The following is a 141,243-nucleotide window of genomic DNA, read 5'->3' as shown; positions in this document are numbered from 1 at the left end:
ATATTCAACAAATCCAACCTCAATGTAGACAGGGGCATGCTGTAGGCAGGTTCCAGACTGGAGAAAATGCATGTGTGTTTGTACAGTACTATATACTGTACAGCTGTGTTTCTGTGTGTGTGTGTGTGTGTGTGTGTGTGCGTGCGTGCGTGAGCCGTGTATTCACTCTACTTACATTGCTGTCCTTTTCATTATCGTCATTAGAGTAAATGAGAGAATAAATATGTATGTTCTTTATTTGTGTTACAGCCCAACCAAGAAAGAGAGACCAGAATCACCTGCACCCAGCTGTGTGTCCTTGAAGAGTGACTCGTCAATGGTTCTTCCATACAACTTCAGCAAAGGAGAGTGCACCACAGAGCAAAAGTAAGACCAAAGTCAAAGTTATGTTTATTTGTCACATACTACATCATACAGGACAAATAGTAGTGAAATGTGTTCACTAGCTCATAAGTGTGCCCAACAAACAAATGTAATGAATAAAGTACAAAAATGCACAATAAAACCAGATGCAAAGTACATCAACATATACATGACAAAATATTATACATGGAATGAGCTGAAATGGAATGCATGGCCTGACGGTTTTTGATGACAAAATGATGACATGGCTCCTGGAGGTGTGCCCGGATATATAGCCCGGGTGACCCCTCACCCAGGCTCGGGGTGGTAAAAGGATAGCCGCTCGGCCCCGAGCCTGGGGGGAGAGGGCAATAACAACCAACCCAAATGAAGAAGAAGAAGAAGCTGAAAGAACAGATGGAATTGTGCAGTCAGGTTAAATAGGGAATATATATTAGATATATTCACATTTATTTACAGAATATAGATATGTATATTCTAACGTGTATAAACATAAGGTGCTATTGTGTTGAGTATAGCTACTGAGTTCAGTCCAGAGATCAGAGAGGTGTGTGTGAGAAATAGGATTAGAGTGATTGTTGTTGGAGGGGGGCATCCTGTTGAGAGCAAGAGCAGGCCTAGGCAGTGTCTTTGTTTGTACTATACTGTACAGCTATGTTTCTGTGGGGGTGTGTGTACATGCATGCATGTGTGTCTTTCATATACAACAGGCATTTGCTAGTGATGAGAATACCTTATTCATATGACTTATTAATAGATATTCATAAGAGAAATTGTCTTACTGTAATTTATGGTCCTTAAATAAAGAGGTTGTCAGACGAGAGAACCGTTAATCCAGGTTTATTGCTTCATGCAAGAGTTGTCAGCAAAGGGTTGCAATAATCAACAACTGAAACACAGTCACTTTATCAGCTTTTAAGCAGTGGGATCCACATTCCATTCGTCACAATAAGGCACTGCCCGAAGGCACACTTTCCCATTGGTCACTCTTATCAGACCCACATTTTTTAATTGGACAAACATACACCGTCTGCTGCCATCTAGGGAAGACTAGGCCTCGGTGACATAAATCAACTATGGAGCAACCACTACACGCTATCTTGCCAATTTCTGTTAGTCCATGCGGTCGGACGCACCAAGAATAACCATTGACCTTAAGAGTCAAGGCACAGACATAGGGACAGGGGAAAAACCCACATCACTAGTCTACCGTTTTATGTTTTGTCCACAGAGACCCACTGGAAAGATTAGAGACCGAAGGTGATAAGAGGGATCAGTCTTCCCAGTGTCAACAAATGGATCTGTCCTCCATTTTCAAGGTAGGCCAGCAAGTTCACCCTTTTTGTTTAAGGATTTTTTGACATCACATGTCTATGAAGGTAGCATGTACTACACATTTTGTTTTTGTCCTGACCTGTCCCTTCTCTCATTACTCAATAGTTACTTGAGGACAATATTATCATGTTTGTGAAGAGAGAGTTGAGGAGATTTAAGAAGATCCTAAGCCCAGATCCCCCAGAAACCTCACTGAGTCAGAAAGAAGATGAAGAACAAATGGACTCTGAGGGTGAAGAGCAAGAGAGCAGTGCCAGAGAGGGGGTTCTGAAGATCACACTGTCCTTCTTGAGGAACATGAGCCAGAAGGAGCTTGCTGACTCACTGGAGAGGAGTAAGTGTTCTCCTAAACCTCTGGTTCTCTCATGATATAATCTTACAAAATATTTTGCATGATTAGACCAATTTATTAACCACACTGCATGATTGATTTTTACATGATCAGGTCACTTAGGTGAGCTTGTTGTGTGCCAACATAAACTAAAAAAAAACATGAGGAGGAGATTTGAGCGTGTGTTTGAAGGCATTGCTAAGCAAGGTAACTCAACACTTCTCAACAAGATCTACACTGAGCTCTACATCACAGAGGGAGGAAGTGGAGAGGTAAATAATGAACATGAGATCAGACAGATCGAGACAGCATCCAAAAGAACAGCAACACAAGAAAGACCCATCAAATGCAACGAAATCTTCGAGCCATTACCAGAGCAAGACACCTCCATCAGAACTGTCCTTACAAAAGGAGTTGCTGGCATAGGGAAAACTGTCTCAGTGCAGAAGTGCATGCTGGATTGGGCTGAAGGAAAGGCAAATCACGATGTCCAGCTGATATTTTCACTCCCTTTCCGAGAGTTAAATTTGATGTGTGGTGAAAAGCACAGTTTGATGGGATTTCTCAATCACCTTTTCATTGAGACCAAAGAGTCAAGAATTTCAAGCTTCGATGATTACAAGGTTCTGTTTGTCTTTGATGGTCTGGATGAGTGTCGACTTCCTTTGGACTTCAAGAGAAACCAGAGCTGGTACGATATCACAGAGTCCACCTCTGTCGATGTGTTGTTGACAAACCTAATCAAGGGGAATCTGCTTCCCTCTGCACTTGTCTGGATAACCTCTCGACCTGCAGCAGCCAATCGGATCCCCCCTGAGTGTGTTGACCGGGTGACAGAGATACGAGGGTTCAATGACCCACAGAAGGAGGAGTACTTCAAGAAGAGAGTCAGTGATCAGTCCCTGGCCTGCAGAATCATCTCACACATGAAGTCCTCAAGGAGTCTCTACATCATGTGCCACATGCCCATCTTCAGTTGGATTTCATCCACAGTTCTGGAGAAAATGTTCAGAGAATCAGGGAGTGGAGAAATGCCCAAGACCTTGACGCAAATGTACACACACTTCCTGACTCTCAACATTCAGATCAAACAAGATAAATATTCCAGTGGGGCAGAAGAAACAGCAGCAGGTCCACAGATCAAGACAGATGAAGAAATGGTTTTGAAACTTGGGAAGCTGGCTTTTGAACAGCTACAAAAAGGCAATCTGATCTTCTATGAGGAAGACCTGAAAGAGTGTGGCATTGATGTCAGTGATGCCTCGGTGTACTCAGGCATATGTACACAGATTTTTCGAGAAGAGTGTGGGCTGTATCAGGAAAAGGTCTACTGCTTTGTGCATCTGAGCATCCAGGAGTTCCTTGCAGCCCTCTATGTGTTTCACACATTCATCAACAGCAATGTCAACCTGATGGCAGACCAAGAAGACAGCCACAGACAACTCCAATCGCCTAAGGATGCTTCTGCAACCATCCTACACAGGAGTGCTATTGATAAGACCTTAGAGAGTGAAAACGGACATCTGGACTTGTTCCTACGCTTCCTACTTGGCCTCTCGCTGGAGTCCAATCAGACTCTCATACGCAACCTTCTGACCCAGACAGGGAGCTGTCCTCAGACCAGTGGAGAAACAATTTTCTACATCAAGGAAAAGATCCGGAACAATCCTTCACCAGAGAGGTGCATCAATCTGTTCCATTGCCTGAATGAGCTGAATGATCATTCTCTAGTTGAGGAGATCCAAAGCTACCTGAACTCAGGAAGTCTCACAGAAGCCAAACTCTCACCTGGACAATGGTCCGCTCTAGTCTTTGTGTTGCTGACATCAGAAGAGGAGCTAGTGTGATCGTATTTTAGACTTGTCTAGTCCAAAGATTTACCAAGATACGTTCAAAAGGTTGAGTCTGGTTTATTGAATGAAATCAAATACTTGCACAAGGACTTCCTGAACAACGCAAACAAAGGTGGTTTGTCAGAGAAGTGAAGTCAGTCACTTCTGCCCTGGCTTATATTCAGTCTATGCGTCATCGTGAGGGGACGGATATCACACAGTGAAAGGAAGGAATGTGGGATGAAACTCACTTTGACAAAGGTCTGAGAAGGACAAGGTGTGGCCTTTCTGACTTGGACAAAAGAGCGAGGCAGAGCTATGCAGAGTGTGTTTACAATCACAAAAGGGGGGGGAGAGTTGGTGTTTTACATTAGACTGAAACTGGGGTTTTGCAGGGGACTTGGGGGGAGGTGATAATTACAAAGACAAAGGCTTAAGGCGTTTGGATGTAAATTCCTGGACAATCCCTCATTTGTGCCTGAACAGGCACACAAAAATAAAATATAAAATCCAAACACAGTGTAAACAGTCAGCTATGCTATACATGTGGAAAGGAAATAATCTCTCCACTAGGTGGAAACTTTAATTATTTTCTCTCAACGTGCAAAATCACACACCAAAACCCCTTGCTTCAGAAATTTGACAGGAAACAAGATAAAAAAATTGACATGATTATATACTATTTATAGTCTAAGAGTGGACAACCATTCACCAAAAAACAAACTTGATTAAACAAGGCAAAAAAAGATAAAATGGTTACCAGTGTAAGAGGGGCAAAAAACCTCTTGGTCAATTTAGAGGAAAAACCCAAACTTATTTATCAACTCATGTTTCAACAATTGCAACTCTTGTAAACAAATATGATATTTTCCAGATTATTTCAAAGTTCATTAACTCTTGTGAGGAGGTGACCGGCAAGGTCAGTCTCCGATTGCTCATCAGAGGAGGGGAGAGTGTGGCGGTGACTGTCAAGGTCACTCTTGTTCACAGTGTATCCCAACAGTCATTTAGGTGGCACTTCTCTTTTGGGCAATAGAATGTCATTGGGGAATGCAAGGCGTCTTCTCTTCTAGATCGCAACTTCAATGTCGCGTTGTTCGAAATCAGTTATGTTCAATGTTAGTGTGTGCAGGTGTGTGTGCGTGTGTGGTGCATCTTGTCAGGAGGTGACCAGCAAGGTCATTTTTCCTCCGATTCCTCGTCAGAGGAGAGGACAGTGTGATGGCCCATGGTTTTGGCCTCTGAGCCCTCTGGTTCAGCTGCATTCTGATCTCCTGGTGTTTGCGATCCCTTGGTGGACCGTCCTCTGCTGCTTGGATCCGTCGGCAATGGCTTGCATGGGTCCAACGAAGTCCTCTCAGATCGCTGTCTGCGTGATGAGTAGAAACTGGTACGGCCCGAGCCACCTCGGCGAGTTCCAGCTCCTTCGTCTGTGGTCGTGGATTAGGACCCAATCCCCAGGAGAGATGTGATGCAGGAACCCCTCCTTAGCCTCAGGAAATGGCGGTCCTCACTCTGTTGGAGACATCTGTTAACATCCTCCGCCACCCCTGTTTTTGAAACATGATCTGGCCCGTGGGCTAGTTTGAAAGCATAATGAAAACATGAACGAGGTAGTACAGGTTTGTCATTAGGCCCTAGATACAGGTTAGTTTGGTGGTGGAAATGTGCACTTAGTCCTTCATTTCTTTTTGTCCGCAGGTGGAGCAGATGCTTGTAGGTCAGAAATGTAGGCTCTTGAACTGAACCCGGTCCATCCCTGTACTGCTCCACTTAGGGCCGGCCCGGGTCGTGCTGCTGGAGGGCTCACCTCGGCGCTCCCGCCTCCAGCACAGGCTGATGAAGTGCTCCATCTGTGGATTCACAGATGAGAGACAAAACAGAGACAAAACAGAAGAGCAAAAGGAGAGTTCTCTGGTCTGGTCTCCCTGTTCCCCTCTTTGGTCAGGAACGGTTATTCAAAATCTGTTGGAGATTCTCAGAAATATGGTTAAGCGCAAGCTCCTGCTTTGGGGAAAAATTGTTATTATTCTGTCAGGAAAACTTAAACAGGGTGACTGTTCAAGTGTCATTTAGAGCCAGTCTGTAGTAGCCTACAGTGACATCAGGGGCAGCGTTAGAATGACTTCAACACGCCCAGTCCCCAGTCATGATCAAGGCAATTGGGTTTGGCTCTAGCATTTCTCTCACGATTTTATGAAAATAAAATAACCATATTCTCGCCTCAACAAAACAACACCCCCTAAGGGTGAAAGCAAAAAATTTCCTGAAGTCAGGATAAAAGTAGAGATGAGGCAAAGAAAATGACACTAAAATGAACTGGCTTCATTTACAATTAACTAATCAAAACACTCCATCAAAGCTTCATTTGTATAGCTAAAATTTGTATATCTAAACCCTCCCTCTTCTGCATTTGAGGACAGAGTATTTGGGCACTGCTCCTGTTTCATACTTATCTGTCGTTCACAGTGAGTTGGTGACATGGCGTTGGTCTGCATCTCACGAACCCCAGATCGCCCATCTGTAGGGAAACAGGCCAGTAACCTCCGGTGTCCTGTGCCCGTCTCCTGGTTCGGCATTCACCCATCACTCCCGGAACGACAGTTGTCTGTAAAATACCACTCAGGAAAAACACTCAGGCCCGATGAATGTGCCTCAAACTATAAACATGAGATATTTAACATACTCATTTAAAAATATATAATTGGGTTAGGAGATGGTGCATTCAGATTAAGACACTAGCAACCCTTATCTATTCCCCCCACTATTATGCACAAACCTTATGTTTTAAGCTACATATCAGAAAGAGAGACAAAACAAACACAGTTAAACAGACCAACAGCAGGTTTTAATGTCCCCAGGAAGGCATGATCCAGGCTCCTCAAAGACCTGCCGCCCAGGGTCCATAGCACCTGAAAATTAAGACTCAAAACACAGACTGGGTTCAATAGCAGAGGAGAAGGCCTAATGCCAGCTCCTCAAAAAAACACATTATCATTATATGAATGAAAAATTCATACAGTAGAAATGCATAAAACGAACAGCTTATGGCCATTCATTGACTATTGAAACAAAACTCCTGAATCAAACACCTATTCAACCCTGTCAGACTTTTGAGTTCGCTCTACATCTATTTTATCCTGTTTATTTATCTTAAAAATTAAAACTCTATCTTGGCTAGTTTAAAATCACCCTTATGGGTTGTTCAAGGGAAGTCCAGCAGGTGGCGCTCGACTTCAAAATCGGAGGCTCTTTCTTCCGGACCTGTTCGGACAAATACCTCGTAGAAAGAAGGGGCGTGGCTAATGGCGCAACAAGTCGAGGGGGGGAATCTAATTTTAAATCAGAGTTATTCTGCTGGGGAAAATGGTGGAGAGACTGTTTGCTGAATCTCCTTATCTTTCCTTCCTGACCTAAAAAAACAAACTCTCTTGTCTACTCTCCCAAATCTTAAAAACAGACCAGTCTAGAGAATTAACTCTACTTTTCCCTTAACCCTCTAGCTGAGCCCGAATCTTAGAATTTAACACTAAAATGTCAGATGTGGATGTAAGAAATCGAAAATGCTTTAGCACATAACGAAAATCTCCCACAAACGCTCGCAGAAATATGCTTCAGTGCAATAATCACATCAGGCTAGACGTTTGCAGTAGAATTCTTTACATCCTCTAGCATATCTTAATAACTAGTGTTACAGGGACACCTAGTGGTGATCCCAAAATGTTGCATGTATGACCCGGATGTGGTCTTTGGCAGCGCGGGGAAATTTAAAGAAACAACGTCCCTAATAACAGCCTAGAAACCCCAAAACAGCAATGAAAGGAAACCTTATGGTTAACTCACGGCGGTAAAGAATACAATTTCGAAGAAACAAACATTAAGACACATTAAAATTCGCTTAGTACTCACCCAGTCAGCGAAGTGCTTTGTTCTCTTCTGGCTCAATGGCGGAACACCGCGATAGCGGAGTTTTCCTTATCTCCTAGGCAACCAGCTAGCTAGCCTACTGGGAATCTAGCAGAATTTTAACAGTCTAAAAAGGGTACAAAACAATACTTTACCTGGATCCATGGCGCGCATAACAAACATACAATCAAGAGCCGAGGCTCAAAACAGTGAACACATAAGACGACCAACCCCTCGTGCACATGCAAGAGAGAACGTAGCAGACACACGGGAACGCAAACAAAGGACGACCAAACGACGACCAAAACCCGACTTAACACACAAACATGAAACAAAGGCCCACGTTTACAACAAAACATTCTCGGCTGCACTAGCAATTTGGTCCAGGCTAAACCATGATGTCTAGATCCTACCAAATATGTACAGCCCCTCTGGTCAAAATCTCTACCAGAAAACGCGGATTGCAAAACTCTCAATTCCGCCCTGTAGCTACATCTCCATTGAGCAAAAACTCTCTCAACGTTCTCTCGGTTAAAACTCTCCCGCGACCGGCCAAAAGGAAACCTGTTCTGTGCCAAACTCTCACTTGAAAAACTCTCCCGCGACCGGCCAAAAGGAAACCTGTTCTGTGCCAAACTCTCACTTGAAAAACTCTCCCGCGACCGGCCAAAAGGAAACCTGTTCTGTGCCAAACTCTCACTTGAAAAACTGATACCCTCGTAACGAAACCAGGACGAAGTCAAAAGACAATACGATATAAAATCTATTGCTGTTCACATCTCCTTAGATAGTTACTTACTAAATACCCACGCTGGGGTTTTCCGTTTTCAAACAATCCAGACCAACAAGCTGAACCAAATCAAGGCAAATACAACTCAACCCATAAGAGGGTTCGTTTAAACGTACCTGTGCGCTTCAAGAATCCAGTGGAAGAACTGAGGAAATAATCTCACCTTGCGCTCTGGCGCAAGAGAGAAAATTGATTTTCCAACGCCCACTATGGACCCGACACGTCTGCCGATCAGTCCTCTATCCACTGGAATCCCGAAGCAAACGCAGGCAGTGATCCCATCCCCGTCGCCAAAACTGTGATCGTATTTTAGACTTGTCTAGTCCAAAGATTTACCAAGATACGTTCAAAAGGTTGAGTCTGGTTTATTGAATGAAATCAAATACTTGCACAAGGACTTCCTGAACAACGCAAACAAAGGTGGTTTGTCAGAGAAGTGAAGTCAGTCACTTCTGCCCTGGCTTATATTCAGTCTATGCGTCATCGTGAGGGGACGGATATCACACAGTGAAAGGAAGGAATGTGGGATGAAACTCACTTTGACAAAGGTCTGAGAAGGACAAGGTGTGGCCTTTCTGACTTGGACAAAAGAGCGAGGCAGAGCTATGCAGAGTGTGTTTACAATCACAAAAGGGGGGGGAGAGTTGGTGTTTTACATTAGACTGAAACTGGGGTTTTGCAGGGGACTTGGGGGGAGGTGATAATTACAAAGACAAAGGCTTAAGGCGTTTGGATGTAAATTCCTGGACACTAGATGTGTTTGACCTGAAGAAGTACTCCAGATCAGATGAGGGCCTTCTAAGGCTGATGCCAGTTGTCAAAGCCTCCCGAACAGCTCTGTGAGTACTTGTTGATTTTGTTAATCAAGCTTGAAACCAATACCAGAAATGCATCAGTTAGGCTTTCACTCAGAAAAATAATGAATTTGCCATTTGTTAACCTTTTAGGTTGAATGGATGTAACCTCACAAAGAAGTCTTGTGAAGCGTTGGCTTCCATTCTAAGCTCAAACTCCACACAGCTCAGGGAACTGGACCTGAGTGACAATGACCTGCAGAATTCAGGAGTGAAGCTGCTCTCTGCTGGACTTGGGAGCCCAAGCTGTAAACTGGAGACCCTCAGGTTAGTATTTTATGTAATGATATATATGTGTGTGATAAATGAGTGTGATAAAGACATTCAATTTGCAAAAATGATATGAAGTATGGGGCATGAAATCTTTTTTTTCCTTTGTGGCCTCAATTTATGTACACAATTATGCACATTATGCTCTATCTTGTGGCTTATGTTGTTTATCTCATGAGATCCTCCTTTCTTATGGCCAATAAACCGTGGCCATGTGTAATATATTGTGGGCACAAGATAGTCAGCTTGTGGGCACTACAGTATAATAATACAAAAGATCCCATCTTTTGCCAAGTGTGCATACTTTTTACAGAATATGGCCACAAGACAAATAGTCCAGGGCTCTGTAGTCAAGACCCTAGTGACAACTTTGTGATCTTCAAGAATGAAATGCCTCTCATTGCAGGTTGTCCTTCTGTGGAGTCACAGAGGATGGCTGTGCTTCTCTGGTATCAGCTCTGAAGTCAAACCCTTCACACCTGAGAGAACTGGATCTGTCTTACAATCACCCTGGACACTCCGGAGTAGATTTGCTCTCTGCCAGACTAGATGATCCACTCATTAGACTGAAGAAACTGAGGTAGAAACATATCTACAGATAGATAATATAAATAATGCTTGGCCGTTCATTATTTTCCTAGACTTGTTTAGGAAAAGCTATTGGTTTATCAGCATGATGCTCAATCGAACAATTTAAAAATACTTCATGTCTGTCTCTATGAATTTACATTTACTTACAGTGTGGACAATGATGGAGAGTGCTGGTTGAAATCTGGCTTGAGACAATGTAAGTCTTGAAGCATTATCTACTCTTGAAAGAGGTTTCTTTGCTCAGATTTGATTAATGGGCATTAATATTATTTAAAACATTTTATTTGTCTTCTCATAAAATATCATTATAGCTGGTAGCAATTTTAACTTAAAGGACCATACTGGTCTAAATATGCTGTGATCTCCTAAAACGACTCACCCACATTACCGCAATCCATTTTCCGAAGTAAAGCTCATGCTAAAAGATATTTGTATTTTCATTTACTTACATTTCAAAAGTTGAACGTGATGGTTTCAAAACATATTTTTTAATTGTTCCCTTGTTGTGCTGACAAACTCGTCCCGGTTAGTTTCAAATAATTTTCAGTATTTATTTTCGTTTTAACCCTCTTTGCACAGCCTACGCCAACGGTCTGTCTTCTTCCTGTTTACATGGCAGCCATTGCTAGGAGCGCTGGGTAGAGAATCTAGTGTAGGTGGATTAGAGGATATAGCGCAGGAATTCAACGAATTCGAACAAAAATAATATAACATGAAAACTACTGAAAATTATTTGAAACTAACTGGGACGAGTTTGTCAGCGCAACGAGGAAACAATTTAAAATTTTGTTTTAAAGCCATCATGTTCAACTTTTGAAATGTAAGTAAAACACGAAAATGCAAACATCTTTTAACATGAGCTTTACTTTGGAAAATGGATTGCGGTAATGTGATATACGTTGGGTGACTAGTTTAAGGAGATCAAATCCTATTTAGACCGGTATGGTCCTTTAACTCAAAATGTACAGCTTATTTTACAGAACCGTAATTTGTAATGTATTTTCATGGTGTTTTCCATCAGATGCCTGTGAGCTCACTTTGGACCCAAACACAGCATGCAGATACCTCATTCTATCTGATGGAAACAGAAAGATGACTCGAGGAAAAGAAGTACAGCCGTATCCCGATCATCCAGAGAGGTTTAAGAACTGGGGACAGGTGCTGTGTAGAGAGGGTTTGACTGGACGATGCTACTGGGAGGCAGAGTGGACAGGGAAGTGGGCTGGGCTAGGAGTGGCTTACAAGGGAATCTGTAGAAAGGGAGAGGGTAATGACTGTGCACTTGGATACAATGACAAGTCCTGGAGTTTGCGTGTTTACGATGACTGTTACAATGCTTGGCACAATAAGAAAGGAGATCCCATACCTGCCCCATTCCCAATGTCCAACAGAGTGGGAGTGTATTTGGACATGCCGGCCGGTACTCTGTCCTTCTACAGTGTCTCATCTGATACACTGACCCACCTGCACACATTCCACACTACATTTACTGAGCCCCTGTATCCAGGCTTCAGGTTGTGGCATGATGATGTGTCAGTCTCCTTGTGTAAGGTATTGCCAGTACACATGCAATAACTGTATACTGCATGCAACAGTCAAAAATTGGATGATTTTCCATCCAATTCATGTATCATAACTTAACAATTACGGAGAATCTAGTGGTGTTTTGTAATGAATCTGTGATTACACAATGTAAAATTTCAAGGAAGTAGCTACTACCTGGGTTTTTTGACCCATTACTTTTTCACTCTTACTCAAGTAGGTTTTTTGGAGTTTTTTTTTTAAATTTCTTCTTGAGCTAATTTTCATTATTACGGATTAAAGAAGTATTAAAGATTGTCCTTTTTGAATATATGTTCTTACTTTCTTTGGTGCCCGCAAAGGAAACATAAAGAATCCTGAACAGAGAGATCCTGTGTTGCTCTCTCTCTCTCTCAAGCTAGTCCATTTGTGGTGGCATTCATCAAAACTGATCACAGCCATGCCTATTTCTGTATTTCTCTTTGTTCTCTGTTGTTGAGTTGTTAAATGCTGGTCAGAAGAGTCATGTATTGATTAAATGCCTCAGTTATAACAATGCAACCATCTTTCAAAAGATTTCATTTGCAGACTTTGTCAGTGATGTAAATGGTGGATTAAATGCCTCAGTTACAACAATACAACCATCTTTCCAAAGATTATATTTTCAGTCTGTCAGTGATATTGATAGGTATGTATATATGTATGTATTGGACAGGCCATATACATGTATATATTGACAGACAGCCCCTGATAAATGCATGCAGGATGTCTCAGGTGAGTAAATGTTTAAAATGAAAGGACAAACAGCATTTTTGTTGTCCAGATTGGTTTTGCAAATTGCTCAGAAAGCAACATTTATTACAGATGTAATGCAAGATCCATTGTGTAGGGGACAAGATGTGAGCATACATGCCTTCATGCATGTATGTGTACCACGTGCATGCATGTCTGTGTGTGTGTGTGTGTGTGTGTGTGTGTGTGTGTGTGTGTGTGTGTGTGTGTGTGTGTGTGTGAGAGAGTGCGTGCATGCGTGTGTGTGTGTGTGTGTGTGTGTGCATGCATGCGTGTGCGTGTGTGAGCCCATGGGTCATGTAGTGGAGGCGACATTTTAAGGGTGGTGGAGAGAAGCAGAGCTGCTGCTGGCGACAAGAGACAGCCTCACACCATGGGGGCAGACATGCCTACTCTCTCTGACTCATACATATGTCTGGCACCTTCCCTCACCAACACTGTGCCCACATCCATATCACTGCTGTCTGGCATGGCTACACAATCACAGGGGCAGGTAGATGCAGGAGATGCAAGGTCTTAGTTTAGCTGGAGATAGAGACATACGGATAGAGAGAAGAGAAATAGAGATGGAAACTAAGTTTAGATATGAGTGATGTGCTGGAATAGAGAGTAAATGTTTTAGGGGGTTTTCCATCAAAAATATGATTGGTTGTGCTGTCGCACAGTAGGCATACAAGGTAAAATGGATTTAGCTAGTTTTTAATATACAAGTCATTCTCCTTGGCTAGCACTCAATTACTTTAAGCTAAAAGTTATATATCTCCCCATCCTGTAATTGAATCTCTCTCTCCCTCTCTCTCTACACTCTGTAACACTGTGGCCAGGTTTTCCACCCTTTCTTCCTTCTTTTTTTTTCGCCTCAAGAGTGAGAAGCCATTAACCCACCCCTTGTGATGTCAAGGCCACCGTGGTCTCCTAGGCAACATGTTCTGAACAATTTGTTTCACAATTAGGACATTTGACATAATCCTAACAGGCCTTAACGATAATCCTAACAGGCCTTAAAACAGCAACCAAAGGAGAACCATTTAATTGAAGATTTGCATAATTTACATATGACGGTTCATATCTAAGTATTTTCTAGTTTCAGATGTTGAAATGTACCGTAAGCTTATAAGACTGGACTTGATTGCCTAGTAAGTACACTAAACTACTCCCACTAGCCTTTTGTACTGTATCTTCTCTGAGTCCACAGGAGTTAAAGTCTCACCTCACTACCCTTCCCAAAATGGGAAAGCACTTCCCACAAGATTCCATTAACCTGTGAAAAGCAGGTAGGTGACACAAATCGATTCTACTCAAAGGTCATTGGCTGCCCTGGGACTTCCTGATGGCCCTCTCTGTCCTGCACTGATGGACCCTACTGATCATGTCCAGAGCATGAGACACTCCTTCTATGATGGCACCTCTGTCCTCTCTATTTCTCGTGCCAGATGCCATGGCTCAGAGCCCGAAATCTGTGGATGGATGAGGCTGTCAAAATTGATAGGCCTAAACAAAAGCACAAGGGGGATGCGGAGAAGTTGCGGGCATTTATGTATGTATGTATGTATGTGTGTGTGTGTGTGTGTGTGTGTGTGTGTGTGTGTGTGTGTGTGTGTGTGTGTGTGTATGTATGTATGTATGTATGTATGTATGTATGTATGTATTATCCAGAGGCGGATGCCATCAAATGTGAAAAAATAACAGGCATGTTTGCTGCCTGGGCAGCGGTAGCTTCAACATCAGTAGCCCACCTGACATGATGCAGCATAGGTGGAACCTGAGGGAGGAGAGGTGGCTGATTAGATTAGATGTCTTTATTGTCCACAAGGGAAATTAATTTTGCTTCAGTCAGACAAATAAAACCCATCACAGTACAAGATCACATCACAATAAAAAGGCAAGAGGAAGGGTCTCTGAAAATAATTTTGTGCAGAAGTGTTTGTGCATTGTGTGCATGAGTGCCTGGCCTGCCAGGCAGAAAGCAAGTAGAGGATCGTACAGAGGAGCAGGTAGAGGAGCAGGTAGAGCAACAGGTAGAGGGGCAGGTAGAGGGGTGTACAGAGGGACAGGTAGAGGAGCAGGTAGAGGAACAGGTAGAGGCTATATATATATATATATATATATATATATATATATATATATATATATATATATATATATATATATATATATATATATATATAATTGTATTAATCTCTCTCTCTCTCTTCCAGTCCTTATGTCTAGCCGAGCCAGGTTGTTGAGTTAGCAGTGGAGGAGAGAGACAGAGAGGAAGAGGTTGTAGACTAGTTTGCCTGTCCTGAGCCTGCTATGACGCAGGTGTTTTGAAACTGGATTTCACTCAGGATTTTGTCTCAGTGATGCATCTTGAGGTGAGTTGCAGTTGACACTAATGTATTCCTAGCTACAGAGAAGCATTCACCATGTCTGTGTGTGTGTGTGTCCTTCTAAAAAGCAATTTAGGATACTTATCCCTCATTTACACGCTACTCATCCATTATTCATGATGGGTGCTCATATAAACAAAATGTCTCATATTCATAAACAAGTGTGTCAAACAGTGTGTCAAACAGAGAGATATGAAGAATTAACCACAGTCATATTGCTTACAGTTACGTGCATCGACTCAGTGAAGTGTACTCTTCTTGTACTCTTATATTGGCTGTTTATACGGCCTGCAAATAAAGTGAAAGGAAAGCAAAATCTAAATTGAGTTTTTCATCTTTTTGAATTACCCTTGACAGCTGAGTAGTACATCTAATTTTTTATACATTTTTATTGTGAAGATGAGAAATGGTCTCTCTCAAATATATTCTCTCAACGAGAGGAATGTTTTGATTTGGTGGTCCCTGCGTCTATTGTGAGAGCAGATTGTCCCTGCATGTCCCCATCATATCACTATGGGAACACAGCATGGAAAACTCCACTCATTTACTTTTAAAAAGGCAAGAAAGACCTCTACTGAACTGAGCTACACTTGAACAAGATGATCTAGCTTCATATAAAGTGCATCTTATGAAGGCTTCACTACATGTTCATGAAACCTCTACAACCATATACTGTATAATGTTTTATAAAGAGTTCATAAATGTGGCATTACTGTGTGACATAATCACCAGTGTCAAATGTGACAAAGCCTACTTACTCAATGACAAGGTTATAGATGCTTTGTGAAGCCATCATTTAATATGATTTATAATGGCTTCATTAAGTTGTGCTTATGTCACCCTTTAAGGAATAGATGTATTCTATTAAACATAGTGGGTTATAGCACATTTGCAGTTGTGATTATGTCACATAGTTACATTGTGAAAGAAGATTACAGCTATAACAATGCCATTGAAAAGATGAAAAGATCAGTTTGATTTTATTTAATTTATGGTATTAGTGTGTATAAAATATAGAGTTGTAGACACACTGCATTGTTCTGACTGCTGTAACACTATTTTTGTTCAAGGTAGATTATTTTAGAAGAAAACAGTACTTTTTTTCAATAATGGTTAGCATATCACAACAACATCGACATCAGAAGCAACTGAGGGCTTCAAAACTCACAAAACTGATTTTTTTGCAAATCCCATTCATTTTTCCCATGGGGATTTTGGACTACAACCCACAATGGTGGAAATGTTAACTTTTCAGCCTACAAAAAGTCAGACCTCACTACTCCATTGGTGAAATGTACCACAACAAAAAGAACACAGTCCACAAAACAACAATAGTTTGGTATTTTGACACCTTGAACACTGTTCTCCTTTGATAAGAGCAGTAATAACACAGATAAATGCAGAGAGTAATTATTCTACAACACCCCCATGTCAAAGAGGTAAACATTGAGAGAAAATACAGCTGTATTATGGCAGCAAGCTTACTCTCATTCCATGGAGATAGCAGTAAGAGCAGGAGATAAGGGAAGATGGCAGAGGAGCATCAATACACTCTAATAGAGAATGGAGTGTTAAAATGGGGTTTGGCTCCAGCGTTATCAACAACCCGTTTTCATTTCTATCCAAACAATGTTTCTGTAATGAGATCCTGTTCCAGATGAACATAAATACAAAAGGATGTACAACAGTATAATTTGGTTTTCAGTGAGGTCACATGCTGTATGTCAAAAACTGAGAAACAGGAAGGGCATCGGACAACAATATAGGCGCACAAATCACTGAGCGCTGGGGATATTCCAAATCAGCTATCATCAAATTGGGTTGTCCAGGAGCACCATGAGTCATGCGCTGGACAACCTATTCAGGCATCAGACAAGGACACACAGTTGTTCCCAGAATCCTTTGTAACTGTCCTAGCATGCATCACGCATCACCAGAGGAAATGTCAGGCACACACACTAGGGGCAAGGGCACCACATCCACAAGACCAACTTGGAGAGGCTCAGGAGGACCTCCCGGCGTCCGGATCCAGAACGAGGACATTGCCCAGGCCAGCTCACTGCTCCCACAGGTCAGTTTATACACTTAATCACCATTCAGTCATTGCATTCAAGAGGTCACTGAAATGTCATCTTTGATGGAAACCTTGTTTGATGGAAACACTGAGATTGCCTATGTGTGTGTGTGTGTGTGTGTGTGTGTGTGTGTGTGTGTGTGTGTGTGTGTGTGTGTGTGTGTGTGTGTGCGTGCGCGTGTGAGCGTGTGTGTGCGTGTGTGTGTGTGTGTATGTGTGTGTATGACCGAGTGTGTCTGTGACCGTGAGCGTGTACGACTTCTGATGTAATGCAATCAGACTGTTATTCACTATCCCCTGTGACTAGTGCATCTCTAACAGCAGTTGAGTTAGTTCTTTGAGGACAGACCACACACCTCTAGGAGTCACCCCTCTCACCTGTCTGATTCAGTTAGCACACACACTGAACAGACTGGAAGATACCATTCACCTTAGAGGGGGACACTCAGGGCCAGATAGTACCGTATCTCCAAAACCCTTCACACAGTGGTCCCTATACACATGTTTTCTCCCAATAATGCAACAAAAACACCTAAAGCGACCTTAATATACATACAATATTCCTATGTACTTTTCCCGTTTAAAAGGATAGCTGCTTGAGGCATATCACCTCATCCCTCTAGCCAACCCCTGTGGTGCCTGCCTCTGTACAGCCCACTTACTCTCCAGGCTAAAATGGGAACTGAAGTATGATCTGTGATGTAATAGATGTAGACTGAAGAGCTACAGGACACCAGCTAAATTTAGACTTTCTAAAATTTCTAAATGGATGATTTCTATGCCCAAAATTAACTCCTGGTTTACCGGCATGATGTCTGAGACACCACTGGGAAGGTATTCATATAGCACTTCTGTAAGGGACAAATGGGGAGACAAAGTTGGTGTCATACTTATCAAGGCCAGTCTTGCTTTGCTACTTCAACGTACTAGGAATTTGCTTTCGGTCGTCGTGCGTCACATGGAGACAGCATTGGACAGGGTGCAGGGATGAGACAGGACAGTGCAAAAACAGGACATGTACAAAATGCTACAGTAGTGCAAAAAAAGGATAAGCTATGAAGCTAAGAAGCTTTGCTAAGACCAATGCATTGATCAAAATGCCAGTGAAGTTTGAAAGCATTGTTGGTGATATTGCATCTTCAATCTTCTGACGGCAGAGATTAAGTTGGGATTGAGTTGCGGTTGCATTATAAGCAGATCCTTCTGAATTCCTGATATATATTCTCTCCCCCTCAATCCTTTCAACTGTCAAAAGCTTCTGATTCTGAATCCTAGAGACCGTCAGCTTTTACCGTCTTTTTTGAATCTTTAAATCTGCACTTACACAGCTTGCGTACGTGCTGTGTGTGTTTGTCTGTGTGTGTGTGTGTGTGTGTGGGGGGGGGGGGGTCATTTCTATGAGATAATGTCAGCAAAGCACTCAGGCTGAAATGTTCCATCCACACACCTCCATTATGACAGCACTCAGGCTGTTCATGTGTTTGTGCTAATTGGAAAATGTATGCAGTGATAGGAAGGAAGTGGGGTATTACAGTGGCAATACCTGAAAGGTAAAAATTGTGGCTCAATGCAATAGTGGCGACTGTAGCTCAGGAGGTACAGTAGAGCGTGTCGTCCAATGATCGTAGGGTCGGCGGTTCGAATCCCGTCTCCTCCTGACGATATGTCGAAGTGTCCTTGAGCAAGACACTGAACCCAATATTGCTCCCAATGAGCAGGCTAGCACCTTGCATGGCAGCTGCCGCCATTGGTGTGTGTATGTGTGTGTGGATGGGTGAATGAGAGGCCTACATTGTAAAGCGCTTTGGATCAGATATATAAGTGCAGCCCATTTAGCGCTTAATGGCTTGGACAAGGCGCTGTGTTGGGAAAAAGGGTGTACCTGTTATGTGCTTAATGAGCCATCAGTACAGTACATTGTGGATTTTTTTTATGAATCATGAGTGGATGTCTAAGTGCCTGTTTGTGTGTGTGTGTGTGTGTGTGTGTGTGTGTGTGTGTGTGTGTGTGTGTGTGTGTGTGTGTGTGTGTGTGCGTGCGTGCGTGCGTGCATGCGTGTGTGTGCGTGTGCACCAGGATCCTTCCCACCTGCCTGACGACTGTCTGCCCATCTGTGTCCCCAGCTGTGCCCAGCTGTTGGCTTGACACTGGCCTGGACACCTGGAGGTTCCAGCTGTCTGTGGATGGCTCAGGCGGGTCCAGTTGTGATCAAACCTGTCTGTGTCCGACTTTATGTCAGAATGACTGTGTGGAACCCAGAATAGCCCCCCACACTCATGAATGCCAGCTTAATGTGAACATTGTATAATCGATTTCATACTTTCAATTATTCTGTTGTCAATAACTATAAATGATGAGCTATGTTTATGGACCAGAGGCTGGTACTTTGCCCAAAATGAGAGTTTACCCATGGCTGCAGGAGCTGAAGAACTGGGTCACATTTATACGGGTGGGCAGTAGGTTTTTGAACCCTTTGTGTGTGTGTGTGTGTGTGTGTGTGTGTGTGTGTGTGTTTGTGTGTGTGTGTGTGTGTGTGTGTGTGTGTGTGTTTGTTTGTGTGTGTGTGTGTGTTGTGTGTGTGCTGTGTGTGTGTGTGTGTGTGTTTTGAAGGTATTTCAGACACTGTTTCTGCAGCACCTGAGGCCCATGGTGAGCGACTTCCCGGACCCCCTGCAGTTTGCGTACCAGGCCCTAATCAACGTGGACAATGCCCTCATCTACCTACTCCACAGAGCCTACTCACACCTGGAGGGGCCAGGAGGTTCAGTGAGAGTCATGTTCTTTGACATTTCTAGTGCTTCAACAGTATCCTTCCCCTCCAGCTCGCGGAGAAGCTCTCAGCTATGCAGGTAGACCACAACATGGTGGCCTGGATCACGGACTACCTCACCAGCAGACCACAGTACATCCGTCTGCAGGGTTGCCTGTCCGATGTGGTCTTAAGCAACGCTGTTGTCCTCCAAGGAACAGTCTTGTCTCCTTTCCTGTTCACCTTCTACACCTCGAAATTCAGCCACAACTCTGGAGAGTGCCACCTCCAGAGGTTCTTGGATGACTCCTGTAGTGTGGGCTGCATCAGGGCAGATGATGAGGAGGAGTACAGGGATGTGATTGGGAGAGTGTGTTTGTGTGTGTGTGTGTGTGTGTGTGTGTGTGTGTGTGTGTGTGTGTGTGTGTGTGTGTGTGTGTGTGTGTGTGTGTGTGTGTGTGTGTGTGTGTGTGTGTGTGTGTGTGTGTGTGTGAAAATAGCTGTGCAGCAACATCGTCTAACCTGACAGAGCTTGAGACAAGCTGGTAGCGTCATACCCAAGAAGACTTCAGGCTGTAATCGCTGCCAGAGGTGCCTCAACAAAGTACAGAGTAAAGGGTGTGAATACCTATGTACATTTGATATTTCAGTTTTTTATATTTTATGACATTAGCAAAACGTTCTTAAAAGGTTTTTCACTTTGTCATTATGGGGTATTGTGTGTAGATTGATGAGAAAATGAATTTAATCAATTTTGGAATAAGGCTGTAACATAACGAAATGTGCAGGGGTGTGAGTACTTTCTGGACGCACTGCATGTGTGTGTCTGCGCATCTGTGTTTGAGCGTATGTCTGTGTGTACGAGTGTGTGTGTGTCGCCTGTCGTCTGCCAGACACATTTATCTCTATATATAAATCCCTGTTAGACACGGGGCGCAACACTCCACTTCCTCCTGTTTCATCATTGACCAGAGAAAAACAACTGGGACAAGTGAGTCATCAATCTCCACATTTCCTGCTAAAGACCTGCTCCCTCAGTCCAAGAAGTTGAAAAGAAGAGAATGAGAAACGGCTGGCTTTCAAACAAGAGAATAACAAAGACAGGAGAGGGAGTCAGCTCAATTGGTTTAATTAAGTAAGTAATGTAATGTACTGTAATAATACAACAGGGATGATGAAAATTGAGGATATGTGTGGGATTTTAGTTAGATTTAAGTGAGTATGTTAACAATGGTTATGTCATTGTGCTGCTACGAACAATGGAGGGCAGGAAATTAAACTACTTCAGACTTTTAAAACCTCAGACATGAATAAGTACAAAACGGTGCAGGCTGGTGACAGGCTATTTTCTTCCTCTCTCTTCTCACCCTCCTCCCTCCCCTCACAATGGAGTGGCCATCAGGACGAGTTCACAGATTTGTTCTGACCCATCAACCCCCTCCCCTCGCGGAGGATCAATACCTTGCCGTGGTCGGGAGGCTTGTGTGCCTCAATGACCCCTAGAGATATGCCAGTGGGAGCAGAGTCTCCTGGCACGGTCACCCAAGCTGGACAGGGGAGAGGCCTGACAAAGAGCGATCCACTGGTCCTCCAGGCTGGGGGTTGGGCACAGGGCTAGCAACCCAGTACCGTAAAAAAAGGTTTGTTACGGAAACAGCAACAGAGGAAACAAACGCTACTTTGTGGGACGGGCTTCCAGGGTCTTCGAATGATACCCATATGATTGGCAGCAGTGAAAGCCGAAAGGAAGCTACTGACAGGAAGATGGAAGTCTTGAACGCCAAAAGTAAGACCAAGATCGGCTTCTGAAATGTACGAACCATGCACGAGACAGGAAAACCAAGTAACATCTGAAATGAGGCGCTACAATCTGCACGTATTTCATCAGTGAGTGGAAACCTATCAACAGCAGACTTATGAAAGTAAGGATGAGAGGGAAACACATCAACACCACCATAATCCAGTGCTACGCCCCAACAAATGACAGCGAAGAAGAAACAAAAGATGCTTTTTATGAACAACTGCAAGCTGAACTGTTAGGCTCAGGCACGATCTAAAAATCATTATCGGCGACCTGAATGCAAAGGTTGGGAGCGATAAAACAAACTACGACCGAGCAATGGGGAGTGAAGGTTGTGGATCCATGAATGAAAACGGAAAACGACTGTTGGAGCTTTGTACCTCCTATGAGCTCATCATCGGAGGAACTCTCTTCCCACACCATGACATTCACAAACGAACCTGGTGTTCCCCCAATGGAAGAGACAAGAACCAAATAGACCACCTGATGATCAATGGTACCTGGAGACGATCACGATCACTTTTGGATGTCTGAGTAAGGAGGGGAGCCGATGTCAACAGCGACCACCACCTGGTTACAGCAGTACTGAAGCTCAAACTAAGGAGAACAGGACAAAGAGAAATGGGTTGACAACATTTTGATGTAGGGAGGCTACGTGATTATTAATTAAAACTGCCTTCATCCTGAAGCTGAAATGAAATCAAACAAACATATTCAGAAATGAGCAAAACCTATCTAGGAACAACAAAACGTAAAAGGAAGGAGTGGATAACAACTGACACCTGGCAATCCATTAAAAACAGGAGAGACCTTAAGAAAAAGGTACTCGAAGCAAAGTCTGGAAGGCTGCAGGAAGCACAAGTCGGAGTGCAGGGAAGTAGACCGAATTGTCTAGAAGAAGATAAGAGCAGACAAGAGGGCCTTCATTGAAGACCTTGTGAAATAGGCAGAAGATGCAGCCAGAAGAGGAGAGCAAGGGATTGTGTACAGGATCACCAATAAGATCTGCAGAGAGTATCCTCGAAACATCGACGTACCGATCACAAATAAACAGGGACGGCTTCTTTCATCCAAAACAGAAATAGGAAACCGATGGGCAGAACACTTCACTGAAATCCTCAACAGACCACTACCTTCAGTAGAAGCTGACATACAAGAAGCTGAGGCTGATCTTGATATTAACATCGAACCACCAAAGAAAGAAGAAATAATTTCCACCATCAAATCCCTTAAAAACGGGAAAGCCCCTGGACAAGACAGTCTCAATGCTGAGCTGTTCAAGGCAGACCCAGAGCTGGCAGCTAAAGTGCTGGAGCCACTGTTCACAGCCATATGGGTGAAAACGAAGATACCTGATGACTGGACAAAATGCATTATTGTGAAGATACCTAAGAAAGGTGCCCTTAACAACTGCAACAACTGGCGCAGCATCACCCTTCTCTCTATCCCTAGCCAAATCCTTCCCAAAATCATTGTACAGAGAATATCTGATGCAATAGACAACCAACTTAGGAAAGAATTTGTGGATTTCAAAAAAGGCCTTCGACAGCATCCACATAGACAGCCTTTGGCGAATACTGTGTGCTTATGGGATCCCAAAAGAAATGGTTCTTCTGATCAAGAGCTTCTACAACAAATTCACATGCCAGGTTGGAAACAGCTACATACATTTTGCAGTCAAGACGGGAGCGAGGCAAGGTTGTGTGATGTCTGCAGTACTTTTTAACGTAGTCATGGATTGGGTGATGAGGAGAACCACTGAAGACCAATCAAGGGGCGTCAGATGGATTGTTTTCACAACTGGAAGATCTGGACTTCACTGATGACATGGCTTTGGTCTTGCACACACACCAGCATATGCAAGAGAAAACCAGTCATCTCAACAACTTTGCACAGCAAGTAGGTCTTAAGATCAACCAGAAGAAGACAGAGCTGATAATGTTAATCATCCCAAACCCCTCACAAATACAAATAGATGACACAAACCTACCCATAACTAACCATTTCGCTTACCTAGGCAGCATTGTCCGTCACGATGGAGGAGCAGACAACAACATCACAAGCCGACACAGCAAAGCCCGGAACACCTTACAGAGACTAAATATCGTCTGGATGTCTGCCCAGTACAGCACCAACACCAAGCTGAGACTGTACCAGAGCTGTCCTGTCTATCCTGCTTATGGCTCTGAATGTTGGAGAACACCTGAAAACGATATCCACAAACTGTCGACCTTCCACACCAAAAGCCTACAGAGAATATTCTGGCCCAATACCATCTCCAATCATCTTCTACTCAGCCAGTGCAAACAAGACAGCATGGCTACCATCATTATGACAGAGCGATGGAAATGGATTGGACATGTAATCTGTAGAGAGCAAGACAACATCACTCAAACTGCCCTTCACTGGACACCAGATGGCAAACGTAAGAGGCCGACCCAAGAGCGCCTGGCGCAGGAGTGTGGAGGGAGATCTGAAGACCCTGCATCACACCTGGGGCTCTATAAAGACACTGGCTCAGAACAGACAGGAGTGGAAATCCTTTGTTGCTGCACTACATGCCAGCAGGCATAAAGGCCCATAAGAAAGTAAGCATCCAGTCGCCTGCCAAGTCGTTTTGAAAGTGCTGCCCTTTTCCAAACAGCTTCCAGCAGAGAGTTCGAGGATGGTTATGCAAAGCAAACCATCTGGTGTCTCAGGCTAGGCTGTTATATCCTACAAATAAGATTAAGTTCACTGTATTTTTTTTGTTTAAATATTGTATTATGTCTATATGTAATGTCTGTTTAACTATCAGTATCTCCTTGTAATACAGAGCTATAGCCATGAATTGTGAAATTCGCCCCGTTCAATATGATGATCCTGATGAGTTCATACAGGTATGAAACTTTGGCAAAAGCCAAATGTTTAGATTATTATTCATATGAAGGTGCGCAAACTAGAAAGGTATTTGACATCATCCTTCTCTAGAGATACCAGAGACATCCTGGATGAGGGGTCCCCATCACACAAGAGGAACCTGTGCTCCTACCTTTCTCCACAAAGCTGAGGAGCTCATCCCTGAGGTGGTCAAAACCACACACCGCGCACCGCCATCTCTTAGACAGTCAGAGGGACCGCGCAGACTGCGCAGCAGGAATAACTTGGTCGTCCATTGAGGGGATGAGAGCCAAGGACACCATCGAGGAGCTTTGCCACAGTCCTGACACATTAATTACATTTACATTACAGTCTGCTGTCCTGACATCAGTGCGGAGTTCCAACTACAAGAAAATGAGCCACTTCAGATGATAAATGGCTTATATCCACAAGAGGACCCAATACTTCCCAAGGTAAGGTAAGATAAGACAAAGTGTATATAGAAAAGTGGTTCCTTTTCTTGGAGCATGGAGTTGACGCTCCAAGAAAAGGAGCCACTTCAGATGATAAATGGCTTATATCCACAGGAGGAACCAAGACTCCCCAAGGTGAGATAAGACAGTGTATATAAGAGAGTGTATATAGGCCAATGCCTGTGTGGAGTTGTTAACCCAAACATGCTAATGTATGAACTTCAAACTTCCCATTGGAAGTCTGGTACTGTAGATTGTGTGAAACAAACACAGTAAATATGGTTTGTGTTGCTAACGTTATTCTTACTATGCTCTGTTCCATCTCTTCACTGACCACTGAGGGGACAGTTGACTTGTGCAGTGGAGTGACAAAGGAGTGCCGCAGTGGTGAATATTTTCTTGGTGGCCTTTTATTTGGTTGGAGGGAGATGTCACGATTCAAAACAGAGCAACACAGCTGTCAAGAACAATACAGGAAAAATATGAATGAATCTTTTATTGCACTCAGATGGCGGACAGAACCAGGATAGAGTGATGAAACCTCTCCCATGATGCTCTTAGCCTTTCTTGCTCTGAAAATGTAGTTTGACGTAATGTATTGCTCTATATATGGCTCCGTGTGCTACTAACCCTGCCTCCCCTCTCCCTAGTGCCTCTCTCTCTCCCTCCCATCTTCTAACCAGGTCCAGTGGATGCCCCACTGTCACCAGTAGACCACCCTGAGTCCGATAGATACCCCTGTGTCTGCTGCAGATGTCGTAGCAAATTTGTTAACACACACACACGCACACACAGACATACAACAGTCCACTTCCGGCCTTAGGCCTGGGCCCAGTACCCCCTTCCCCTCACCCTAACCCGGGTCCGTATCCTCTTCCTACCCCCACCCTACCCCTGACCCCTGCCTCTACCTGGACCCAGGCACACTCACACACACACTGACATACACCAGTCCTGGGCTCAGATCCCCTTCCCCTCACCCTAACCCGGGTCCGTATCCTTTTCCTACCCCGATCCTACCCCTGACCCTGCCTCTATCTGGGCCCAGGCACATTTATGCACACACAGACATACACCAATGTTTGCCATGTCTCTCCTATGATGTTATTAGCCTCTCTTACTCTGAAAATGTAATTTAATGTTATTTATTGCTCTATAAATGTTCTTAGCCGGTAGACAAACATACTCCAGGAGCTTGCTCGATCGCCTCGTTGAGAGGGGTCAGGGAAGAATTTTTACAGCTCACTTATCTGGCCCCCGGGTGATTACTGTTTTTTTGCTTCCCTCTGGAATATGTAGGGGTGGGATGTCTGCCCACCTCCCTTGTTCTCTGTAAAGCGCATTGTGTTGCCTCTGGGTATGAAATGCGCTATATAAATAAAGCTTTGATTGATTGATTGATTGATTGATTGATTGATTGATTGATTGATTGAAAAAGGGGTTAAAGCTCTTCAGCTGTTCATCTGGCCTCTCCAAAGAGGACTAACAACCCCCCATAAAAAACAAAAACAAAACCAAAGAATAAGGTTATTTGAATCAATTCAAATTGTGAATTTGTTTATTTCCATATCCCATATAACCATTAAAATGACTACATTTACCATCAGACTACTGTAGTTCTGTGATGAGATTGAGATAATATTTATAATATCATAAATGGGTTGCATTGCTAGCTAACGCTGCCGTAGCGCATCGAGCTAGTGGGCAAAGCTCCAGTGGCTGACTGGACAGTTGAGGTCAAGCACTATAGCCGGTCTAGAGAGCTGGGGTTCACCTCCGGCTGGAAGGGCGGCATGTCCGAAAATTGCATCCTACTACTATTAAATCACTATGCTGCTCTCAAAATCCCTTTTTCCAATTTCATTTTTCATTTTTTTTTTCCAACTTTTTTCAAAATCTCTTTTTCATCACTCTAACGCTGATGGAGGGCTCGTCCGAGGACGACCTAGAGAGAGAGAAAATAATAAGAGAGAAAATTGTGCCAGCCTGCCATTTTGGCACTCAGTTGGCCTTTCTCCATCATTCGCCCAGTGTCTGCCCAGTGCGCCTGTTCAAACCAAGGGCTATATTGATGCTCATTATAACCCATGAATAAATGAACAGGTGTGAAAGGTATGCAGTGTGTCCTCCCTGATCTACAGGTGCATCTCAGAAAATTAGAATTTTGTGAAAAAGTCCATTATTTTCTGCAATTTATTTTAAACAGTGAAACATTCATGTATTCTAGATCCATTACACAAAGTGAAATATTCCAAGCCTTTTTTGTTTTAATCCTGTACAGTATGTTCAGTATGTTCATTTAAACAATCAATACTTGGTGGGGGCTCCTTTTGCACAAATTACTGCATCAACGTGGAGCATGGAGACAATCAGCCTTGAAATATTTCACTACATGTGTAATGAATCTATAATATATGAGTTTCACTTTTTGAATTAAATTACGGAAAATAATGAACTAATGAGATCCACAATATTTTTCTGAGATGCACCTGTATACAGCCCTGACAGCACTCAGGAGCTGAGACAATACATGAGAGAGAGGGAAGGCAAGAGAAGGGGGGTCAGAAAGAGAAAGTGAGGTGAGAGTGTGGAGGGAGAGAGAGAGAGAGAGAGAGAGGGGAGAGAGAGAGAGAGAGAGAGAGAGAGAGAGACACAGTACAAGCCACAAAAGCAAAGTTCATTACCAACACCTTGAGGCAGCCTGGCATATACTCATTCCTTTGGGAATGCCAGTCCAAATGCCATTGCATGTTGGTAGCAAGCCTCTTCAATGACCTTCTCACACTCACACTCACACTCACACACACACACACAGTGCCAACTGAATAATGTAACTATGCACTACATGTAGCAGGACTAGCGTTGAGCTAACAGACAGGTCCTATCTTAGCTCCACTGTAAGCTGGAGAGGAAGTGAGAGTTCATCTTAAAAGACAGGTCATACATGCCCACAGCAGCAAGAAGAGACACAATCACATCTTGTACCTTATGAGTATGTTCCAGAATGTCCAGGTGTATTTGACCATAGTTCAATGCACTAAAAGAAAAACAAATCACACTACACAGACTCTATTTATTTATCCATCTATCCTATCTACTTCTCTGGTCTTCTGGGTTGACCTGGTTCCTCACTATTATTTATAGCCCCACTGCAAAGGACAGACCTTATCTACTGAACACTAGTCTGTACTGTTCAGCTGTCACAGGCGATTAAAATGCACATAATGTACAGAAATGTCAAATACTGTCATATGTGCTGTTTAATATGAGGTGTATGTAAAATGTCTACAGACCGTGTGTGTGTGTGTGTGTGCGCACACGCCAAGGCTGTCTTATAACCTTTAGAACATTTACACAATGTCCAAACACAAGTTAGAAAATTCCTACCTGCATTAACCATATACAACATACCCCAGGATGGTTCTCATAACAGTTTTACTGCAAAGTCTCAGGCCATACATGTACAGGTCGTTTCATCTTTAGGTTGCAGGCATCATAACATATAAGGAGGTTCCTCTTGTAAAATAATGATACTGGCTTCAAAGATTATCAAAATGTGTGATGATACTGATGGACCAAACATAGACAGAACCAAGCATTTCTCAGATGTGCACGTGTGTGTATAAACTGGTAACCTATGGATGTGTGTGTTCAAACATCTCTTTATAGGGATGAAAGGCACACGGGCATGGGCTAGCCATGATTAAAGGAAAAAGCATAAAAAGACTATAAAGGAATTTCATTCACTTTGTTCATTTTATGCAACTTCTCCCTGAGCGATTACTTACTTGTTCACTTTCATGTGCTTTGTGTTCGCTCGTTTTGGTGATGCATCTGCTTAGGCAGGAACATCAATGGTACACTGTACTGTTGGGGAAACTGTGGCATAATAGTAAAGATCTCATGCAATATGCATAGCCATAAATACTGTAAACTGCACTTTTTGCTCAAATCTTAATTGACATTATAACTAAGTGGTTATAATAAGTCACATAAAAAACACTGAATCAGTCATATTTATTTAGGCCAGATTTTGTTCCACATTCATGCTCCACATTTGAGCCACGTGTGGGAAGGATGATAGATGTGAATGGACTTGGCTGACGGCTTTAAACAGCTCACTTGTATTTATCCCACAGCTCCAGAACACAGATTGACATGTAATATTGATCCAGTGTGTGGACATTCGACCAGCGGCAGGTCATTGTTTCTCCATTGTTCTGAGCCGAGTACAGGCGTTTGAAAGGTCATGACCCCAGGCTGTTTAAGAAACACACACGGTGTATGTGATCGTGAGAGAAACATCAACGTGTGTGTGATCGTGAGAGAGGCAGAAACATTGTGTGTGTGTGTGCGATCGTGAGAGAGGCAGAAACATTGTGTGTGTGCGATCGTGAGAGGCAGAAACATCAAAGTGTGTGATCGTGAGAGAAACATCAGCGTGCATGTGTGTGTCATCATGAGAGAAACAGAGAAAGGGTGAGAGTGCATCCTAACACTAACAGAAGCATCACAGTCCCATCTTCCTCCGCCGTTGAATCAATAAGATCCTCTTGAGTAATCAAACAGCCATTACCACGGACCCACACAAGGGCTTTTCACTCAGGCTGGAGCTGACGGGCTGAGAGTGATGAGGCATGGCAGACATTTCAAGTTTCACCACAAAAACTTTCTATAGTCATCTGCTGTTTTTTTCCTATTTTGGTTCTTGAAGTGGTGTTTTTACAGTGAACCTTTAACATTGAAGTCAACGGGCACCCCTCATTACGTCAGACTGACCAATATGGCTGCTGAGGTGAATAAGGCGAATTAAGCCAACTTCCCCTTCATGTGACAGACACGGTTTTACCCCTGTTGACGTGTGTGTGTGTGTGTGTGAAAAAAGTAATGATTTCTACCCCTGTTGACGTGTGTGTGTGCGTGTGAAAAAAGTAATGATTTCTTTGAAAGCATTTCTCAAATTGGTCTTGATGGGATATACATTTATTTACATAAAGAAGTGGAGCCTACTGTGATACTTGAAACCAAGTTAAGAGATTCATAGTAGCCATGACAATGTTAATTGTTTGACGGTCAGTTTGGTGATGATTTGAGATTCAAAATGACTCCACCCAACCAGTCATGCTGCAAATGAAAATATTTATAGACGCAAGTACACACAAAGTCAAAATAAAAACAAACAACTTCTATGTTCTCTGAATTTATTCTTCTTTTTTTCTCGCACCCCACCAGAGAGGAGCATAAATATTATACAGAAAGAGAACAAATGTGTAGTTATTTACAAGATATAATAAATGTCATAGTTGAACTCTTGAACTCACAATAAGCTTGTTTTTTTGTGTTCGGAGGGCTGGCGAGCAGTAACAGAGAGAGCGGGAGGGAGGGAGGTAGGGATGGAAGGGGGGAGGGATGGAGGGATGGAGGGAGGGATGAGCGGGAGGTAGAGATGGAGGGATGCAGAGAGAGAGAGTGAGAACAGACAGTACTACAATCCTTTACAGTTCAGCTGTGGGGACACAACCCAGCCCGTTGATTGGTTGCGATGAGGTCACGTGGTACGTGACATGAATACGTGCGGACAGTTATTGCGACACGGTGGCGGTCACAGCAGGTTCTGATTGGAGGAGAATGTGTGGCGTGTGTGTTTGTTTGTGTGTGTGTGTGTGGTGTCGGGTGGAGGGTGCTTCTAGGAGTACAGTGAAAGCACCCCTCCACTTTCTGATGTTCAGGTTGGGACAGCAGAATATCTCCTAGGAGTACCATTAACTTGTAAACAAAGACATCTGCCTTCAGGATGATCGAGAGAGAACTTCCCCTTTCAGAACATAATGGCAGTACTAAAATAACTTTATCCAGCTGCACATTAAATGCTGCATGAGATGCCAACACTCTGTATACAGTAAGAGGTCCTTCCCAGCATTCTAACGGCTCTCTTCAAAAGCTCCGGCAGCAGAGACCAACATGTTGATACATACATCTAGAAACCGAGCTGTCAAGTCTAACAGCCTTGTATTCCCTGTAGAAACCAATGACCTAGCTGGCAATGTTTTGTTGTTTTTGTTTTGTTGTTTTAACAGAGAGGTACGTTCTGCAGAGAGCACACCTCCTCTGGATATCCCCACACCTTCCCTCTCCCCATCTCATCTACAGTCGCATTAGTAAACAGTTCAAGGCACTCCCATAGGGGGTGAGGGGGAAGTTACAGTACTGGATGGGCCTTTACCATATACAGCGTGCTGTGAATGACAATTGACATTTCATCCCAACCTGAACTCTGAACTAGAAAACAGTATGATCAAGGGCTTTGAGAAGCCTGGGGGGGTTTATCTGTACCCAGGTCCAGAGCCAGAGCCGAGGAGGTTCTCCCAAAAGGGTACGGGGCAGAGTGGCAGGCTAGGTCCCTCTCCCACAGAGCAGGGGGCGAGATGGGGAGTGTGGTCACCAGACCGGCTTAACGACGGCTACATTAGCTCTGAGATGGGGAGGCAGTTCGCTCCTATTGCTCTGGAGATGACATAACCGGGGCGAGCAATACTGCTGGGTGTAACGTGTTAGTGTGTATGTGTGTGTGTGTGTGTGTGTGTGTGTGTGTGTGTGTGTGTGAGAGAGAGTGTGTGTATGTGTGTTTATGTATGTGTATGTATGTGTATGTGTGTGTGTGTGTATGTATATGTATGTATATATGGATGTGTGTGTGTGTGTATGTTGCCTTTGAGGGAGAGTCAAACAGAGGAAGAGGAATTCATAGGATAACGGTAAAGAACTCAAAAGCTCACGCTTTGTGTGTGTGCGTGTGTGTGTGTGTGTGTGTGTCCCAATACACACATCCTGAACGGGTTTGGGCTGTGCCACCGTGCCACAGAGAGAGAGAGAGAGAGAAAGAGAGAGAGAGAGAGAGAGAGAGAGAGAGAGAGGGAGAGGGAGAGAGGGAGAGAGAGAGAGGGAGAGAGAGAGAGGACCAGAACAGAGAGGTTGGTTTGGAGGTTTCTCTCAGGAGCGAGAAGCGCTACAAGGGGGCGGGGCTGTGTCTGGGTTGGAGTGGGCGGGGTCAGGAGGTCAGGGGTCGCCTGGCTTAGATGGGCAGCTGGAAAGTGATGTCCACCTGAGCCTCCTTAGCCAGGGAAACAATTTCAGAAAGCTTAACCACCTGGAGACAAAGAGAAAGAGAGAGAGAGAGAGAGGAAACACATTTAAGCCAAACAAGAAGCTCATCAGCAGCGAGGGAATTCACTCCGTTTTCTCATTTAAGCCGATAATAACAGGAACAGAGTTAACGGTATTTGCACTGCAGGGGGCCAAAACACGCGACTGCCCGCGCCAAACCGGCATTGTGCTGGCTACCTAATGCTGGTCTCTCTGGGGACGGGCACCCAGACGGTGAGAAGAGTAACGCGTTAGAGGAACGGCGGGAGGTATGGGAGAAAGACAGGAAGAGAGAGAGAGAGTGGGGGGGGGGGGGGGGGGGGGATACAAGAGACTGTGAGAGAGAGATTGTGGAGAGGGTGAGATGAAAAGGAAGCCCCTGGTCCAACTGTATGGGGATGCTAGTAGCAGGCAGCCGGCTTGTCAGAGCTGTCCCAGTCAGGCGCCGTCACGTCAGCCGGGTGGCGGGGGGCCACGGAGCTGCCATTAGGCTGTCATAGCTCGTGCAGACCACCAGGCGCCTGACATTCAATCCCACAGAGCAATCAGGCAGGCAAACACAGGCAGGCACGGCTGCAGGCCCGCCCGGGCGCCCACACACACACACACACACTCTCACACACACACACACACACACACACACGCACACACACTCACTCTCACACAATCTTCTCTGCTGGTGTCCTTGTCTCACACACATTTTCACACGTTGTTGGCCTTATGCACGCCTCGCGGTTTTGTTGGTCCCTCATGCAAACTTTGCCTGACATTCCATCCCATATTCTCTCACCTCACCCTTTCTCTCTCTCTCACACACGCACAGACAGGCCAGACAATGCCTGGAGGAGTGGTGTGCATGTGTGTGTGTGTGTGTGTGTGTGTGTGTGTGTGTGTGTGTGTGTGTGTGTGTGTGCGGTGCCCAGCCAAGGGCGGCAGCGTACCATTTTGGCAGCCTCGTCCAGATCGTCACAGGCCAGAATTTTCAGTGGGCTGGCGGCAATGAGCGCTTTGGCATCGTCCACTCTCGTCCCTGGAAAAAAAAAACACCAGCGGGCACTCTTTAGTCCGACTGAGTCTCACATCAAGAAATTCCCCTCACTTTTATCAAGCACATTAAATATCACATGTAGAGCTAGAAGCCATCGAGCCTGAACAGCGTTTGGGAGCATCTGAAGGATGCAGTCTACGGTGGCCTTTTTGGTGTTCATACGCTGTTCGGGTGTTCATACTCTATTCAGGTGTTGGGTAGTGTGTATGCTCTTTTATGGACTAGCCAGCCATGAAGCTAATTCTCCTTCAGTCCCAAAAGTAGCCCTTGTCCTCCTGGAAACCAGGAAGAATCAGAGAAGTGAAAGTGCCGTGCAAATGTCTGGACAGTCAGTTCCCCTGATTGTCCCAAAAGAAAGTTCCCAGCTCAGTATAAAATGTGGATACATGTAGCTGTATTTTCTCAAGTTTACAGTTTAAAAGATCTATTTTAAGAAGCAGGTGTTTGTTGAAGAGAAGACTGGGTGTTAATGGGAATTTAGCCAGTAGGCAGCATTTTGATTGATGGAAGGCGGAAAAATGGATTACAAAATAAAAACGAGTGCCAAACTACTTGCGATTAATCATTTATTTGAATAAACATGCTGATGCCTAGTGTGTGTGTGCATTTTGATTGAGGGAAAGGGAAAAAAAAGAGGATAACAAAATAAAAATGAGTGCCAAACTACTTGAAATGAATCATTTATTTGAATAAACATCCTGATGCCTAGTGTGTGTGTGTGTGTGTGTGTGTGTGTGTGTGTGTGTGTGTGTGTGTGTGTGTGTGTGTGTGTGTGTGTGTGTGTGTGTGTGTGTGTGTGTGTGTGTGTGTGTGTGTGTGTGTGTGTGTGTGTGTGTGTGTGTGTGTGTGTGTGTGTGTGTGTGTGCGTCCACTCTCACCTTGTAACCGTACCACAATGGGGATCCTGAGGTTCAGGTCCGTAACCGCCATGATGATGCCCTGTGCGATGACGTCACACCGCATGATGCCACCAAAGATGTTCACCAGGATGGCCATCACCTGTTGGACGCCACCGTCACAGAGGAAGGGACCGATTCAAGAATCCAGACATGAATTAAAAAGTAACACCACCACAAATTGATGAAGCCTGCAACTTTCTTTTCCAAAAATGGCTTCCATAGATTTCACACGAAGCTCAGCCGATAGGCATCAAACACAATCACAGACCACTCAAACATAGATTTCACACATGTATTTATAGCAGGTCATCACCATGACTCAGACCCCCACGCCTGCCACTAGAAGACTTCATTAGCCCACTACTGGGCACCAAATTGCAGTCATTAAGCATTAGATTACTGTACATTACAGTAATTTAGAAGACACTTTTATCCAAAGCGACTTACATATATTGCAAAAGTATAAATAATCGCAATTAAGCCTCTCCTAAAGCAGAACAGTCTTGATGCTATTGTATTGAATAACTAACGATCTATATCAAACTGAGCGTTCTTAGGTAAAGCTATTAAAAAAGCTGTTCACTTAAATATGGATAAGACTAAGATAACTGTCTTTGGAGCACAGAAACAGCGACAGAATGTGGGCTCTCATCTTGACTCCCTGTCTCTCATAACTAAAGGTCAAGCCAGAAATATTGGTGCCATCCTACACTCAGATTTACCCTTTATTTCCAGTAGACTAGATTATGTATTCAGAACGCTGCTGCTAGGGTCCTGACCACATTACACCAGTCCTAAAATCCTCACACTGGTTACCAGTCACTCAGAGAATTGATTTCAAAATATTTCTGCTTTATAAATCACTTTGTGGCTTTGGGCCCATATACATCTCTGACATGCTCATATGAACGTTCCAGCACCCTCAGGTCATCTGGGGCCGGCCTATTGGCTGTCCCAAGAGTTAGGACAGAACACGGTGAGGCAGCGTTCTGTTATCATGCTACACAGACCTGGAATAACCCTCCAGATGCTATAAACAAGCCCCCAACAGAATCTTTCCTATTTGGCACTGCCTACCCTGCCCTGTAACACACCCTTTTAGCTTAATTTTTAATTGCATTCAGCCAAATTAGTTTATTTTTAAGTCTTTTATCTTTTGTAATTTTTTCAGTCTTATCTTTAGTAAATGTAATTTTGTTACTCCATAAGCACTTTGAATGGCCCTAGTGTATAAAATGTACTGTACAAATAAAGTTGCCTTGCCAAATGAGCTAGACACAGTTGATTCACCTACTGGGGGAACAGTTTCTAATACCTGCCAAAACCCTCTTCACACCTCAAACACCATAAAATACTTGTCACCTTTGTCATTAGGCATGACAAATCATGTTGTTCGCGCAGCAAGTGAGATGACTTCTTCCTTCAGCGTGCTTCCCTCTTGGGTGTTACGTAAGTCATTACCCTTTACAAATTGCTACTAAAAATGCCACCCATGATGAGTTAGCACTCTCAAGTGACCCCTCGGTCTAAAAGTGATGTTTTAGGACATAAACCTCTTCATTAAGCACACGAGAGGACAGAACGGTCATGGATCAACAGCTTATCAACACATGGTGTTGCATTCAAATCTGCCCCCCCCAAGAGCTTCTTACCTTCCTGTCGGAGGTGATGAGCTTGAAGGCCTCGGTCACCTGGTGGGCCGTGGCTCCGCCCCCAACATCCAGGAAGTTGGCGGGCGTGCCACCGTGGAGCTTGATGATGTCCATGGTGGCCATGGCCAGTCCAGCTCCGTTCACTACACAGACACACACACACAGCCGATTCAGACATGCATTTTTAAATACATCAAAAGTTTTTGAAGAAAGTAACCAAAGACATCTACGTAAATGTGCGCCTAGATTGTAGGTGGGGGCTGGAGGACAGGTTTTACTGTTGAAGATTCCAGAAGATTCCAGATTGCTTCTTACCCAGACAGCCGATGGTCCCGTCCAGGCCGATGTAGTTGAGGTCGGCCTTGGCCGCCTGCCGGTCGCGGGGGTCCTCCTGGGTCCAGTCCTGCATGTCAAACACCTTCTTCTGGCGGTAAGCCGCGTTGGAGTCAAAGTTGATCTTGGCGTCCATGCACATCACTGTTGTGACACACGCGCACACACACACACAGGGAGACCACAATGCTAAGAGAACAATAACTGTGTCTGTTATGGTGATGTGTAGAATGAGGTGTCCCAAATCTAACACTCTGGCTTCATGGTTAGTTGACTAAAGTGATTTCATTGTGACTCCTGGGCCTGTTTTTATGTTTCACGCGCCAAATTCAGGTCAGGCAGGCAGTCAGGTAAGGCTAAGAGGTGACCCTTACAGAGGTGACCCTTACTGAGGTGACGCTTAATGGGGTGATTACATTTCACTCAACTGGTTAAAATATGCGGGGTGGGTCTGTACAGGATGTGTGCTTGTTAACAATGACCTGTTGCAAAAAACCTGACTTCACCGTCATCGTCAAGTCCCATGAGGAGTAAGGGGGATCAAAGTGTCCTTGACATTTTCCTCAAGCCCAGTCCAGAGTCTAATGGGTTATCTAGTTCTGATTACAGCATTACTGTGTAACCCTGGTGGTCCGCGTACAAACAGATGGCTGAGGCCGAGATAAGATAGATTCGAGGAGAGACGACCAGCACCTTCAGTCGTCTATGGTCGTTGGTCAACATTGGCCAGTGTAGCTGTCAATCAAACTCCACCCGGGTACAGGAGTGGACTTAGCCGATATGTGGGGGAAAAAACTGTGAGCATTGTGAGAAATTGTGAGCACTTTGTACCTTTCACTCAAAAGTAATTCCACAATTTACTGTGACATTTTTTGAGCCGCCATATTTTGCCAATTAAAGAACACCTTGCAACAACATAGTTGCACATGGGCCTAGATACCAATTATCTACCCGTTATTTACAAAGTACAGTGATTAGCGCTCTGGGGGGTTGGGGGTCACCCGCAGTGCATTAATGACAGTAATTGAGTGACTCAGACATCAATGAGTCACAAATCAGCGACATCAGAAGGTGAAGCCAAACACCGCTGAGAGCACAACTGCTAATGACTGAGTCGTATGGCGAGGGGCTCTTAACGCGGTCGACCCGTGATGAAGCTTTTAGCCTGGGTTTTACAGTTTAACAGGGGAGTGTGAGGGCTCTCTCTCCAAGTCTCTGGGGCGGTGGCTCAGGAGGTAGAGCGGCTCGTCCAGTGATCGTAGGGTCGGCGGTTCGAATCCCGGCTCCTCCTGATGACATGTCGAAGTGAACCTGGGCAAAGACTCTGAACCCCAAATTGCTCCCCATGAGCAGGCTAGCACCTTGCATGGCAGCTGCCGCCATTGGTGTGTGTACAGTATGTGTGTGTGAATGGGTGAGTGAGAGGCCATCATTGTAAAGCGCTTTGGATAAAGTCCATTTACCATTCACCAAGTCGTTAATACATCCTCTCTAAGACCGAAATGTGTGTGTGTGTGTGTGTTTTCGTGTGTCGCCCACTACACGTGTCGAGTTAAGTGTATATGTCACAAATAAAGAATTCTTCTTCATCTTCCCATTTGACAGACCTAGTAAAGGTCACCCTCGCCATCTCACAGGCAGACGTGAGAAAAGTGCAGGTGATTTTCCATGAAGCAGCTCTCACATATATCGTGTGTGTGTATATAAATGTTTGGTATGCGTGTGTGTGTGTGTGTGCGCCTACCCATGCCAGAGGAGTCCTCCACCATGGGGTTGATCTCCAACATGGAGGCGTCGTACTTCATGAAGACGTTGTACAGCTTGATCATGTTCTCAGCCGCTTCGTTGATCAGCCCCGTGGGGAAGCCCATCTTCTGTGCTACCTACACACGCACACACACACACGCACGCATACACACACACACGTACACACGTAAACACGCACACACACACACACGCACGCGTACACACACACACGTACACACACACACGTACACACGCACGCGTACACACACACACGTACACACACACACGTACACACACACACACGTACACACACACACATACACACACGTACACACACACACGCACACACACACGCACGCACGCACGCACGTACACACACACACACACAAGCGCACACGCACACAGAAATAAAATGAGTTTTAGAGAGGCAGAATGTCAGTACTTCCCCAGTCTATTAAAAATATACTTCTAAAAATGTATAAAGTCAATGTATTGATGTGTTTCTGCACAGGCTGTGACAGAAACAGGGGGAGGTTTAGCACAGCGGCAGACAGAGCAGACAGTGTGCCTATTCTTCTCGTCTGGCAAGTCATCCGTCTACTATATGACACTATACTTAGCACCGGCAGAATACAGTCTGATGAGTTCAATTCTTCTTGGATCCTATTGATATTCAGATAGTGAGGAGGACGGAGGTAGTCGGGTCAGGGTGACATTGTGCGATCAGAGAGTGACACATCGCTTGTACTGTAGCATAGTGAGAGATGTTTAGCATATCAAAGGCAGACCTATATATATACACAGTGTGTGTGTGTGTGTGTGTGTGTGTGTGTGTGTGTGTGTGTGTGTGTGTGTGTGTGTGTGTGTGTGTGTGTGTGTGTAAGAGGAAAGCATCAGGAAAACTTGACACACAGGCTAAGGGCTTTGAGGTCTGGTCTGATTGGCCAGACCTTAATGACCTTTGCAATCACACAGTAGTGCAGTTAAAACTAACACACAGGCTGAAGTGCTCATTTCTGATGGACTAACTACAGGCCCTGATGTGACTGTGGAGGGTACCCTCGCCCGGCAGGGAGACGATAATGACCCATGGAAGGACACTGCAAGAAGAGTCCTGCTAAACGCGAGGCAGACCGAGACCAAAAGACACTGGCGTGGACTCTGATTACAGGGAAAGCTGGCCTGTGTTGATTTTGCTGACCACTCGGCCTCACATTCACTGTACAAAAATTCAGCTATTGGTGAGGATGTATAATCTATTCATCTGGTACACTGACACTCATGACCCATTCTGTGTAAACCATCATAATTCTGAACATCTAGAATCCATTGCACACATTACAAATGGATGTAATGCATACAAACATCTGTATATTGCTTGCCATGACCGTATTGTTGACCTGGTGTCCGATGCCGTACAAAAGAGATCTCACCATCCAGTGCAGCAATAAACATGCAAGAGTGTCACCAGTCTGGTTTAACTACACCTGTGATGTCTTTGCTAACATCCCTAATATGCCTAACGTTGTTTTTGTTGACCACAGTCACAAAGAGGTCCTGGTTGTAGAAGTAGGTTGTGTTTTTGATCTGTAAATGGACCAGGCTTTCCAAGATACACATCTTAAGTACCAACCGCTACTTGAAACTATTACCAACTTTGGGTTCAGATGTAGATTTTGTGTAATTATATTTGGAAGGCTAGGTCATGTACACAAGTACACCAGGAGTGGTATGAACATCGCTGGCATGGGAAAAAGCAAAGCTAAACAACTTGTTAAATAAATCTGTTCAGCGGTCATGGGCAGCCTTGCTGTGTGGAGAAGCAGGTGCGATGTGTATCCTTGAGTGTTCTGGAACTGACTTGCCCCATTATATTTGATGCCCTGATAGCTGTAATTTAATTTGTGGAATCAAATAAAGAATGTGTGTGTGTGTGTGTGTGTGTGTGTGTGTGTGTGTGTGTGTGTGTGTGTGTGTGTGTGCGTGCGTGCGTGCGTGCGTGTGTCTAAGAGAGACTGAACATGCTGCACTTTTCAGAGCCTCATTCCCGGTTCACCTTGACAGCCTGCTCCATCTTAATGCCCTCCAAGATGTCAATGGGCTCCTTGACGATGGCGTCCGGGTTCTCGGCCGCCACATCCTCAATGTTCACGCCCCCCTGGGAGCTGCCAATCAGAACCGGGCCCTGTGCGGAGAGAGGGGACACATAAGTATGTGGGGACACATAATTCTTGTAGTTTGAGGTATAACGTTTCAATAAAAATGTCTTTAAGTAAGAAAAAGACATGAAATGGTTGGACTGGAGAGACTTTCCACATAAGGGAACTATATCTTACACCACCACGCCATCTAGTGGCGACATCCAAAAACAACACGGCAGCTCACCTGGAAGGACCTCTCCATGGTGATGGCGAAGTAGTATTCTCTGCGGGGATACCTGCGCTCGCAGATGAACACCTGGTTACAGATGCGGCCCTGCTCACCCGTCTGCTTGGTGTACAGCTTCCGGCCAATCATCTGGGAGGAAATGTCCCGCGCCTCCTCTGGCCTGTAGTGGGGGAGAGAGAGGGGAAGGAGGGGGAGAGAGAGAGAAAGAGGGGAGGGATGGGGAGAGAGAAAGAAAGAGAGGGAGAAGCAAAATGCGATGTTGTGATGTGTATGAAAGACGGCGAAGGAATGGAGGTTTGCGAGTGGTGTGTGTGTGTGTGTGTGTGTGTGTGTGTGTGTGTGTGTGTGATGCCTGAGGGTGTGTGTACTGTATGCCGTGCGAACACAGTTTTAACAGTGCACTGTGGTTGCAGTTGAGGTGTCCGGGGACACTTACGAGTAGACGATCTTCACTCCTCCCTTTAGTCCTCCCTCAAACGTGCCCTTTCCACGGCCGCCAGCCAACACCTGGGCCTTCACCACCAGATCCTTGGAGGCTGAGACACACACACACACACACACACACACTTGAAAACATACCCAGCAGCACCCCTATAGAGCCGTCGAGATGTCGTTTCATTGTAAACAACTTGTTTACATTCAAATTTTCTCCCCCAAGTTTCTGTCCTTATGCTCTAATATCTAACAAACATGTTTAATGTATTTCCTAGATCAGACGTTTTCACAGTTTTTTTGTTTTGTTTTGAATGCTACACTCTCTACATCCTACTTTGAAAACCAGACACAGCACAGATTGCATAAACAGCATGAATTGGAGTTTCCAAGATCAGTGCCTCATACTCCAGTCAGGAAAAATGAGTGAAACATCACCAGCTACCACACAATGTCACCAGTCACCACACAATGTCACCAGTCGCCACACAATAATGCGTGTGTGGTAGAAGAACAGTAATACACAATTTGGGGGGAATCCTTTTCTCCTGTATGCTCAATATTGCCACCTAGTGTTCTGAAACTACATTGAATCCCTTTAAATGTCTAGCTTGGTATATAGCATCATAAGACCTGTTAAAAGGTTATTTACAATCATATACAACGGCCTATCTAAAAATTCTGACAGACTTTGCACTCAGGAGATATTAGTCCTACAGGTAAATAGTACACAATGGATCTCTATGGGTATATTAAGGCTCATGCCGAAGGACACAATCATCTCTATGGGCGTGTGTACAGTATGCAAGTTAGTCAGTGATATCTTTGTACTTTCAATTTGTTGTTTTATATCTGTGACTCAATGCACCATTCACCTCATGTCCAGAGAGATATGTGGCCTTGATGAACTGTACCTACCCTTATCTGCCTTTTGATAACTGTTAGACAGCTATGACACTTGTTTGTGGTGCTGTTTAAATGTAATCTGAAGGGAGTACTCTTCAGAGATTTTGCATTGACTCTACTACTCTCTTGCCACAAACAGTGAAGACTGAGTTTTCTTCCACAGTATCCACATTATAACAAGAAAATGCTTAACATTCTCTAGACCATGGGTTCCCAAACTGTGAGGTGGGCCTCACAGTCCATCAATGTGGGCCTCCCCTCTGAAAACAGTGACACACCCGCGCCCCCCCCAACCACCCAAATCTGTCCATTTTGCCAGGCAGCGTTAGCTAGCCCATAACGTTACACAGCCAAGTTAGCTCGGTGGCACCTGCTGCTAGTTAACGTTATGACGTTTTCACACAATACATTCACGCCTGCGGGAGGAGGCTCTCTCTGCACTATCCACACATTTTGGATACATCTCTCCCATTATTTATTTAGATTTTCTGACCTTTAAAGTCACGTTGCATTCATAAAAACCATAGAAAATTCTAAAATAAAAAATGTTTTCCTTTCTTTTCTTTTTTTTCTAACCATCCCTCTGCGCCTCCCCTGAATTTCTTTGGGGCCCCCCAGGGGAGGCGCACCTCACAGTTTGGGAATGCCTGCTCTAGACTGTGACAGCATGAAGAGTTCAGACATTGTTCAACATCATGTCTAATCTTGCTTATTACTGGAGAGGAATTCCTCACAGGGTGACTTTTTATATCAACTCACACAAAGCCTCACACACTCTGTCAATTCAAGAAGCAGCCCAAATCAAATTCAAACATTGCAAATAAAATATAAACAACGCCAACGACATACTGTAGGATATAAATCTATGCATCATTCTGCTACAAAACTAAATGTTAAATCTTTGCGCGTTCGTTCTCAGGTACAAATGCCCAACGCTGACAGGAGTAGGCATCAACAAGGTCTTGTTAGGGCGCCATTTCTATAATGGACGTTTGAGGGTCGTGGTAACTGATACCACTGAACCCTCAGGCTATGTTTAGACTGCTGTGTGTGTGTGTGTGTGTGTGTGTGTGTGTGTGTGTGTGTGTGTGTGTGTGTGTGTGTGTGAGCGTGTGTGTGTGAGCATGTGTGTGTGAGCATGTGTGTGTGTGAGCATGTGTGTGTGTGTGAGCATGTGTGTGTGTGAGCATGTGTGTGTGTGTGTGTGTGTGTGTGTGTGTGTGTGAGCGTGTGTGTGAGCATGTGTGTGTGTGTGAGCATGTGTGCGTGTGTGAGCATGTGTGTGTGTGTGAGCATGTGTGTGTGTGTGTGTGTGTGTGTGTGTGTGAGCGTGTGTGTGAGCATGTGTGTGTGTGTGAGCATGTGTGCGTGTGTGAGCATGTGTGTGTGTGTGAGCATGTGTGTGTGTGTGTGTGTGTGTGTGTGTGAGCGTGTGTGAGCGTGTGTGTGTGTGTGTGTGTGTGTGTGTGTGTGTGTGTGAGCGTGTGTGTGAGCATGTGTGTGTGTGTGAGCATGTGTGTGTGTGTGTGTGTGTGTGTGTGTGTGTGTGTGTGTGTGTGTGTGTGAGCGTGCGTGTGAGCATGTGTGTAGGCTAAACGCTATTAAAAACCCTTCTCAGGGGACATTTTAGTCAGAAGTTAGGCTTTGTACTGCGCTGCAGCTCCCTCATATTTCTCATGAGAACTCTTCTCTGTGAGACAGAAATAAAGGCATCTGAATACAACAGAAGTGTGCAAACTCATGAGAAATTCACAATGCAATTAACAAGTTAACCTCAGAGTGTCCTTAACAATAGAATAAGCGAGAAAAAAAGTAGAGACCTTCAATAGTGGAGCATTGGTAAGTTTGAATCTTCCTGTAAATTGCAAACAATCTTTAGTTTGATATGACCTTCCAAGAGGGGAGCAAGTGACAACTCCAAAACAACGAAGAAGACTAAATGTAGCCCCACGTCCCAGAGTAAGATATACGTTTGATCAATTTGTCAGTTGATGTTGAATAGACAATCAACTGTTCCCGAGTCCCCACTGTGCCATGACAGGAATCGTTCAAGCGCAGCTGGTCAAACTTTACCAAGTACAGGCCCATCGAAAGCCTCTCCAGTCCAGCTCCCCTGCACGCACATCCACCCTTTCCTTTACCACATATTCTCTCAGGTCTTTTATCTTACCAATCTGCTTGGCAACAGAGTAGGCCTCATCTGGGGAGTTGGCCACCATGCCTTCGGGCACATTAATGCCTGCCTCCTTCAGCAGCCCGATGCTCATGTACTCGTGCAGGGAAAGGTTCCTCTGCTGCTGCTGCAGGTGGGAGGGCTGCTTCTGGGCCCCATGGCCCCCGAACAGACCAGAGGAAACCCCGAGAACCTGGAGAAAGAGAGGGAGGGATGGAGAGAGAGAGAGAGAAGTTGAGGAGATGCATTCATGGACAATGGGGCACCACAATGGGCCTGCACAAGAACCATAGGGCACACACAACAGGCAGGATGCTTGAGAGACACAACATTAGTTTGCCAATACAGGGACTTTTAGGATATGAAACTAACTAGGCGGTTTACTGACAGAGACAGCAGGGATGTTACAATCTCATGGGGAGTCTGCTGACAAATCGTTTCTTCTTCGTGTGGGTGGGTTTCAATGTTTCTCTCCTCCCAGGCTTCAAATCTGTTATAGTTGTGTGACATGACTGGATATGTTGACATCACCAGACCAGTACAAATGTAAGCGGCATCGGCTCTGTAGGCAGCACTCATTCTGTCTGTCACGCAAACAAAGCCCATGTCTAGCACACTGGGGCAACTAAACCGATCAGCTGAATCTGATTCTCTGTCCGAACTAAAGTATGACATTTGCGAAAGCGAGTCGATCACTACTCATCCCCTAGCCTGGCGTCGCTAGGACAGCTGCTGGAGGTCAAGGATGTGTAAACGACTAACATTAGCTAGTTCTGCGAACAATACTCATGAAGAATATAGTTGACCTGGATAAGGTGTAGCTTAGCCAAAAAGCAATTCATTATCAAGCGAGCTTGTCACTTCAAATGCGGTCGCTATCAAGCAAGCTAACGTTAGCTTGCATGCTAACACATTAGCCGCAGCTAGGCCAGTTCAATAGAAACTCAGTGGCATGAGCGAAAGTCAAATGACCCTGTACGCTTTTGGGGGATTGCTTGGCTAGAGAGTGTGACTACAGTGGTATATTTACCTCTACAGGTAGCCGGAGTTGTTAACATATTTCTCTACAGGCACTCACCTTGGAAGCGGTGTTTATAGTTGATCTGGCCCCGGAATTTCTCAGGCTAGCCGACAATCGGCCACAAATCAGGGACGTCGCCATGTTTCCCTCACACTGAGCAAATAATTTTGCGCATGCGTAGTGACCCACAAAGCCAGGCTATCCTCTCAAAGCCTTGGCGCATAAACATTCCATATATCAGGCATAATTTTACTGACCCAACACGAGCAAATAGTTATTCAAAACTGGTATTTATTTACAAGGTTGGAAAACCTTCCTTATGTACACACCTATTTACATTCAGAGGCAAACTAAAAAAAAAACAAATTAGCTTACTGTGTTTTCTAACCCTGACCAATCAAACAAACATGAAATAATATGGGGACACAGCATACAATGGAGAAAAGGAAGCTCTCAATGGAAACGAACTAGAACGAGACTGACAAGGGACGTGTTTAAATCAGCAATTACCCACTAGGAGCACATGCGTAACCAAACCCATTGAGAGAAACAATACATTTCTCTTCACAATTCTTCAAAAAGCTTAACTTTCAGTTGACTCACTCTCTCTCTCTCATACATTACATCTCTGGTAAGTTATAAGATGAGGAGTAGACAGCACAGCCAGGATAATATGTGATTGAGCATTGCATTACAGACATTCCCTGAACAGATTCTGCCTTTACAATGGAACTTCTCTATGACGAGAGATTGAAGCATCTGCATTAGGCAACATTAACATGGGGAGTAAAGGCTAGTAGTTTAGTGTGTGACATCAGTATTCTCAGGGTTACTAACATGAGCTGTGAGAATACAATAAGGCAGATGTACGTGCTACTGAGGGGGTCTAGTCAGGTGCAAAACAGTTCTGTATCAACAGTGGTATTTCATAAAGGTGATGGGTCTGATGGCTTCCTGGTTCCTGGCTCTAGGAGGTACTTCGGGTGCAGTATATAATGAGACACGCATACACACACAAGTAAACACGCATACACAGGTGTACACAGGCGCATGCGTGCACCCACATCAATGTGCAGTCCCACACGCGCACACCCAAACACACATGCACTCAAGTTCACAAACATACAAAAGCATGCAGGCGCCCGGGCGCGCACACACACGCGCGCGCGCACAGACACACACACACACACATGTAATCACATATACTCACACTCATTTAAGCCTGCACAGAGCAATGTGCAAGCATGCATGCGCACACGCACGCACACACACACACGCACAGACACACACACACACACACACACACACACACACACAGTCTCAGTCGGAGTCGCTGCTGCTGCTGGACGAGTCTGTGGACATGGCCTCCACGTCGTCCTCGTTCTCCTTATTGTGACCCGGGGGCTCCAGGCCAAAGTCGTTGCCATGGTGAGGGGGGAGCATGCCCACTGAGACGTCGCTGGACTGCCAGGGGTACTGGGGGGTCAGCACGTCTGACGAGGGGGAGGTAGAAAGGGGGAAAGGAGTGAGGGCAAAAGGGATTAGATTAGGGATATCATGTTAATTAACAGTTCTCACTTGAGGAGACCCCGCAAAAAATACTGATGCCACTGATCTACGTAAACATGCCAATTTAAAACCTACGTGACCGCTTCGGGGACATAGAAAGAGCAAGGTGAAAGGAAACGCATACCAGGCAATCTCCCAGCAGCCAATGCGTCACCCGGAAGGTGTCCGTTCACGCCATTGGTCGGCAGGTTGCTCATGTGACCCAACATACCACTTCGCATTTCCAGGTCAGTGGGGTAGGGTCTGCGTGGATCACCTGAAGGACAATTACATGTTTGTCAGCACCATGGGAACATGGTTCTGAATGTAGAACCGGGATAGAACTCTACCTTGAATTATGTCAATAATGACTTTCAAAAATCCCTTAACATCCTTATTGTTATCCCACCTATTCTCACTGAGGAATAGTTGCAGATGCGAGATGTGTGGAATGCCAACAACAAATGTCGATGTGACTGAAATTAAAAAATAACCATCATCACTCCAATGAGGAATTACCAGTCTGGGAGAGGTAGCATGCAAAAGACAATCTTAATAGATATCTGCACACTGGATTATAGCTCCCAATATTTTATTCACTACCATAGACACTATTTCAACCCAGTTGAAAGATTCATGTGTTCTTTTATGCTGAACCTGGCCTAAAAACAGGCTGGATGCACGTCGCTGCTCTACTGAGCATACAAAAAGACAACCAGGTAGAGGAGCCTCGGCCTGGTAGGAATAATCAAAGGGGAGTTAACGTCACCGGCAACATTTTAAAAATATCTAACAAATATTTAATAATATTTAAAAAATATCTAACAAATCACAAAAAAATCCTCACTCCAACACTTGCTGAAAGCTGAGAAACTGCGCTTCCTAGTATTATGGGGAAAATCCAATTAATATTCGAAATGTTGTCACTCTACTTTCAGGGTTAAGGCTTATTCAAAAGTCCTGTGTATCTTCTTCTTCTTTGTATGGGTTGGATGTATATCCTCCCCCCCCCCAGGCTCGGGCCGAGGGGCTATCCTTTTACCGCCCCGAGCCTGGGTGAGGGGTCACCCGGGCTATCTATCCTGTGTATCAGGTCATACTAACAATCAATGTGACACAGACAACAGTAGGAAGGGAACAAGTGAAAGATGGGAAGGAGAGGGCATACCTGGTACCCAATTGAGGGGAGCACACACTGCATTGCTGGCGCTGATCCTGTGAGCATACTTGATGATCTCTTCCGATGAGATGCTGCCTAAAGGACATCCGTTTTAAAATTAATATTCCAACCTGTCAACTACTAGCTTGAGTTATATACATGTATTATCTGCATGTCTCGGACAAATGCACTGTGTATCAAGCTCACCTTTTCTGGCCTTGTCTATGGATTTTAGCTTCTCCTTTGCCTGGTACACAGCAGTAGCCTGGAGGACAAAGAAGGGTTTTAGAATTACAGCTTACTGCCTGGAGGGCTGGATGTCATCGCAAAACCTCTCCAAATCGTATAGATGCTCATGTGCCTAAGATGCTTCCTTATAGGGAATTTTGGCTGATACAGATAAGAGATATTAACATTGCTGTCATGACTGATAACCGATATTTACCGATATTGATTTGATCTGTAGAAAAACATGTTTCTATGATAATCAAATGTTATAGATACTGAAAAACACATGTAAACACTGTATCTATTTCCAAAACATTTGGAAAAGCTGATAAATCATAGATTTATCACATTGTTTCCTTTCAACATCTACACACAACAACAGCTAGACAGCAATAATTATCAGCTGTTCACATCGGCCCTGTTTTGCAAATCGGACCGATACCGATATATTAAAAAATGACAAACATCAGACGATACTGATATGATTGCCGATATATCGTGCATCCCTACTTGCTTAGCATGTTTATTTTATTTTTTTAATCATTCCAGTCCGTAGTTCCTTACACACCCATATGGGTTTCTCAGTTAAACCCACCAGTATGTGCTCAGCCTCTTTCAATTGTTTCTGGAGCTGCTGGATGTCACTGTCTCTCTTCTCCACCTCCTTCTCTAGGACCTGCATCTCCTGGTGCACCTTGCCCTGCTCCTGAGCCACCAGCATCAGCTCCTGAAACTCCTTATCTCTCTGGACCAACAGCTCCAGGATCTGACATGATCAGAATCATACATTAGATTAACACAGACTAGGACTTGTTTAAGAGATGTGGATAGTCTGGACACTGACAATGTACTATATTCCACAGAACTGGGTCAGAGAATCACAGAATAGCGTCAAGATACAGCGCACACTACAGGGGTTAAGCTACCTATGTAAGCATGGGAAAGATAGTACAGAAATTACTCTCCCAGTAAAGGGGTGTTATTAGTATTCAATAAGGATTTCTGGGGCAGGGAGGTTTGTTATATGAGGTTTTCCGCCTCTTACCTGAGTGTCCTCGCCTGATTGAGGGAGTTTTTGGCTCCTTGACAATGCAAGCATCTCTATCAATTCCCTGGAAGAAGTGGAAATAGTTTAACGTGTGTCGAATCTGACCCAGAAGTAAGAACACGACAATTGCCAATGTTTAGCGGTTAGTTGACCGAGTTGAACTTTGTTTCCATTATGTTTGTAAACATTTGCTGGCTACAATTTTTGTTGGACCTGAATGAGCTAAGCAGTCAGATGATGACTGACCTGCAATGCGCAGTGCCCTGTAGTACTAGTACAGTGTGACTGTTCTGAAATGATTTTATGAACAGAAAAAATGAATAGCAACTACTTGCGATGAACAACAAAATTTTAAAGTTATGTTTTTTACCTGGATAACACTTCTAAATCATCCAAAACAGATAAAAGCCGCTCTTTCGTTGATTTGTCGGCCACCGCCATGGTTGTTTCTTCACAACTGCGCATGACCGGAAAATAAGATGATTTCACGAAGGAATGACTGCTAATCTTAGGAGCGCCGTCTGCTGGATAGGAGTGGAATACGATCAAAAAATACATTGTGATTGTAAAATTATGAATTCAAAAAGTGAATGTAGCTACTGGCTAAGATATCTATGTGGCTATTAAATAAAACATTCAAGTGTAAAGCGTGTGATGTTTCTCTTTTTATGTAGCGCGATCTTCTATGAGAAAGGAGAGCGTATAGAGCTTGCCCTCTGCTGGTAATTAAAAAAAAAAGAGAAGCTCCCGTCGACGCCGTGGTTTGTGTTCTGATCTCAGATCTGTTCTCTGATCCGTTTATCTGCGACGCACAGAGAGGAGCTGCCATAGCGAAGCAAGGGTCTGGCCTCGGTCGACGTCTATCTCTTACTCTGAACTTTTCACATCTCTCAAGGAGTTCATTCAAGTATGGTTAAGGTTTCTTTCAATTCTGCCCTTGGGCAGAAAGATGTAAAAAAGGACACTGAAACTCTTATTCCGGAGGACGACAATGTGAGTAAAATCAATGGAACTTCCTAAACTATAACTGTTAACCTCAGTTGCTTTGTTTGTTTGCTACACGTCCTAGCTAGCAGCTAGCTACATAGCAAACAAGGTAAACAACGTAAGTTAGCTGTTACCACAAACGTGTTCATATAACTAAGCTGGATTTGCTTTGAAACAAATTTACTATTAAAAGCTGATTGAGAAGTTGAGAGAATTAGATGCGTCAAGTTTGGTTGACTTCTTAAGTAGCGAGCTGGCTAGCTAGTTTTATAAATAAAATATGGATATGGACACATCATTCGTTTGTTTAAGTTGTGGCCTTGGCAGTCTAGGCTCTAGACCAGAGTTGTGCTGTGCTGGTATCAGTCCTAATGCTTGCTCTGTAGTGCTGCCCCCCCCCCTCCTTTGGTGATGTTAGAACGGGGAATCATTTGCTCAGACATTGCATTGGAACAAAAGTAGCCTAAACATTTATCCTCATATTACAATTTGAGAAGAACCATTATTTGAGAATGTTAGAAAAGTTTCAATTCTTACAGTTAAGTAACACCAATAATTTACTATTTGTTTATTTATTTGATTACATGTAAAAGGGACAGTGCACACCAATCAACATTTCTACATTCATGTAAATGTGTCAGAGTTGTCTTATGAGTTAATTTTCATCTGTAGTCCCTTGGCAGGTCAACAAAGTCGCCAGCACTACAATACAATACAATACAATACAATACAATACAATACAATACAATGTAATACAACAGTTACGTAAGGGATAGTGAACAAGGGCCCGGGCTGATTACGCTGATTAAATGACCGACGCGGAGGTACGTTAGTGAAAAGCCCGAGGCGTAGCCAAGGTCATTTAAGAGTTCATTATCCCGCTTAAAACCTACAACGACTTTTTCAAACAGAAAAGGTAATCATGAAAACAAAATCCAAATACCTATATTGCTCATATTACAATAAAATACACGAGTACATTACAAAGGCAACATATACGTATGAAAAACAGTGAGCGCATACATGCAAAGCAACGCCAGAGTCAGAGATGAGATATAGTTAGCCTACCCATAGTTGCAAGTTTGGTTTTCAACACCTTGAGTGGTGAGAAAATTAGTCATGATTAAAGCATCTGTTTCACCATGACTCATCATCTCTAAACTCTCCACCTGCCTCTCCCATTCTCACTACCCATTCAGGCTTTTATTATACCTCCAGATTCAGATTCACATTTTCATTCCGTCAGGTAGTCTTGCACTTATGAGGAATTTGACTTGGTCTGTTGGTGCATGACAAACATGCAAGAACAAGATGGGACAGTGCAAAATACAATAGTGAAGAGATACTATACAATATACAATAGTGTATACCTGGATGCTGGCCCAGATTATGTTCATGACCAAAGAACATCTTGATTTGTAAATTGATTATAAAATGGCATACTACGGAAGGATAGCACAACATGCAGACTAAAAGGTCTAGGCGTAAGGTCTATTATTCGGTTCGCATCAGTGAGATTCTCGTCTTGTTTTTTTAGGACGCTGAAATGTATCATCTCTTATCTGACTTCCTTATCCTTTTTTTAAACTAGCCCACAAACTGTACAGGAAGAAGCGTTGACTGTACGTCCCCACGCATTCTCGTTCTCACTGTTCATAATGAGAGTAAAATTTCCTTCCGTCTTGAGTCTTCTGAGAGCAAATACAGCTGTTTCGCTCCTGTCCAGATTACTCCCCAAATGCAAAACATTTCAGGGACAACATAAAAAGGGAGCGAGTGTTTGTTTTTTCTACCACTTCCCCAGGCAGGATGCTACCTCCCCTGGTGGGAGAAGGTCAAGGTCAGCTATGCAGCTCAGTAGTCCGTGGGATCGAGCCAGAGAAGAGGTCTGCTTTGTTCATACACTTGGCTTGATTAACAAGTGGGGAGGATAGTAGTGAGCAGAAGAAAGGGCAGAGCAGGTGTGTGTGTGTGTGTGTGTGTGTGTGTGTGTGTGTGTGTGTGTGTGTGTGTGTGTGTGTGTGTGTGTGTGTGTGTGTGTGTGTGTGTGTGTGTGTGTGTGTGTGTGTGTGTGTGTGTGTGTGTGTGTGTCCATCTGTGATTTTGGAGGGTTGAGAAAAAACATTAGCCAAGCCATGATAGTCGGAGCACTAGCAGCTGTCTGTCTGGGAGAGATTACAGGAGTCTAAAGCCTAATTTATGCTTCTTCAAAAATGTCGTTCGACAAATGTCGTTCGACAAATGTTGCTCGACAAAAAAAAGTGTCGCCCATGACATCGAAAGTGTCGAGCGACGGTTTTAAAAGTGTCGACGAAGCATAAATTGGGCTTGAGTTCTTCCCCATTCTGTGAAATGAAGAGAATGTAGCCTAGCCTGCCTTGCCACCGAACTCTTCCTCATTGATTTCACCTATTATACTTTGTTGTGATGCAGATTTACAGTGACAGCACAGGCTCGTGTGTGCTACTATTAATATGCCTGACCTCTGTCAGGATAAACCTATAAACTTGACTCTTTTGCTATGATATTAGCAAGAGGCCTCCACCACTTTTGGAGCAATGCAGAGCGAAACAGCTATGGATGCCAAATGACCTTGCTACTTCATAAACCTGATGACGCTTGCCAGCCAGCGCTCACGACAGCAGGCCCTCGCCAGACTAGACTCTCCCTATGGCGTATAGGCCTAACCTTTACCAGGCTTCGTTGAAGGGCATGTCTGTCGTTCGGTGTGTTTGAGAACACGAGTAGATTTGATGGCGAGTTAGCGCTTCAGTCGCCCCTGTCAGCTGTGTTGATCAGCTACTGAGCTCTAGAGCTGTGATGAGACAGCAGGTGGCTGTGCCTGGTACATGAAGAGCTCCATAATAAGATTCCCATCAAGGTAGAGCAGCATACAAATGGGTGGTAATATACCTAGGCTGGCTATATGGAAATGTATGAAAAGTAGTTGGAAAAAAATCCTTATGCTGTATTTGTCAATGCAGAGTAGTGCTCATTGAATATGTTTACAGGGATCCATCCTATCAGTAAAATGAACTAAAGAAGTGGACCTTGTAACAGGTTTGACTCTGGTACTGTATAAGACTTGCTGTTCATAGTTCACCGTGAATTTATAGGAGATATTTTGGGCTTGTTAGGGTGAAGAAGGGAGGAGACAAAAATGTAGGATCATAGTGTGTCAGCTTTCTTTATTTTGGTTCATTCTCATGTGTGATGGCATGGGGCATGCGAAGGCTTATCGGTGCCTTAATTTGGTTGTTCCCTGTGGAGCCTGGTCTGCTTTATAGATATAGACAGTGGAGTCATTCCTCCCTATAGAACATAGTGTGATAGAATTAGGACACCCAGTCCAAAAACAGCCATTAGGCAGAACCGCCTCACGCTGGCCTGGTGTGTTAGGAGAGTGTGAGAGAAATGGATAAACGAGCAAAACGAGAGGAGAAACAGAGCAGCCTTGGCTGCTCCCACGCTTGCTCTTTCGTGTTGCCGTCTGTCTGTGTGTGTTTCCTCCGAGGCAGTTGGAGCCATGTGAAGTGCTGGCAGGGGATTACGCTGTAATCGCCTCAGCCAGCGAGCTTTAGCTAGCGCCTCCACCGGGGCGTCGACCGCTAGAACTTAGAGAAGAAGAGATTAAACCAGCCGGGAGAGACGAGGCAACCTCCACTCGCCCAGCTCAAGCCCCCAGCGCACCCCTTCGCCCCAATACCGCTCACCCCTCTACCCCCCTCCTCCACCCACCAAAATGTCAGGTTAGGCTAATACGCATCTAGGTATAGACTCCACCTTAGCCTCCAGTCTGTCCAGCAGAAAGACTACACCTGGCCATCTTCATGTTGCTTGCATCCTCAGAGTAGAGGATGGGGTTTCCCAGAGGACCCCGCCTGACTGAAACTATAGCTCTTCCTCAGGCACTGATACTCTAGCCTGCCTCGTTGTGAGGTACGCAAGCTCAACCGCTCCATGGCGGGTATTACAGCCGTCCCCTGCTTTTTTGAACGAAGGTGTTTGGAAAAGGCTGGTTAGAGCCACAAGTCTTTCCTGGCTGTGCTCTGGTTAGTGAAATTGGTCATAGCTAACCACGGTTGAAAAGAAATGCTAGAAAGCCCATTCATTTACACCTAGGCTACATGCTGAGATAATGTGTCATGTTCCCTGGTAACGCGATACGGTCGGACTTAACCGACATCGTGTCGGCGGTGCTGAATTAGACATTGAGTTTGGCTCTGCCAGGTAGGAATTTGCATCTGTGGCGGCAGCTCTCGAGGCAAGTAGAAACTCGCACAGCACGAGCCGAGGTCTGGGAACACAGGGATAGGCAGGCCACCGGGCAGGGAGCCAGGGACACCCGAGGCCCAGGTCTGGGAACACAGGGATAGGCAGGCACACCCGAGGCCCAGGTCTGGGAACACAGGGATAGGCAGGCACACCCAAAGGCCCAGGTCTGGGAACACAGGGATAGGCAGGCACACCCGAGGCCCAGGTCTGGGAACACAGGGATAGGCAGGCCACCGGGCAGGGAGCCAGGGACACCCAAAGGCCCAGGTCTGGGAACACAGGGATAGGCAGGCACACCCAAGGCCCAGGTCTGGGAACACAGGGATAGGCAGGCACACCCGAGGCCCAGGTCTGGGAACACAGGGATAGGCAGGCCACCGGGCAGGGAGCCAGGGACACCCAAAGGCCCAGGTCTGGGAACACAGGGATAGGCAGGCACACCCAAGGCCCAGGTCTGGGAACACAGGGATAGGCAGGCACACCCAAGGCCCAGGTCTGGGAACACAGGGATAGGCAGGCCACCGGGCAGGGAGCCCAGGGGAGAGGAGGAGGGTGTCACTCCCTGATGCAACGTGTTTCATTCCCGACAAGAAGCAAGTTCATAAGGTCATAAGGGAGAAAGGAGAGTCCACAACAACAACACGTTTAGCCCCATAAACATTTAGTGCCTCAAAACGTTCGAAGCATACGGTGCCTCATACCATGCGAAGAACCATGTCAAAGGGAGGAGCATCGAGAAAACCCATGTGTCCGTTTGTAATGGTTTCCATGTCACGGTCAATCTGGTTCGGACAGACAGAGACACATTGATCCTCAGCCTAGCGTGACCGTACGACACAGGCAGGCCAGATGAGCACAGTGAATGACCCAGTGGGGCTGGCAGCTCAGCAGAACAGAAACCAATCGCTGTCTGGAGAGGAAGAATAAACATTGGCAAAGTTTGAAGAAGAAGAAGACTGTATCAGAGATACAGAGAGGACTTCCGCTAACGTGGAATTGGTGGGCCTATAGAGTTAAAGAGAAGTCAGGGTGAACTAGTGGGTGGTGATGTTTGTCAGCTAGAGGGAAAAGAGGAAGTTGGTTTACATTTACATAACAAACTAACCAGGCGCTATAGAGGAAGTTGGACACAGGAACAAGACTGTCTGAGACCAAGTTAATTTGAGTTGTGCCTGTGGTCACAAAGTGAGAGTGAAGGGTTGAACATTAGATTAAGCAAGTGCAAACTCGCAATCGCTGCGGCCATCTACGCGCATGCAGCCAGACTCGGTTTTTGAGGTCATTTCTGTGGACCAACCAGAGCGAGCTATAGAACTGCTGATCGCAGCTAAAAAGGCGTCTCTGGACAGGAGTGTGTTGGAAGATAAACTGAAGAGGCTGCTATAACCCCCCCCCCCAAATAAGATGACGTGTTCGGCCATGTTCACCGCTGCACACATGCTCACACAACGTCTGCAGAGGAACACAAACAAAGCCCCATCATCGGAGGCCAGCGATAACGATAACTTATCAGCCAAATTGGGATGTGTTGAGAGAGGTGATAATGTTACTAACAAGAAAGCTCATAGATCATTTTAATCTTGGGGTGGGGGGGGGTTATATTTTGGGTAATTAGGCCTAGCAGAAGTTCTCTAGCAGTTCATAATGACTGGGAACTCCTCCGTTTGTCAGCTATGGCGGAACCGTTCACCAGACAGCAGTGTTTGATTTAACTGGAGAAGAGACGTGGCGTGAAAAGAGAAAAGCCCCAGGAGATGTTCCCTTTCTACTCAGCCAGACAGAGTGGGCCTGATGGCACGGGTGTTAGCTTGTCTTTCTTGTCTCTCTGGACCCTGCGGCCTCGCCGTCGCTCTGCCTTTGCCCCTCGGCCTCCTCACCGCCACACCACTCGTTCACCCACGCTCACTCTCTGCTGCGGCTTTAGGAGACCTGGTATCGTCCCTAGAGCGTTGTGCTGACGTTGGCACGTTGACTCAGAGTCGACCTGACTCAACATGGAGGCCGGACCGGTACCCTTTCAGTTGCTCAGTTACTTCACTTTCAAGTGTTCATCTCAAAAGTGTCTCTTCCTGTTTTCTGAAGTCCTGACTCATTCCCCCCGCCCGGTTGCCACGCCAACTATGCAGGGACAGTCAACCGCTTTAGACGTACATCCTTGCCAGTAAATGTTCCAGTCGCGCCATAAAACGGGCCCTTCAACTTCCTCATTGAAATGTGGAGTGAAACTATGAGCTTGGGTGTGTCAGAGAAGACTTTGCGGTTAATGATTTTCTACACGTCAGTTACTGAACTTACCTTCCTCCACCTATATGGAGGGGATTGCCCAGGTCTGAAAGTCCCTCATTCATTTAGGGAGTGAAGGTGGAAGATGAAGGAGTAACGAACTTGCCTGAGCATGTAGAAAGGCCTTATCAGCTGGACCGGTAGTCCCTGTGACTTTCAACTGCAATCCTGTGTTTGCACGTCGATAAGCCCGGTGTTGTGTTAAACTATCGTGAGTCCACATGACACACGCCCTTAGTCCCTTCCAGCTCAAATCAGCTGAGACGAGCTCAAAGTCTGCAGTCTGGGCGAAGAGCAGCGTTCAACTCAACTGGGCCTTTTATGACGAGGGCTCCAAACGACGCTCTGTCCTTCATCTCTGACCTGCCAGCGATTCCCCCGATAATAGTGATCAAAGTCCGACGTGATGCTGAATTAACAGATTCAAAGAGCTCACAAGCCTTATTTAGCATCTTTGATCTAGGATGGTATCTCGAGCTGACTGCAGCGTGGCGTTGGTAGAATATTGAACATTTCCCCTACCCTTGACACTGCTCCTTCTTTTTTTGTAGCAAGTCCTCGCTCTCTCTTTCCATCTCTCCATTCCCTCTCTTTCTCTAGCCGTGTGATTTTGCTTGCTGGATTTAGGACGGTCTGCTCTTTGGGCCGGGGCCGGTCTGGGTGTGGAGCTCTCCTTCGTTCCTCTCAAACAAAGCCTTTGTTTTTGACCCGGCCCGTTTAGAACAACGCGCTCCATGTCTGGACGCTGTGACCCGGAACAGTCACCAGGACATCCCGATGATGTGGTGTTTGGTGTGTTTGTTTATTTTCTTTGTGTGCTCAACCGTCCCTCCCACACTGCCTGGCCTACATGGGAGAGAGCCTATATACTTATAACCCCCCCCCCACACAGACACTGAGATGTGAGAGAACTGGGTCGGAGTAAGCAGAGGCAGGGGGGGCAGGTGGCAGGGCAGGGCCCTCGGGGACAGCTGCCTGGTGGCTGGGGATAAAGAGGAAGGATATTGAATGACAGCGGGGAAGAAGAAGTGAACGAAGGGAGTCAAACCTGTTTACTGAATTATGCAAACATGTTTCTCTGAGTCTGAAATATGCCGTTTTATCTAACCTTTAAAATCATGCAACGGTCCACTTAGATTTCATTCTCCCTCAATGAGAGGCTCTTAGTCGGTTCGGCGGTGTAATTTGCGAACATGAAAATGCGTAGGCTAGCCTTGATGACACACTTCAAAAACAGCAGGCCTCTAGTGTTTGTACTGTGTTTTGTGTGTCTGCCACACTCTAAACCTCCCCTTTACGACCCTGAGATCGGCCTCCATGTTTGTGTGTGTGTGTGTATATAATGCATATGTGTGCACGTGTATGTGTGTGTGTATCCATGTCTCACCTCCCTCCCTCTCTCTCTGTCCCTGTAGGACCCGGAGGTGGGCATCCCGCTGCGTCGCCAGTCCAAGGTCTGGTGCTGGTGCATGTGCCTGGGTCTGGCCCTCATGCTGTCTGGGGTGGTGGTGGGAGGGGCCTACCTGTACAGGTATTACATCCTGGAGGTGAGAGGCAACCTATCACAACACAGCAACTATTACCACTGGCCTGACTATTCAACCATAGCCTACATCATTAGTCTTCTCAACTCACAGTATTGTAGCCTGTAACCTATGTACAGCTTCATAATACCAAATTAATGTTTCCATTATATTTTACACATACCGGTACATCATGCCCATTTTTAACATTACATGAAATATGTGTTTCAAAACTAAAATCCCGCTAGCTAGATGGTACAGTGTCTTATAGAGAGCCACGCCCTAAGTGTCCTCCTCCACCCCCGGGCGATGCCCTCATTCAGGAGGGCCAGGTGTTTGTGTGCGGGGTGAAGTACCGGGAGGAGAACTTCATGGTCCCGGAGGAGGATGAGGCGGACTTTGCCGCACACTACCGCCAGGTGCAGGAGAGCATCCGCGTCCTGGAGGAGGAGCAGGTGGCGCTCATCAACGTGCCCGTGCCAGAGTTCGACGACAGCGACCCGGCCGACATTGTCCATGACTTCAACAGGGTGAGGAGGGGAGGGCGTGGGAGAATGGCGTCATAGGGACAGTTTCCTATAATTATCAATTTTACATTGCCATGGAGATGGATTATCTATTGAAAAGGCCCCAGATCCACCATACCTGGTGTTGTGGAGTTGACGGGGTGTTGTGGAGTTGACGTGGTGTTGCGGAGTTGACGTGGTGTTGTGGAGTTGACGGGGTGTTGTGGTGTTGACGTGGTGTTGTGGTGTTGACGTGGTGTTGTGGAGGCAGTGTTTTAACCGTATATTTAATCTGTTCCTCTCCCAGAGACTGACAGCCTACCTGGACCTGAGCCTGAACAAGTGTTACGTCATCCCCCTCAACACCTCCGTCGTCCTGCCCCCCAGGGACTTCCTGGACCTGCTGGTCAACATCAAGGTAAGCCCTCTTAGAGGAAGCGTTGAACCAGGGATAGTCATACTCCAGAGATGAAACGCTGGGAAAGACCTGTGTCCAAACGGGAGGAGGCAATACATAGTCAGTTTTCATAGAACGTTAAGCATGTGCATTTTATTATGGTAACTCTTCATCTCCACCTGTTGACACAGCCAATCTGTGTGAGTCATTATATCCTCCTAGTGTGAAAGCCTGCTATTATTGACCAGTACTGGTATGTAATGACTTTGCTTAGCTAACGAAGTAGGCAGCCATGTGTTGCCACAAATGATCTGAGGGGCCGTGGAGACTTGAGGATGCGGGCGGTTTGGCTGAGGGTTCTGCTGAGTCCACTCCTCGCTAAACTGTAACTCCTCAGGGACTCAGCAGCCCCATACCAGACCAAGGTCATCTCCGGGGCTAACTCAAGCCATTCACAGCTGTGTTGTTTTCGTGTATTGCCCGACAGATATTGAGTTATTGACGCACCACCTGCTAGTGGGAGCAAGAAAGTGTCTTAGTCTAAATGCATGCTTTCATGTTCTTTGGAGCTGTTTCCTGTCTGACGCCTGTTGGTGACACTGTGTTTCCTATGAGCTCTTAAAGATATTAAAAAGACTTGGATCCTTTTTCCAGGTTGAGTATCTCATACTTTATTGATTGTAAGCAGTATTTACAAGCAGTATCATGTGCAGCAGGTAATTGTTAAAGTTCAATACTGTGTGTGTGAGAGAGTGAGTGAGTGTGTGTGTGTTTGAACATGCTTTTTTGCCATCATGTCACATTTCCGTTTATTGGCGTGTCCCTCCCGTGTCCCCCCCCAGGCTGGTACCTACCTGCCCCAGTCCTACCTGATCCACGAGGAGATGATGGTGACGGAGCGCCTGGACAACGTGGACCAGCTGGGATACTTCATCTACAGCCTCTGCAAGGACAAGGACACGTACAAGCTGCAGCGCAGGGACACCATCCTGGGTGGGTGTGCGCACGCACGCACGCACACACACACACACACACACACACTACCCAACAAGACACACAAACACGCACACACACACACCCACACACTACCCAACAAGACACAACAAGACACGCACACACACACTACCCAACAAGACACACACACACACACACATTACCCAACAAGACAGACACATTACCCAACAGGTTAGACACAGACACATTACCCAACAAGACAGACACACACACACACACACACACACACACACATTCATTCATTTATGTACTGTAAAACCTAGGAAATATATTGGCCTCGAATATGGTAGCACAACAACACTGGCACTGCAGTCAAAGTCTAACACAGCAGACATTTTGTCATCTTCGTGCCAGCTATAGTCTGCGTGGGTGGAGCGGTTCATCGGAGTGTCGGGAGGCAAACGCTCATCTGTTCTTTTCCTCACGGGGGATGAGCAGGGACTTGTTTTCACAGGGGGTGCACGAAACCCATTCAAATGTTACTTACTGTAATGAGGTGCTCAGTAGTCTAGACATTCAAGAGGGCGGTTCATTCTGTCTCGGGGAAGAGGGGGCAACGTGTGGAATAATAAAACCCGTCTTCAGCGCATAACTATTGTCTCCTATACGGCGGGCCGGGTCCTTTGCCAACCTGTCCCATTGGCGTATACCTATTGCCATCATATTGTATTAGCCTACAAGCCAAATAGCCTACACAAAAAAAACGCATTTAATTCAGATTTACTTTATTGTACTTCATTGCCATAGAAAGCATATGCCTACTGTACCACCACACCTCCCAAGCAACTCTTAACATATGATTATTTGGCTCTGTAATTTGTGCTCTTGTACTTCACACACAAGGATATCAATTGACCTCCTGCGAAGCCTAAAGCGTTTGCTTCTTTTCCTCTCCAACCCCATGTTCATTAATAATAATTAATATCATTATAATATACTAGTAATTATTATAATTACAGGACCCAAAGGGGGGGGGGGTTTATTTAGCCACACAGTGACACATTGCACAGACGTAGTGACAGGTGACATGGCACACAACACACACACACACGCGTGCAATTTTTCGGGTGCCGCCGGTGGAAATTGCTCAGTGCATTTATCCCATCCCAGCTGTCCTCCTCCAGGAGTAATGGACAGCCGTCGCTCGTGGCGCCTGGGGACCAAGTCCAAGTGCTCAGTTCAGGTTCTGGTCAGGGACCGGACTGAAGAGCATCTGTTCTTCTGCATGTTTTTCGTATTGGGTTCTTTGGGAGAAAACCCTTGCGAACACGGGGAGAACATGCAAACTCGGCACAGAAAGACCAGGAGACCTTCTTGCTGTGAGGTGACAGTACTAGGTACTGCGCCACCCTGCCACACATGAGCGATTCTGGGGTTCAGTGTCCTGCTCAAGGAAACATTAGCACACTCCTGAAGCTGGGATCGAACCGGGGACCCAGCCGGACGCTCTACCTCCCGAGCCCATTAATTTATTATCACACCTAGCCTGTTTTTCATATTGTGGCACACCTCATTGGCTTGGGAAAGGCTGCTTCTTTCAATTATTCCACCCCTATATTTGACACATCTCCACTGACGTCTGGGTACCATGTGTGGGTGAAATATAAAAAATTGTGCATGCCTATTGCCAATAGTGTTTGACTTTCGGGTTTGCATAAGAGCAACACCATGATCCGAGATCTTATCTTATTCAGCTTTTGTTCCAAGAATATCTTGACTGACTGGTTATGAAAGCATGCCTCTTTTATAAACATTACCTTTTAAGAAGCATTTTCTCACACAGGTACGCACACACACGTCACACACACATCATACAGTACACACACTTGCAACGAACCCTAGTCTTTTTAATTTCCACATACCTGACTCATACTGTTCCAATGAATCAGGTGGACCTTGTTCAGACACGCACTGTTTGTGGCCAGCTCACCTGTGGCTACTCTAGGAATTTCTTTAATGTGCTTTAATGTGCTTTCAGCATTTTCACCTCTATCTCTGATGTGTGTTACAGGTATGCAGAAGCGCGAGGTCCTCAACTGCCGCAAGATCCGTCACTTTGAGAACAAGTTTGTGGTTGAGACTTTGATCTGTGAGCCTTATTAGTCACCCCACAGTGGGCACAGCGGCACATAGTCTCCTCATGAGTGCTGTGAGAGACTTTATTCATTCAGTTTCTTTTTTGATTTTATTTCTTTTTTCATTCATTATTAGTTTGTGTGTGTGTACAGTATGTGTGTGCGTGCGCGTTTTAATGTGAAGCTGTTTTATGATGTCATAAGATATGATATGTACAGTGAAAAGGGTAAACCATCAGCTGGGTATTTTTCAATTCTCTTTTATAGGGTACGTTAGATTGACAGTGGGGAATTATATTTTGGGGTAAGAACTGTTTTCCTAAATGTCAACTGTTTTGAAACATCTGATACCACAGATTGTCTAGTTTTAAATTGAGTCAAATGTTTTTTGAATACAGAAATGGAAAATGCAAACACATTGAAAAATGCTAATTTTGTAAAGCTAATGCTAATTTGGGGTATTTTTAAGGTTTTTATTTTTATTTTAATTGTCTGCTGTAATCATGGATACACTGCACCTATGCTTTCTTAACTGGAATTTATCTTCAAATAAGAGTGATTCTCTTTGGTCAAGCTTTAAGAATAACTTCAAAACTGAGATGATAGAGAGATTTAATCCAAATATATTTTTTTCTCATTTGAAAGAATAAAGAAAAATAAACACTCTTATGTTAAGGTCAGTGATATTTTTCCCAAAAAGTTCTTTTTCGAATGTATTGTTTTTGGATAACTCAGTTTATTGTATTCACTTGTTTAACTCTGTAAAGATATGACCAACACCACAATAAATCTTAAACAAGAAGCTTCTTTTTGAGGCTAGTGTCTTCTCGAATATATAAACCAAGTACATAGTATGTTAAGAGTAACTATTCACCACTATTCACCTATCTTGTTGTCATAGTCAACAAACAACCTTGTGCACTCATGTGCTGCATGCTTGTGTGACAGCCCTTCCCATGTGAACATACAGTATTTACCACACTTAAGTGTTGTCATGTTGGCCCTGTTGTCACTCAATCATGATTACTACACACTGTCTGTGTATAGAGGTCACATTCGCTTACGCTTGCTGCCATAGCAGTATGTCTAATGTGATGGTGTACCAGTTGGCATACAGTAAAAGCTGTTACATGATCATGGTGGAAATCATCTTCAGATTAAAGAGTAATGAGTTGGACTTTGCTGAGGGATGTGATGGGAACGGAGCCAGGTGGTAGGTGAAGGTTCACCTTGAGGCCGGCAGTCACTGAGACTATTTGGAGAGAATGATACAAGCCCTATCTCTGCTTCTCTACCGAGGGCATCTTATCTGCGACCGGGTACTTGTGTTTCCTCAATCCAATGAGATGAACTGATTAAACGTAGTCTTGCAGTGCAGAGTAAACAGTACAAAGGTTTGATACTATGGCTCCATACAGAGTAGTAGGCATGGCACACCTCAACATGTTTGGTTTATAAGATCCTTTTTTTTCCTTTCCTCTCCCCCATCCTAGTTTGTCCATATTTTGTCCATCTTCCATTCTTTGCCAGTGATTAATTTCTCACTCCAGCTCTGGTGAAGTGTCCCTTAACATCCTACTAGAGGACATGTGGACATGTAGGCAGGTGACAAGGAGAGACAGAAATAGCTGAGTGTCATCAGACTCCCTGTCGTCACAAGCATTTCTCTCTCTGAAGTGGGAGACGGCAGCTATCAATAAGACTGTCAGCGAGTGCCAGCCTGGAGTAGGAGAGCTTCCTGTCAAAAATAAAACTTCTGATTCACAGAATATGCTGCTTGAATTTATGCTAATTGATTGACGCTCTGGCTGATGACACCATTAACACCTGAGATGATTTATGAAGAGCTGCTATTAAGGGAATATGTGGGTGTGAGAAATCTATATTAGTCTATTATACCACAGTGGTATGGCTGCAAAGGCAAGGGATTACAGGAAGTTAAATACAGTGTTATGAATCTGGATATGCAGAAACAGTCACTGATCCCACACGGAGTTCCCCTGGGTGCCTTCAGCCTCCAGGTCAATATAACATTATTATTATTATTATTATTATATACCTGTATAACATTATAATTATATAATTATAAAACGTTATTATTAATATAGCATTATTAGCCTAATTTAACCAGGACACTATTGTAAACGAGTGAAAAGAAAAGAGACCAGGTGCAGGACAAACCGGAGTAGCAAATGAGAAAAAGAGTGTGGAGTCCACACACTGGAGCATATAAATGATGAATTTTCCCATTAGTTAATTTACCATTGCAAATGAGACCTTGGGCTCAATGGGCTCCCTTGGCTAAATAAAGGTAGGCCTAACATAAAAATAAATAATTAAAATGATAGGATTTGGCTCAGCGCAATATTCAGCAGAAGGGTAGCCTAGTGCAGTTTTGACGGCTGTCAAATGTAGTTTGTGATGTTTGCTTTGTGGGGGTCTGGTCAATTCTACACATGTTAAAACGTGTGCAAGCACACACACACACACACACACACAAGCTGCCTTGCATTTCAACTATGGGCGTGATATCTCCCAACAGCAACATGATCCAGGGCCTTGAATAAGCAGCAAAATTCAGCTGCCATACCAGGTTTTAAAAAGTATCTTGTCTTTTCACTTTACACTGGTAGCCCCCATGTATAATTAGGCTACACTAAGCTACAGACTAGACAGTAGAAAATGAATTGGAGTAATTTTGCTTATTTTTATTTTTATTATGTTTATGACACATATCATGCACACTTTGGGTATTTATGTTTTAGCTAGCATCATGTGGTTGGGAAATAATTATATTTAAAGTTCATACCGTCAGCAAGTTCCTAGAAATACAAATCCCAGAGTGCCTTGCTATTGCTTGTCCGTTCTGTAAACGTTAGCCAGGGCTTGTGTGCCACTTTTCTAACTGTTTCCATTTTCACGAGATAAACCCATTACGACTTAGTATTTCCACAAATGTGTGAAAGGGAACATTTCGTCTGAGTAAGTAGCATATCATTTTGTTTATCGTGCAACAAATACTCATGTCTACTACAGTGATTTTAGTTGAACATGCTAGTGTACATGCTAGCTCTGCTAGCTCTGTGTATCTGTTACCATAGTAACATTCTGACAGCTGGTGTATCAGGCTACACGATGAAAAACCCAAACTATTTTTGTTTGTAGGTACTTCCTATAACATACTGCTCAATGTACTATCTTGTATGTTAGCCTACATCCCCTGTCCTGTTTTGTGTCCTGTCCTTTTATTGTTATGTGATTATGTGCACTTTATTCTGTTTTTTGTTTTAGTTTATTTTATATATTGTACAGCACTTTGGTGCAACTTCGGTTGATTTTAAACGTGCTTTATAAATAAAGTTGACCTTGACCTTGACCTTGTAGGGGCCTGCTGCACAGAATTCTCTCTAGCATGCACCAGAAACAACATTAATTTATTCTCTGCAGCCTATGCCTATTACTTAGCCTAACATTTAAATTAAGCAAGCTTAAATATTCCCACGTTTCCAGTGCTCGACTACAGTTTGTCATTGTTTCTCAGGTTTGCAGGTGTTATGAACAATTATGCGATTGTCCGTCAGATTGGAGAGGGTGCGTTTGGGAAAGCCTTCTTGGCCAGGGAAAGAGATGGAGGAGGAGGTGACAGACAGTGTGTGGTTAAAGAGATCAACCTCAGAAAGGTAGACCACCCTGCCACATACATGGTAGCTCATAATGCTTATACTGGAGCCACATGGGTTTTAGCTAATGTGACATTAAATACAGCATAATCGACTAAATAATGTCTTTAATGCATTACTATAAGATCACTTTTTTATGATCCATAGATGTCACCTAGAGAAAAGGAAGCATCTAAAAAGGAGGTGACACTGCTCTCGAAGATGAAACATCCCAATATTGTCACCTTCTTCAAATCATTTCATGGTTTGTATTCATGGCAGATTTTGTCCGAGTCCGTGTGTGTGTGTGTGTGTGTGTGTGTGTGTGTGTGTGTGTGTGTGTGTGTGTGTGTGTGTGTGTGTGTGTGTGTGTGATGCTAGTCTGTTCATATGCTGTGGTTTCAGAGAGGAATAGTCTGTACATTGTGATGGAGTTCTGTGATGGAGGGGACCTGATGAAAAGGATCAGCATGCAGAGAGGGGCTCTGTTCACTGAGGAGCAGGTAAACACACACACACGCACACATACACACACACATACACACCTACATACACAAATACAGGTTGCATGTAGCCTTGAGACCATCCTGATTTCGCAAGCTCACTTTCAGTTTGCTTCCACAGAGGCTAGGTTACATGTACTGCGTACACACAAACACTCATTCTCACAAAAGTCCTAATAACACACGCACATAAACACACATTCACATGCTTACTGATGTCCTCTCTCATTGAAACTCTTCAGATCATGGATTGGTTTGTACAGATCTGCCTTGGACTGAAGCACATCCATGACAGAAAGGTCCTGCATAGAGACATCAAAGCACAGGTAATGCTTCTAATAACTAACTAGGCAGTTAGAAACCACTGAAGCATCAAAACAGAGTTTGTAAATCACAAGGATCCAATATAGGCCAAAATGCTTATGCATTGACATCAATGGGAATGTCAAGATTAATGGGAAACCCAGATATAAAATTAGGATTCCACCCATAAAAACAGCATTAGAATTTTGAGTTTCATGGCGTGTTGATATTTTGGAAATGGTACAGAGCTCGATTATATCTCAGACAAGGGCCCTGCTGTGTAGCACCTCCCAACATGGGCACTGAGAAGACAGGCCCATTCCTGTTCACATCCACCTCCATTCATATTCACATTCAACTCCAAATCCGACCCAGTCTAGCCAGTTCATCGTTGTTGTTTTTAAACACAACCATGTATTTGTCATTTTCCCCCAGAACATCTTTCTTGCTAACAGTGGATCGAAAGCAAAGCTGGGAGACTTCGGAATTGCAAGAATGTTAAACAAGTGAGTTACAAGTAATCTTTCCCTCCCGGGACAGGCGTGTTTATGGCTGTGCACTGGTACACGCAAGGCTCCAAAACATGACATTAACATTCCATACACTGCAGAACTATGCGGTTATTGTTGCATGGTCTGAAACGTGCAGTGTCCAGATCATGTGGATGATTTGCCTTATTATTAATTTGGTTTAAGAGTCAGTGTTTGAAACATATGTGCAGTCACTGATTTAGAAGTTATAGAACAGGCCCACACCTTCCTGGCACTATTCTACCTAATGAATTGTTTTCTGAAAATGTAATTCTAATAATAGTTCTTAATGGTATGTGGTTGGACAGCACCATGGAGCTAGCCAGGACTTGTGTGGGGACACCATACTACCTCTCTCCAGAGATCTGTGAAAACAGGCCATACAATAACAAGACGTATGTACACTTGTACTTATATACTTATATATACCTTTATCTCCCCTCCTGTTTTTATTGCCTCTCCCTGTCTCTTTCTTTGTCTCTTTGACTCTATCCGTGGTTGTCTGACAGTCAGCCCTAATTTCATACACAAACCAGCAGTTAGCCATGACTATGACTGTAATTTAGTTCCATGTCTCTGGCTGCTGCAGGTGGGACACTGAACACTCTGAACACACACACTCTCTCTCTCTCTCTTTCTCTCTCTCTCTCTCTCTCTCTCTCTCTCTCTCTATCTATCTATCTATCTATCTATCTATCTCACTCATAGCCTACACAGTAGTAAAACTATTGTTTTACAGTAGTAAAACTAATAAACTATTGTTTTAATGCCTTGATCCTTCTTAGGTTGCTTTTAACATCAGGCCAGGGACAACAGGTGAAAATTAGTTTGCTAATCCTGGCACATTTACAATTGTAAAATTGTTGATTAATGTACAATGTCCCTGAATCAAATAAACTAAACTAAACTTAACTAGTCTCTGTAGCAGTCACTATCAGTCACTACAGTAATAAAGTGATAGCAAAAATGTTGGGATTGAGTAGTATTAGTAGTAGTTGTTGTTGTAGACTAGTAGTAGTACTGTAGTAGTAGTATGTACTTTATTGAAATTGCACTGTACAAAAAGGTAACACAGTTGCACAGTATCTGTGTGTGGGCACACTCATATCCTGATATCCTGTTTTATGTTTTGACGAATGTGCGAATCTAAAAATAAACCCCCTGTGTGAAGTTTTAACAACACTAACTGGTTGCAGAAATGGTCAAACTAAAATGACTCAAAACATAGATAGCACAACAGCCTGAGACATTTATATTTATATTTTCATTCTTTGAAAGTGAAATCAATCCCACCTTGAACACTTCTAAGAAAATTGTACAAGATCAAATACGGTCTGAATATGGTCTAAATGCAAGTCACTAGTTCGGTTTTATTTACTCTTGATAGCCACACACAGAAGAGTAATAGTTGTTGAAAACAGCTTCACAATTCTCAATTTGACTATCAGGGTATTCTGTATAGAAACCATGGTTGTCAACAGCTACTGTAAAGCAGCCAGACTGGACTGTCACATTAGCTACCTGGTCAATCAGTCTTCTGGCTGCAATTAGGGCACACATTTTCTCGTTATACAGTCATTTTCTGGTCCGGACGCTGAAATGGGTGTCCTTCCTCCACACAGGCCGCCTGCACACACACTGCCCCTCTCTCTCGCTCTCTCTCACTAACACACACACACACACACACACCCACACCCACACACTTGGCTGTCCTTGGCCTGTTGTCGCAGCATTGTGTTTTGGGCTGCTATTGTTCTGCTTTCCAGTCAGGGGTTGTTTTGAAACTCAGAGAGGGTGTTACCCTGTGAGTCTGTGGCTTCAGCCATCAAGCACCAACACCCCTTAGCATACAAGATGGAGGCCTGTGTGCTACAGACAGGTTAAATGCCCATGCACCTAACTATACTGTAAATATAATGATGGGTGGTGTGTGTTTGTGTTTGTCTTTGTCTGTTTGTCGACAGGGACATCTGGTCTCTGGGCTGTGTCCTCTATGAGCTCTGTACCCTGAGGCATCCAGTAAGCACTGCTACGTTACCACTACCCAATATCAAGCCCTAAACAGTCAGAACGATAAAATGTTTCTCAATTACATAATCTCACCGTGTCATTGCGTATTTGTGTGTGTGTGTTTGTGCAAGTACATTCTTTCATGTCACAACCAGTACTTGGGTGTGAACATGAGTATGTGTGTCGGTATGCATTTCTACTTATGCATGTGACTTAGTTGCTGATGCATTTGTTCAAAAACTCATATCCGCACCCACAGTTTGACAGCAGTAGCCTGAGACAGCTGGTGGGGAAGATTTGCAGGGGGCGCTATAACCCAGTGTCCACCCGCTACTCCTACGACCTTCGCCTGCTGGTCACCCAGCTGTTCAAGGTCAACCCTCGGGACAGGCCCTCTGTCAGCTCCGTCCTCAAACGGCCATTCCTGGAGAAACGCATCAGCAAACACCTGGATCCCAAGGTAACCAAGATGAGGACTTGCACTATGAGGTTCGGGTTCGAGAGGGGTTGTACTGTTGGTCACACAGGCTGGGAAGGCCATCGTGACATTTCACGGCACCCCACTGTCAACTGTTTTGTAACTGCTCTGTTGTGAAACAGATTGTCCTTTATCATTGGAGAAACTGAGTGAAGACAAGAATATGTTTGTTAACTAACATGCTCATGCCTTGAATTGCAACCTCTGCATATAACTATTTTGTGTGAGCTGAAAAACTGTGATCTCGAAAAACTAGGTCACAGCTTTTACTGACAAGTAGAAACGAGAACCGCTCCTCAAACGCACACACACCACACATCCTGTACAGCCTATCTGCAAACCACATCATTTCACAGAAGTCTTAAGACTTCCCGTCAAAAACCAACATCAGCACGCATGTGATATGGTATGGTATGGTATGGTATCTGTATGTGGGTTTTTGTGTTTTTTTAGATTTTCGTGTGTGTGGAGGTGCTGTGTGCGTTTGTGCAGTCGCTCTTTGGCATATGTGTGTGTGTGCGTGTGTGTGGAGGTGCCTGTGTGTGTGTGTGTTCTGGAACATCAGGATGTCCTGAGCGGTTTCCTTCCCTCTGGTCTGGACGTGTCTAGGTGATTGAGCAGGAGTTCAGCCACACAGTGCTGCACAAGCAGAGAGCGGCCGGCCCGCACCCTGCTACTGCAGTACAGGCTGGGCCAGCACAGGCTCCACCAGGTACTCAATCACTCACTTCTATGTGTTTTTTCTCAAGAGCACACACTTGTTCTCACTCTCTTTAGACACCAGTGCTCTCTCTCTCTCTCTCTCTCTCTCTCTCTCTCACCCCCTCCCTCTCTCTTTCTCGCTCTCTCTCTCTCACCCCCTCCCTCTCTCTTTCTCCTCTCTTTTGCAACTTTCACTTCCTGTTTACCTCTAGCAGTCTCTTTTTCCAATCCTGAACCTGGATCATGTAGCTATATAGCTCCACCTACTGATCAGTTAGTGTCATAACATGATCTCAAATATCTGCTATTACAATCCCACGTTCACTTTAGCTCTTTGGCACCAGAACTGGCCTAACACACTGTGACTTACTAAGATATTTTGGAATGTAACATAAACCTCAGCCTTATTTACCAGCCCCAACAAGGAACCCCGTCAGGTGAATAGTGCGGGACAGTTCCAAAGCTTGTGCTATTTTCAGCAAGTGTAATATTATCGTAGCAACATTACCAAGTCTTCAATTAACTCGGTGTATACCTACTTCGTCAAACTTTTTCTTTTTACATGTTAGTCATTTAGCAGACACTTTTATCCAAAGCAACTTAAGTTAATTTGTCTACAGTAAGTGAAGCGACTCCACGCCCAGTCAGCGTCTGTAATGCCTTCTATTGGTTGATTATGTCACCAACCGTCCTCTTGTTTCATCTCCTCTTGGTCCAGTCAAGGTCCCCAGGCCCAGAGAGAGGCCTACTCCTCGGCCAAAGCCTGGGCCCCAGGTGAAGAAACTGTCCCCCAGACCAGAGTGGAAAGTCCCAGTTAGAGTCAACATCCCACAGCATAAAGTAATTGATTTCTCCTTAGCTCTGTGACGTAAGAAACTCTTCTGAAAATCTACACTGCTGAGATGAAAGCAAGTTGCTTGAACTTTCCTACCAGGACAAATGATGACCAATAATAGTATTTAACCTTATTAGGCCAGTTCGTTAGTCCAAAGATAAGGGGAGGAAATATACATAGGTTCTTTCCTGTTTACTGTATAAAAGCCTTGTTCATCACCTGAAGTACGTTGCAAGTACATAGTCTCTCGCATATGACTTAAATGGTAAATTAAGTGCACTTATACAGTATAATACTTAACAATGTGGGGTTCAGTGTCATGCTCAAGGATACTTTGACACGTTGCCAGACACCTGGAATCGAACCAGGAACCTTCTGATTCCCAGCTACTGCCACTCCGACTTCTGTCAAACACTCCTCCATGTCATCTCTCTCCTCTTCAGCCTTTTCAAGCGCCGGTTGCAGATCTACCAGTCAGACGATGCATCCAGCAAGACCCCAAGTGGAACGGTCAGGCGGTCAACTCCTACGACCACTACCACGCCCAGCTGGACGCCATCCAGAGGAAATACAAGGATGACCCCTCTAATCCCCCTCCGTCTCCTCCCCATCCTCATCCCCACCGTCATCCTCCGGAGAGGCCTGCGGAGAGGTGTGAGGACAGAGGCGTCCTCGTAGAACCCTATCAGCTGTGAGTGCTCTTCTTTCCAACATGGCAGAGCTTTCTATTAACAGACGGATTTGCAGTTCTATTTGCAGATAGCATTGGTTCATGCATGGTTCAAAAAATGAATGGAGGTGAATGGCCGGCCGTGTTTGGGTGGCCCATGGACCCGACCCGTGCTTCGGATCTGCTCCAAAATGTAAGGGGTTCTAAGTTGGACCATGGGACACCCTTCCACTAAGTTCTGCGCTGTCGCTAGGGCGGAGGTAATTAAAGTGGGTGTGTGATTGAGGGGCTAGAGCCAGGCGAAGATAGCATATGATGTACACACTAAAGTGTGAATCAATTGGCTCTGCTGTAGTATAATTTGTGTTTGTGTGTGTGTGTGTGTGTGTGTGTGTGTGTGTGCATGTGCCTCTTAGGGTGGCTGCTGCTCGTAACGAGTACTTACAGAGGAGGCAGGAGGCCAACCAGTACAAGCTGAGAGCAGAGAAACAGCTGGTGGGTCTGACGCCCACTGTCCCACTAATGCTGGGCTCACACTGCAGGATTTTGGGCCTGATTGATCCCCTATTCACCCCTCCCGACAATCAGAGGAGAAATCTGATCTGGAACGTTGGTCGGTACTGAGGTTTACAGATCCAATCTCAAACTTCCCGATTGGCTCGCAGACCCATCATAGCGGCCCCGATAATATGAAGCATGTTTGATGATTAAGATTATTACTACTTTACAAGCGAGACGGCGTGTGGTTCGTTGCTCCCTTGGGCACGATTATATCCTGTACATTATGTAGTTTGTGATAAGCCGTTATTTTCAAATCTTGTTGTGTGCGCATGTTTGAGATTCGCAAGAAGAACATCTGTTCAGATTCTCCTTATGTGCGTGATGCAACCCGATTTCAAAATCGGTTAGGATTTTAAATATCCTGTAGGGTGAGCCCGGCATCACACCTGCTTTGCTCTGACATGTTCCCCAAAGACTCTGCATTTCAGAGACTGAAATAGGCGTGTCTGTCTGTGTGTCATAGAAAAGAATGCACCAAAAAATGGATTTCTGTCATATTCCTGAGCTCACTCCGTCATCTACCCTGCTCTCCCCGCCGGACCCTCAGGGTCTGCGTCCGTCCACTGCAGACGCTGACCGGTACAGGCAGGCTGGGCTGGAGCAGGAAGCAGAGCGCCCCTCACACCCTCACACACCCCAGGGACACAGGAAACAGAAGGGACAGCAGGTGAGACAGGCCAGGGGGTGGAGGACTGGACGAGTGACCTGTTGATGATGATGGCCAACTACCTGTTTACGTCAACAAGTGTCTGCATTCTGACGCGCGCGCGTGTGTATGTGTGTGTGTGTGTGTGTGTGTGTGTGTGTGTGTGTGTGTGTGTGTGTGTGTGTAGGAGTATTTGCAGCAACTACAGCACATCAGACAGCAGTATTTCAATGAGATGAGAGAGATCAGGATGAGAGCTGGACCTGAGGTAATGATGACATTTCCAGAGGTTTGTCTCCAGCTTCAGCTTCTAACACTGTCTGACTACCAAACACTTCATGTCTTTAAAAGTCATACAGCTAAATGGAATAAAAGTGTGTTGGCATTGGCATAGTGCTGGTTAGACTTTCTTGTATCTCTCTCAGGCTCAGCCAGCAGTCAAACCAGGGACGTACCTGGTAGAGAGACCCAGACACATAGAGATACCAGCTCCCAGGAGAGACCAGGACAGAGAGGGAGCCCAACCCGCCCCGGTAAGACCAGCTCACCAATATAATATTGAAGAAGATCGGACCTACAAATGTATCTGTAACAATTATGTTTTTTTCTGTATATAATTGATAGAGGCCTGTGTGCCTAGACAGTTAAAATAACACTAAGAGTTGCTTATGTGAATGTGAGGGGTGGGTGTGCAGGTGCAATCAGTGAAAGGTAAACAGATAGGACCAATAGAGGGGGGTTAGGGATGGTGTGGCAGACAGGAAGCAATGTTTGAGGCAGGAGTGGAAAACCACAGGTTTAATGAGCAGAAAGGACAAAGTCGGCAGTATGGACAGAAGTATGTGAAGACAGAGAGGTGATAGTGAAGGGCATATCAGAACTCAGGAACGGGAGCATATCGGTATGCAGTGTGTCAGGATGATAGTATATTTATACATCCTGAATATCATAAATATACGGTGTCCTAACACACAGCATACCCATATGTTCCCATTCCTGAGTTCTGATATGCTCGGGATATGACAGATATCCAATTTGGATATTCCCAGTTACAGACCCTTTTCGCCCAGTATATATTGAACATTGGTCTGTACAAATGCTGACATTTGATTGGACATGCATTCGCGTGCATATGCATATTCATGCTGTAGGACATGGAGGAAGCCCTCAGAAAGATCCGCCAGGAGAACCAAGATGAGAGGAGAGCAATGCAGAGGAAGCACAAAGACAAGGTTAGAGAACATGTATACATGCTACATGCATGTAAACATACTATATATATATATAGTGTATATATCCATGGGTGGGACTCAGAACACTAGTCTTTCTTAATGTCAATCAAGAAGAAAGATACTGTTGGCTACTCCACCACCATGCTCAAAGTCATGCCCAGTGCCTTTTCTCCATGGAGCCTAAATAAAGGTTATGAATGAATGAACGAATGGAACGAATGAATGAATGGACATACAGTACTGTATATATCTTGTGTCCACAGAAAGCAATTATGTTTGAGATACGATTGGACGATGAAGAGGATGCTGAGAAGGAGGAGGAGAGGAAGGCTGATGACAAAATAGAAGAGGATAAAGAGGTAAAACAGCACGGCCATTTTGTACAAGAGTGATGCGCTCTAGTTTCGCAGTATTGACACAACTGTGTGTGTGTGTGTGTGTGTGTGTGTGTGTGTGTGTGTGTGTGTGTGTGTGTGTGTGACTAGGAGATAGACCCCCTGAACCAGACACTGAGCTTTCAAGCGGGCGAGGAGATGAGGCACAAGGACTGGTCAGTGCCTGGGGAGAAGGCGGGGCCTGATGGAGCCCCGCCCAGTTCCGAGGCGAGGAGGAAGGGGTGGGGTCAGGGAGCGCCCCAAACTCTCTTGAACGCTCTGGCTGAGATGGACGTGTCGTCTGTCTGTTCCACCATGGCTGCGCCTGAGCAAGGTGAGTGAGGGGAAACACACACACACATCACACACATTTATGATCACAAACCCTGGTACACTACATGCATAAACACTCATGTACCCTCTCCTGGCCGGCTCGAGTAACTACAAGTATCCTTCATCCATATGACAAAATAAAAATAATTATACAATAGCTAGTTCCGACCGTGCATTGTGATTGGCCAAGACACATTCCGAGCCGTGCCACTATCAAAAATAAACAACACAAACGGGCAAATCACTGCGTTGCCCATAGCAACGGTAAACAATAAGAGGAGAGAGAACTATTTCAGTCTGCGGAGGGCTGAAAGGCAATTTAGCAAAACTGAACACTACAATCCCATCTTTTTCACACAAAAAAATGAACGACGGTGCAGTGCTGTTGTATAGAAGCAATAACACACCCACTACGACCGCAGCACAGCCGTGCCAATAACCACGGCAAAGCACTCCCTCTCGAGTGTTATTGCCTAATTGAATCCTATAAAAAAAAAACATTTGTGATTACAAACCAAGATGGATAAAAACAATACTTCAACTATATGGTTTCCCTCAGGTGACGCTCAAGAGGAGGGAGAAGGAGAGGGTCCTGGCGGGAGGAGGCGGTGGGGAGACGGACCCCCCAATACCCTGCTCAACGCCCTGGCCCAGGCTGAGCTCACCTCCACCCTGGACTCACAACCACCAGGTCTGTCTGAGGGGACGTCAGTGACCTGACCACAGGGGACTGGACAGGATCATGACTCAGAGCCTCCATCTCTTTTAGATCTGGTTGAAGGGAAAGAGAGAGCGGAGGGGTGTGAGGAGGAGGAGGAAGAGGCGGAGGAGGAAGATTCCGACGTAGAGGTGGACGAGGAGCGTCTGGAGCCGAGGTCGGACGATGACGACACGTGAGTGTGACAGCCGGGCGCTGGTCAACCTTACAGACGGGGTGGGAGGCCTGATAATGTTCAAGATGGTCAGTTTTAGGTTGGTGCTACTCACACATTCATGTCTTTCCATAACTAGAATATATACTTGGAATGTGAGGAGAGGATGCATCAGTTGGATATCTGACTCTACGTATAAGCTAAAACCTAAACTAGCCTCCGGTTAAAGATCCATGTTTGTGATTCCTTCACCTGTTCTTCAGGAATTTCGAGGAGTCTGAAGATGAGCTGAGAAAGGAGGTAGCCGAGTCCATGGTGAACCTCTTCATAATGGAGGATGAGGAGGATGGACAGAGCAAGGAGGAGAGAGACGGAGGAAGGGTTGGAACAGACGGAGCCGTAAAGGGAAAAGAACGGGAACCTTCGGATCCCCAGCAGATGGACCCAGTGTTGGAGCCCACGTGTGAAGACCCCACAGAGGGGGACCCATCTCAAACCAACACCCAGCCTGAAGAGTGTGAGACTCAGGACCAGGCTTTACACAAGGACCAGGCCCCGATAGGAGCCTGTGAGGACACAAATCAGCCGACAAATTAGTATTCATATTTGATCCTTGATGACCCTTTATTGTGAGATGTACAATAAGTGGAACTATTATCAAATGTAAAGTTATATTTGAATGCAGTCTTATCAAACTTAAGTGCAATTCTTTATTCCTGCTTAGCTGCATTGGTTAACTGAAACTGAAATACAGAAGAACGTATTGTAGGTCACACTGTTTAGCAGTACCCTACTACAGAAATGTGGTACAGTATATTTCCTAGCCACAGCTAGGCAGTATAAGCAAGCCTTAACAAGAAGTGAACTGTGAGTGTTGAATATGTTGCTGTATTGTTGGATTAAAGGGGTGGACACAATTTCAGTTTCTTCGTGAAACAAGCAATATACAAACTATACTATATAACAACAAAAAATTATATTTCCATTGAATTTTCTCTTTCAACATGAAGTTTGTACAAAATCTACACGTCGTGTCAGTTATATTCCAGTTCAATGATCCCTTTGACAGGGATGAAATCAAAGTAACACTAAATAAATAGGCTATAGACTCAGAATGTGAGTTTTGGTCATCTCGGTGCTCGGTCTCATAAAATATGGTTCATGTGCAAAACATCTAATCAACAGAAAGACCACTACCAAGTTAGATACTCCTTCGCTTCACTTTGTTAACAGCTCAGGTACGATAGTCACTGAAGCATAATGTAATAAGAACTTAAACTTAACAAGACCAGCTGAGCCCTGCTTCAATATTCAAAGTGATTCAACATCCTCAGCCAATCAGCTCTGTGAGAGAATCTGAGGGGTGGGGTTTCAGTCTGTGGGAGGAGGGAATGGTCTCAAGTGTTCCCTCCCATCTTCCTCATCGCTCCAGCGTTCCCATCAGAGGCTCCACAGTGGACAGGAAGCATGCTTCAAACTCCTGATCGGAGAAGCGGTCGACTGACCGCCTGGCGTTCCTTCGTATCTCCAGTCTGGCCGCGGGCGCCAGCGCCAGGATGGCTTCCATGGCGGCGGCGAAGCTGTCCTCGCTGTCTGCCAGGAAGCCCGTCTGGCCGTCCTCGTAGGGCACCACGATGTCCAGCTTGGGCCCGCCGGACTTGTGAGCCAGGATGACCGTTCCCGCAGCCATGCACTCCACAACGCCTAGGAGAGAGGGACAAGAAACACTGGACTTAGAAAAGGGGGTGAAGGTCTCTTTCAAACTAGGCAATAAAGATGTGCTTTCATGAGAAAGGAACAAAGAATAAGGCTTTATTTACCTATTCCAAAATGTTCGTTCCACATGGTATGCAGACCAATGGTAGCATTCGCCAGCTCCCTCTTCAGCTCCTCAAAGGGCACGTTCAGTTTAAACTCCACCCTGTCCGCCACACCCAACTCCTGGCACAGCCCCTTCAGCATCAGCACCCTATCCTCATCCTCCTGGTTCCGGCAACCACCAATCAACACCAGCCTCAGCGACTCCCGCCCACCTGGCCCCGCCCCCTTACTATCCAGCAGTTTCCTGAACGCCCTGATCTGCAGACGGTGGTCTTTCTCCGGTCGGAACTGCCCAATCGAGACTATCGAATGACACTTCCTGTCTGCGTGCCCGAGTTCCCGTCCAAGCTCCTCCCATCCCTCCTCCCCTTCGTCCTCCTCGTCCAGTGGGATGTCCAGGAAGGCTCTGACGTCGCAGGGGGGGTAGACCACGCTGGTGCGGTTGGGGGCTCGCCACAGGGCCAGGATGTGGCGCAGGGTCCAGGTGGAGTTGACCATGATGATGTCGCTGCAGGAGCCGGCTAGGCCGTAGAGCAGGGCGAAGGCGCAGTAGTACAACACCTTGGCCGCGCTGAGGAGGGGGTTACCAGAGATGAAGTCAGCGTTGTTGAACCTAGGCAGAAGTAGATGATAGAAGAGCAGATTGTTAAAATCACAAGTTTGGTTAAAATAACTTTATGGTTTGTGGCTATCAATCAGAGAAGACAAAAAATGGAATGACACTAGGGATGTAATGATAACCGGTATAATCATAAACCAAGATAAAATTGGATTAAATTGATTGCGATAAAATTATCATTAAAGCCATGTTTGATTTCTGCACTTACTGTTAATACTGACCAGCAACCAAAGTTAAAGACAGTCTCCAAGACGCATTATTTTAATGTTTATGCAAACAAAAAGTGCAAAGTCCTGCTAATTATATTTGTGGTTTTCAATATAAAACTTGGTGAAATTATTTCAGTGTGTGTATCGGTAGTTTTAGAAAATGTTCAGCACATTTTATAATACTGCGATAATACTGATAATCCTGATCATTTTGCTCACTATAATCGTGATGATAAATTCTCATACCGTTACATCTCAAAATGACACCTTATTAACACAGTATCCATTATTTTAACTAATGAAACCACGGCAGTAACCAACCTAGGGTTCCTCTCTCGTACCACAGACAGCATGTCAGTACTGACGGTAGGGTAATGCACGTAGCTTCCGACCCCGCAGCCCCCCAGGTAGCGGAAGACGGGCAGCGTGAAGGCGTAGCCCATCGAGTCCACATAAAGGTCGGGTACGAAGGCGGTGAGCGCCTCCCAGCCCAGGAACATGGAGCCCATGCTCTGGCCCAGGAGGGTGAAGTGCGGATAGGAGCCGGCCTCCACCAGCACCCGGTGCATCAGGAAGACGAAGGTCACCGGTCGCGGCAGACGGATGTTGAATCGCTGACGAGCTCCTTCCAGGATCTGCTCCCCTGTTACTCCCTGGTCGCCAGTGTACACCACAAAGGAAACGTTGGGGTATCTGAGGAAAGGGTTATGTCAATGAGACAAGGTAGTGTGTTCTATATAATAAGAAAAGTGGATGAAACACAGTCATAAAACGACAAAGATGAATTCAAGAAATTGAGGGTATGCACATTAAATTCTTTCAGCTGTTCACACAACTTGTTTTGAGTTTGACTAAAGGTTGCGTTAGCACGCTTACCTATTCTGCAGGGCTCGGAGAGCACACCATAGCACCCGCTCCCCGCCTCCGCCAGCGTGGCAGTAGGGATGGAAGAAGGCCACCGTAGGCGAGCGGTCTTGGGACAGTCGTGCGTTGCGACGACTCTGCAGCCACATCCGGACTCCCATGACGAGCAGGACCAGCAGCAGCGTCAACACCACGCTCAGATAGACGCATGGCAACAGCAAAGACCACAACAATCTGTTTGAATGTAAAACAGATCACCTAATGTTAACGTTAGTCCCCACACCGCAAAGAACAACATTGCATGACGTGTACGTTACGTAGCTATCTTCGAAGATGAATGTTGTTGTTGTTCTCATACAACACATTTAACAAAATCCATAAGAAAAAAGCTTGCCAGCTCTAACTCTGTGTCGTTGTAGCTAGTAAATGACAATCCGATCGAGCAATTTTACCTAACGTTAGCTTGGCTAAAATGTGGAGCTAGCAGCAGCTAACGTCAGTCTAACTCCCATTCTGTCCCAGCCTAGAGACGAAACTCGGCGTCGATTATTTACGTTTCATTCCCAGAGTATACATCTCTGCTGGTGTTAGGAACAACATTATATCATCCATTCACTTATCATTACCTGATTAAGTCGCAAAGGCACATAGACAGATGATCATGGCCAGCCATCTTGACAACACGTCGAACTCGTTGCTGTCTGGCTTCTTCTTCTTCTACTTCTTCTTCTTCTTCTTCTACTCCTTCTTCTTTTGATTTCCGGCGATACAACGAAAATGGTGACCGTGGAACCTTGTTCGAAATGTGTGACGCTAGAGGTCGCTGTTAAGCTATTTCAAGCATAAATTCGCTCAAATGCTTGTTCTCCCGGCCTAGTAAATTAATCTGTAGTATACAGGTTGTTCGCCAGAGTCGACTCTACTTCCCGATGAGGCGAAGGTCCTTTGATGTATGTAGAACGATGCTCAACATGACCAGCCTGTTGTAGCGAGGCCATCTTCTTCGCAGTTGTGTGTTGGGGCAACAGAAGCAGCATAACATGAACTGTATCTTGCAGAATGACGCAGTCCACAGCCGAGCAGGCAGAGAGGTTCCCTCATTGGCCTATCATGGAGAGAAATGCCTCAGCCAAGAAAAAAGCCTTTGTTTTCTCACAGATCTTTCTCAACACTTAATAAGCAGTAGGCTAGTTACTCCATCTAAAAGTTCCAAACTGTGCGTGGCAGCTGGAGAGAGACAGTGAGATTAGTCTGAAACTTGACAGGCCACAGTTTCATTTAAAGGTTCCAGGACAGCAGTCAGCTGGGTTGGGGGCCCTGCGTTGGAAGAGTGAAAAAGAGATTCACAAACTACAGAAGATCCAGCATGGGCTCCTCAAAGTACTGGACAGAGTGCCATCATTCCATGCTGTTTCAGAGAAGGTATGTGACATCCTTCTCTAAGAGATACCAGAGAGATCCTGGATGAGGGATATCTAATCTTATCTTTCTCTCATGACAATCACTATAGTGGGGATTGATTGGCTTATGGACATGTACTGGTCATCTGTGGACATGGAGGTCAAACATCTCATCCTCCCAGTTTTCTCTGGCCTCCCTCACATCATGCCAGTCACAAAAAAACACCTTCCGCCATCTCTTGCACAGCCAGAGTGATTGAACAGTTGAGGTAGAAGGATGTTAGGCCCTAGACTGGTAAAATGTGGACATGCAGAATGATTGATACACCGCGTCTAAGTATTTGAATAACTTCCGCTTGACTGAACCTTCCCTTTATCCCCTGAGCTTAATGTTCATTTCAGTTCGTCATGGGTGTCAAATATCATATCTGCTGTCAAAACATAGGTTGGAAAATTCCTAACCGCTGCTGCAAGTACTGGTCCAGTACTTGAAAACATACACCAGGATGGGTCTCGTAACAGTTTTACTGCAACGTCTGAGACTGTGTACCATGTATTTCATCTTTAGCTTCAGCATCATAACATATAAGGAAGTGCCTCTTGTAAAATAATGATACTGGCTCCATAGATGATCATCAAGATCATCTATCTCGTGATATGGATGTGTGAAACAGAGATGCTATATGGAGGCTTCAAAGCAATCCTCAGATGAGGTGTGTATGTGTGTGTGTGTGTGTGTGTGTTTGTGTGTGTGTGTGTGTGTGTGTGTGTGCGCGTGCGTGTGTGTGTATGTGTGTGTGTGTGTGTGTATGTGTGCGTGTGTGCGTGTGTGCGTGCGTGTGTGTATGTGTGTGTGTGTGGTTCCTCATGCTTCCTCTCCATACAGCAGACAGGACAGACTCTCTGTCTGGTTCTTGAAGCTGGACAGGCAGTTCAGAGTGCAGGCATGGAAGATGAAGGGCACTCGGTGCCGCCCAAAGACACTGTAGCACGGCCGTATGACCGCCAGGCCTGGGCCATAGAGAGGACCCATGCAGCAGTCACACACACCAACCCTGGGGGGGGCACAGAGACACAAGGCAATTATTAAGAATTGTAAGATATTTTGGTTGTATTAACCTGGCAGTACTGATACGTGCATTATGAATGGAGGGCTACACATAAAGCAGATAGATAGATAGATAGATAGATAGACAGATAGACAGATAGACAGATAGATAGATAGATAGATAGATAGATAGATAGATAGATAGATAGATAGATAGATAGATAGACAGACAGATAGACAGATAGATAGATAGCAGGAGATGCAGGAGTCAAGGCAACTGGAAAAATCATATCCAATTGTGATTTGTGTGAACTATAGCCCTTTAAGCTCTAACCCTTGTGTACCTGCTGAGAGCTAGCTGTGCCTCTGGCGGCAGGCTGTGGTAGCGCAGACAGGGCTCAGTGAGAGAGAGGGCATGTGTGGCTGAGTCAACCAGTTTCTGGGGGGAGTTGCTACTGAAGCTCTTGGTGAAGTAGGGGTGCATGTAGTTGTTGGCGATCTTTAGCTGGGTGATGTTGAGGCGCAGGGCACCGCAGGGTAGAGCAGGTAGCTGGTTCCCCTCTAAGTTCAGATATTCCAGGGTCCTAGGGAGAGAGGAACCTGTCTTTACATTCAAAACCCTTAAGCCTAATTTATGCTTCTTGAAAAGTGTCGCTCGACATGTAGCGTTTATGCTTTGGGCGACGTTTTGCGTCGTCTCTATGGTAACAATCAGCTGCGCGCTTGTCATTTTGTTGCCATTCTGAGAAGCGGCTTTCTGAGGGAAATAGTGTAATCTGAGGTATAGAGGTTATTCAGAGAGCTGTTTTCATTGTGGTTTGTTTTCATTCTGATCGGGAAAATGGCTGAACCGGTGTACCGGAATCCCCCCCCCGAATTCTGCAGTAGCCTACTTGGGCATCTCTGTGAAGGGGCAGGGATGATGAATTGTATAGATGGGGCTCTCTCCTCACAAGCTCAAAGAGCCCTTCCTCTACTCCTTCCATGACAGCCAAATGAACACGCATATCCATGGCAACGCACAAGCCTTCTATCTAGCTATCCAATCACAATTGAGCAACAATATGTGACGGAGTCAATGACACTAGAAAAATCCGTTGCTGCGCGACAGCCCTGGCAACACTTTTTTTCACCAAAAAAGTGTTGCCCATGCAAAAAAGTGTTACCCATGACGTCAAAAGTGTCGCTCGACTTTTTAAAAGTGTCGCAAGGTGATAGGAACGCATACAGCAGGAGAAAGACTATTCTCCTCAGCACAGTCAATACCTGAGTTTCTGGATGTCATTGGTTAGTGATGAGAGCAGGTTATAGGACATGTCCAGATACTGCAGACAGGGTAGCTGGTAAAGCCTGGCGAGAGATAAACACAAAAGAGTCCAGGGTTTTTATTCTCTTTCTGAAACTACACTGTAGAATGAACCACTTTTTCCAATTGCTTCATAATCCACAGCACATAGACGGTAATGTGGATACACACTGCATAGACTATTCACAAAATTCCAAAACACCCAGACACACAATGGAGTTATGTATAACATTATTACTGTACATCATCATCCTCAACCTACGCTTAACCTCTGATCTTTCTGCTGTGAAGCTTGGGGAATCCCCAGGTACATTTTTTATTTTATTCAACCTTTATTTAACCAGATAAAATCAACTGAGAACCAATTCTCGTTTTCAATGATGACCTGGCCAAGAGGCCCATTCAAGAATAAATACATACAAACATACAGAAATACACAAGAATAAATACATACAAACATACAGAAATACACAACGTCAACACAGAACAATACATACAATACATGAGAACGGCAAAGACAGCAAAGATGTCATAATGATAAATAAATAAAAACAGAATCTAGCGCTATGTGTGAAGGGGGGGGGGGGGTACGTAATAATTGTGGCTCTTACTCGGAAGGCAGCGAGGTAATTTTGCAGAAAGAAATGACGAAGGTCTTGAGCCTGAGGAGTCTGTGGATGCCAGTAGGTATCTCCTCAATGGGGTTGTCTCTCATCTTCAGCACCTCCAGCTGTGTGAGCTCATACACCTTCCACACACACACAGGGCAGACGGAGAAAGCTGGATGTGCTGTATCTACTGTTAAATGAGTATTGGGTTGTTTTGACCTTTCTTCCAGATCCTCATTTAACAGAAAACAAAACTTACTTTCACAAAACAATAAATTGAGTTAATAGTTCAGGACAATGTAAGACCCACTCTGATGCACATGTATATGCAAGCAAGAAAAACAGGCCCTCAAAGATTAGCCTGACACAAAATGGCAACAAGTACTGTACACATGTAAACATGTTGTCCCCCACCCATTATGCATGTTCCCTTGTGGTATCAAGCCATCTGCTGCTCACTAGGTGTTTTTATACAGAGATCCCACTATATTGCCATAAAGAAGACCTCATTTCACCTCACCTCAATTTTCTGGCTTTGTTTGCTTATAATGAACCAAAGAAAAATTATTTTATAAAGCATGCCAGCAATCTGGAATTGAGAGGTGTGACCCTCATTCGCTAGCTGTTAAACAAGTCCATGCACCTGTATGGTCAAAAGTCCTATAATGAATGTTGAAATACAGACTTATCTAGCGCTACTAATGTCACATCATGTGTCTCAATCATTGACCAAAGTAAGCTCTCTACAAACCACGTTAGAGTGAATAAGAGTATAATAACGTCTCCATCTAGTGGGCATTCACTATAATGAATGTGGAAATACAGACATATCTAGCGCTACTAAACACCTCAAGCTCTACTCTCTGCGGATGTAGAAAGAACATGGTTTCCTGAGTAAACTTGTCTGAGACTATACTGAGACACCAAGCATAGTTTTTGATGTAAAAATCTAAATGTACTTGTCAATGAAAAATGCATTGGAAAGGCGCCCCTTTTGTGGTGGGTTCTGGTACTACGGGGGGACAGACTCACTCACTCACTCACTCACTGACGGACGACATGACACCGGCCAAACTAAAGCCCCCCCCTTCGGCTGTCGCCAGGCGGGGGACAACAAAGACGTGATTGTATTTAGCCCAGTTGTAAGTACGGCCATATATGGTCAAGTATGTGGTCATGTGGTCAGACCCTCTCACCTCCACTGGGAAGACACCAAGGTCGTTGAAGGACAGGTTGAGGTAGACCAGGCTGTGAGCCAGGGGAGCCAGATCAGGGAGAACAGCAATGAAGTGGGCCTATAACACAGAAAACTCTTACATAAGGCTCAGTAAGAAAACAAATGCCAATTCAACACATATTCTTCCACTTCCTGTTATTTGAATGACAGTTCTTTCATTTCCTTTTAATGTGAGGGAGAACAAGGAATATCTGTCTCTGTCCCACAGCTTCAAGGCTAAAGGGAACAATGTGCTACAAAGGCTATTGAGAATGAGAACGCAGGCGCTAGCTATGTCTTACCGTACTTACAGGAACAGGAACAACTGGCAGGTATGGTAGAGAATCTTTAAAGTTGGCATGTAATTCAGCTGATTCATCAGTATTTCCAACCATCTTACATGCACACATAAACAGAAGCACACGGGCGTGCACACACACACACACACACACACACACACACACACACACACAGTCGCACACACATACACACACACAGGCACATGCGCACACACACACACACACCTTGAGAGAGAGGGCCTTGCCTCCCCCTGTCAAACAGTCCAGTATAGCTAGTTCAGAGGGGCTGATTGTCCCATATTCTCCAGAGTGCTGGAAGGGGGAGGCGGTACGCCGTGAGCCGTGGAAGTGCTTGGTTGTCACAGAGTTCAAGATCACCTCAGTTCCTGTTCAAAATAAATCACTTATTTGCAATAAGAAAGAATTACCCCAAGCTTTACTTGAAACCCCTCTAGCCCCCTTCCCCCGACCCTCAATCTTGATTCACTGAATATTAGGTACAATAAACAGCATGCATGCATCACTGTAATGTCATGTTCTTACCTTGGTATAAGCCGTCATGTTTCTGGACAGCCTGCCCGTGCCTTGGTGCCCAGACTTCCACAGACTTCTGTTCAGAGCGGGAGGTCACTTCTTCCAAACAGCTTCGTCGACACATCATCTGGTCCTGGACCTCCGTGTGGATCAACGCTGCCAGCTCTGATGAGAAACACACACATGAACCCACATACTGTGCACACACACACACACACACACACACACACTAGTGCATGACCGCATGGAGTGCACCACATAGCTAACACAACGTATAGGTAGAAAATGTCTAAACGTAAAAGGTAAATTCTTGTTTACCACATATCATCTGCCTCTGAGGAATCCTGCTCTTCACCTCTGGAACTGTCTCACAGGACATGAGCTGTTTGCAAACCTCCGTCTGCTGCCCTCTGTGCAGCTCCATCAGGAAGAGGCCCATCAGCTTGTGGTAGTTGCAGCGGGACAGGACCGCTTTCTTTAGACCCTCCAGCGACTGGGCCGCACTGCCGCCATTTTGGATCCGGAGAAAGTCATTGAAGCGAAAGCTGGGGGTAGCGCGTATGTACCGGGGGTCGGTCCGAAGGAGCTTGAGGAGGGGGATTTTCGGGAGGGTATGAGGGGGTCTGCTAGGAAAGCCTTCAATCACTTTGGGCAACACCACGGGGGGGGCGGCAGGCGACTGCGGAGTCGGCGGCACCCTGAAAATGGGATGGTCATAGTCCCATAACACAGGGGCTTGGCAGATGGATTCACTGCACTCTGTGGCACTGTCTTTGAGAGCCTTTCTCTCCACGGAGGGCACTGACTCCACAAATGTACCTGGTGGTGAAGAAGCATGTTAACATAGGCTATCCGTAGAATGAGGTGATGCATGCGTCAGAATGCGGTGACAGTGACATTCTATATTTTATTGTATGTGACTATGTGTGTGTGCATGTGTATGTGTGTGTATTTGTATACACGCGCACACACACACATGCGCACACGCACACACACACAATGTTGTTTACAATATAAAATGTCATTGCGACGCATGCATCATTTACATAGTGAATATTCCTGTACTACATTCAATAGTTTCAGCACTTGCTTAGTGAGTTTGGTGTGACAGCCAACGTCAATGAAGATGTAGCCTACCTGAAAGTAGGGGAGAAGGGAGTGGTTTGATCAATGGAGGAACCTTTTTAGGGGGCAAAGGCCTCCGGAGAAGCCTTGCGTGTTCTGCCGGCATAGTAACTCCACTGTGAAACGTGCATTTCCGGGGGGTACAAGGGAAATAAATAATTTAGAGAAAAGGCATAAATACTGTAGTATTAGATTTTTTTTTAAAATGTGATTCACTGATGTGGATGGACCAATTTGTTACAGTGTTTTTGTTCTAAGTAGCCTACTGCTGCTGCTATTCATTGTGTAAATATGGGTAAAAGTAGTTACTGTTCCGGGAATTTGCAATATACTGGATTTTTCCATACTACGACAAGTTCAAACGTAGCTATATAGTAGGCTAGGCTACCGTACATTAGGATGTAGTGCTAGTATGGGCATTCACACATATAATACCCCATGGTGTGGACAAGTGGGTTCACGTTAGCGCAACGCTAGTTAACTCCCACCTCGACGACACTACTGAAAAGCTGGTAAACCTCCCAGATGGAACCCAGTTTTCGAGTAACGCTCCAAAGTATACATGAGCATCTTTACTAATGTTTTAATAATTGTATGACCTTGTTATCATGATTAGTTTAACACTCACCGCTGATATGTGCCTGTCCGCTCTCTGTTCCCGGTTCAGTAGAGTCCTTGGCAACGGTCATAGCAACCGTCAATCAACCCCTGGCTCAGGACATAAAACTCTCTCTCTCTCATTCTCTCTCTCTCTCTCTCTCTCTCTCTCTCTCTCTCTCTCACTCTCTCTTTCTTTCTATCTATCTATCTATCCCCCTAGCTTACAGAACTACATGAAAATAATAATAAAAAACAAAAAAACTGCTTAACTGCTGTAGGTTTACTAAATTAAAGGCCGGCCTATTGCTACATTTAGGTGACCTAGGCATTTTTAAAGATCACTTATAGCTTCTTGCCCTGAGTAGTCGATGGCTGTATCTTTGTAGTTTATGGGTGGTAGGACACGACTCACACAACAGGTTTGTTCATTACATCACTGTACCGCTGTACTAAATTCTAACTTAATGTTGTTCTGTTGATTAATGCAGGTGTATTCATTGATGCCGATCATTTAAAACTGCTTCACCTTCATAGGTCTCACCAGCAGCATAACCATATAAAGACAAAAACGTCTCATTCCTGTTTCTGAAGTGTCACTTCCTTCCTCGTGCATTTGAATAATAGATGCGTTGTCGCTCCACTTCTGACGGTGAGTGTACTGTCTGCCCAGCAGCGAGAGCACAGCACCAGCAGATACACTGAAGAAGAGTGAGGCCCATTCAGAAACAGAAGACACACAAACGGACCGGCTAGTCTCCACTCACTTCCCTCAGGTAATCAATTTACTCTCCCTTCAGTCTGCAGGCATCCTTTAAGTCGGTGTATGTGTTTGTGTGTTTGTGTGTGTGTGTCTGTTTCTGTGGTCTGTGTATGTTTGACTGTGTGATATGATGATAAAGATGTGGTGTTATGTGGTGCATGCCTACTTCACTGATTATAACAGGGTCTTCCTGGAGGACATTGATGTAGGCCTAACATGGTGTAACAGCAGTTTTAGTCATTGTATTAATTAGAAATTAGAATGCTAGACAGTGCATTCACAGTACAGTCATTGTTTTCAGGGTCAGAAAGTGTAATAGGGTCTTTCGGATCTTTCCATGAAGCATAAGCAGAACACGCTGTGGCTGAGAGCAGAAGTTGCACAAAACCCAGTACTGCAATGAGGCACAACAGGAAGTCTGTGGTTAGCTTTGCTGCAACTGTTGAAAATTCAGATAGCAGAGCTCACATAACCCCAGCCAGCAGATCTACTTTTATTTAAGAAATCAGTAGGCCTACATCCATCCATTCACCTTATAATCTATTGATTATCTTATAGGATGGATGTATTGGTTAGATTATAATCAATGTAGTATTATTGGGGGCCAAGCAGCGAAGCACCAATCTGCAAAAAACTTAATACACATAATCTGTAGACCAATGTATGCGTTTGCTTGTGACAGCCAATTGAATTACCAAAATATGCCAAACAGGAAGTTGGGGCATATCGCAGAAATGCTTTAATGTATTAAAAGCACATTTAGCAGACTGGTTACGGACCCTCCCGTGACCTCTGTCACCACTAGTCACATGTTGACAAGTTGAGCACTCTAGTGCCACCAACGTGTCAAATTTGGAGTCAAGTTTATGCTTGTAACTTTTGAACCGTATGTTCGATTTTCATGATTCAGGGATCATTGGATTCCTTGCGTCAAGCCAAGTTCAAAACATACCATGGTTTCATTATTTTTTCATTCTCTTGATTGCAGAATGCAAGTTACACTTTTGGTGTTCTGCACAATTTCACAGATTTTACAGTGGGGAGAGACGCATTTTGGAAAAATGTCACACATTTTCTAAACTGCCATCCTTCTTCAAATTTGCACAGCTTATACACATATTATATATAAAAACGTTCACATGGCTCTTGGGATTCGTAAAATTGGGATTGGGATTCAGCTAATAGGGTTAGGGGGTTAGCGAAGGCTGACATGCCTTGTGGACTAGGGCGATTCACCTTTGCAACATCCGGCGTAGCACAGTGGATACGTAGCACAGTGGATACGTAGCACAGTGGATACGTAGCACAGTGGATACGTAGCACAGTGGATACGTAGCACAGTGGATACGTAGCACAGTGGATACGTAGCACAGTGGATACGTAGCACAGTGGATACGTAGCACAGTGGATACGTAGCACAGTGGATACGTAGCACAGTGGATACGTAGCACAGTGGATACGTAGCACAGTGGATAGCACGTCGGCCTTGCAAGCAGCAGGTACAGAGATCCAATCCCGTTCAACCATATGTCTGACTTTCGAAATTCTCTGGGCCATCCTTGACCCTTGTCAAACACGTCTCATGTCGCCACGTCATTCTAGCTGATTCCTTGGCTGCTTGCAGCTCAACTGCCTGGCCCCCACATTGCTGCTTGCAGCAATATTTATCATTAGATTTGTTAGGTGACCCATTTGGAATAAGCTGTTTAAAAGGCAACAAGATTTGCATGTGCACCACGAGTGATGTGTTGTGGTATTTCCGTATAATTGTTCTTCACAATATACGTGGTCAGGCCCAGTTAATCCCTGATAACAGATGTGGGATTAAGAGAATTTATATCAAGGAACTTGATTTGCCTGATGGCGAACATGCTCCCATCTCAACTGGAATCGAAAGAGCTCTCTTCCTGCCTGGGCTAAGTTATATGATCCTGCAACAAATTGAGGATGCTATGATGTTCTTGATAAATCAGACAGCCCATCATGCAGTGTACAGTATATATTAACTTGACATCTAGTATATGGCATTCGGGGCATACTGAATATGCTGTTTAGTATGTGGTTGATTGAATCATCTACAATGAACTCATGGTTACAATATTGCTGGTGAGGAGGAGAATGTAACATGGTGAGAGGGTCATAGTTTGAGGAGAGGGCAGTGTTTCATGTCTGTCTCTGGTCTCTGTGGTTGAAGATAAGAAAGAGAACACAATCTAAACCCTACGTATCGACTATAGGGGGATATCACTGAAAATATTTCTTAAAATATTTCTTAAAAAGTATTGTCTTAATTTGATGTGCAAAGTTTGAGGGGAGGTTGAAAAGCTCCCTTACATTTATCGGGGACCCTGAATGCAAATGTGTCCCTCTTAAATCAATTGCATCTTTGAGCTCCTCAAATGGTGTGTAAGGGAAAGCTTGTACAGTTGAAAATGGAAAGACTAACTGATGTTACTCATTTCAAAACTTCACACCACCACAGCATGTATCCCCCACACATGCATTTCTCTCTGCGTCGCAGGGTTGTGGTTTAGAGCCCTGCGGAGGCCTCATTGGGTAACCGGTAACCACAGGAAAATGGCAGCCATTTGTCCTGTTTGTCAGCACAGCAGCTTCACAAGCTACTATAGTCAACTCTTAGAGCAGAGATAGATAGATAGATAGATAGATAGATAGATAGATAGATAGATAGATAGATAGATAGATAGATAGATAGATAGATATACAGACAGATGGACAGACAGATCGATCGATCGATCAACTGTATTGATCCACAAGGGGAAATTCCTTTTTTTGCAGCAGTACACACAAAAAAGGCACAGTAAGCAGAAAAAAAGAAGAAAAGGGAAGCTCAATAATAGCCTCGTGAGAGCATCCTAATCCGAGCTCATAGAGGTCTGTTCGTGCCAGAGAAAACGATCTCGAATTTGAAATACAAATACAGGTTTAGGTGTGATGACAGCGAGGAGCGACTGAAGTTGTGATAGACAGTGATAGACATGTGATAGACATGTGATAGACATTGAAGTGAAGTGAAGCGTGTGATAACAGTGATAGACGTCCAGATGGTTCATCCAGTCACCTTGCAGAAAAAAGGAGAAAACGCACACCTGACAAGTATTTTAGAAAGTGCCTGCCCTTTTCCTAAACAGTGTCTATTTATGTGAAACAAACCATCTGGCGTGTCAGGTTAGCACAATAAGGCACAAAAAGGCACCATCATACGGTATAAAGAAAGCAAGATGTGCTAATTAAATGTCCAAAAATCAGGATAAAAAAAGGAACATACAGGCACTAGTCACAGTTTGGGTCCATTCAAGTCAAATCAGGTGTATGCTCAACATGTTAATAAATAATAATAAGTGAACTGTAAGCTGTTGACAATGTACAATAATAGCTGATAATAACTAACTAATAATAACTGTCCTGTCCAAGAAACGACCAGAGCAAACCGTCTTAGCTCCCTCCAAGCTGGCTCAGGCCCATGGTGTCCAGCCAGTCAGGAGAGGCATTGAACAGTCTAATGGCGGCTGGTAGGAGGGACCTAAGGCCCTCCGTAGAGCACCGTGGCATTCTTCTCTCTGCAACTACTGTCATTGAGTCCAGGCTGACCCACAGTACAGAGCCCACCCTCCCGGTCAGCTTGTCCATCCAGTTAGCATCTGCTGCTTTGATACTGCTGCCCCAGCACACCACCGCGAAGAGAGAGAAGAGGAAGGAAGAGGGTATAAGATTCCTCTCTCTCTCTTCTCTGATTTGATTTCTTCATATCGTCCTCTCTCTTCCATATGTGACTTGAGCCATAGTTCATCCACATTGCCACTCAATGTTTTCTGAGATTGCCAAATCTCTTGTAAGATTCCAAACGGTTCACCCTGACGAAGGCTGTTCGCTGAAACGTTGGTTATTAGGATCACAGCAGAGGAGAACATTTGAGTTTGCAACTTTCTATTTTTATTTTTATTTACTGTTGATGTTACGTTAGTCTGCACCTCAGAAAATTTAGGGTGTGCTCCACTCTATGCTGTATATATCTAAATAAAGATTTCAGACATTCCAAAAACGTGTGATGAAACAAGATAATAAGGTGAATACCCTCTCTATACAGAATGTACAGGAAGTAGCTACCTCACTTGAAGGAGGAAGTTTCAGAATGACAGGAACCAAGGGCTCAGAGCACAAAACCACAGTTTTGAACAGTTACAGTACCTGTATCACCATTACAACATTCAGACATAAAATACAGTATCCTTGATCTTATGCCTTTGCTTCATTTGTGTAATACTGTATACACAGGGAAACGGAATGTTAGGAACATTTGTACAAAGAAAAAAAAAGTATGCATTTCAAAATCGTATTAAATCATTAATTAAAAAAAAAAGGTTGGTTGAGGATTGACATGCTTTCTCTAACTCACCATGGTGTTGCTTTGGTTTCAGGTCTCTTTGTGGTTCGTGTTACAAGATGGACACTCCTGCACAGATAGGCCAGGATGAGATAGAGGAACTGAGAGAGGCCTTTGCTAAGATTGGTGAGGTTGACTCGAACTACCCCTAACACCCCATCATTAGGCCATTTTTGCCATTACAAAGTCATTTGGTTACCTATAGACAGGCACACATGCTTAAAAGTAGCAGCTACAGAAAACAGCCGCCCCACACACTACAAGGGGGGTAGCGATACCCTCAGCTCACAATATGATACACAATATTGGGTTCACAGTATAAATATGATAGGATATTATATCAATACTTTTTATTTTATTTTTTACAAAACTTGATGATGATGATGTATATACTGTATGACTGGAAAAATTGTATTTTATTTGAATAGACACAAAATGCAAAACAATGCTGTTGTTTGCCCTATAACAGATGAGGGCGCGAGTTAGTATGTGAAAGTGGCTCATTTACAGCCAGTCCTATATTAATAATAAATAACGCATTAGATTTGTATAGCACTTTTCTGGGTATTATATAAATCTGACGTTATTACTATTAATGTATTATTACGTAATACATTTTTTTCTTTTAAATACAAAAGATATATATATATAAAAATACATATTCGTTTTTTAAATGTAAAGCATAATATATATGTGTTTTTATTTTTTTATCGCAAGATCTAAAAATAAAATCACCTCGACAATACATATAATCACATTTTCATATTGCGATATTTTCTGGCACGATATATTGTTACAACCATAACACACATGCACATGCACAAGCACACACACACACACACACACACACACACACACACACACACACACTGAGACATACGGCCTGCCTGGACGGTTGTGTTATGTGAATGACCTTTCCATCCTGTTCTAGATGTGGACGGTGAGGGTTACATCTCCACAGGTGGGCTTAACGACCTCTTCAGAGCCGCCAACCTGCCATTGCCGGGATACCGTGTCCGTGAGATCATCCAGGACCTCACTAAGACGGGAGACCAGCACGACGGCAAAGTCACCTTTGATGAGTTTGTTAATGTAAGTTCAAAAGTGTTCGAAACCAGTGGCAAATGATATATTTACTTTGTGTAACCAAGTTGAATTGGTTAATCTCAGTCCTCCCGCGCCATCGAATTGTTAACTTTTTGCTGGTGGTTAAAGTGGTGGTTAAAGTGGTGTTTAAGAGAGGTCGTCATATGTTTTTTTAAGTCCCTGGACCCAAGATCGAACTCAGTGTGGGGCAAATGAGGATGGAAGCAGTACTGACAAGTGATGGAGTGACACCTGTTAGACAAGGACAATTCAATTCAATATAAAAAGTTAGGAATTTAGGTTCATTATATTGCATAATAGATATAGCACTTCTCTAGTCTCAAAGAGGACCCCATTAGGTCCAAGCATAGCTAAAAAGCATTTGATGTCAATATGATACAACATAATGTGAGACGTGACATGAACATGAACAGGTAGATCTCTCCACCATGGTCTTCCTCTCTCAGGTGGTTCATGGGCTGAAGAGCACAGAGGTGGCCAAGACCTTCAGGAAAGCCATCAACAAGAAGGAGGGCCTCTGTGCTATAGCTGGCACCTCTGAACAGTCAGGCACACAGCACTCATACTCAGGTCAGAGGGATTCAATGTCCTTGTTTAAGGGATAGTTTACAACAACAACAACAACAACAAAAGTTGGTAGATTTGGTCAGACCGCTAAAGTACTCTTTGAAGCTGAATCTGCATGACAGATGCTCTGGAGTTTGTTGTGGGCTCATCTTGTCAACTGCCAACTTGGTCTGAAAATATTCAACAAACTTTGATTTTTGAGTGAACTATCCCTTTAACAGAACCTTGTTCTGAACTTAACTGTGTAACGCCAGCCTTGCTCCCTATTACAAGTACAGTTTCAAGTTGTATCACTGGTTTCAAGTTGTAAGACTAGCTATCTAGTTCATCTCACCCTGATAGCAGCAGACATTCTGCTGACAACTGCACTCAGGAAGCAGTTATCATTCAAATGACATATCATACCGACCAAACCAGTAGCCTAGCAACACTTCCTGTCTGTGATATCACAGGTTTGCCCATCGTGATTGGCTGGTGTGTATCAGCTATATATACAGTACTGCAGGGTACCCCGGCACACCAGCAATATATCCACATACAGTATGTTTTCTTACATGGATGTACACATTTTTCACTGCCAGAGGAGGAGAAGGTGGCGTTTGTGAACTGGGTGAATAAGGCCTTGGAGAAGGACCCAGACTGCAAACATGTCCTTCCCATGGATCCCAACACCAATGACCTCTTCACGGCTGTCGGAGATGGAATCGTTCTATGGTACATACAACCTGGTTTAATTAATTCACTTACAGTTATACACTGTATCACATGGAAACAGTATGAGAATATAGCAAGATATACATACTGATGTCTATTGTACATACTGCCTGGTTAGAGACTTTCCATAGAGAAAATAAACAGAATTGAACAACGTGTCTGTGTATCGCCCTGTGGCCTGGCAGTAAGATGATCAACCTCTCTGTTGCTGATACCATCGATGAGAGAACCATCAACAAGAAGAAAATCACACCCTTCACCATCCAGGTAACCTTGAAAACAGAAAGACAACACCACAGTGAACACCATGGATGGCGTTCCTAGTTTGGTTTGGATTGCTACACCTTAGTTATTTGAATCGTATCGTTATTTATTCCTTTTTAGTCCTTTTCTCCATCCATTTTCACGTATTGTGTCTGTTAGAAGCAATATCTGTAAGTATTGGTAGTTATATAATCATATCTTCATAAGTAAGTTAGAGCATTATTTTGATTAAACAACTGTATAGGCTAGCTAACTATAAGAAATCAATACATGGAAGCTAATTCATACTAGGTTTGCAGATGATTGCAATGTACCTATTGTATACTATATATTGTACTATCTTCTATAAGCCTATTATGTTATCATATCATTTGTGTACATTGTCAGGCTAGAATTGAATTGCATAGATTTTATGAATAGCAGTCCTCCATGTTGTATTTCCTCTTTCAAAATGACATTGTGAAGACTAGGCTGCAACTTTCTTAGGCCTACTTTGTAACTTTTTTTATTGTTATTGCAGTTTTACAGTCGAACCAGATAAACCCCTTGAACTGATGCATCAGCTTCTTGTGGAGTCATTTGAATCACTGTTCATACGGCTGGATAGCTAGGCACAGCTGTCTAGTGGGACCAGTACAGTATGAGTATTGTTCTGGTTCTGTGCTCTTAACAGGAGAACCTGAACCTGGCCCTGAACTCGGCGTCGGCCATCGGCTGCCACGTGGTGAACATCGGGGCAGAGGACCTGAAGGAGGGCAGGCAGCACCTGGTCCTGGGACTGCTGTGGCAGGTGATCAAGATCGGCCTGTTTGCTGACATCGAGATCAGCAGGAACGAAGGTGTGGGCGCCACTTGGTCTAACTCACTACTCAGTATAAACACTGCCCACCTGCGCTGTCGAGCTGCTGGGTTTTCAGTGGCGTGAGCCAGAGGACTCAACATCGAACCCCGAAGTGGAGCGCGTTAGGGTGGAAGCAATACGGATGAGCAACAGTTACACCTGTTATCGTGTTATTCCTGTTATCTTGCATATCTGTTTTTATCCACACATGGATTATCCAGGACATGGATTTACTCAATGTAAATGATGGATGTGTGTGTGTGTGTGTGTCCAGCCCTGATCGCCCTGCTGAGGGATGGGGAGAGTCTGGAGGACTTGATGAGGCTGTCTCCAGAGGAGCTCCTGCTGCGTTGGGCCAACTACCACCTGGAGGAGGCCGGCTGCCCCAAGATCAACAACTTCAGCTCCGACATCAAGGTGGGCCCACGCGCACACACACACTAGCACCCGCGCACGCTCGCACGCACACACACACACACACACACACACACACACACTCGCACACGCACATGCAGACACAGACACACACTCAAGTTGGGACACACACACACACTTGCACACACGCACACACACACACATTCAAGTTGGGATACACACACACACCCACACACACAGTATATACACAAAAGGTTGGGAACACAACCTAAAGGCATCAAGGCAAAAAACCTTGGAAACACACACACACACACACACACACTGACACTGTCTCTAATGTAATAGTTTTGTGTTTTTATGCTCCAGGATTCTAAGGCATACTACACCATCCTAAACCAAGTGGCTCCTACTGGAGATGATGATGGAATCCCTCCTATTGCCATTGACACGTCAGGAATAAGGGTAAGTGCACTGCAAACAATATTGACGCCTGCGAGTGTTCTACAGTAGTCATAGTTATACTGTAGTTATACTGTAGTCACAATGCTGTTAGAGTGTTTTATCATTCAGTAACTTTTTATATCATCATCCACATTTTCATGTAGGCCTACATACAGTGTGCATACAGTGGGCATGTTGTTGTTGTTATACATATAGCTAATTATGCCCGTAAACATTGGTGCTGACACTGTTCCACAGTCCAGTAAAAAATATACAAAAGACACACACAATCTACTGTACCCGTTAGGCTGGGTGCTGGAAATATAAACTCTTAAAGATCAGGAAAAATAGTTTGATAGAGTTCCGCACAGCAGATAGCTCCCATTACAACTGTTTTTTTTTAATCCATTGCAAAAGTAACGTTTCGAGCACAAAGGCTCTTCCTCAGAACTTTTAGTGGGAGCTATCTGGTGTGCTGAACTTCTCTGTTCCCCTGCCCCCCACTTAGGAGAAGGACGACCTCCAGCGAGCAGAGTGCATGTTAGAGCAGGCCGAGCGGCTCAGCTGCAGGCAGTTCGTCACGGCAACCGACGTCGTCCGCGGCAACCCCAAGCTGAACCTGGCCTTTGTTGCCAACCTGTTCAACAAATATCCCGCTCTGAAGAAGCCCGAGAACCAGGACATCGACTGGAGCTCCATCGAGGGTTAGTGGCGGGGCTCCTGGGTTTCCTAAGGCCCACTGACCTGTCCAGGAAAAACACCTAGACTCACCTTCAAATGGACCCAGTTGCTTATCAAGCCAACTTCCCACTTATGGCCCCATACTAACTCCAGTGTCACTTCAATGTCTAAACTTTGAATTCTAATGAAGTGGGTTTATACCATGGTGTATATACTCTTGTGCGTGGTACCTGCTAATATCAGATAATAAACCAGTGGTGTTTGTCTGATGAAGGTGAGACCAGAGAGGAGAGAACCTTCAGAAACTGGATGAACTCACTGGGGGTCAATCCTCGTGTCAACCATCTCTATGCGTAAGTAAAGCTTCCTCAGTCTTATTTACTATTTTGTTTTTCTTAAGGGAAACTAATGTGTGTGTATGTGTGTGTGTGTGTGTGTGTTCGCTCACAGGGACATGGCTGATGCCCTAGTCATCTTCCAGCTGTACGAGAAGATCAGGGTGCCTGTGGACTGGGACAGAGTGAACAAACCTCCCTACACCAAACTGGGCAGCAACATGAAGAAGGTAAACCCAGAACTGGGTCCAGGTTCTAGCTCATAGGAGGACCCATCATACTGGTGTCCTTTTATTTTTCACATACTCCATTCATACAAGTATACAAGTATACAAGTATGAATGGAGTATGTGTCCAGATTCTAGCTCATAGGAGGACCCATCATACAGGTGTGGTCCTTGAGATCTACAGTAGGTAGTGTGCTCTTAACAACAGTGATCAAAAGTTCACGCACACTTGTAAAGAACATGTATGTCATGACAGTCTTGAGTTTCCAATAATTTCTATAACTCAACGCCTTGCCTGTCTGTCTGTTTGTCTGCCTGTCTGTTTGCCTGCCTGTCTGTCTGCCTGCCTGCCTCTCTGTCTGTCTGTCTGTCTGTCTGTCTGTCTGCCTGCCTGTCTGTCTGTCTGTCTGTCTGTCTGTCTGTCTGTCTGTCTGTCTGCCTGCCTGCCTGTCTGCCTGCCTGCCTGTCTGTCTGTCTGTCTGTCTGTCTGTCTGTCTGTCTGTCTGTCTGTCTGTCTGTCTGTCTGTCTGTCTGTGCTAGCTGGAGAACTGTAACTACGCGGTAGCTCTGGGCAAGAAAGAGGCCAAGTTCTCTCTGGTGGGAATCGCTGGGCAGGACCTGAACGAGGGCAACCGCACCCTCACCCTGGCCCTGCTGTGGCAGCTGATGAGGAGGTAATGTGAGAACAATTTTGGGATAATGTTGATGACTTAAGTTAAAATAATCTCTGTGAGTTCACACGGACTGCACGTTTAGGTTGTAGGTTCAAGACCCACTGGAATAAAATATACCGACTAGAAAAGGGAAATGTCTGTGATCAATTTGTGTGCTTCCAGTATTGGTATTATTCTGTACATGAGGTTTGCACTGTGGGTTTTGTGAGACTGAGGGAGTGGGTATTAGTGGCAGTTCAAAGTGGCACTTTGTATCGATTCAACCCACCTCACTTTCCCCTGCTGGGTTCGATCTCAGGTCCTCTGACTCGTCCACATACATAACAACCTTACATAGACGCCACTTTAGCCAGCTATGCCACCAAAATGCTAGTGATTTGATGGCGCAGGTGAGGAGTGAGTTTAACCAATTCAACTCTGTTACACAAGTACTCTCTGAAAAATCGAATTGAGTTCCTAATCGCGTAGAAATCTTATCGAGTTATAGAAATAAACATGGGATATATTCTTATCTTCCCACAGGTACACTCTGAATATCCTGGAAGAACTTGGTGACGGTCAGAAGGTCAACGATGACACCATCATCACCTGGGTCAACAGCACACTCTCAGAGGCGGGCAAGGGCACCATCTCTGGATTCAAGGTAGGCAGTACCCTCACTGCTATGTAACCTACACAGTATCACACTGTATCAACTAGAAATGGTGCTCAGAGAGCACAGACCTCCGCCCTTGAATGAATTTCGTGGCTCTGTGCACGCCAAAATTGAATGGGTTCTAAATGTCCCCATACTAGACCCCTCCACCAAGTTTCATGAAAATCAGTGTGATAGTTTTTGCGTAATCCTAGTCCAAGAAATGAATGGACAAGCCGTCTGGGCGGCTTGTGGACCCGCCCCGTGGTTCACTTGGGTGGAGGTAAAGATGACTGGAGGTGAATGGGTGGCTGATTTTGGCTGTCTCTGTGGCGCCCCCCTCGGGTCACTGCCAGTGGGGGGCAGTGCGGTGCACTCTGGGCTCACCCTCCCTACACCCCAGTCCAAACCCTATGTCTCTAGCACCCCCACACAGGGAGCTGGCTTCATTCTAAGTTTTGTTTTCATTCGTTGATCCGGCCCGTGATCTGGATCTGCTCCAAAATGTAATATGTTCTAAGGTGACCCATGATACACACCTCCATTTCACTTCCATTTCATAAAAATCGTTTTGGTATGTTTTGCGTAATCATAGTAAAAAAAAATAATGGAAGTGAATGGTCAGTCTGGCTGTTTTTGCGCAGCCCGTGGACCGGACCTGTGATTCAGATCCACTCCAAAATGTAAGAGTTGTAAGTTGGCCCAGGCTACTAGCCAGGCGTTGCCAGCCTGATCTCACAAGCTCACATTCGATTTCACTCCTCAGATCAGTCTGGATATCCAACTGTTCTAATGGAATCCGCTCGAACAGACATTTGTTTGTGTCAATCAGAACCGTTTATCTAATATGGGCGGGTTTAATGAGATGACAGAACAGAGGAGCGCCGTAGAGGCATTTTCTCTGATTGGTTGTAGGTCTATCCAGAGTCCAGAGGCCTTTTAATCTACACCCGTTGGTAACGCCCCTTAGGAATTGGAAAGCATCTGTGAGTTTCCATACCCTTTCCATTTTTGCGAATTGGGTCAGGCAAACCCAGGCTACCATGCTCCACCCCTCCACCGAGTTTCATGAAATTCAGTCAGGTAGTTTTTGCTTAATTCTGGTTCAAAAAATGAATGGAGGTGAACAGCCGGCCATGTTTGGGCGGCCAGTGTACCCGACCCATGCTTCGGATCTGCTCCAAAATGTAATGGGTTCTACGTTGGACCATGCTACACCCTTCCACTGAGTTTCGTGAAAATCGGTCCAGTAGTTTTTGCGTAATCCTGCTGACAAACACACATACACTCGTACGCCACCGGTAACATTACCTCTCACCTTGCGCTGTCGCTGTGGTGGACGTAAAAATGCCTTGAATCTAAGAAGTGATACTATGGAAATGATCTAGATTAATACACTTGCAATGGCAGTCCCAGACACTAAGTTTCCTTCTTCCATCTGTGTGTCTGTCTCTGTAGGATGGGTCCATCAGCACCAGTATGCCAGTCTTGGACCTGATCGATGCCATCCAGCCTAGCTCCATCCGCTATGATCTGCTCAAGATGGAGGACCTGACTGAGGAGGAGAAACTCAACAATGCCAAGTATGTATGAGATGGCAGATCTATGCCACTGCTTCAGTGTGTTAGTGTGTGGCACTACAGTACGGTTGGTCTGTAGATCAAGAGCTAAGTCTAAACAATGTTTCTATGAAGTACAGTATATATCAGTAAAGTTTCTATCATCATTATCATGAATTATTATCTGGCATGAGACTCACACGTTTGGTCTGTCTTATGCTGAAATATTAGCAACCGATCCATAGAAATGTATTGAGGCACATGCTGATATGTGTATCTGAAAGCAGGCTGATCAAAGTTTGCAACCGTGGGTGAAGGAGCCAAATAAAAAGAATGAAGCTGGTGTCTTTGCTGCACCTCACCTCACCTCACCAATACCCTCTTGTTGTCGCCCGGGTTGCCAGGTATGCCATCTCCATGGCCAGGAAGATTGGCGCGCGGGTGTACGCCCTCCCAGAGGACCTGGTGGAGGTGAAGCCTAAGATGGTGATGACAGTGTTTGCCTGCCTCATGGCCAGGGGCTTGAAGAGAATCTAGCGGACTCAGTCTCACATCCTGCATCGTCCTCCATTACGGCATAGGGACGGCAGCCAATGACCATTGGGAAGATATGCTGTTCTCAATACTTCCACTTAAGAGTTGACTTTCAGTGTCCTATTTTTCTATTTTTCTGATACAGCAAATAAAGTCAAAGTCAATTTTATTTGTCATATACTCCATTCATACAAGTATGATGTGCAGTGAAATGTTATTGCTAGCTGTGGAATGTTAGGGGTTATATCCATGCCAAATCAACAGTTCTGCTTTGAATTAATACAAAATATGCAAAATAAAGATATCAGGGAATTAACTTTTTTTTCTTCTTAAAATGTCATGTCCTGGTTTTGCTGAATGTATGACAGACCAAAAACAGCATTTAGTATGAACTAGAAGTCTGAACGACTTATTAAAAAGTGCTTGCTTTTTGTAAACCTAGGACCCCCAGTTCTCTTATTACAGTGACAAACCAAACGTTCCTGTACATTTCAAGGTTCAGTAACTTGTTCAGTAAGTTGCCCCCATGTACATGTGGGAGTTCTGGTGAGTAGTAGTACAGACTACCTACGATAAATGCAATTATTGTAAGTCGCTTTGGATAAAAGCATCTGCTAAATGACTGCAATGTAATGTAATGTACATACAGAGCGTACCCAAGCCACAAAGATGCCTTAGTTTAACGTATATCTGTTTAATGAAACAAAACGGACAAGCAATCTCCGAAGGGGGGAAAAAACCATTTTGTTTCAAAATATGTCCATCCTTTTTTCCCAGAAAAGAGAGAGAAAAAACTAAGTTCAGAGTAATGACTCCAGACAGGTTCTAGAGAGAATGTGAAGATTGTCTGAGTAACTATTCAGGTGTGGGTCAGCATCTCCGTGTGTTGGAATGGGAGGGGGCTTTGTTTGGCAGGTCGGGTGAACTGCTGCTTCCTGTGCAAGACTCTGCGAGGGAGCATTATTTGGCAGGTTTGGCTTCGGGAGGGTTTTCCCCGGTATCCAGGGTCTTGAGGAGGCGGAAGAGGCCTGCAGCTTCTCGTATGCGGCTGAACTCGATACAGAAGGCCTGGACCTCGATGAACAGGTCCTGAACGTTGATGATCTTGTTCCGGATAAGAGACTGCAGGAACACGCAGACCAGTCGCACCAGACGGTTCTGCACGAGGAAATGAGGAGGAAGCAAGAATGACTAGAGCACTGTGGTCTGTGGGTTGGCGCCATCACTCATCGGTTTGCTTCCTGCCTACATCAACTACTCCTAAACTACAGAGCATGCAGAACAGAGTTCTTCAAAGTGCTTTATAGTGCAGGACTGTAGGGCCAGCTCCTTGATATGAACTATGCATGGATCTGAATATCATACTAACTAAATATAACACAAACTAAGCTAGAAAGCCTTCCACAAAAAGTAGAAGTCATTTCATACCTGCATGTATTTGTCTTTGATCTGCTCACAAGTGGAGATGCAGTTGGAGATGTACAGGTGGATGAACTCAGGTGGGAGGTCGACGGCCGTAGTCAACCTGTGCACACAAAAATATGAAGCGTTGAATGAAACGTTGCATGAAGAACATTCTCACACACAGGCTCAAAATAGAGCAGAAAATTAAACCACGACTTCTTGTAAACCACTATTGTTGTTAAAAATTCTGCTTTCCTATTGATGTTTTCAGGAAGTCTGAAAACAATTCACAAAATTGTTGAAAAAAATCACCCCTCACAGAATTGTGGGCGAACTATACCTTTAATTCACCTCGTTTTCACCCCCACATGGTAGCCTACCTGTTGACCACCTCCATGGAGTGCAGGGACATGTCCATGTTGACCAGCACAGAGAAGTACTCTGTGATCTGGCTGGACTGCATCAGCTTGAGCAGCATCTCGATGGCCACCAGGGGGTTGTTCTCCACCAGGTCTGGCAGCTTGGCTGGGGACAGGCCGATGTGGTACACAAGCTTCAGGTCCTTCTCCAGCTCGCCCAAGAGCTGCACGAGGCAAGGGGCCGGGGCACGGAGGGAGGGAGGATGTAAGATGGCAGATAAGTTTGGGCCGGAATCATGAATCAACATTTGTCCACACCAGTAGATAGATCTAAAGCTTAAACCATTCTATTTCACTCTGCCACGCCTGTGCTGTTCTTGTTACAATTCCACTAGCCTAGAGCAAATTCCCTCGTTACCTGACCATGAACCTCCACCTCCGATCCTGCCTAGGGTGTGAGGGAGAGATGCAGGCCGCTCACCTGTGACTGCTGCTGGGAGGACAGTGGGCTCTTGAAGGCCTTAGCCATGATGCGCTTGATCTCCACACCCGTGCTGTTCTTCACACACATTGAGCGGTCCCATTGGATGCTGTGGTCCGGCTCGGTGGGGTTCAGCCAGGCCAGCTCATCCTCGCACACGTGCAGCGGAGGGGGCGGCCGGATGAACTCTGGACGGAAGTGGCCTGGAGGGAGGGGAGAGTCACCGGGAGTCTTTTAGTGTGGCTAATGGTCATCGTAGGCGGAGTCAAAACTATGACCCAGACTGAGAACCAAAAACACTGATCTTTCCCCTCCAAACATAAGATTCAGATTCAGATTCCACTTACTCTCCAGCGGAGGGCGGGGCCCAGTGACCAGAGACTCTGTGATCTGATTGGCCACAGAGCTGTCAAATCCAGAGTTGGACGAATCAGGGTCCGGATCGTTGAGAATACTGGGGAAACTGGCCTTGCTCTGAGTAGGCAGTTCTGACTGGCGCTCTGGACATCAAAGGCAACAAGAGAACATACAAGACTGGTTAGAAAGTATAGAGTATGATAAAGAGCTTCTTATTCTACATAGAAAAGGTCTCAGGTCTCAGACACTTCTCTCGTTGCCTGGATCCAGACCTTTGAATCCGCCAACTCCACCGAGTTGACTGATTCTCGCTCTGGCATTCTTGGCATCGTGACATGAAACTGCGGTTTCTCTTTTGAAAAATTATCAGTCTAATGAGCACCGCGGGGGGCCATTGTCTAGTTTCTAATGACCGGTTAGGGAAATCGAATCCCACACCGCCACGGAAATTGGTTATAGTGGAGGCAATGTCAAACTGAAGATGGAAATGGAGTGTAATGAGTTGACAATTCTGTCTGATATCAGGCAAACATAGTTGGCAATTATTAATGTACCTCAAGTAAGCTACAGTACAGTGCGTTGGGGGTAATTACAGTAACGAGTGTGTTTAAACTGGAACAAACACAACTCAGGAAATACTGTCAGCAGTCTGTGTAATGTGGTCTATTGAAAAAAATTGTTTTGCATCGGAGCTTGTGAGCGGTGGAGGTAGTGTGTGGTGACGGGCGAGTTTTACTTCAGCCAGTCAGCACCACTCCAACACAGGTGTGTGTTTCTTCGGCTTCACAGCCTCTTTGCCTCAGAAGAGTCAGCAGTAATTCAATGTGACGATCACATCATACTGATGTGATGTCCATGCGTTTTCATTTCCGTTACCTGCCAAAGCCAGCTGAAGTCCACTTATGTCTATGGACTGAGGCATATTCCCCACGTCCATGCATGACACCTGTCGGGGAGTCTTCTTGAATAGATCCCTGGGAGGAGCTAGCATGAGCTGGGATAGGAAGAACTTCTCTGGCTGGGTGATCGGCGGCAGGAATCCTAAACACATCAAAATAACAAGCATAGACTTAAGAAATGGAGCATGGAGTTAAGAAATCATTTGCTGATATACACAGCAGTACACACACACACACGCTACATAAACTAGAAACACCTACGCCTTTTTAAACACACTTTAGAGACTAGAACCATATGTTCACAGTATTGTATCCAAGCAATATCGTACTGTAGCTCCTCCAAATTACACACAGAGCGGCCGCACTCGCTACTGAAACAGAGATATACAAACACCCCCCTTGATACGCGTTTTGGACTCCTTTGTAATAATGGTTCTATAAAGACTGAAGATCATACTCTAATATATAGTACTGATATAAGAAGTTATATTTTCCGCCAACTATCCAGCCATGATGAGAATTTTAAAAGTATTGATGACATTAACACGTGTCCTCTAGAAATAAATAATGCATATATTTATTGTGTTATTTTCAATTGTTTGTTGTTTTTGTAATAATGATGTGTGAAGAACTGTATGTATGTAAAGAACTCATGAACAATGTTTTGTGTTTGGTTAGGGTTTAGAGTGAGATTAATTTATCTGGAATTGCACTGGCCTATCAGTTTGCATTTCTTTGTGTGTTCAGTGTCTTGAACTCTAGTGGTATGCAATATATTTTTTTAATCCTGTATTTTAATAGTCACTTGTAAGCATCCTAGTTGTAAAGTGCCACTAATAATCGTTTCATACTCATACTGTAGCCCTACATACCAGATAGTTGTTTCTCAGGCTCCTCTCCCACCGGGGAGGGGTTGAGCAGGTGAGCGAACACAGCGGCGAAGGGGTTGGCGGCCAGCGGCTCAGTGCGGTACATCTCCCAGAGCAGGTAGAGAGCGGTGAGCCGCTGCGGGGAGCTGGGCAGGAGGTCCGGCTGCTGGAGCAGCATCACCAGCACCGAGCCCACTCGGAAATGCTCGGCCTTCGCGAAATAATGATGGAAGGCGGTTGAAAGACTTTCAAAAGTGTTGGTGCATGCCTCCTCGGATATGATGCCCAAGAGGTTGGAGAGCTCCTTCGGGGCGAGTGTCATTTTTGTTCCAATGTTTTTACGAGATAGTTGAGTAAGCTAAGCAAATGCTATTACATTAGCTCGCGCTAGTTAGCTAGCTAACGTTAGCTAGCTAACTAGCTAGCTAGCCAACGAAGTCATGGTCAAATGAATTAATATGGAAGAACAAGAACTATATTGATCTAACATGGACTTGCATAACAATCTTACTCATCCAGTTAGCAAAGGTTAAAAGAAAACAAATGTCCAGAAATGAAGAAAGTTGGATATTCTCAGCTGTCAACGTATCCATTAGTTTCTACTTCATTCACAACATCTAGTCGTTGTTTGACCCTTGACCCGGTGCATCGTTATGCATTGTGGGACATACAGTATTCGCTCAGATTTTCCACGTAAATATATCGTTCTCATCTATCTAATCATCATTATTTTGGTGAATATTTTGTTTTATGTTCTATTTCACTCAACTCTTTTCATGGTAAGTACTATTAAAAATATAAAGATTATTTTCTGACCCGGACGTGACGTGCCTCTTCTTCCTCTTACTACCCACAAGCCCTTGCAACTTCCTTTCCGACTTCTATCGGGCAGAAGTGAGTACAGATTTTTCAAATCGTGTGTCATCTATCCTATCACATCCTGGCTAATTGAGAATATACTATATTATTACCATGCCCAGTGTGCAAGCTGAGTCATCGAAGTCCCTAAAACGCCTATTATTATTGTTGAAGCACAAAAGATGAATTATAAATTTGACTGTAAATATGTAGCTAGCCAGTTAGCCTTCGGCTAACCACAGCAGTGGCAATACATCCATGCAACTGGCAAGCAAAGCTTGTCATCTATCCATGATGACCCCGTAGGGACGCCGTAATAGGCGTACATGCAGGTTATTTCTCCGCTACCTCTTGACTATGCCGAGCGGAGTCGTTCGCTTATTCATCTTCAAGCCAATCTTGACCCGGTAGCACTGCCTTGGGGATGGTTAACAGTCAACCTCAGGTTGAACCTGGCTGGGATGGACAACCAGTACTAATATCTATACCACTGTGTTTGGGCAGCTAACTATTGTAGTTGGTGGATAAGTTCAACCCAAGAAAGTATCATTTGTTTTGCGTTGCATTGTTTTAACATTACGATCTATGACAGCCAACGTTACGCCCGTTGATACTTCCATACTGCCGAATGAGCGGAGACTCATAGTTCATCAGTCCTTTATGCCTGCAGGACTGTGAGGACATTTTATCCCACCATGTAAATGTTTTGTTATATTTTGTAGATGGCGCCAAACAAGAAGGGAGGTGAGAAGAAGAAGGGGCGTTCTGCCATTAACGAAGTGGTGACCAGGGAATACACCATCAATATCCACAAGCGCATCCATGGAGTGTGAGTACACCTGGGCCATTGCTTTCTGCTGCTGCTGTATTGTCAAAGAGTGGTTTCTCTTGTGTATATTATCCCGTGTTGTACAATTTCATGTCTGCATTCAGGTTGTTTTGAATGGAGGTAGCCTAGACCTGATGACAGCTGCTGGACATAGCCTTGGGTCAGTGGCTTATTAGTCTGGAATGAAGCGCAACAAAACATGGGCATAGGGGTGGAGCCAGCGCCTTCCTTTCAGATCCAGCTGCATTTGAACACTGTCCCGGGAGTGTATACTCGGGACTAAACTCGTGCAAGGAGAAAACTAGCTAGCCAACTCCATGAAGTGAGCTAAGCAGAAGAAAGTCCAAGTAGCCTAAATCACACTTTGTGCCAGATATGCTATCGACCGCTCAACTCGATAGCAATACTTGAAACGAAAGCTGCAGTCAGTTACCAATCAGAGGCCAAATCAGCTTCCCCGCACAGCCCACTATCTGCACGGGCCAATCAATACTTCCAGCTGGACTTGGGGCAGTATGGGGCAGACCTGTAATTTCCTCCCGGGAATCAATGAAGTACCTACCTAACTGTTGATTGAGTGGGGGAAGTGGAGGGCCGATAGCCTGGCAGTAGTCCAGTCGGAAGCATTGTCAATGTTGCATACGTATAAGTTATGCAACAAGTCGTGCAACTATTGCACTTTGGCTTTAGCTCTAGATTATGCTCTTAGTCACTTGGGTTTAGAGGGGATATGCACTTAAGTTCTGGAGAGTTGTAGTACACTGACTACCTATGTTAAGTGCAATTCTAAGTCGTTTGGATAAAAGACTAATGTAAATGGCTTGCTAAATGATGTAATGTAAAGATAAAGGATTGGATTCCATGCCAAAGAAGATATGATGGCTTTGGGTTGTTATGCCTCTCGCTTCAGTGCTTTGGGCTCTGGACGGCTGCCTCTGTTCTGAGTCTCTGGCCTGTTTGTGTCCTCAGCGGGTTCAAGAGGAGGGCACCCCGTGCTCTCAAGGAGATCCGCAAATTCGCCATGAAGGAGATGGGAACCCCCGACGTGCGCATCGACACCCGCCTGAACAAGGCTGTGTGGACCAAGGGCATCAGGTGAGCGCTCATCACCACAGTCCCGTTATCCATCCTCCTCCCGTTGCCATAGAAAGAAATACTTGGCCGGACTTTTCAAGCAGATCTCTGTGCTGACAGTCACATATGGGCTGATACTACGGATCTTATCTAGAATGTTTTGCTTCTGTTGGGCTTAGAGGAGGTTCTAATGTATGTGCTGTTCTTGAACCCAGTTGTGGACGTACCTGCTGTGCTACTAGTGCTGAGGTGAGCCAGAACCGGAGTGTAAACGTGTTGTTGACGTTGCAGGAACGTTCCCTACCGGATGCGCGTGCGCCTCTCAAGGAAGCGTAACGAGGACGAGGACTCTCCCAACAAACTCTACACCCTGGTCACATACGTCCCTGTCACCACGTACAAAGGTGAGCTTAGCTGACATGGCTTCGGTTAATGTACAAATGGTGAACGTTATTTATATATTCTGACAGAGGTTTGTGATGCTTAATGTTGGAAACGTCTGTGCATGCCTCTTGTTTGTGAGCAAGTAACTCCAAAATATATAACTTTTGTACAGTTCAGCAAAGTGGATTTAAGTATGAATGACCAAGCTTGCATGTGAGACAACTAAGCAGAAAGGCAACCGTAGCATCAATGTTTATGCTTCTTTTACCCTTGCGAATACATACTTGTCAGTGCTTTTCATTATTTCCTTATAGCAATCTTTGACTGAATGATCTTTTCTCTACAGGTCTGCAGACAGTCAATGTCGATGAGAACTAATTCTTCAGTGTGGTGGAAATAAAATTGTGAAAGGAACTGCTGTCCTGTTTTTTGTTTGTTTTAATAAGTCTTGGATAGCACATATACATAGGCCCATTGCTTAGAAAGTGTGTTGGTTAGTGTTTGGAAAGGGAGCGATCACGTGTCCAGTGTAGAATCACTCATCATTGACGCCAGCAGGTGGTGTAACTGTGTTATGGTGGGGTGGCTAGCCCAGCTGAAGAGAACCAGCCCAGCTGAAGAGAACCAGTCCATCTGCATTTCCTCACATTACTAGCAGGTTGTCTCCCATTAACCCAACTGGCTAAATGTGACATTTTGGTTTACTTTGAAAGCTTTATCAGATTTCAGGGGACTAGATTAGTGACTATAGGGTTAGGACTAATAACTAGATTAATAACTTCATAATGACAGACTCCAAGTAAAGCTGTCCTAGGCAGAATAGATGGTGGGGAAACTGGTATTTTGTATGATCCTAGGCTGGAACTTCATTGAAGAATTTTTAGATAAGCAGTTCATACAAGCAATTATTGTGCCAGGTTTTGACTTTTAATTCTGCAGCAGAATCTTCAGTAGTCGTGATATTTCACAATTGTCTAAGACAAAGAGAGGACTAAGCTTTTTAATTATTTACAAATAAACCATGTAATCCACAAGTTACGTGATAAAACCAATGTCAACAATACACCTGATTAATAAGTGCACTTTGAAACGTTTTTCATGTTTAAGTCATGACCGGGCCATCTCGCTTGATAATGGACCTCATTTATCATGATTGATTTCAGTGGCAAAATCACCCAGTAAAGACAGGCACAGGAGCTTGGATTGGACAGCTACATAAGTGGTAGAGAAAGTGTTGATTATTGGTCTAGATAATAGCCTACTGGTCACCAACAATCAAGGCTTAACTGGTTTCATTAAAGAAAATAACCATACCTCTAAAATCTTTCAAAAATAGTGTTCCTATAGAACAGTACATTCGATCAATACAGTACAATACACTGGTGTGCATTTCCACTGTAAGATAAAAGGCATCGGGCACAAAACATTTGGCAGAAAATGCAATAGGCTTTTCTTGACTCCTTGGTCAATATGAAATGAGTTAAAATAAAAACACTGCAGCCAACTGGGCAAAACTATTTGGTCAGAAAAGAACATTTGTCTGCAAGTAACATAAGAGATCACACAAGAGATGTGATTGAAGGCATAATGCACTGCCGTTCATAAAAGAAAAATGCAATTAAAACTTTAGTCTGTTTGCAAAATAAAACTTGCTCATAAACACTGAGTAACCTTGGAAGAGAAAATATCCCTTTTTCATAGTAGGGGTCCATATAGTGCATCATGAATGAGGTGTAGTGAAACTCACAGTAAATATGATTATTCTTGACAAATCATATACAGTAGTCGCTATGGCTGATTATCATGCACATTCCTATATCTGTTGGTTACTTTGATAAACCTGCCTTACCATAAGCCACAGCACTCCACTGCTACATTAGGGTCTCATTTGTACTTGACAGGCATACCTACCACTCGGCAGGGCTAATAGCGCTAGCCCATGAGGGACAGCCCTGCGCTACAGGCACATTTGGACTTTCTTAGCACTGGAATCTAATTGGATGGAGTACACGCAGAGCCACTGCTCATTGGCTCAGGTGGTCTGGACGTCATGATTGGCAGCCCAGTTACCGGGTTATTTAGTAGATTTCATATTAGTCGGTCCTGTTCAGATCAACCGTTCCCTTGCTGGAGCATGAGCAGCCCGGCCCGCTCCTGGTACTGTTTCACCTTGGCCTCCGCCACCTTGGCCGACAGGTCCACTGGCTTCTCAAAGAAGTTCACCAGCACCTGTTCGGTCAGCAGCGAGGCGAGGATCTGAGCGTAGCTAACGGTCCACTCGCTGTCAGACCCGGAGGTACTCCCTCTCCCGTCCTCGTCGTCGTCGTCCTTCTCTTTGGCGCCGAAGACGGGGCAGTCCGTAACGCTTCCGCCGTCTCCCAGCCCCGCACCCTCGTCTTTGGCCCCACCCTCGCCGCCGACCTCTGACCCCGAGCTGCGGATCCGGTGGCCCACCTCTCCAATCTGCAGCACCAGGCTGGTCACGGTGGCGATGGCCTGGAAGAGCTCGCTCTCCTCGGGGTCTCCATGGAACATGCTGTAGAGCGTCTTACAGAACTGGATGAACTCTCTCTAGAAGGGGAAGAAAATGGCGTCAGTTTGAAAACATACACCAACTTTTTTTTTTTTTTTTATAGTTCCTTCTCTACTTTTCCTGCTCCTATGCCCACACTGTATAATTTCTGTCGTGGAACTTCAGTACTGAGATATTGATGTCTGTCAGAGTATTTATCACTGGACAGCCAACCTTCAAACTCAGTTTCTTGAGGACCGTACCTGGTTCATCTGGGGTAAAGGTTGTTCCACGCCCTTCTCCTTTTCTTTGGCCAGATCCTTCAGCATCTGCTTCAACTGGTCCTGGTAGTCTCTTGTCTCCCCTGGAAACGCATGACGCCAGGGGTGCGTTCAAATTCAGCGAACATAGCAAACGTTTGCGAACTATTTTCCGTTAGCTTTGTGTTCACCGCAAACGTTTGCCAACAGAAGCTAACAGTCTGGAGAGGTAGCTCGCCAGTAAAGGAACGAGGATCACAATGGACCCAGGCTTACTGGAGATGTGCTCCCAGATGGGGAGTGTTGCGTTTATGCGAACTATTTGGAACATTTGTTAAAAGCCGTTCAAATGTGACCGTTTGGAGAAAACATGTTTGCGACGAACGTTCGCCTCTGTTAGCTGAATTTGAACGCAGCCCATATTTCAGGATCTTATCATCGTCTTGGTGCTACGGTTGCATCAGCATTAGGTGACAGACAGTATTCTGACCAATGATGACGCGAGAACAGCGAACGGACGCTTACCATTGGGCAGGTCTACATAGAGCGGTCTGGTGGTGGACAACACGGGGCTCTTCATTGGAGACGGGTCGTCCTCACTTTCAGTCAGAGCTGTGGGAGACGGAGACATTTTACTGTACCTCCATCAACCCTGAAGCATCCACTGTGGTTACAAATTGTACATGTTGACCTTCGCGTGATGTCACTAACCTGGAGGTATGTGCAAGCGATAGAGCAGTCTTATCTTCTCATTCAGCTCCTCGCAGTATAAAGTGTCTGAAACAGAGACATAAAAGATTTCATAAAGAAGAAAGCTTGAACAGAGACTTGAATCACAATTCATGAAAGGTTTGCTTATAGAGGCAGAGCACTTGAGTTCTGTGTTAGTGTGTAAGAGCAATGTTAACATTATCTCAGTCTAACTCAGTTCTATAGTGAACTGAAGACTACAGAGGTGGCGACCTCTCCTAAAAGCCTCGGCTATTGATGCTCATAAAAGCTTTGTGGGCCAAACTCCAGATCAGATTGCCAGTGAAAGGATTCTGGGCAAGAGTCCAGCTTTCAACAATGGCAAGCCTTATACAGGGACTTGACTGTAAGCTGTTTTAATGTCCTCTTCTTTATTCTTATATACACACCTGTGCCAATGCCAACACTCCCTCACACTATGGCAGTCAGTGACTCATCACATACACATATACTGTACCCCCCCCCCCCCCCCCCCCACCAAGCCCCACATACCCAACCAGCCAGCGAGCTCTCGGAAGGTGAGGAGGGAGTCCCTGTCCTGGTCCAGCAGGGTGAAGGTGCGGTGGGACACGGTGTCCGTGTGGACCCCACACAGCCAGGGTGCCAGCAGCACGTACAGGCTCTTGAACTGAGCCCGGTCCACACGGTACTGCTCCACGTAGGGCCGGCCCGGGTCGTGCTGCTGGAGGGCCACCTCCGCGCTCCCGCCCCCCCAGTACTGGCTGATGAAGTGCTCCGTCTAGAGAGAGAGAGAAAGAGAGAGAAAGAGAGAGAGAGATAGAGAAAGAGATAGAGAGATGGAGAGAGAGAGAGAGCTCAGTCAATGATACTGTATGCTAGTATTGATTTTAGTGTCACTGAACAACTTGCTGATACTGTAGCTTGTTCAGGTTTATTATTATCATTATCATTATTATTATTATTATTATTAAAATCCCAGAGGGCAACTGATTTGCAGGCAGGTTAAAAAACAAGACAACATAAATAAAAACAGTGAGAAGAAGTAGACAATAACAAAATTACACACAGACATACGATACAATAACATGCCAGGTACAATAACATGCCAGGTTAGAAAACAACACCGCATACAAAAAGCAAGTAGCAGCCAATAAAATGACACAGAGACATATAAAACACCAGCCCACAGCAGGATGTGTGATGTCATTGTATAGGCAACCCAGCATTTGTGATTTGTAAACGCGTCTCTCACAGCAAAACATGTTTTAGTTTTTTCCCTTGCTAAACACAGGAAGAGGCCACAGAACCTTGAAGAGGTCATAGACATCAGCCAAGTCCTCTGGGGAGATGGACACTTCAGGGGTCACCAGCCTCAGCTACAGGGGCACAGAGAGAGAGGAGTCACACAGATGGACAGAAGCCTTTATTTAGACAGGGAAGAACATACTGGGACCATATATAATAATACATCCATGGACCATATATAATAATTCAGTGGCAGAGTACAGAAAAATACAAAAAGACAAACAATTAAAAAACAACGAAATAATAAACGGTCAGCACGCAGATGATGGCAGTACCAACAATGGCTGTGATATAGAGCAGAGGTAAGAGGTGCCGTTTGCGGTTTTACCATTCAACTTGGGAAGGGTTTTCTCAAATGTACATGTACGGTATTTGTTTGAGATTCAGCAGCTTACAGTACCATATAAGGTGTCAGGGGGAAAAAGAGAGAGAGAGAGAGAGAGAGACTCACAGCGTTCTCCTTGGTGGTGTCCTCGTGAGATTGCAGCACCTGGATCCTGTGTCTGCAACGAAGCCTCTCTATCTGCTTCATCGTCAGGTCCCCAAATTTCTGAACCAGAGAGGACACACTGTGGGTTAACTATCAACACTTCATAATGTCATATCAATGTCAACAGTGAATCCCAATGTATTGCTTTAGATAAGCGTAGAAGAATATGGTGATCAATTTCCCCACTGGTGGACAAATACAGTTTTACTACTACTACTACTAAAATTCCACTTCAAAAGTTATCCAATCCCTTTTGATCAGTACAAAGGGAGTAAGGGCTAGAGGTTTACTTGGCATTGGGAGATGAAAACTCCTCGTTTCCTGCCCTCTACTGGTAGGAGTGCTGTTCTCTCACCTCGTGTGCGTCTGTGATGAGGTGGGTGATCTGGGTGTGTTCTTGGGGGCTGCCGCTGCGCTCCTCGCCCGGCTGGGGGGGCGGAGACGGAGGGCGCTCGTCGTCATGCCTCACCTGGTCCAAAAAACTTCAGGGACACGCACAAATTCACGAATACACTGTGAGTGGGAATCTCTACGTGTGGGTGGGTTTTAATCTTTAACATCTGACTCTGCACTACGGTACCCTCAATCACTTGAACCCACACCTGACAACACTTGAACAATTGAACTTGCCTATATGATAGACAATAACAAATGACTACTGCCTATACAATAGACAACAACAACTGACAGTCATTCAGACAGTCATTAAATGTCTAGCTGCGTACCCAGGACTGGAATGAGGAACTGATTAGTGCTGATAGGACACTGTAAAGACAAGTGGTGACAAGAATTCCAATGTGCCTGTACTGGTTACACATGGCAAAAATAAACTTTCTATGCTATTCTATTCTCCTACCTGGTAAGAATCATGAGCGCCTGTCCGTCGTCCACGCTTGCACACAGGGCGGTGGCGTTGGCGGCCAGGACGGCCAGACCCAGCTGGAAGATGGCCTTGATCCCCTGGAAGAAGAAGCAGTCGACCACGCACACGCCGCAGCGGAAGGGCAGCACGCTGAGGAAGAGCGTGAGGAACCAGGACAGCGAGACAGAGGACAGCGGGGACAGGTCGGGGATGTGCTCGGCCAGCTCGGGGAGACGCTCCCTGATCAGCTCCTCGAACACCGACTGGTCCACCTGGGCGCCTGCACGCGCACGCACGGACAAACACACACGCGCACGCACACACGCACGCACACACGCACGCACACACACACGCACACACGCACACAGACACACAGACACACACACACGATACAGGGCACTTGAAAACAGACAGTTCAGCGTTCAGTACTAGTGCCTCTATGGCAGCCCCAGTATCTTGGTCCGCACTGTTTTGTCGTCTAATTTTGTGTTTTGCGGAAAAAAAGGGTTCCTTTACCAAAGATTAACTTATAAACTGCATTTGTGCCCCACCACCAATTTTTTTAAACAGTATATCGTATTTTGTAGTTTGCACTGTATTTGTATTTGCACTGTTTTTTGTATTGCATTTGCACTGTCATGTCTTTGCACCATGTTGTCTGCAAGAGCGTATGTCATTACCCTAGACAAATTCCTAGTATGTGTGTACCATATACTGTACATGGCCAATAAAACAGATCTTGAATCTTAAATCTCTTGAACAATGTGGACTGGACTCCGTCAAGATGAAAATCATTTAACTTGGGCAAGTTCACGCATGTGAGGCTTGTGTCCTTAAAACCAGTACTGTTTTCAAAGCAAATAAGCATCCGTTCAGACTTAACACGTAAAGGAAGAGGAAATTACTTCAAATGCATTCAGAGCACACCACAAATAAACAGCAACACAAAGCACAGGAAATTAGTTTCTGGACCGGTGGCTAAAGAAAGACACAAAAAAAGAGAAAGCCTTTAAAAGACTTGGGTTGTTAACCACAACAAAACCATATTCATTAACAAACTGTCATGTTTTGTCTAGGACTGACTTTTCTTAATGCATCTTTAGGACAAAGCCACAGCCATGTGAAGAAATGTTGATGATTTAAAATCACTGCATCAATCAATCATTTCATCCGTCTATCAAATTCAAATCAACTAAATGCACGGGCTGCGTTCACAATCGCATACTTCTACTTCTTACTACCAGTACCTACTACAGCTGCCCTTAGAAAGTGCGTACTTTGCAAGCAGTAGGCATCCAATTGGGACATACTACCTTGTCATAACATTGCGCCTTGAAATTTGCCCACATCCATCCATCGCTGTCCATAACGTGACATTCGTCTACAGCTGTCACGACTCGCACATGTGACGCACATTTCCGCTGCGCACAGGATTGTGGGTCAGAATAGCCAGAAAAGCCTGCTGGCTTGCATACTGCAAAATACGACCGGATGTATTAGGACATCCTGGTATTTTTGCCATACTGCATGTGGCATACCATGTATTGGGACATACTACATCCTGTTTTGGCATACTATATAGTAGGGTAGTATGCGATTCGGAACGCAGCCACGCACGCACTCACTCACATTCAATCAACAAAATTCATTCACTCACTCATTCACTCACTCACTCACTCAATCAAATCAGCAGAGACGGGAGATGATAAAATACTCCAACACAACAACAGATCGTTTCCCACATAACCTACAGCTGATAAAGGTCAGTCCAGTGTGACCTCTCTCTCACCTATGACCCTGCGGTTAAAGTAGTCTGGGAGCATCCTCTCACACACGGCCACCAGCAGCCAGAAGGCCTCCTCCTCTTTAGCGTACAGCAGCAGCACTGATGCCAGGATGTTCATCGACTAGGAGGAGAGGAAGAGACAGACAACACACATAACATGAACTACAGGAATGCTTTGTGAAATACTGAGAAACAACCTTCCAATTCTGTGTACAGTACATAAATTGTTAACATTAGTTCGATGCTGTATTGTAATGGGCAGCTCAGGAGTGAAACGTAGCACCTTACACCTTGAACTAGAGCTATAGCATAGACAAAGCACTGTGTAAACACCTTATATATTCTATATCTATGTCTTGGGCTTATCATGGTACCATACTACCCCGACGGTCTGTACCTGGCAGTAGCCGATCTTGGGGTTGCGGTGGGCGTAGGCCGTGAGAACGCGTCGCAGCGCGGCGATGCCCATGGCGTTCTGGAAGGCCGGGTGGTCGGGCAGCGAGCGGTGGAGGTCCCTCTCGATCTCTTCGGTGGCCAGGCTGCTGTGGCCCATGGACTCCTGCACCAGCCTTGCGTAGTAGTCCTGATGGGACGCCAGCTCCGTGGACACATCTGCACTCCCGGGGGGGAAGGGTGTTAGTGTCGCACACTAGGGATATTTGCTCCAAATTCTATGAATGTTAATCAGCCAAACACTAAACAGGATTTAGTGGCAAGGCATGAAGGACATGTCTCAATACTCTAAAATTGCCTACCTTCCCCCAGTCACCTTAATTTGCAGCAATTCAGCCCATTGTGAATAATATAAGAGTAGTTTCCCAGATAGCATAATGTTATCTGGGATAATGCTAATGCTAATGTTTTGTCCCTCTAGATCAATTTGATGAGCAGTGGGAGCCATTTTAGAATATTTAATTCAGGACCTGTAGCTTTCCACAACGTGCTCTTGAAAATGTCCAAAGATACACTCAGATGAATACTGGCAAGGGGAAGCATTAGGGCCATGGACTAGTTTATTACAGAGACAAAGCAAACAGTCTGTTCAGTTCCACCACCAAAGGGGAACATGTCTGCTGCAAGTTGTTGAAGCCTGTGTGCTCACAGGGGTAATTGCTTGTTTTTATTAGAGATGAAGTCATGAGCTATTTTGCTTCCCTACTAAATCCTATTGCTCTCAACATATTACATTAACTCTGGTGCTCACAGTCATGCCAAAATAAGAACCCCGGAAATAAACTGAGACTTCAAGTCTGGTTAGTAATCAAATCTCACTTAGTATTCTATTATATTACTGTAAGAGCTGCCCATTTGTTGGAGGAAATGACATCTAATGTAAATGTTGTGATAAAGTACTATAGCAAAATGTGATTTCTCAAGGGATGTGTCAAAAGAGGAACTGCCACCTTCCTGCTAGGGGTAAAAGAAGGCAGCTGCCAGCCATTAGTACAGTGTACACTAAATGAACTGAGGCACGATAACAGAGAAAACTACGAACTGAAGATAAGAACAGAGAAGGAAATGTGTAATAGTGAAAACTTCTTCCAAACACACACACACACACACACACACACACACACACACTCACTCACACACACTCACTCACACACACACACACACACACTCAGTCTGTCTCTTTAGCTATATTAAAATAGTGCCTTCAAACAACTCGTGCATGTTTCCAACAGTAACCAATGACCAATAGCTGCTCTGGAATGCTCTCCGCGGCCCCGCCCCTCACCAGAAAAGGTCGTCCAAAGCTCCCCCCGCAGTGATTCTGGGATCCCCATGGCAACTAGCTTCTGTATCTTTTCCGTGCGGAACATGTGGACTCCTCGGCCGTACTCTAAGAAGTGGTCGTCCCATAGACGCTCCTTCACCTGCTCCATGGTCTACAGGTGACACACACACACACACACACACACACACACACACACACACACTTCACAGTGAGTGCATTCTCAGCACTGAGGGAGGTCAAGACACTCTAGACCAGTGGTTCTTAACCTTGTTGGAGGTACTGAACCCCACCAGTTTCATATGCGCATTCACCGAACCCTTCTTAATTGGAAAAATAAAATATGATTTTTTCAAATTCAATACATAGGTATAGGCCTATATTTTGCTGGTGCACAAAATGAACCGTGCATCAACATCACTGTGTTCAAAGAACAAAACCATCAAAACATGATTTTCACACAAAAACAAAAACATAATAATGAATATTTACTGCAAATCAGTGTGACTTCTGCTGTTGCCTTTCAGAGACCAGTTCAGAAATGCGCGGCTTCACCTTGGCAAGTGCCACTCTCATGTCATTTTCGCAACAAAGTCTGTTCCTTTCACAATCACACGACGTGCCATCACGACAGTCACAAGTCGACTACTGAGCGCACCAAATTCCCTGCAGCACAGATAGGCCAAGCGATGTAGCGTGATCACCTGCAGCCAATGATGGCCAAGCGGGGCGTGTCATCACGAATCATATGAGTCGGGTGTGTGTCTTGACCTCCGCCGAACCCCTGAGACTGACTCACCGAACCCCTGGGGTTCGATCGAACCCAGGTTAAGAACCACTGCTCTAGACCCCCTTGGGAGAGCATGAATCAATGATCGTGTAAATAATGAATGAACCTCATGCCAAACCCACTACTGCTACATATCGGCAGTCTCATTTTACCTTTGCAGCCTCAATTCACATTCATTATCATCAAGCCCAGCCAGCACTAACATATCTCGGCATAGTTACAGTTCAGTCGTTTCCATACTTACAACCTGGTCGTGGGAGGAGACTCGTGGAGCGTTATGGAAGGTGATGAGAGCCTCTTGGTTGACGGTGTGCCGCAAAGCCTTGTCCTCGATCTCCTCTCCCTCAGAGTTCATGGTGTCGTAGCAGAATGTGTAGTAGGGGGCTGGAGAGCTCTGTGTGAGATCAAATGTTAGATTTAAAATTAAAATAAAAAAGCATATCAAATCTCAAAGTCGCTGTGCCCATTGGACCACTATGAAATGACGAGCTATCTGCCATTAGCTTGTTTGCCTCGCCCTTTGCAAGCTTACCTAGCTACGTTATAGTTGGAAAGTACAGAGGATAATAATAATAATAAAATTGGGTTTATATAGTGCTTCACATCTGCTGAGACAAATCTCGAAGCATTTAAATACTGTATTTTGAATTAGTTAGGCCATAATCACAGGCCATAATCACATCAACTTAGACAATGACAAACGGCTAGCCTAACAGCACAGCAGTTAAGACGGTACAAGGGATAGAAGCAAGCCAGGCCATTTCTACGTTCGCTTGGCGTTAGCAAGATGGCCGGTAGAGAGAACGGGCTAACCAGAGATCTGGTCCTGTGGGCGCTGCTCCGGAACATGCTGTGTTTCCACTGCAGGCCACGGTGCCGTGCGGTCAGGCTCTCCACCAGCTCGTCCCTCCCCTGCAGCTCGATGAACTGGAAGGCCTTCTTACTCCTCACGCTCACTATGACCGGGTTGGGCAGCAGGCTGGTGCTCTCCGCCTTCTCTATGGAGATCACCTGGTAGGTGGATGAGGACATAGGGGTCAAAGGTGAAACATCCCCTGTATCTGAAGCTGTGAAAGCTTAACTGGTTCTTTGGTTTTTATAAATATATGGTGCTATTTATGGAAGCTCAAATAGTACTATATGTTAAAGAAAGTAGAAATGCAGTGTAGTGTAGTTTCCTTTGGAAAACTTAGGGTTTGTGTACACAACATTAATACCATTCATCTGAATTCTTGATAAGAATAAATAATGAGGAATAAGCAAGTATTTCCATCAGGTTACAGTCCACTGTATTGTTTGTATGTGTTGGTGTGACGTTAATTGAACATGCATGCAATCTAGTGGCACTAACCATGGCTCAGTTAATGTCTCGTGTAAGCGATCAATACAAATACAAACAGCACTTTTCCTGTGCAAACCTCTGTAGTCACATGACAGCATTCCACGCATGTTACATTTTAACCTGCAGTTGGTCAAATAGCACAAGAAGGTCCGTTTGAGTGTCTAAAAACACATCCCCTCCAGAATACATTCCTTTTCACACAAAATACTAAAAGAAGAACCAAGACCATTATAATTACTAATTATAACAAGCTTTAAGACCTAACTAAGACCTAACTAAGACCTAACTAAGACTAACATTCTAACATGATAAGAAGGATAAGTACCACGGCAAGCGGGATGAGGAGGCTGCAGTGGGCCTCGTCCCGGCTGGAGAAGCACAGGTAGCTGTCGGTGGCGTAGAGGGTGCCGGCGGTGTGGCAGCGGGCGTGGGGCGTCCAGACGGCGCACAGCGCCACCTCCTGGAGACGTTCGCCGCGCGGCAGCCTGAACATCGCCAGCACGTACAGCCTCAACGCCTGCTCCTCCAGAACCCTGGATCAGAGGGACGAGCAGAAGGTTCAGGAAACGTGAAGGGGTTAAGTCACATTCACTCTGGCAGTGTGAGATTACTAGCTAGAAAGTAAATGAGTGATCGATAGGTTGTCATACAATGTTAGTGATTAGGATCGGGGGAAGGGGAAGGAAAGAAGATGGAGAAAGTGAGAAAAGAGTGTGTGTGTGTGTGAGTAATTTTTTACTTCCTGTTGTGGTGGTGGTCAGGATCACACGGTCTCAAAATAAATGGTGGGTCTCATTTCTGTATACAGTTGAAACTGTTCTCACTAGATACTATTGTGCTGTATATTCACTTACACAAAAACAGAACTGCGATAAATGTGAGGTGAACATGATGTGGAGGTAACTGTCGCTTTACAAGAAAACAGGAAGGTGAATTTACAAACATGCCCCAGGCGGGATCTGAAGGGACTTCCAGTCACTCTGATTTATAGTGCATGGTAAACACTGCTGTGTCGAACCTACTGCAGGGCACAAAACACTGAGGCATTGTTCTGAGACCAGACAAACCAGAGGTAGTGGAATATGCATACAAGGAACACTCATCTGAGATCTCCTCTCATAGGATGTAATGGAACACTGCATTCCTGCTGTGACTCTTAGCACCTGAGGGTAAACTCTAGTGACACGTGTCCTAATGAGCTCATCACAGTCACATGATGTCTGAACATGATGGAAGCGCCTCAGAGGCAGATGGGTTTCACTGGGCGGCCATGATAGAGCATGGGACGACAGGAAACCGGAGATCAGCGTGTTTGAAAGGTCCTATGTTTGAGCATCAGTCTGATGAGGTCACTGCATATGGCAAAATGTTCATGCTAGAAGCCCCCCCCTTACACAAACACACAAAACTTCCAAGTTGACCTCTGACCTCTTGGTGATGCGGGCGGGCGTCTGGAGGACGCAGTCCAGCTCCAGGCCGCTGCTGTCCAGCAGGCGGCGCAGGGCGATGTCGGCCAGCTGGCTCATGGTGGCGAAGGCCTCGTCCACGCTGAGGAACATGGAGAAGTGACGCTGCCGCTGGCGCGTGCTCACGCGCACCGTGTCCGTCATGAGGCCTGTGGAGACCCGCTCCAGATTCGTCACCTCCGCCCAGGGGACCACGAAATTGACTGCAGGGGAGAGGAGAAGGAGGAGTCATGTTTGCATGTTTGTTTTCTTTTCCGTCTAATGTGTTTTCTTCAAAAAAAATCATAACCACTAATATTATTGTATCCAATAATATCAAGTTAGAATTTTTTTTTTTTTTTACATATTTATTTTAATTTACCAGAATTCCCCTTTAATTTAAATGATTCACTTGCTTTTATATTTATACTGCTCAAAAAACGAGAGGCAACAGCAAGACAACCCCAAAAACAAAATGGTTTTGCAGGTGGTGGCCACAGACAGATTTCTCTTTCATTATCCGTCCTGCCTGATTTTTCCCTAGTTTTGTTTTATTTTGCGGACCTTCTTTGCCCAGCAGGAAGGAGTAGAAGGCCATGTGGTTGATGCTGAGGTAGAGCCAGCCCTGACGGGGGACCCGCCCCTTCCAGCAGCAGCAGGAGTAGTGGGTCACCAGCTTCTCAGAGGAGGGCAGGCCGAAGTGGAGCTCAAACTTCTGCAGAGCCTCCCTGAACTTCTCTGGATCGTCCTCCTGAGCAGCCTGCCTGCCCCTCGCCTCCTCAGCGATGAGCCCCTGTGGTGTGGAGATGGTGGGGTATGGAGAGGAAACGAGACGAGACAAAACGAGGAGAGGAGACGAGGAGAGGAGACGAGGAGAGGTGAACTCCGTTAGCACATATTTACAGTGGGAGGGGCACCGATGTGGTGAGAGAGAAGCATGCCAGTACTCTGATATTAAGTCCCCAACATTAACATTCCCACAGCAAGTAACAGTACCTTGACTTTCCCCTGAACAAAGTTGGTGACGTCCTCCTTGTTCTCAAACACAGACAAAGAGTGAAGAAGGTTCTGGACCAGCCAGTCCCAGTGTCTGTTGACCTCCTCTACAGCCGCTCCTGAGAGGGACAAAACACAGACAATCAGAAAGTGACCATCAGACAAATATAATACCATGACTGCATTTGATTTAGTTTCCCCAGGACAATACAACCAATAAAAACGATCCTCCAGAGTGCAAAGGGCAAACTGAGATAAATCAAACAACCCTTTAGTACTTCCATGCGTTTGATCTACAGTACCCACGTATGTAATGCAGGTTTGAAGGGATGAGTGTGAAAGATGGACAGAACAAGGAGAGAGAACCGTGCGTGGGCTTACCGCTGGCTATGACCCAGCTGACCTGAGAGCCAGGTACCTGGAGGAGGATACGGAAGGGCGTGACCCTGGCGTTGGAGTCCAGGACTGTGTCCAGAGCCCCCACCAGCAGACCTGCAGTTCACACGACACAGGGAGGTGATGGGAGACACTGACATCTGTCTGATGTTAATACACACAGACATGTGTATTCATGGACCTGCACGCGCACACACACACACACATACAGCATGCACACACAAACATATAGGAACATACACACACATGTACACACACACAGGCGAAGTAACATTCAAACCACTAAGGCTCAAGCTGCCATGGTGCTACAGGTCAGTATTCATAGACATGATTATGGAAGCTCTCCTCTAATGGAGTCATGAACTCATAAGCATCTGAGGCAAACCAACATACTGCATGTACTGAACACTACCAGGCTGAGGCCATTACCATGAGGCAGACAGGCATTCCACAGTAAGGTGCCAAACAGACAGCTAAGGGTGCCAGATGGAGATGGGAGGCATTACGAAACCAATTTGGTTCTATGAGGGTTCATGGGTCTCACTGAAAAACAAAGGTATCACTGTGGGATACAAAGAACCCTTATTGTGCAAAAAAGCCATCGCCACTAATAACCTAATAAACATCACACTTTAGAGATGAAGACTGGTCCAAAATCATTACTGAGGGATGATTTCATCCGGAAAATGTCTACAGCGTCCTCTCCATCTCCCTGGAATCCATTGCGAGCCAAATGTTGGAAAGGCAAAAGTGACCCTAGAAACAGATTTGAACACTCTGCCTAGCACTCCATAGACTGATGGAAATGGACCATTTGAAGTTTCGGAAATAGACCAGACACACGCTTCCTAAATACTGTGCAGGGCCACAACAGAGGCTGCACTCAACAACTATTTCTGTTTTAGTACATAACTGATGAGGATCATGCTTATCCACCGAGGGCAACACAACCATTAACAAGCCTCTCTTATCTACTTTGTTACTGTACACACTTCCTTATCTATAGGGAATTTCTATACGTGTCTCTAATTGATGTCACTGTTCCATTTTTTAACCCACAAGCATGTCCATTTTTAACAGAATGAGGCATTCAAGGAAAGATAGTCAAAGAGGGCCTGCGGCTGCTCAGGCCATCAAAGGGGCAGTTACATTTTCCCAACAGCTGACATAACTCAACTGTGATAAAAAAGCAAGTTGGTGCGAACGACGCTCTGATGAACATGGCCAATCAAATAAGTATGTGGCAAAGCAGCACATGTGCACACACACATGCACACAAGTGAAATAGAAGACAAACTCAACTCAGCTTATCCTAGACCACTGCCAGTTCCAAACATCTAAAGTCTGCCAGCTTACCCCTCTAATACCTAGGCAACAGACGACTATTTGTCACCGCAATCCCTTTACAAAACCATGTAAATGGCCCAGACAGATAGTTAAAGTAAATCATGTCTTCTATAGTTCATTGAGTTGTTACTGCTGTGGAAATTTATGCCAGAGAAGTCTAGTGAAAATAGATGTCTCTAGGGAAAGTGTTGTATGTGAAATAGGAAGTTGAAGCTAGCCACGGAACCATGGTTGTAGATGTTTTGCCTCCTTTGCCTTGCTCTAATACAAAATGTATATTGACGAATGAGAGCAGGAAAATTTTGCCACTAAGTATTGCTGTTTGCAACTTTGTTATTTAGAACAAGCAATGATTTATCTTCCCCATTGTACTCTTTCTTGCCTTCTTTGTTGCTTTGGTTGGGACATGGAGAGTGTTGTGGCTGTTAGACTTAAAATCACTTCTCTGACATTCAAGTGAAACTAAACGAAACAGAGCTAAATCCTGTATGATGAGGTGACTTTAGACTTGAACAGATAAAAGCCAACAGTATTACAACCAGGGCTTCAATTGACCTTTCACCCTAACTGTGGGAACCATGGTAATACACAACACAGTAGGCCACTGTACTGTGAAACCCAAGGCCAGGAAGTTCCTACTATTCTTTTGTGTGATGTCTATCCTCTTGCTGGTTTGGTTTTATAGGAAAGTCTCAACACAAGACAAAAACATGACTGGAAAAAGTCAATGATTCAACATAACAGTGTATGCAAATTGAAAGCCAGGACCTGAAAATGTGTTAACTCACATGAGTGTTGGCAACTATAATCTTTGAGGAATCTTTGAATATTTGGCTTGAAGGAATGCAAACAGCCCTTAAGAGACCATGCAAAATATCCGTTCAATTGAAAATAACATTTTAATGAGTGAAAACTTGCTCGACAAGTTAGGCTAGGCTACTTGTTTTTGTGTGTGGGCTAGTGTTGGCCTGATGGTAGTTGTTTTGGCAATAAAATTAGCAACTATAGTGTATTTCAAGTGTAAAACAACCATGTCAGTGGAAATCTGCAGGTCGGACAATAGTGGTCGAGGAGCCTAGGGGAGGGGGCGTCTCACCTGTGAGTTTCCCCGCGGAATCCCCATGGCCCCGTCTGCGCTGGAGAAGGAAGAAATCATTCGATTTCTCGGTGACCCATAGCTTCAGTGCGTTTTTCAGCAAAACTTCCTCTGGGTTCAACCACATTCTTTCCAAACCAAAAATTAAAGACCAAGAGGAGAACGTAAATTAACTCCTAATTCTGCAATGGTTGAAACGCGATCAGTTCGAAAAAGGACGCGCTGAATAAAAAGCGTGATTTTCAGTATCATCCATGATATCAGGTGCTTCCCGAGACAGCTGGTTTCTACTAGACATGTTCCACCCGCCGGATTTGCAAGTCGCTACTGCACTCAAGGCTAGCGTTTTATTTCCGCATTTTACCCAACCTTTCCTTCACATAGTTCCGGCGAAAGCCACTGGCTCTTTGTGATTGGTGATTCTTGACCATACAGGCTACTGTATTCTCTGTTAAATAGTCTATCATTCAAATGCAAATTCAGAATAGGAGATAGGACACACTCTTATCCAATGGTAGCTTAATTAGTTCAGGCCAAGCGGTTCACTTGAAAGCATTGAAATAGCTGCATGATAGAATCTCAAATTCAAATAGGCCTATCTAAATCCCATACATCCACAAGCACACTTTCGATCATGCATATAAATCAGTGTTTTAACAGTTTTACTATAACACAGCGGTCTTATGGGCGTACTAACCAATATGATGCCATAGATGAACATATTAGACAGCAGAGTGTCAATATGATATCATCCGCTAATTTTGCCTTTCTCTCTGGAACAGAAACCATGAAAAAAGTTTGCAGATCGAAGCCTTTTCAGGTCCCTTTTGTGCTGTTTGGAAACCTAAATGGTTACATTCCAACCTGACAAGTGTCCATCTTTTGTGAGGATTTTGAGTGTAGTTCTGTGAGTGTGTTCAAGAAACACAGGCAAACATGCTGGGAAGTAATATATACACTTTTATTATGTACATTTATATTGTGACGGTTTGACGTTTGTGGTTTCCAGTCAGGGCTAGGCCTGACAATATTCATTTAGTTTAAGCCTACACTTTATTACTCGTTACTCGTTATAATGACATGGCATGACTTGATGTGATATTATTTGATATGGTACATCATAAGCTATATATAACATATACTGTACACAGGCACAATGAGAATCGGAGTATGCTAGCAGCCTGCCACAACAAGGGATTTCAATAAATGTGTCTAAGAAAGGGGATGCACTTGTGAGTTCTGGCAAGCAGTAGTACACTGACTTTTCCTACGTTAAATACAATTGTTGAATGCAATTATTGTAAGTCACTTTGGTTAAACGTCAGCTAAATGACTGTATGTAAAGTAATCTAAGGTAATTTCTTATTATTTTAGGCAATTAATTGTCATGATTTTTATAATCAATGTTTATCTACTCTTTCATCCTATGAATTGCATAATTTTTATTTTATTTTATTGTTATTGTACTGTTGCTCTTCCCCATAGTTATTTTGTCCCACGTTCATTTTCCCAAAAAGTAATGGCTGAAAAATGTTGTGGGCCTATACCATGGATGTATTAATAGAATAGGCCTATACACTCGAGTGTGTTCATAAGTACATCGTACAGTCATGAAACATATAGTGACGTTATGTCATTTGTGAGCACACTGCTCATGTGAAACAGTGTTTATCTTAGCTAGCAAGCTATGTCCCCAGACACCGACAGCTGATCCTCAGGTACAGCTGTTATTTCACGCTCAGCTGCCACAAATGGAATGTAGCGTTACCACTCCTTATATGGACATATTGGGGACTGACCGGATATTGGTGCAACCTTTGTTATTGTCCCCTCAACGTCTATCCCCAGTTGGTTTTGTAAGAAAATATCAAATTAAACACAATTAAGAAAAGTATTTTCTCATCAGGAAAAAAAAACAAATGACACAACCCCTAAACACTTATATTTGGGCAACCTACGTATTTTTCTACCTATTTGTCATATCCAATATCTTTGTATTCCACCGGAACATTTTATGGTGCGGTCTTTCTATTTCCGCGACTTAAAAGAGCATTGGTGTGATTTCAACAGTGTGTCTTCAGAAGTGAACAGTCTGTCTTGAGAAGTGACAAAATGCAGGTTGGGAACCATTTTAATTATTCCATTGTTATGAACGTATCACACTTAGATGATGATAGAAAATGTGTATGTTCCCACGTGAATTTGACTCGGGTACAGTTAAGCCAGTAGCGAGCTATCATTGTAACTAACCAACTAGCTAAGAACCCCTAAGCTATATAATATTGGCTAGCGTAGCTATCTAGCCATAAATGTATTCTAGAAAAAACGTTAAGTATAGCTAGCTAAAGTTAGTAGGATAGCTAATAACTGTCTGAGGAAAATAGGGTAGATTAGTAGCTATTAATAATGTGATAATTCGTCACATCTAGACGCAGTGGTTCCAACGTTGAATATGCATTTTGTAAGTGTGTTTGCCCCCTTACCAAGGAAGAGCTGAAACTCAATCCGATATAATAACTTGAACTGGCAGAAGTGTTTGATAGGCGTGCCTTGTTAACTGTGTATTCCCCAGGACCCTAACGCAGACACTGAGTGGAATGACATCCTCAGGAAAAAGGGGATCCTTCCTCCTAAGGAGACCCCAAAGGAGGATGAAGAGGATGACTTGGTTCTCCAGCAGCAGTCTGTCGGTAAGCCCTGGTCATGATCGTATCTCTAGACTAATATTGTTTGGGATTTAATACAGTCAGCAGGTTTTGATTTTTTCTGGTTAGTGGTTTGGAAACCTTATATTGGTCCTTATTGTGACAGTGAGCCTTTTCTTAAATGTTGTAATTCAATGTATTTATCAGTGAAAACCTATGAGAGCATGACACTGGATGAGCTGGAGGAGAATGAGGATGAGTTCAGTGAAGAGGACGAGGCTGCCATCGAGATGTATAGGTTAGTACTTTTTTTTTTTTTTTAATTAAACCTTTATTTTACCAGGGAAGACGTATTGAGACAGAGGTCTCTTTTACAAAGGAACCCTGGCCAAGACAGCCCAAACAGACAATTCAACAAACATTAAAAACACAGTAAAGCATTAGCACACACCATCAAAACACCAACAGGGCACATGTACACATCCACAAGACATAATAGCACACAATACCACATAGCATGATCAGTAGCAGCAAAAACAATCACACGCACTCATAAGACTGCATTATGCATTTTGTTTAAATTAAGTAGCCTTGTGTACTCGGGTGAGTGGGATATTACTTTTAGATTGAATAAAGGCTTTGCAGACATGTTCTAAATCACCTAGCAAGCAACCACACCCGGAGCCATGTTGGAAGGCCACTGACAAAAGGTGGAAGCAAATTCAATAGGGAGTTCTATAGGGTGATATTGGTGCCTATGCAGGCATTGATTGTGTAGCCAGAGTTAGATTGAACGTAGCCAAAACCTTGATGGGCACGGTTAGGAAAGGTTAGGGTATAGACAACTATGTGTTCAACAATAGAACACATTTGTCCTTCATTCTAATCAGTCAACACTCTAGGGCTGGAGCAACTCGTCACAAGTATGGAAAAAGATGCAATTAAGACTGGTAGAAGGAAAAATAACTCAAAAGGGTGGATATCTGCAGTGGTCGGCGCCCCCGCAAGGTTGCAGACGGCTACTTTTACCTATTAGTTTTAATCAAACTTGTCAGTGCCTTAGTCCTGTTTGTGGCACTATATGTACATTCGCAAAATAAAGATTTGCAAATTGAAAATGGGCCCTGGTTTTGTGTCTAAATGTATTAATTCAGACACACATACAGGCATTTTCCCCATAGACAACAATTGTAGTTAATAATAATAATAATAATAATAATTAATAATAATAAATAAACAATAATTGTGCACTTTCTTAGCACCTCACATCGGCTTTTAAGGGGCGAGTCACATCATTATATGCAAATGTATTATTATTATTATTATGCATTATTTAGCATTATCTAATCTAATCTAATCTAGCCTAAAGCTCAATGAGAACTTTTTATCGTTCAAATTTGCCTCTACTTGCTATAAGTTTATGAATTGGCCTTAGCAAGACCCCAAAAATATTTTTTGTGACATGAGACTGCATGAGACCCTGTGAATTTATTATTTTAGAATTTCAGTGTACTGGCTAGTACACTGGCGGGAACGGAAGTGACACGTTTTGTGAATATGTAGTAACCGTTGTAGAAAAGCAATTGACCACTCGAGGCAGTGGGTTACACAGGATTTTACAACAGCTACGGGGGTAACAACACTCCGTAGCTGTTGTAAAATCCTGTGTAACCCACTGCCTCGAGTGGGTGGTTAAAAATATGTTTTGTTTCCATGTAAAATAACATCGGAAAATCTGGTAACCCTACCCACACAGAGCTAAAATTATACATAAATTATTATAAATTAATCTAGATTAATTGATTAATCTAAAGAAATATTACTAGATTAATCATTAAGCAGGCAACAGGCTTCTTAGGTGAAATTTAATTACATCCAGCATTTGTCCCATCCAGCATTTGTCGCCAAACTGTCATCGGTTGGCACCTCTCCCACACAAACTGACATTAAACTAGACGGTCTGTTAAGGTGCACTCAGGTTGGCAGATTTATTTTCACAATCAACACATAGCATCAAATATTTGAAATGTAATGATCCATCCTGAGTTCAAACTTGGCCTCTTTTTGCTTACCTCTGACCGCTCATGAGGTGACGCATCTTTCAAACTCTTTGGCTAAACTTTGCTTACTTGAATGTCTTTTAATTTTTTGTTTACAAATATGACTGCTATGAATATGATGAAACAGACATGGATTTAGCAGGGGACTGTACTGGCAAAAGCGCGTATTAGGAATATAACAAATTGTAATTAATAAATAAATAATGTTCCTGTTGTGATAGCCTTAAGAAAGTCAGGGTGCCAGTGACTGAGCTTTATGGTAGCCCTCTCACTGTCATTTCCAGTGCCCAACGTGCTCGTCTACCAACATGTCTGCACATACTTTGTGATATCACGTGATAAGCCTCTGTTTAGCAGTTGAAAAGGTGTAAATACTGTACACCTTGTGCAACTATGTAGCTAATTTGTAGGCTTCTGTTATATACTGTCAGTGGTATTTATGTGTATATAATCAAACCTAGTGATTGACATTGTTGATCGTGTTGTGTTTATTGACTCGTTGACATTTTGCTATGGCCAGACAAAAGCGACTAGCCGAGTGGAAAGCCACCCAGATCAAGAACGTATTCGGGGAACTGACTGAAATCTCGGGTCAGGATTACATCAACGAGGTCAACAAGGCTGGAGAGGGCATCTGGGTCGTGCTGCACCTTTACAAACAGGGGTGAGTCGTCTTGACAGTCATTTGAAGTCATCTAACATGATCCACTTTTTAAAAACATTGTACTACACTTGCTACAGAAAAAAATTGCAACGTGGAGGGAAACTATTTGAATCAAATTAGTATATAATCATGATATTAGGGATGATTTTGAGTTAAATGTTAAATGGAGAGGGGACAAAATAGGTATTTGATTATCTAGGTTTGTAAGATATTTAATATTTCTAGCTGTTTATTAAAACATCTTCTCTTTTTTCAGTATCCCTCTGTGCACCTTGATAAACCAGCATCTGTCTGAGCTGGCCAAGAAATTCCCTCAGACCAAGGTCCTCAAGTCCATCTCCACCACCTGCATCCCCAACTACCCTGACCGCAACCTGCCTACCATCTTTGTCTACCATGAGGGGGAGATGAAGGCTCAGTTCATCGGCCCTCTGGTCTTCGGTGGCATGAACCTCAAAGTGGAAGGTAAAGGATCATTACCTCAGTGGGCGTTGAAACAGGAAAATGGACAAAGGCACGCACATCCAAAATGTTTGAAACTGGGTGCTAGACAGAAAAACAAACTCATCAGGAAAATAGAATATGCACACCAGAAATATGCTCCCAGGATTTTGAGGATTTTTTCAGGATGTTGAAGCCACAACTTTTAACTCTTAACAATAACTCACTGGAAATATACCAATACTGTCAAATTGTAGTTTATGGTATAGCAAAAAATTTGAACAAGTCACACAATATAGCTTATTGTTACTGATGTGATAATAGATGTGTTCCAAACCTGACCGTTGAGCACGGTTTAAACATCAATGGCATGCTGGCTCATACGTTAAACATTCCTGTGAAGTCAATTAAGGGGAGACACCAGTGTTAATTTTGACAGCAAATTATGATTTTGTTTTAGTCATAGTCTTTTGACTAAAATGCCATTTAGTTTTAGTCATATTTTAGTCATCTGACTTGTTTTAGTTTTAGTCTAGTTTTAGTTGACTAAATATCATTACGATTTTAGTCGACAAAATCTACCATAGATTTAGACAACTCAAATTTAACAGGCTTAGTTCAATCAATCAAGTTGGATTTATATAGCGTCCTTCATGAAACCCAGAGCGCTTTACAGAGTCCAGTATTCATTCAGACAGTCATACCGGTGGTGGTCAGATACATCTGTAGCCACAGCTGCCCTGGGGCAGACTGACAGAAGCGTGGCTGCTTCTGTCAGACAGTTTCATAATGAAGCATTCCTCTCCCCCAGTCTGAAGCTAACTGTGTTTGTGCCTGATATAGCAAGCTATAACATTATCATGTCAGCACTAGTTGGCTAGTCAGGCTAGCTAACATCAGGCACAGGCTAGCTAACGTCACACCGGAGAGGGGCTATGGCGGCGCCAGGTAGCTAACTGTTCGTGTCTTATCCATCTAGCTACAGTATAACATTAAACAGCAGCAGTAGTTGCTTAGCTAGCTTACCCAGACTAGCTAACGCTAGATACCTCCGCCAGCCGCCACAAGCATAGCCCCACTTGTTGCTAGCTAACCTGTGCCTAACATTAGCTAGCCACTAAAGTTAGCGTTGCAATGATCAGACACTTCAGTTCTCCCCCGCCACAAACCTACGTGAAACACTGGTTTCTTTTAGGTTGTATTGTATTTGAAGTATTTCAGAAACACACCAGCTTGGGTTTAGCTAATACAGTAACGTTAGCCGGGGGTGGGGGGGTGCTTACCTTCTCGTGAATTTCGGGATGACTGTTCTCCAAATGTCGCTTTAAGTTTGTTGTATTTTTGCCAGTCATTTTCACCCCACACGGTTTACAAATGGTTTTGTTTTCCTTTGCATCAAATATGAAGTTTATCCAGATGTCTGCTCTCCTCTTTCTCCCGGTGTGTGCGAACGTTGACAAAGACATTTCTGAACTGTGGTAATTTACTGATCAGGCGCAGCAGTCGTGCTGTTAGTTGACTTCCCGCCGGCCGGTGTAGCAACGGTACTATTCAAATGTAGGCTAAATACACACAGGCTACCTGTAGGTTGCATCCAACTCGTTCTATTAATACATCCATGATCCAACTGCGCACATCCCGAACCTCGACATTCTGATTTGAACTTTTCCCATACGTCCCTCCATAACCATTTTAGTCTAGTTTTTATTTGTTGACGAAAATGTGAATCGATATAGTCATAGTTTTTGTCATCATTCATTCATTTTTATTTAGTTATCGTCTCGTGACGATAACCCAAAAAATGTCGTTGACGAATAGTTTTCGTCATAGTTCTCGTCAACGAAATTAACACTTGGAGACACTACAGTTGAATAGGATTTTTTTTCTTTTAAAGATATATTCATGAATTCTTACCAGTTTAATCTTCACATCAAGAGAAATATGTTTTGTATTACACTTTCTCTAAAGTTTAGGTATGCAAATGAGGCAATAACTCATTAAATATGCGTACATTTGCATATATTTCGGTACCTACTATATAAACAATGGATAAGTCAGGCTTAAAGTTTTACTTTTGTTTTGACAATATACTAAAAACGTACAGCTGGGTTTGTGAATACAAGCTTATTTTCAAGAGATATTGAAAAAATACTGCATACACCCATTAAAAATAATTGTTGCCGTATTTTTAGACACAAAATGCAACCTAAAATGAAAAGACAACATGATATTCACAATTCCAGCTGTAAATATTTGCAGAATACATCTGAGAGTCAGTATGTCAAGTTTAGTGAATGCACCTGTCCTGGAAGTTGAGATGGTAGGTACCGAGTGACGTCAGGTACTGAAAAAACGTAATTTTAAGAAAACGGCCGATAAAAATAAGCATTCTACAACGGAGAGTTTGGATACTTGATTCTGATTGGCCAGCAGCCGTGGTAAAATACTCTGTAACCCACTGCTGCGACCGCATAACAATTAGTATTAATGCGCCGTCAATCTCATTGACGAGGCCATTGATAAAATCAAGCGGTAGGCTATGCTTTGCGTAGCAACCACTCGCAGCAACCTCGCCTTTTTCGTATCCTATTACAAAAACACACTCATCAGTCCGACTCCAACACTTCCACACCCCTACCAGCAAAAAAGAGTGCTCTGGAGAACTGTTTTAATAACTGCACCATATCTATAAATATTAAAATAAACGTGAACCACCCGAATTATGCCTTATGGCTTATGGCTTATGTGAACAAGGCCAACCCAAATAGGCAAGATAGCCTATCTTGCCTGGCAACCATTTAAATCAGAACTATAGCCCATCGCGGATGATTTTGTAAATACTAAAATGATAAGAATGATCGGTAAATAAATGATTGAATGTTACTACTGAGTGTTTTTGTGAATATATACATGTAGTAACCGTTGTAGAAAAGCAATTGACCACGAGAGGCAGTGGGTTACAGGGGATTTTACCACAGCTACGGGGCGTTGTTAAAATCCCCGTAGCTGTGGTAAAATCCCCTGTAACCCACTACCTCGAGTGGTCAATTGCTTTTCTACAACGGTTACTACATGTATATTAATTATGCATTCATGTGCTTATTTCACAGGTACAACAATTTGAAAAATAGCAGTTTTTAATCAAGTCTCGCCATTTCTCTGTTAATGTAGTGATAGTATACATGTTATAGTAGAAGAATATCAAAAAATCTGAATTTAAGTTCGGAAGAAAAAACACAATTTTAACTGTAGTGTCTCCTCTTAAAAGCCTCTTCTTTGTCACCCTCAGAGCTGGAGTGGCGGTTATCAGAATCTGGAGCCGTGAAGACCGATCTGGAGGAGAATCCCAAGAAGCAGATCGAAGACAAACTCATGACATCAATCCGGAGCTCTCTCCCGACACAGAAAGACAGTGACTCAGAAGACGATTACTAATCTCCCTCAAACCGCCAAAAGAATTACTCATCCTTTTTTTATTTTGCATATGTTTCACAATCTGTAACATGCTACAAATGTAAACATTTCTAATTGTTAAGTTATATGTACTTGCATTCGCTCCCCATACCATCGTCATTGGTGGCTGTGACTCAGGAGGTAGAGCAGGTCATGTCAACATGTCCTTGGGCAAGACACTGAACCCCAAATTGCTCCCAATTAGGCCAGCACCTTGCATGGCAGCTAACGCCATTGGTGTGTGTGAATGGGTGAATGAGAGACCATTGTAAAGCGCTTTGGATAAAAGCGCTATATAAGTCCAGTCTGTTTACCAATTTATTATTGACAGTTTTCTATAACGTGCCCGTCCATGAGAATCTGTTATCGTCACATAAAGGACTCTTTAGATACATTTGACTCTTGTGTTTGCTGAGACAGACTGTTGATCCGTTTTGCAATTATGTGGTTGTGTGTATGGCTGTACAGATGCATACAAAATTGTAGGGATGCACGATATATTGGCAATCATATTGGTATCGGCCGATGTTAGTCATTTAAAAAAAAATATATCGTATCGGTCCAATGTGCAAAACAGGGCCGATGTGAACAGCTGATAATTATTTCTGTCTGCCGTTGTGTGTGCAGTTGTTGAGAGGGAACAGTGCGATAAATCTATGATTTATCGGCTTTTCCAAATGTTTTTGAGAGAGACGGTGTTTCCATGTGTTTTTCAGTATAACATTTGATTATCATAGAAACTTGGTTTTATACAGAACATAACATCTGTAAATATCGGTCATCGACAATAACAGCAATGTTAATATCTGTTATCAGTATCAGCCAAAATGTCAATATCGGTGCATCCCTACAAAATTGTATAGATACCTCTTTGATAACATTGGACATAATGGACATCCTTTTAAATCTAGTACCAGGGTTTTTGGAAATCAGGAAGAGACTTAGCATCTTAGCAACGCAGTTCTGTTTGTATACAATAATTTATTTTCTGAGAAATGTCAAGTTATTTTTGGAGTGACAGCTGAGGGTGCCACATCTGTGTCCGCCATTTTGTGCATCATGCTGAGGGTACAGGATGCAGCTTGCTGGTGGTCTTCCTCCATGCCTTCTACAGCATACCATCTGGGAGGGTCCGAATCCTCTGTACCGAAGTAAAGATAAGACTGATAAAGATCTTGTGTGTGTGTGAGGGGGTTATTTATGACATATTACGTTATCTGGCTTTGCAAAGAGAATGGACATGTACTTGTTACCTAAAATTAGCTTTTCATCATTAGTCATTAGATTTGGTAACATGATCTTACTAAGAGCATCTTCTTCCTCCTGGTAGAGAGTTTTGGGTAGAGCCGCATCAAGGGATGCACTGATTGAGACTAGATGCGGGGAGAAGGAGGAAACGTGCTCTAATGCATGTCATCCCAAAGCGACAAAGTGATTTCATTATGAAGAAAGTGTTATTGTACAGTTAAAAGAGTCTTTCACATACGTCATGCTGTACAGATCCCACTGAGTTGAGAGCTTTAGAATAGTGAAACAGAAACTGAGAGAGGGAGAAACTAAAATTAACAATCTGATAAGATTGAGGAGGCTACAATATTTTGATGTTGATATATAAAAAAGGCTTACTCTTTTGGACACATTCTGAACTTGCTTCTGTGAGACAAGGTTGACAGGGGCGTCAGAGCAGATTTCTATTGGCATGTATTGCTATTAGAATTAATACTGTATCGTTCAATAGTACCTACCTCCTTCTGGTCCCTCCACGCCATGTCACCAACATCGCTCTGATAGTCAGGCACCTGTAACTGACAAACCAAGCATATTTAAATGTCCATTTTGAAGTATTCCTACACACGATTGCTTCATTGATAAATGTGCTACTGTTGAATCAAGACATGGTTTATTGTATTTGCAGCATTTGTTAATTGTATGGCATTGCATGGCTGATTTCTAGGCCACGGTCCCTTGAAAAAGAGGACACTTGACACCACTTTACACTTTGGTTTGACTTGTTAACTGGCAGATGTAGTGACAGGCACCCAGAGCTAGACCCACTAAACCAATTTTCATGAGATTACTGCAAGAGCAAAGCAATAATCATGTCTAATATCACCAGTGTCTCGGATGGCTGTGAGTTCATTTCTCAGAGGTCATGCCAGTCCAATTGCCCATATCACAGCCCAAGCGCTCTATGACCCCAAAAGTCATAAGGACTTTTTTTAATCTTGAAAAATAAGTATACCAATTCCCTTAATGACACATTGGATTTTGTCTTCTCAACCTATTCAAATAAAACATACAATAACATGTCATCTGTCTAGTAAGGCTAGACAGTAGCTCTTGTGTGTGCGGTGTAAAATAAAAGACTGGTTTGAATCATATAGGCTATAGCCTACTGTATATAGGCTATAACCTACAATATATAGCCTATAGGCTATAACTACAGCAGGCATGCAGGTCATATAGAAATACACGCAGACTTACATTTACAAATGTAGGCTATTTAGTGCATGGCTAGAATTATTTGATGATGGTTAACTTTAAATAAATTAAGTAAATAAAAGTAGCTTAGTCGAAACTCAAACCTGGACATACAAAAGAGATTTCCATACCTTTGACAAATCAATTCGATCTTCACACTCTTTGAATGGACTGGGATAGGACTCTGAAATAGCAGATGATAGGCTTAGTCTATACTTCCAACATGAATTAAATAGGTCCAACCAATAAAAACTTTATTAATACATGCCAATGTCTCTCAAACTCAATTAAAACAGTCAATACATTATATTTCACCCGTAGCCTAAGTTAAACGTGTCTCACCCACGGTCGCTCTCCAGCATCCCAGCCAGACCAGTAGAAAGCAAAGTTGTCGTAATGTTGTTCCGCTCATCTCGTGGAAAGTACGGAGCTGGTAGCCTAGGCAATATCGGCGGGTGCCTCAAATGAATTCGGCTAATTTTCCAGACTGGAAGAGTTATAAAGGTTTTATGGGGAGAAGGCATCATGTGACTGACCAATCAATGCTCTACTGGTGACAGATAGGCTTGCTCATCCTCTGACTCTTTGTGCTCAAGTCCCCTCCCTCGCCTGCATCGACAACTTATTGATTTATTAATAGGCTACTCATAAGATAAATCGCATGTAATAGGCTACCGTACAGGTAAGGTATAGGCAATAGTTCCTTCAGATCAAAACATGATAAATCTGACAGGATGACATGAGTGCAATTATACTAGGCTACGAAAGACACTTTTACGCATAGGCTGATAGCCTATAGTCTACAGTGCTTTAAATGTTGTCTGTCCCTGCACCACCAACTCCTCTATAGGCTATATAAAACCCATCTAATGCACTGTAATGAGACACAATTAAATGTTCTAATCTAGAATCACTTTTATTAAATCAATCAACTGAACATAAATGAAACTTCCTGTCTGGGTACAAGGATAGCTTGTCTCTGTTTTTCATACGTCCTACTTTCACTATATGTGTGACTCAGTGGGATTTATCCCCTTAGCGTGATAAGTGAATGGACGATCGGCAGTGTTCAGTTTCATCTGCTCTGGATAAACTGTAGACCTACAGTAGCCTACTTCACAGATGGATGGAAAAAACACCTAACACTGAAGTGAAAAATGTATGGCAGGGGCATTTGGAAGAGACCCACATAGGCCTACAATATCTAAGTTAGGAAGTTTAAAGTATTTCCTTATAATTGTTGGCCTTTAGGATATACTTTATTTTTAATTAAAAAAAACTATTTATCTCTCTATACTGCTTGGTGTGTGCACAATATAGGAGGACGAACAGATTAACACCTGTATGTACGTGTATGATGTAATATGTGACAAATAAAGCTGACTTCGACTATTTCAAATATTAAAAACAATCACATAATGGCTTTGGTTATCAAATGCAGCCCAAAGGCCTATGCCTTGGCTACGTTAGGTCTTCCAAAACGATGTGATGTGTGCAGCTTTTGTTCTGATCCAGGGACACCAAAAGTCCCCTACTGGACAGGAGTACAGATTCACTTTTTATCCAGGACATTAAATGTCAACATAAGGAAGAACTAAGGCAGAAAAATCCAATAGCAAATGAAATAGCCTACATTTTTGAACAGGCGAACAAATTAAAAACAAAATTATATGAAACCTATGATAGCGTTCATGCTGTTGTGTGGGCTTGATGGTGGGCTTACTGTGGGGTAAAAATATGATTGAATGTTATTCCAAAGCAGAATACACATACACTGGTCAGTGAAACAAAATTATTTCTATGTTGGTCTTTCCTAAGGGTTCCCAAAATGGTCATTCTGGTTGCATTGACATTGCTGAATCGACTATTTACGTAAGATACAACACCTCAGTCCATCTCAGAGACAGGCCTTCTAGGCAGGTTGAGCAGATTCATGACCTTAATAAGCCAAACTGTATCGATGAGGCAACATTGTAATGTGGACTTGGACATTAATTACTGTCATGAGGTATTGCTTTCAAGACAATTTATTAGGTGTTGTTCACACAAATTCCCATAATTCTCATAATGGAGAAAAAACATTTGGTTCTATCCAGAACACACACACACACACGGGAAGATGCCCACACGCTGGTGACACACCGTTAGTAACACTGACCCTGTCTCCTGGCCAACATAATGGCCCCTGATCATTGCCCAAAGGCAACCAGTCTCCAAAACCCTAACTAGTGTCTGTGTGTGAGTCACAGTGATCTCTGATGCAGTGGTCATAGACCCCCTGTGTTGTTATGGAAACTATCATCAGCCACGGTGGAACACCCCACACACCACCAAACAGCACCTGCTCTCGCGCTCTTTGCGGACCACTGTGTCACTCTGTATACTTTTCTTTTTTTCCCCGAAATACATATCAGCAGCTTTGGCTATAGTAGGGTAGGGTTAGTACCTTAGTACTTAATAGTAGCTTAGGTGTGTAGTACTGTATGTGCACTGATATTTGGCAGCCTCGGACATATGCACAGACTGACTGTGAGCGGTTTGCGGATGGTAGAAAAAAAAGCTGATTTGTGGATATTAATAAAGCATTTGAAATGTGTGTATTTGTGTGTGTGTGTGTGTGTGAGAGAGAGAGAGAGAGAGAGAGAGAGAGAGAGAGAGAGAGAAAACATAAGATAGTGAGAGAAAGCACAGGAGGGAGATACTGTAGAAGACGAACAAGAGAGAATGAATAAATCAGAGACTCCGAGGGAAAGTTCATATTCTAAATGGAGGCGTAAACACACATACAGGCCTGTGACTGTCTCAGAGTCAAGTGTCCTCTCAGTGCATCTATCAACATCAGAATGGGAGAACCAAGGAGCACTGGCCACTCTCAAAGGCCCTCTTCCGTTGTTTGCTGTGTTGTCTGTCGGTGTTGTGGTGCACAGTGCAATCACATAAGAAGGCACATGATTACTAGGCTACATCTATAGATGACACCGCCTGTGTGGTTCAAGAGTCTTGTGGATACAAGAGTCAACAATTGTGAGTTCATTTTCTGCCACATGACCAACCACTTATCATCTCACTGTTGTAGTGAAGCGATTTAATTATTTCTTTTGACGCTTAAAGGAGTAGTAAAGGGAAAATGCATGTTTAGCCCTGTTTTAAGGTTACTTATGATCATATACAATGGTTCAGATCAAAACATTGACAAAGCTAGCATTTTCGAGAAAGTTGATAATTGCTCTACCACCGTTTTGGTCATACAATGGATGTGGATGGGCATCTTGAAAAATCATTCAAAAACATGTTAAACTCGATTTCAAAGACAAGAAACTCACCTAGGTGTTAGTTGGCGTTCTAACATATAATTCACCATAAAGTAACATTCTAGTTCATCTGGAAAGGCTTTTTTAAATATTAAGCATAGAACTATTTAGTCGCAGTACATACGTGGGTAAACTTCCGCAAACTAGGTAGTCTAGCAATATAAACAATAACAATAGCTACCGTAAGTAGTTCCGCTTCCTGAATCCCCTCTGCGGATTGATCTACACATCTACAACGGTCGCACCAATACAAGTCAATGGATTTCATAAAATGATCAATAAAACCCTACAGGATTCATACTTTGCGGCAAATTTGATGTCAGAACACCAACGGAAACCAATTACCCCCTCTGTGAGCTTCTTGTCTTTGAAATCGAGAGTTTAACATGTTTTTGAATGATTTTTCAAGATGCCCATCCACATCCATTG

The 141,243-nt window shown here is 44.3% G+C and overlaps 11 protein-coding genes across 11 annotated transcripts in view; 6 read left to right on the top strand and 5 right to left on the bottom strand.

Moving 5' to 3' along the window:
• The window catches only part of LOC311320400 (NLR family CARD domain-containing protein 3-like), a gene marked incomplete at both ends in the record, with an annotated part of 15,071 nt that extends 1,015 nt beyond the window's left edge, over positions 1-14,056 (top strand). The window contains 11 exon segments of the mRNA XM_084452131.1: positions 250-366; positions 1,595-1,682; positions 1,804-2,032; positions 2,144-3,870; position 3,872; positions 9,312-9,396; positions 9,505-9,678; positions 10,088-10,261; positions 10,422-10,468; positions 11,294-11,818; positions 14,019-14,056. Coding sequence (XP_084308257.1) covers positions 250-366; positions 1,595-1,682; positions 1,804-2,032; positions 2,144-3,870; position 3,872; positions 9,312-9,396; positions 9,505-9,678; positions 10,088-10,261; positions 10,422-10,468; positions 11,294-11,818; positions 14,019-14,056 — 3,205 coding nt within the window.
• A 16,080-nt stretch (positions 14,057-30,136) lies between these two features.
• Positions 30,137-44,798, bottom strand: sucla2 (succinate-CoA ligase ADP-forming subunit beta). The gene is made up of 11 exons (XM_084451780.1): positions 44,712-44,798; positions 43,631-43,826; positions 40,559-40,658; positions 40,120-40,282; positions 39,791-39,919; positions 37,733-37,871; positions 35,971-36,132; positions 35,656-35,798; positions 33,983-34,103; positions 32,998-33,086; positions 30,137-32,060 (listed from the first exon to the last, which is right to left on the bottom strand). Exons 1-11 carry the CDS (start codon positions 44,793-44,795, stop codon positions 31,986-31,988), a joined length of 1,401 nt encoding a protein of 466 aa, XP_084307906.1. The 5' UTR covers positions 44,796-44,798; the 3' UTR covers positions 30,137-31,985.
• Positions 44,799-45,079: 281 nt separating this feature from the next.
• med4 (mediator complex subunit 4) lies at positions 45,080-49,081 on the bottom strand. The gene is made up of 7 exons (XM_084451495.1): positions 49,008-49,081; positions 48,635-48,701; positions 48,185-48,355; positions 47,569-47,626; positions 47,371-47,457; positions 46,348-46,479; positions 45,080-46,147 (listed from the first exon to the last, which is right to left on the bottom strand). The coding sequence occupies exons 1-7, from the start codon at positions 49,076-49,078 to the stop codon at positions 45,975-45,977; spliced, it is 759 nt and encodes a 252-aa protein (XP_084307621.1). The 5' UTR covers positions 49,079-49,081; the 3' UTR covers positions 45,080-45,974.
• A 364-nt stretch (positions 49,082-49,445) lies between these two features.
• itm2bb (integral membrane protein 2Bb) lies at positions 49,446-62,511 on the top strand. The gene is made up of 6 exons (XM_084451902.1): positions 49,446-49,630; positions 57,598-57,729; positions 58,029-58,235; positions 58,519-58,629; positions 59,451-59,601; positions 61,634-62,511. The coding sequence occupies exons 1-6, from the start codon at positions 49,547-49,549 to the stop codon at positions 61,723-61,725; spliced, it is 777 nt and encodes a 258-aa protein (XP_084308028.1). The 5' UTR covers positions 49,446-49,546; the 3' UTR covers positions 61,726-62,511.
• Positions 62,512-65,251: 2,740 nt separating this feature from the next.
• On the top strand, positions 65,252-76,002 carry LOC311320399 (serine/threonine-protein kinase Nek5; the record flags this gene model as incomplete). Its single annotated transcript, XM_084452130.1, has 21 exons — positions 65,252-65,377; positions 65,525-65,621; positions 65,762-65,859; positions 66,102-66,185; positions 66,598-66,668; positions 67,001-67,087; positions 68,657-68,711; positions 68,962-69,162; positions 69,790-69,892; positions 70,601-70,722; positions 71,161-71,408; positions 71,804-71,882; positions 72,496-72,615; positions 72,782-72,862; positions 73,020-73,127; positions 73,746-73,826; positions 74,090-74,185; positions 74,312-74,534; positions 75,093-75,224; positions 75,303-75,426; positions 75,669-76,002. The coding sequence occupies 21 exons, from the start codon at positions 65,252-65,254 to the stop codon at positions 76,000-76,002; spliced, it is 2,670 nt and encodes an 889-aa protein (XP_084308256.1).
• A 93-nt stretch (positions 76,003-76,095) lies between these two features.
• Positions 76,096-79,609, bottom strand: LOC311320437 (GDP-Man:Man(3)GlcNAc(2)-PP-Dol alpha-1,2-mannosyltransferase-like). Its single transcript, XM_084452179.1, has 5 exons — positions 79,545-79,609; positions 78,931-79,152; positions 78,376-78,747; positions 77,226-77,839; positions 76,096-77,109 (listed from the first exon to the last, which is right to left on the bottom strand). The coding sequence occupies exons 1-5, from the start codon at positions 79,589-79,591 to the stop codon at positions 76,826-76,828; spliced, it is 1,539 nt and encodes a 512-aa protein (XP_084308305.1). The 5' UTR covers positions 79,592-79,609; the 3' UTR covers positions 76,096-76,825.
• Positions 79,610-87,711: 8,102 nt separating this feature from the next.
• lcp1 (lymphocyte cytosolic protein 1 (L-plastin)) lies at positions 87,712-101,491 on the top strand. The gene is made up of 16 exons (XM_084452155.1): positions 87,712-87,827; positions 92,254-92,345; positions 93,151-93,311; positions 93,773-93,896; positions 94,475-94,607; positions 94,793-94,874; positions 95,545-95,710; positions 95,987-96,129; positions 96,454-96,549; positions 97,037-97,232; positions 97,484-97,562; positions 97,660-97,774; positions 98,312-98,445; positions 98,968-99,088; positions 100,538-100,662; positions 101,043-101,491. The coding sequence occupies exons 2-16, from the start codon at positions 92,279-92,281 to the stop codon at positions 101,173-101,175; spliced, it is 1,875 nt and encodes a 624-aa protein (XP_084308281.1). The 5' UTR covers positions 87,712-87,827; positions 92,254-92,278; the 3' UTR covers positions 101,176-101,491.
• cnot11 (CCR4-NOT transcription complex, subunit 11) lies at positions 101,486-106,138 on the bottom strand. Its single transcript, XM_084452156.1, has 7 exons — positions 105,545-106,138; positions 104,650-104,814; positions 103,764-103,916; positions 103,417-103,619; positions 102,957-103,159; positions 102,601-102,697; positions 101,486-102,330 (listed from the first exon to the last, which is right to left on the bottom strand). Exons 1-7 carry the CDS (start codon positions 105,861-105,863, stop codon positions 102,133-102,135), a joined length of 1,338 nt encoding a protein of 445 aa, XP_084308282.1. The 5' UTR covers positions 105,864-106,138; the 3' UTR covers positions 101,486-102,132.
• Positions 106,139-106,397: 259 nt separating this feature from the next.
• rpl31 (ribosomal protein L31) lies at positions 106,398-109,100 on the top strand. Its single transcript, XM_084452157.1, has 5 exons — positions 106,398-106,435; positions 107,122-107,228; positions 108,198-108,323; positions 108,594-108,706; positions 109,033-109,100. Exons 2-5 carry the CDS (start codon positions 107,122-107,124, stop codon positions 109,062-109,064), a joined length of 378 nt encoding a protein of 125 aa, XP_084308283.1. The 5' UTR covers positions 106,398-106,435; the 3' UTR covers positions 109,065-109,100.
• Positions 109,101-109,727: 627 nt separating this feature from the next.
• On the bottom strand, positions 109,728-125,999 carry tbc1d8 (TBC1 domain family member 8). Its single transcript, XM_084452241.1, has 20 exons — positions 125,760-125,999; positions 123,302-123,412; positions 122,921-123,039; positions 122,489-122,717; positions 121,908-122,148; positions 120,805-121,012; positions 119,951-120,148; positions 119,382-119,531; positions 118,351-118,501; positions 117,010-117,224; positions 116,616-116,733; positions 114,821-115,106; positions 114,320-114,446; positions 113,926-114,024; positions 113,477-113,545; positions 112,701-112,947; positions 112,170-112,235; positions 111,984-112,070; positions 111,462-111,562; positions 109,728-111,257 (listed from the first exon to the last, which is right to left on the bottom strand). The coding sequence occupies exons 1-20, from the start codon at positions 125,884-125,886 to the stop codon at positions 110,799-110,801; spliced, it is 3,408 nt and encodes a 1,135-aa protein (XP_084308367.1). The 5' UTR covers positions 125,887-125,999; the 3' UTR covers positions 109,728-110,798.
• Positions 126,000-127,793: 1,794 nt separating this feature from the next.
• pdcl3 (phosducin-like 3) lies at positions 127,794-136,179 on the top strand. The gene is made up of 6 exons (XM_084452367.1): positions 127,794-127,877; positions 128,332-128,449; positions 128,612-128,702; positions 130,985-131,128; positions 131,385-131,593; positions 134,859-136,179. The coding sequence occupies exons 1-6, from the start codon at positions 127,872-127,874 to the stop codon at positions 135,002-135,004; spliced, it is 714 nt and encodes a 237-aa protein (XP_084308493.1). The 5' UTR covers positions 127,794-127,871; the 3' UTR covers positions 135,005-136,179.
• Positions 136,180-141,243: the final 5,064 nt, after the last annotated feature.

Source organism: Borostomias antarcticus, assembly GCF_949987555.1.
Source record: "Borostomias antarcticus genome assembly, chromosome: 17".
NCBI lineage: Eukaryota > Metazoa > Chordata > Actinopteri > Stomiiformes > Stomiidae > Borostomias > Borostomias antarcticus.
This window is presented reverse-complemented; position numbering and strand designations above follow the sequence as displayed.

What these genes read in the sequence shown, in the direction of transcription:
- rpl31 (XM_084452157.1), top strand. Translation starts at nt 107,122, where the DNA reads ATGGCGCCAAACAAGAAGGGAGGTGAGAAGAAGAAGGGGCGTTCTGCC. An exon ending in GTGTGGACCAAGGGCATCAG is followed by an intron (nt 108,324 to 108,593) that starts GTGAGCGCTCAT and finishes TTGACGTTGCAG; the next exon opens with GAACGTTCCCTACCGGATGC. An exon ending in CCCTGTCACCACGTACAAAG is followed by an intron (nt 108,707 to 109,032) that starts GTGAGCTTAGCT and finishes TTTTCTCTACAG; the next exon opens with GTCTGCAGACAGTCAATGTC.
- itm2bb (XM_084451902.1), top strand. Translation starts at nt 49,547, where the DNA reads ATGGTTAAGGTTTCTTTCAATTCTGCCCTTGGGCAGAAAGATGTAAAA. An exon ending in TTATTCCGGAGGACGACAAT is followed by an intron (nt 49,631 to 57,597) that starts GTGAGTAAAATC and finishes CTGTCCCTGTAG; the next exon opens with GACCCGGAGGTGGGCATCCC. An exon ending in ACCTGCTGGTCAACATCAAG is followed by an intron (nt 58,630 to 59,450) that starts GTAAGCCCTCTT and finishes GTCCCCCCCCAG; the next exon opens with GCTGGTACCTACCTGCCCCA.
- LOC311320437 (XM_084452179.1), bottom strand. Translation starts at nt 79,591, where the DNA reads ATGGCTGGCCATGATCATCTGTCTATGTGCCTTTGCGACTTAATCAG. An exon ending in GTACGAGAGAGGAACCCTAG is followed by an intron (nt 77,840 to 78,375) that starts GTTGGTTACTGC and finishes ACTTCTGCCTAG; the next exon opens with GTTCAACAACGCTGACTTCA. An exon ending in GAACGAACATTTTGGAATAG is followed by an intron (nt 77,110 to 77,225) that starts GTAAATAAAGCC and finishes CCTCTCTCCTAG; the next exon opens with GCGTTGTGGAGTGCATGGCT.
- pdcl3 (XM_084452367.1), top strand. An exon ending in CTGCACCTTTACAAACAGGG is followed by an intron (nt 131,129 to 131,384) that starts GTGAGTCGTCTT and finishes CTCTTTTTTCAG; the next exon opens with TATCCCTCTGTGCACCTTGA. An exon ending in CATGAACCTCAAAGTGGAAG is followed by an intron (nt 131,594 to 134,858) that starts GTAAAGGATCAT and finishes TGTCACCCTCAG; the next exon opens with AGCTGGAGTGGCGGTTATCA.
- cnot11 (XM_084452156.1), bottom strand. Translation starts at nt 105,863, where the DNA reads ATGACACTCGCCCCGAAGGAGCTCTCCAACCTCTTGGGCATCATATCC. An exon ending in ACTTCAGCTGGCTTTGGCAG is followed by an intron (nt 103,917 to 104,649) that starts GTAACGGAAATG and finishes TTTGATGTCCAG; the next exon opens with AGCGCCAGTCAGAACTGCCT. An exon ending in CCTCCCAGCAGCAGTCACAG is followed by an intron (nt 103,160 to 103,416) that starts GTGAGCGGCCTG and finishes TGCCTCGTGCAG; the next exon opens with CTCTTGGGCGAGCTGGAGAA.
- tbc1d8 (XM_084452241.1), bottom strand. Translation starts at nt 125,886, where the DNA reads ATGTGGTTGAACCCAGAGGAAGTTTTGCTGAAAAACGCACTGAAGCTA. An exon ending in TCCTCATCCCGCTTGCCGTG is followed by an intron (nt 120,149 to 120,804) that starts GTACTTATCCTT and finishes TCCACCTACCAG; the next exon opens with GTGATCTCCATAGAGAAGGC. An exon ending in CCAAGATCGGCTACTGCCAG is followed by an intron (nt 116,734 to 117,009) that starts GTACAGACCGTC and finishes CTCTCCTCCTAG; the next exon opens with TCGATGAACATCCTGGCATC.
- med4 (XM_084451495.1), bottom strand. Translation starts at nt 49,078, where the DNA reads ATGGCGGTGGCCGACAAATCAACGAAAGAGCGGCTTTTATCTGTTTTG. An exon ending in GATTTAGAAGTGTTATCCAG is followed by an intron (nt 48,702 to 49,007) that starts GTAAAAAACATA and finishes CACTTCTTCCAG; the next exon opens with GGAATTGATAGAGATGCTTG. An exon ending in CATAGACAAGGCCAGAAAAG is followed by an intron (nt 47,458 to 47,568) that starts GTGAGCTTGATA and finishes GATGTCCTTTAG; the next exon opens with GCAGCATCTCATCGGAAGAG.
- lcp1 (XM_084452155.1), top strand. Translation starts at nt 92,279, where the DNA reads ATGGACACTCCTGCACAGATAGGCCAGGATGAGATAGAGGAACTGAGA. An exon ending in CGAGATCAGCAGGAACGAAG is followed by an intron (nt 95,711 to 95,986) that starts GTGTGGGCGCCA and finishes GTGTGTGTCCAG; the next exon opens with CCCTGATCGCCCTGCTGAGG. An exon ending in GCACCATCTCTGGATTCAAG is followed by an intron (nt 99,089 to 100,537) that starts GTAGGCAGTACC and finishes CTGTCTCTGTAG; the next exon opens with GATGGGTCCATCAGCACCAG.
- sucla2 (XM_084451780.1), bottom strand. Translation starts at nt 44,795, where the DNA reads ATGGCGACGTCCCTGATTTGTGGCCGATTGTCGGCTAGCCTGAGAAAT. An exon ending in CTATAAACACCGCTTCCAAG is followed by an intron (nt 43,827 to 44,711) that starts GTGAGTGCCTGT and finishes CTCTTTCTCCAG; the next exon opens with GTTCTCGGGGTTTCCTCTGG. An exon ending in CGGGACCATCGGCTGTCTGG is followed by an intron (nt 35,799 to 35,970) that starts GTAAGAAGCAAT and finishes GTGTCTGTGTAG; the next exon opens with TGAACGGAGCTGGACTGGCC.